Here is a 144,179-nt window from a genome sequence, read left to right as displayed (position 1 = left end):
AGCAAAATTTGAATATAGCATATGAATATCAATAGGAATAAATACAAGTGCAAGACCTCTACATAGAAAATGGTGTTGCAAAAACTTATTGAGAAACGTTAAAGGAGACCTAAAAAAGTAGCCAAGATGCTCTTGAATAAAAACAAAGTAGAAGACTTGTTCTCGCACATCAAGTCTTAGTATAAAATTATATTCAAGGTTATAAGCTTTTGGTGCAAGGGTAGATAAATAGACAAAAAAATATTAAAACAGAGCCTAGAAATAGACTCACACATATATAAGTATTTGGTGAATGAATGAGATGACATTGCAGACCAGTGGATAAAAAATGGATTTTACTATATATTATTTTGGGACAATTGGTTATCCACTTGAGGTAGGGATGGAGGAAGAAAGTGGATCCTTACCTCCTTACCACTGCCCCATACACACATAGAGAAAAATCAGCTCTAGGTAGATTTAAAACCTAAGGTGAAAGTCAAAATTACAAAACTTTTAAAAGAAAATATAAGAGAAAATTGTTAAAGACTTTGGGGTAAAAAATTTTAACAATCCACAAAATGCCCAAACTGTAGGCAAAAAAAAAAAAAAAAAAGGAATAATCAACCATATTAAAGAATTTCTGTTTACCAAAAGACATTGTAAAAAGAGTGAAAATACAAGACATAGAATAGGAAGAAGATATTTTTAATTAATATAACTAGAAGACAGAAGTTCAATACATAAATTAAAATCAAGATATATTCACACAATGAAACAGCAGTGAAAATGAATGAATTGTAGCTATATGCACAACACAAACAAATCTCCAAAACAAAAAATCGAGTCAGGGAACAATCTATTCAGCAAATTTCAATTTACATAATGTTCACAAGCAAGCAAAGCTAATATGTGATAAAACTAGAAATCTGTAAAGAAGCCAGGAGGATGTTTAATACAAATGGCCGGATAGTGCGGGATAAGGAGGGCATGTGGTTGGGGAAGGGCATATAGGGAACACCTAAGTGCTGACAAGTGCTCTATTTCTTATCCTGGTTGAGGAATATATGGGTGATCTCTACACACACAAATACACATACACAGTTAATATACTTCTGTAAATGGAAAAGATAAGTAAGTTACTTTTATTCCAATTTAGAATTTCCCATTTTCTGCAGGTTTTGGAAAATATGTAAGCAAGCCATTTAATTTTAAAAAGGTAATCTCTAAGTCTGGAGGTGGGTGAGACAAGACTCTACTCAAATATAAATGACTTCGAATGGTCTTTCTAACCAGTAGTTCTTTACAAATAACTCATTTGTATTAATGTCTGGGTTTGTCCCATATGGGTGTATTTTCTCAGTTGCTTAACTAAGTTCAATTAATGTTACTGAATAGTTAGAAAAGTTATAGAATATAAAACTTGAAGGATTATTGAGGAGCGAAGACTAGAACCCAGTTTTCTTCAAATTTCTATTATTATTTTTTTTAACATGTGACAAACATTTTCTTGGAATGATTTCCAGCTTGATGAGAGGCAGAAGGGTGACACATTCATAATGCACATGTTTATGAGCTCCTTGAGAGCAAGGGGATATCTTTTTCATCTTTGCATCCATAGAATCTAGCAAAGAGCTGGGTAGCTTGGGTGGCTCAGTCGGTTAAGCAGCCAACTCTTGGTTTCAGCTCAGGTCAAGATCTCAGGGTCCTGGACCCAGCCCCTTGTTGGGCTCCCTGCTCAGTGGGGAGTCTGCTTGTCTCCTTCTCTTTGCCCCTGCGCCTGCTCACGCATGCACGTGCTCTCTCTCTTTCTCTCTAAAATAAATAAATATTTTTTTAAAAAAGAGAATCTAGCAAAGAGACTAATACTTTACAAAGGAATAAATATGACCTTTGGTCAGTATATGTGTATATAAATATAAGAAAATCTCTGTGGGTCTATATTTATATACATACGTGTACACAACGAGGTACGCAAATACAAAGTGAGTGCTTAGTAGATGCCACGGACTGTGTTAAATTCTTTAGTTGTATCGATTCTCTGGTCAAAGGACAAAGTACCTTTAAGGAGAGGTACTATTACTGTCACCTTTCTGCAAGTGAGGAACCTGAGACAGAGTCAAAATGCAAACCCTGTCAGTTCGCTCCAGAGCAATGCTCTTGCCTACTACACTATACTATAATTACTCTAATATGATAATAAAGGCAAAAATGGAATGCAATTCAATTTAATTCAATTCACCCAGTATTTATGGCACACTACTTTGGTCAAGTGCTGTGTTTAGTTCCAAGAACACAAAAATAAACGGAGATGTCTTTTCCTAAGACTGGCCTCCATACATTCTTCTAGAAACTTGCTATCCCACTTCCAACCCCCAGCCCAGCATTAGCTCAGACCCCAGCTGCCTGTTGCCTAAGAGGAGAAAGTGCTTAAAAAAATCCAAGCAGAAGCCCAGCTCTGAAGTGGGCCTTTGTGTTTCAGCTCTTACTCTATACCCATGTTTATGCACACTATACTTTCACCTAAATAATAATAATAACAATCCAGTATATCTTAAAAAACAAAGCTCGAATTGCTTAAGATTGACTGTCCTCAACAAAATATATAGAACAGTGATTTATTTTGCTTTTATCACTTGTTCATTGGGAAATGTGTAATAATTAGGACCTCCCTTTCTCCAGCTGCATTTGTTTTTTTTAAGTCCCTTGGGCAAAAAGAAATCTCTGGAAAGACTAAGATCGGGCATGTTCAGCAAGGCAGACTCAGATACTGGGACCAAAACAAAGACATGTTTACAGAAGTGGAGCACAAAATCAGAGCCAAGATTAACAAAAGGAAGTTGAGGTACAGGTCCAGTGTATTGATTTCCCATTGCTTCTGTAGCAAATTACCATAAATTTAGTAGCTTTAAACAATATAGATTTATTATCTTCTAGTTCTGGAGGTCAAATATTCTAAAATTAAGGTGTTGGCAGGTGTCCTTTACTTCTGCAGGGACTAAGGAGAGTCTGCTTCCTTGTCTTTTTCATTTTTTTTCTTTTTTAAGGTTTCATTTATTTATTTGAGAGAGAGAGAGCATAAGCAGGGGGGAGGAGCAGAGGGAGAGGGAGAAGCAGACTCCCCACTGAGCAGGGAACCCAATGCGGGGCTCGATACCAGGACCCTAGGTTCATGCCCTAGCTGAAGGCAGATGCTTAACGACTGAGCCACCCAAGTCACCTGTTCTTTCTCACTTCTCTATAGACCCCTGTGAAGACATTATGCCCACCTGGATAAACCAGGATAATCCTCCCATCTCACAATCCTTAATCTCATTTACAATGTCCCTTTTGCCACACAAGGTGACATATTTATAGGTTCTGGAGATTAGGATTTAGACATCTTTGTGTGTTACTCTATCTCCCGCACACAGATTTGTGGCTATATTCCTGACACCTGTCCCAACAAGGGCCAGGACTAGTCCTAGGAATGAGTGTGGGCCTGAGCTGACATGAGGGGTCAGAGGGCCTGCAGGGGGGTGGGGGAGAGAAAAAAGAAGTAGGTGTCGGAGACCAAACAAAACTCAGGGAGTATACGGGCACCTGGTGGCTCAGTTGGTTAAGTGTCAGACTTTTGATTTCGGCTCAGGTTATGATCTCAGGGTCCTGAGATCAAGCCCCAGGTTGGGGCTCCATGCTCAGCGGGGTCTGCTTAAGATTCTCTCCCTCTCCTTCTCCCTCTGCCCTTCCCCACAGTCAAACTCTCTCTCTCTCTCAAATAAATAAATAAATCTTTATAAAAAACCTCAATGAGTATAAAAGAATGAAATCTTGCCTTTTGCAAAGACATGGATGGAGCTAGAGTGTACTATGCTAAGCAAAATAAGTCAGTCTGAGAAAGACAAATTCCATATGATTTCACTCATATGTGGGATTTAAGAAGCAAAACAGATGAACATATGGGAAGGGGGAATAAAGGAGAGAAGGAGAGACTCTTATCCATAAGGGACTCTTAAAGATAGAGAACAAACTGAGGGTTGAGGGGGGGGATAGGTTAAATGGATGATGGGTATTAAGGAGGGCACTTGTTGGTATGAGCACAGGGTGTTATATGTAAGTGATGTATCATGGAATTCTACTCCTGAAACCAATATTTTATGTATAACTATGTTAACTAACCAAAATTTAAATAAAAACAAAACAAACAAAACAAAAAAACCCCAAAGAGTATAGCTGCAAATTCAGTGTTAAATTTCTTTTACCCTCCAGCTTGCTAAAAAGGGTTCTATTCTATTAACTTTTTAAATAAAATTATATAAAGTCATTTTTACTTTCTAGCCAATATATACTGACATTCAGTTTGTGGTATAGTAGAAAAAATGGATTTTGGGATCATATAGACGTGGTTTTGAGTTTCCGTTCTTACATTTCTACCTATCATCCTCTGTCAATCTCCATTTCCTCTTTTGCAAAGTGGTGATAATTTCTGCCTCATAAGATTGTTCTGAGGATTAAATGTAATAACTATGTGAAGTGTTTACTTAGCACACTCTCTGGTATATCACAGGCATACAGTTTCTGCCTTTCTTTCTTTGAAGCATGCGGACCTTCTTTTTTTTTCCTCTTTTCTTTTTGGCCGGAAATCACACTTCAGAAATTGCCTTAATATTGATTATGAGTCAAGAAGCTCCATTTTTCTTTTTTTCTTGTAAAGGCCTTTTTCTTAAAAGTGGGTAAGTTTTACTTATTTGAACTTTTCTCTCACCTCTGCATTCAGAGAAGTTTTAATTCCAAAACTATCGCTGCAACCCCCCAGATAAATGAAAGTTTGAGTTTTAGTTAGTTTGAATCCAATATTTATGCTTCCTTTTTTAACTTTTTAAAAAGATTTTATTTATTTCTTTGAGAGAGAGAGAGTACAGAGTGAGAGAGACAGAGAGACAGACAGAGAGAGAGAGAGAGAGAGGGCACAAGCCGGTGGGGAGAGGCAGACGGAGAGGGAGAAGCAGATTCCCCCACTGAGCAGGGAGCCCAATGTGGGGCTGATCTCAGGACCCTGGGATCATGACCTGAGCTGAAGGCAGACGCTTAACAGACTGAGCCACCCAGGTGCCCCTAACTAAAATCAATTTCTAGCATTCAGTTGGTGGAAAGACCGGATTTTGATGACTACAATGATACTGGTTCACTTTTATAACAGATTTTTGTTTCTTCAAAGAATCCCTTGAGAAATACATCGACAACTTCCCGTAGTCTAGTTGTTTGACTAATGTAAATGTCTTCCATATTCCCAGTGGTCTAGGTGATCTGTTATTTCCAAAAACCTTTGTGTTCTGTCCTTGCTTTAACAAACTGAAGCTCTCTTGTAAAGAAAATGTATGTTCACAGTGAAGCTCTCAGCAACCTTCTTAAGATTTTCATCTTAAAAAGAAAAACCTTCTTAAAGATCTTAATTTTTAATATTGGCTCTAGCAACTTGACAGACAACTGATGTTTTGAAAATAAAATTATGAAACCTAACTCAGTCAATAATGGATAGCCAACTTGAGTCTACTTTTGGTTCAGAGTTCACAGTCATCAATGAATATTGTTGCAGAATCCTGGAGCCTCTTACAGGGATCTATTGCTATTTATTGTAATATAAATAATGACTATCACGTCTTGGGCACTGCTGTTCATCCTACTGGATTTTGAATGGCATGCTCTCTGAGTGTCTGTATTCTCCTTTCTTGATTCTTCAAGAAGACCACAGACATAATTCTCTATAAAAAGATCAGGGTTTGATATGTCTGAATGGACTTTTGCTTTTCTGAAATGAATATATTTCTGCTTTGCTGACTCAAACAGTAAGAGCATTGCTGAATGTTAAAAACTGCTTCTTTGATCAGAGAAAATTAATAATACAATTTCTTTTGCTAAATCCTTTTCCTGGATCATTAAAATTATCAAATTTAGTTCAGTTGAGAGGTAAATAAAAGTCTTTGGTTGGACCCCCCCATAATAGAAGATTACACAGCATATAAAAAATTCCCAAATGCTCTTCGTTTAGACAGATGGTAAAACTATGCAACGTAAGCTGCAATGTGTCCATCTGTAATATTTAAACATCTGAACAGTGATTGATGGAGCTTCTTTAGTAATGCAATAATTTCATCAAAACTCTTGTTCTTAAGTGTGATAAGAGTAGAGAGACACCTTATTTTGCCTTATGTTTGGGCCCCCTACATAGTCAATAACACCACACTCCAATACAACTTCTCTATATTGTTTTACTGCAAAATAAAATAAATGTCTCACAGCATGTGAATCCTAAAAAGAGTAATTTAGAACATCAAAATTTTCAGTGGGCCCCAAAGCAGCCATTTGAGGTCTGCTCAAGTTGTGTTGCGGAGGTTGAATTCAATTGTTTGCCAAGACTGTTTGAAAATGAATTTATACCGCCGGCTGCTATCCAGCTTTTATTGCCAAATAAAACACATTACCTTATTATAACTAAAAATTGACAGAAATAACTCCTCCCTTTCTCCTGTAGCCTACCCAATAGCGAGGTCCCAAAACAGAACAAGTTAAAACAAGAAGTCAAAGGAAAAAAGAAGCTCAAGATCATGATGCTGTGCAAAATTTGGGGTGCAGAAAATAATAATATGCAATTCAGAGAATCAGGCCAATTCCAACCTTTGCCTTTGTTGTGAAAAAATGATTTTTAATGGAGATTTTACTAATACAATATTGTCGCTTTTATTTATTTCTGTTTTATTTACATAGAAAATTAAAGTTAAAAGCATAGCCCTCATAATGGCTACTCAGTGATCTGTATAACCTTTGGTGAAGTTGATCTGGTCCATGAAGGAAAGGTCTTGCAGGGTGAGAAACTAAATTTTGTTCACACTAGTACTCAGAGGTAGATTGACAATAACCAACCCTGCAAGACGATGGTGTGAACCCAGAACACTTATATTTGGAAGGCCAGCTTATCTTTCTCCAGAACCAGAATTATATGGAAAATAAAATTATAATCATAATGTCAATTCCTTAGTTAGTAATGATTAATAGCTATTACAGGGACAAAAAAAGTCCTTAAAAATGTTAATTCTCTCTCTATTGGAGGAAAAACATTGGAAGCCAATTAATTATTTGTATTAGTTAGGGTACAGGTTAATATACTGTATCATAAGATCTGTCAAAAATCCAGAAACAGTAAAGAATAAGACCAAATCAGTAAAATAGTACTTAGTAAGATTTTATTGTGCACAAAAGAATAGTTCACCAATTGGGAGTCTTCCAAAGCTGAGGTGAAGTTCAGAGGCATGACGTTATAAGATGGCTTATGAAATGAAATTGAGGAAGTTATTTAAACTTTACAATGATTGATTATTACAATGTGGGTTTCCAGATGGCAGGGAATTAGTTAAAAGTGATTATCTTACACCACTTCAGGACAATAACTAAAGTTTATTTTATCATTATCAGAGGCATTTACAAGAAGTAACCTAAGTTTAGTTTCATTTATGTTCATGAAATAATCTAGATTTAGTTTTGTTTACTTGGCTTGAATGGTTTTGTCTCCTTGAGGGATTTTCAAGTCCAGATCTCCATTTTATTTTATATTAACAGGCCCCAGAATACCATAGCTTTCACATAATGATCCAGGACAAAGAGGCTACCCTGTTCCAGGAGGCCATGTAGGGACCCAGATTCTGTTTGTGGTACAATTCCATTATCTCTTGGGGCTGCTTTTATCCACCTGGTTGGAGCTATCTCAAACCATCTACATCCTCCAGCCTCAGGCAAGGGAGCAAGAAATAGGGTGTGGGCGAGGGGAGAGGGATACATCTTTATTTTAAAGCATGACCAGAAATTTCACACAGTGCTCTGCTCACATCCCATTGCCCTGAACATTATGACTTGATAACCCCTAGTTGCAAGAGCAGCTAGAGAATGTAGTCTTTAAGGAGGTGGCCATATGTCCTGTTAAAACTCAGATGTAGAGCAGAGGTGAGAGTTCTGCCATTAAAGGAACAATTAGCAGTCTCTGCCAGAGTATGGTGTCTGAACAAGCCCATTTAGTTGAATTAAGTGCTTAGTAGAATCAGACTATCATAGGTTAGTAGAATCAGCTATAATAGGTCAGAGTACTCAGTCTCCTTCTTTCCTCATAGATCTGTGATATCTCCTTTGACACGAAACAGGCATAATACAAAAACATCAATAACGATAATGGTACCCGCCTCTTGAGGTTATTATGGGGATTAATCCTCAGGTCTCAGATTTTCCTCTAGAAAATCTTCCAGATAACTTTTCCTTCTTTAGGTTCCTTATAGCACCTCAAAAGTTTTTCAATCATAATATCCATCATGCACCTTTAGAATCACTTACTTATCTCCCTCTGCCATTAGACTATCAAGCCCCGTGAGAACAGGGATTCGTTTTTTTCTTTTACTCTTATATACCCTAGCTCAGTGCTTGACACATTATATAGACTCAAGCATTAGTTAGCTGACTGAGCCACCGACCAAAATGCCACCCACCTAGGTGCTTGCAGGGGAAGGGGAGACGCATTCCTGAGCAGCCAGAGAATAGTAAGAGAGAATAGGATGCTGAAAGCTTTTCAAAGAGCACAACACATCCACTTCACAAACATGATCAGAAGCACCATGAATGTAAATAAGTGAAAAGAAAGAAGAGAATCTTCAAGCTGATTCAAATTAGGAAAAATTAAAAAATAGTTGAGCTTAGTCAGCACTCACAGCTGATTTGGTGACCCCAGTTCTTTTACTGAGAGCAAACCTAAGGCTAGTTTCATCCCCTCCCTCATCACCTAAGGAGATTCTGGCTCTAGGTGAGCTTCACCACTGTTCTAGGAAGAGCTTGGCAATTTTTTCCTTGTGTTTATGAATTATGTAAGACAGTCTTAGGATGGGCCTCCGAATGGCTGTGCGTCACTCAGGCACACTGGTTTTGAATCCTCAAGGAGGGAAAACATGACTGTGAACTGTATTCATAAATATTTAGGAGACACATTGCTGTGGAGCCTGGCTGGCGTGGCTGTGGCTTGGCATATGGGCAGTCAGGTATAAAACAAGTGATAGGACACCCGTAGTGGGTATTGCTATGTTGTTCAGTATTTTAAAAAGTTCCTTGCCCCTCAGAGATCTTAGAGAGGGGAAAGTTCCCACAGACATATTTTCCCATCCCCTTCTCCAACATCAAATAGAACTCCAAGTTTTGAAGAGAAGATAGCAGTTTTATCCCATCCTCTCAGGAACTTCCCGTGGGAAGAAATTAACAGGGAGGCAGATTTCGGGGAAACATATGGAGATTTTTACCACCCTCGGAGCTGTCTAAAATGAGAGTAAACTAACTGCCTCATAAATACTAAAATTTGTTCCACTTTCAGGTGGAGAGAAGAAATTAGATCTTAGTTTTCAGCAGTGATTTGGGATGGAGGGGACGTGATGACCTCTAAGTTTTATTCTGATTATCAAATTCTATGATGTAACCTTTTCTTGATGACTCAGAGGAACATGATGAATATGAATGATTGTACTATACAATGATGCAGTGAAGTCTCCAGGGTCTATGATGTGAGTTCAGCTGCATTTTCCTATAATGCATTACTCCAGGCCGCAGTGCTTTTGTTCTTGGTTTGTATCCTTCTACCTCCAACCCTGTCCATCCCCCAGGCCAGTCAGCTAACACACTGAATATCATCTCCACATCTGAGCTGAAACTCTTGGTGGACAAGAAGCAAATTTACTTTTGGTACATAGGACAAGGCTTTTGCCTAAGAATTCCATTCAAGGGGTGCCTGGGTGGCTCAGTCATTAAGCGTCTGCCTTCGGCTCGGGTCATGATCCCAGGGTCCTGGGATCGAGCCCTGCATCGGGCTCCCTGCTCAGCGAGAAGCCTGGTTCTCCCTCTCCGCCCCCCCCCCTTGTGTTCCTGCTCTCGCTGTCTCTCTCTCTGTCAAATAAATAAATAAAATCTTTAAAAAATTATTTAAAAAAAATAATTCCATCCAATGACTATTTGGTGATACTCAGTGAAGATTTGGTGAATGAAAGATGAGTGATTTCTTAGGAAAGAATGCTACTCTTTATTTACTACTGTTGAGAAAGAATCCCTGCCCCAGGCATTCACCCAAAACCCAAGCCACAAAGATTTCTTGACCTTCTCCGAGGAAAACACCTTGTGCTAGATTCTTGCTGTGGCTGGAAATTTCAACTGCTTTTTCCCTGTTTTCCAAATGCTTACTGATCATTTAAGCCTCCATTTAAATATTATCTCCTGTGTGAAGCCTTCCCCAGACATAATTAACTACTTCTCTTATGCTCTCTTTAGAATTTTACACATACTTTTATTATATAACTTTAACATTTTATCATAATTATTTGATCCTATTTATTTCCCCGGTTAACTCTGAGCTTCTTGAGTATGGAGCATCTTACCCCACCCCCGTGTGATGTCTGGCATATCGTAGATTCTAGGTAGACACTGGTAGCTGGATGACTGAGTGAGGCAAATTAATGTGTCCTCTTCCAGCAGAGAAAAGCACACGGCTTTAAGGCATTCATCTCAAGAGGCATTTTTGCCTACTTTCTAATTCCTAATTTTGTTTTAGATCTAAAAATCTGATGTCTGAAGTAATGGGTCCTACTGTACTATAGTGAGGGTACTTGGAGATACACACACACACCCTCAAGAACCTCTATTCAATTTTAAATCTTTTATATTTTGACATATTTTGATAAAACCATTTATTATCAGTTTAAGAATCAAATTTTTATGAGATAAATGTGTTGTAAAAAAGCCAATTCTATTATTTTTTTTAAATGATCATAGACTTGTACAAGTTGCAGGCTACAGAGAACTTCATGCTCAAATTTGAAAGAAAACGCAGCTGTAGAAGAGATTCATCCACAGTGTAATAGGTTATTGGGCCCATTACTATGTGGGCCACCATGTGCACCTGCAATCAGGGATGCAGACTGCCTCTTCCTATCACCCCTGTCATCAAAGCATTTCAAATATGGTGGCCAAAAACCAGTTTAAGTCCCAGTTATTGAAAAACAGTTATGAGTTGAACTGTGTATAGATCTTTATAATGACAAAAAAAAAATGATAGAATGGGAGCTTGAGGCCCAAACCTTAAAAATAATTAGTTCTATTAATTAATGACATTTGCTTCCATGTAATCAATGTGACTATGTGACTATCAGATTCTACCATTTTCCTGCCTTACTGATTCACTGCTGGAAATTTATGAGACCTTTTTTGAAACTTGAAGTTTGCTGGCAGTTCTCTCTAAGTGGGTTGAAGGAGCAGATAGAAGTGGCTTTTCACCATCATCCTGCACCTTGGCTCATACCTGCATCACTCTGCAGTATTCCTGAGCCAAGAAAGTTCTGCCCTCTGGACCTTTTCTTAGGATCTGAGGACACTCGTGACTGAAAAGTGATTCCATGTCACTTAGGCCAATGGAAGAATTTGACAGGAAAACAGAACTTTATATAAGCTACTCGTTCCTAACCATGGATTTACAGCAACACAAATTTCCAATTATGTCAGAGAATCATTTTCAAAACAAAACCATTAAAATTTAGCTGTTACTTTTAAATTAAATGCTTAAAGCATAATTTAGAAAAGGGACTAGTGGCTTTTTGGATAAGAACAATACAGTTCTAAAGATACTTAAATACTTGTACAGCAACAATAAATGTTATATAAGAAAAAGAATTTCTTACCAATTGGCCTTTGAGTAATCTCAAGTCATTTGAAATGAAAAGATAATACATTGTATAGATTAAAGGTAGTCTTTAACTTTTTAATTTATAAAATGATACATTAGAAAATTTATAAATTGATTCATTAGAGCTCAGAATAAATTTTTCCCAATTAGATAATGTTTTACATGGGTTTGGTCCACAGGTCTACCCACAGAAAAAATTTTAAAGTGTGGTATAGATGAATCCCACTAAGGACCTAAGTACTGCCAACATTATGATCCCCTTACACAGGTTCACAATAATGTTGCTTTTTTTAAATGACATGAAATTTATCTACTTTTAACAATCAAAATAACCCTCTAAATTTTATGACTGCAAACATTTTAGATAAGTATATCCAAAGGAAAGATGGTTTCTTTTCATTTTTGTGCCACAGCTGGGCTGATGCCTTCATTAGGGACTTAATCATCTTATGGCTTGATCAAGTGCTGAGCACTCATACGTAACAATGTGTTAGATAAAAACGGATTCTCACTTGCACATTGGGATGCCTGGTGCATATCTCCTTCACAATGTGAGACAAGGTCTGTTCCAGACAGTGGCCTTGCACATTCCTGAAGGTTCAAGTTATTGGCTGTGTTCCACTAACCTGGAACAGGGGCACTATGGGGAGGGGATCTGAGGGGAGAAGAGAAGAAGCACTGTCATGCGGGGGAGAATGACAAAGACTGGAAGGATGGGGTGAGACCATTTATTACACACAGAACAGCCAGACCTTCTAATGCTCCTTGATGAGTATTTTTCAGAGATGGTACATTAGAGAGGTTTTTTCTTCCTTAATCTTTCCCAGTTTCCTTCCAATGCCCATCTCTCAAATCATGTATTTTCCTTGGCCACCAATAGGTATTAAGGCAAGGTAGAGAAGAAGGGGCAGTAGAAGGAGGGAAGAAGTGAAATTGGGAGAGGATGTCAGGCTGAAAGCATAGTCTATGGCAGGAGGGCAGGGGAATGTTTTGTGATGGTGGGAAAAGAAGTTCCTGGATGATAAGAGAGAATAAGTGAGAGGAGTAGGTGATCAGAGATTACCTCTACGAGTACTGCTAGAGTAACTTTCCCTCTACCCTACAAGGATTAAAGATTAGAGGACCATATTCTCAGCACTTAAATGAAGTGATGATCATGCAGGGTTGCATATCTGGGTGAGGGTTGACATCCTTTATCCTGGACACACTAAACAAGAAGCTATGGGATATCGTGCCAGGAGCAGCTGCATCCCAAGGTCAATTCCTAGTCCTGACTCCAATGGATTTACCAGTACCCTGGGACACAAATGATCATTCCTGCAATACTTTGTTCACTTTGTTTCCAGTATACCTCACATCCTGGGCATCCTCCTACCTTACTAGCTCCACTTCTCAGTCTCATTTGTTAGTGGTGGGAATACTCAGTTCCTGGACTTCCTACCTATTCATTCATGCCACTAGTAATTCTGTTCAATCTTCAGCTGATGACACCCAAATGTCTATCTGTAGCCTGTACTTTGCCCTTGAACTTCAGCCCCTTACATCCGATTAGCTACTTAACAGTTGCACTTAGCTATCTAAAAAGCATCTCGAGGGGCGCCTGGGTGGCTCAGTCGTTAAGCGTCTGCCTTCGGCTCAGGTCATGATCCCAGGGTCCTGGGATCGAGTCCCACATCGGGCTCCCTCCTCGGCGGGAAGCCTGCTCTCCCTCTCCCACTCCCCCTGCTTGTGTTCCCTCTCTCGCTATGTCTCTCTGTGTCAAATAAATAAATAAAATCTTTAAAAAAAAATTAAAAATAAAAAATAAAATAAAAAAATAAAAAAATAAAAAGCATCTCAAATCTCACTCACCAAACTGAACTCCTGGTAACTCCATACACACCTAAAACCTGCGCTTCTAGCGGACGTTTCACTTCAGTGAATGCCAGCTACATTTCTATTAGGCTATGCTGGGTGATGCTGCAACCTGAACTTGACTGGCTTCCAACAACAAAGTTTTGTTTCTTACTACATATCATCAGTATATCTCTTCAGATATAATCCACATTAGCTTTGCTCCAGAAGCCAAACTAGCAGAGAGCAGACTTTAGCTGGAGCATTGCTGGCTTTGTAGCTGAAGAAAAACTGACCCAGCACACCAAATGCTAGCTCTCAAAGCTCCTGCTCACTTATTATTGGTCAAACAAGTCATATTGCCTCCCAGTTTCAATCAGACATAAGTGCAGTATTCTCCCACAGGAAGGGACTCTACATTGAAGGAAACGAAAATAGTTGGTAAACGGTAGAACAACCTGCCACATCAGTCCACCAGTCCTCTAGTTAATCCAGCTAAGACTTTTGGCTCTTCTCTTTTTTTATAAATCTAATCCATCGTAAGTTAACCAGTCAGTTAACCACTTATCAGTCTTAGCATTCTGGCTCACACCACCATTTCCAGTTTCCTTACTGGTCTCCCTGCTTCTGCCCTGTTGTTCTAGTCTATTCTCCATGTAGGGTCCAAAAGGGGTCATGTTAAAACAAGTCAGGTTCTGTCGTGTGTCTGCTCATAACCCTCCAGTGGCTCCCCATCTCACTCTGAGTAAAAACCAAAATCTTTTGAATAGCCTTTCAAATCTTCCCAAAATTTGGTCTTCTCGTCCATCACCTGACTCCATTGCCCTCTGCCTCTTCTCTGACTTACTCTCTTCCAGCCACATGGACCCTGCTACCTTCAAATACATCAAGTACATTCCAGCCCCAGGACCTTTGCTGTTGCCATTCCCTCTTCCTGGAACTCACATGTCCCAGATATCCACATGGCTCACTCCCTCCTCTTCTTCAGGTGTTCACCCAAGTGTCACCTTCTCAGTGAGTCTGTACCTGGCCAAGTTACTTAGAATTCCATCCCCAACTTCTCACCATGGTTCTCTACTCTCCCTTCTTGCTTTACTTGGGTCTCTAGCACTCAGACCCATGTAACAATGCACCATGTAACTTTTTGGTGCATTGTTTATTATCTCACTCCACTAGAATATACAGTCCTTGACAGCATCGATTTTTGTCTGTTTTACTCATTATATAGGACAATAACATATAGAACAATGTCTGGACCAGTTGGCACTTAATAAACATTTATTTAATGAATAAACTAATAAATGACACAAATCATAGAAAGATTTGAGGAACTCAAACTTAAAAAAGATGTAACTTAAAAGCCTGGAGAAAAATATAGTAGACAATAATAAATATTGAACAGTCTCACACACACATACACACACACACACACACACAAGAAGCTTTGGGATATCTGCGGCAGACATTCGCTGGACTAACGGTTAAGATACCTGAGACCTAGCCTCAGCCTTGCCCACTAAGTCTCTGTCTGATTTTGAATAAGTCTCTCGTTCAATGTCAGTGTATTGGACGGTTGGACAAAACTGCACCATCTCTAAGAGCCCTTATCACTCTTCCACAAGAGGGCTTCCTATTTCTTGGTTGAGCCAACAAGAGTTTTGGGGGATGATTAAGCAGTCCATAGGCAGTGATTCCAAAATGGAGTGGAATGGATGGAGCAATTGAACAGTGGATCCCATTATGAGTCTTTGAAAGGGGGCAAAATCCTAACCTGTAACCGCAGAGCCACCCGCAGATGTCAAATTGCTATTTCCCTATTTAATAATTTCTACATGTAAAGCCTTATCCCTATTCTAAATATATAGTAGCAGTACAATGAAGCAATGTTATTCAAAATGGATTTAAGCAAATAATCATAATACTCCTAATTTTACCGATAAAATCATTCACCAGAGTAGTTTGGCAACTGTCTTATACCCATTCCAAAAAAAAAAGTTCCTGCTTTGGAGATCATTGCACAACTCCAATATAGTCCAAAATTTTTATTACAAGCTCATCACCTTTTATGAATCACAAAACCCTTCTGAAATTTAAACCAAAATGAGGCATGAGAATGGCTTGCTTTTCTGGTGAAATATTATTTCTGTGTTAGCTATGGAAGCTAGCATTAATGGAACATTTCTTTTGTGTAGCTTCCATGTCAGACAGAACCCAACGGACCTTGTGAGATAGGCAGGCATTATTTTTACTTCTATTTTATACATGAGTATTTGAGTCACTTGTTATAAGCAAGTGGCAGAGCTGGGATTTTACCCAAGTCCATGTGATGAAATATAATTATATAACAGAGGGAAGAAATGCTGGTCATTTTCTGTGGTGTAAGACTCTTCAGTTCATTTCTTGGTTTGCCCATTGATGTTCCATAGCAAGTAGGCTTCTTAGCCCTCAGAACCTTGGAGCCTGACTCAGCCCCCTCTTCCTACCTATAGACTTGAGATGTTGCTAAATGACCCGCAGTCATTAACTAGTGTGGGCTCCTTAATGATCCATCTCCATTCTGTCTTACCTTTTGGGGTACAGAAGTCAATAAAATTTATTCTGCTTTTTCAGAGAGGCTGCAAGAAATTGAGATCCTTCATTCTCACAGATTCATAGGAAATCCCTGCCATTTGAGGCAGTTTCCCCTAGAACGGAAATCGGTGTCTCTTTGGGCACTTCTGGTACACCCTTGATTCTTGGGGCAAGAAAGATCAGTCCAAAGGGCTCACTTTTATTAGAATTACAAAACATATTACCTGGTTTTGAGACCAGTCTGTGTGACTGAGTCATGATGTTGGCGCTTTAGCAGCAGAGGGGAGACTTCAGGTGAAAATAAACCTGAGGGTAAACACAGCACAGAGACCTCTGGCGCTATCAATTGTCACACTTAAATAACGCCAAAGCAGTTCATAAATTGTACTTATAATGTTTAATTCAACATACCTCAGTAAACAGAAATATAACTAAAATTTAACTATGCAAATCTTTAGCTTTAGTTATATTTAAAAATCTAAAAGTATGTTTCCTTATTTAATGGTGAGACATGTGAGTCACCATAGTACAAAATTAGTCATGACTGGAAGACTAGCTTTGAATAATTATATTCATGACAAAAATAATGATATTACCATAATATAAATCTGCTCAGTAAAGGGCATGTACTCACATAATTTTATAGAGCAAGGAAATCAATGATGCAGTAGATGTTTCCCAGCTACTCCCTCAGAACATGAATATTATTTTTCTTAAATAACTTCGACATTAGAAGATTCAGATCTAATGACAGGCTTTCACTTTTAATTTTGCTCCCAGAGAAAAATCTCTCGACATACATTATTTATGTTACCTTAGACATTCCAACATATTTTTACTTAATATTAACTATGGTTAATACAAATAACTGCCAAGTTCAGATTAAGATCAGTGCTTGCTTTGATGATTTTCATTGTTTATGTTGAAGGATCTTACTAATTTTCAGTAAAATGTTGACATTTGGTCACATCATTCTTATTTGCAATGGGTTCGTGTAATAATGTGTAAGTTACTAATATTAACAGCTTTACTCATTTCCATGGTTTAATTAGAATACCATGTGATGTATGTAGGACATGAAAATACACTAACGTGTGCATAACGTGCGTGTTGTGATTTTGGACTCAGAGAAACCTGTATGAAAATCCTTTAGACAACACTAATTTGCTGCATGAACTCACAGAGCCTGGTAGTCATCGTAAAATACAAACACTGGTCTCACACCTCTAGGGTACAGATTAAGGTTGCCCATCAATGAGGTCACCACAGGTCCTCTTGCTCAGAATGCTTTTCATGACATGAATTTTAGGAGGACACTGTTCCTTCTTTACCAAGTCATTTTTTATTGGTCTTCTGACCTCTTTTTGAGTCCATTTTCTGCACCAACAGTACAGTAATACTGATGAAATGTGAAAGAGATTGTGTGTCTTTTCTGCTTGAAATCCATCCATCTATTCACCCACTTACCTATTTATTCTTTATCATATTGTCTTAGGTCAATTAGGTTATGTTATGTCTTAGGTCATATTGTCTTGGTTTTGATTTATCATTCAGCTGTGTAGTTTGATATTATTTAATATCTTATATATTCAAGGAGAAGTACAAGTCATAAGATAAAGAGAGAATTAAAAATTAAAAAGACATTTTCCATTCTTTATAATTTAAAGAAAAGTTATATTGGATGAGAAGGCCTGCACCTGCATTAATCATTTTGTGAAGTTTCAAGTTTTTAGATTTAGATATAATTATCTAAAATTAAATAAACCCGTGCCTGCATCATAATTTTTTAAAAATACAGCACAAGTCATTTCAAAAAGGACCTCTTACCCATCATGTACAAGTAATTCTGGTTTTTTCATATTATGAAAAGTCCAAATATGATGAGATATTCTCGTGGTAGTGCCGACATGGACACAGATGCTTACTGTTTGTTAGATTGTCTGTCCGTTTGTTTGTCACTACAGAAGGCTGTGCTAGATTTTCTAGTATGATCTTTATTCTCTCATTCCAGTGTTAAGAAGTTCGCTCATATGTCCTAGACCTAGTCTAAAGGGAGCCAGGACCCTGGATTGCCAAAATCACTAAAAGGAAGCATATGCTTTGGATTTCAACATATAATGTCAAGCAAATTTAGAAAACAATGCACTAGAAACTATTTTGCACTGTGATATTATTTTTTTGAAAAAAAAAAAAAAAACAAGAAAAAAAAACAACCTTTAGAGCATAACTTACCTGAGCAGTCAGGTTTTCACATCCTCAGTGCACTTAAACATACATAAAAATTAGTTTATTCTCTTATCCTTTTCCAAAAAGAAGCTGTTTCCAAAAAGAAGCTATTTATTTTACCATAAACTCCAACAAAATATGCCGACTTTAAACAATCCAGTACTTTTTACTTCAGAAAGTAACACAAGGCTGAGTTCTGGAGAAGGAACCCAGAGCATATTCCCCAGGATAGAGTTTAGTTTCCTCCGACCCACCTGACATCAAGAATGGGTCCAAGGCCCACTGTTGGGCCCTATTGTGGAGACTTGTCTTCCCTCTTTCCATACTCTTCTTTCTTCGTCAGTAATATTACTCCCAGCTCTTGCTGCAGAATCATGCTTGGATAGGATCACATAGGTTCAGATGCAAACAACTCACCGAAGAGCTAAATTTCTTGAGTTTGCCAGAGATGCCCATTAATAAGAGAACATAAATCTTAAAGCAAAACAGAGCTTTTCAAACATAGTAAACTCCCAGAAACATCTGGAATCCTTGTGAAAAATACACACTCCTAAACCCCTCTCTTGAAGATTCTGATTGAGCAGAACTCGGATGGGGTCAAGGAACTCAGGTGACTCTGAAAATTCACCAAACTCTGAACACATTGACCTAAAGAATGACTCTTTAATTGTAGATTTCAGGCATCACTGAGTAAGTAAAAGGTTTTTTTCTGACAAGGCTGTCATCAGGTTGTGGTGACGGTTTTAAAATTATTTCCTCAAGGGAATCAGGGAGCTAGACTAGTATGTTTTGCAATTTCAATACAAAATAACAACAACTGATCATCCGGCTTTCAAAAGATCTGGCTTCCAATTTCCTACTTTAGCCAGTTTTATAATTAACAAATAATAAATGGTGGACCTCTCACAGAAAGCTAGTAGTTCCTGCCCCTTAAAACTGAATGTAGCTACGAGCATTAAAACAACTTCTATTTAAGACCATTTTATATACCAGTTAGAATCTAGCCCCTGGTGTTTAATAAAACATTTAAAAAGAAACCTCTGCTGGAATTCAGCATCTTAATTTCCAAAGTGGAGAATAAGGATGGAAATAAAAATAATGATTATAGAAGCAAATTGAGTGTGACATGGAACAACATAGAGTCTTGGGAAACAATGGTTGGGAAGGATTGTTACTAAAGAATTTTGGGTTATTTTCCTGTTCTGAAATTTGGGACACTGGATTTAACCTTTATGTCATGAACTGTAGGTGACAGAGTGACCTTCCCTTCAACATTCATCAAATATTAAATGAGTTTGACCTTGTGTGAGACCCAGGGACATGTGTATAAGAGGACTATTCCATTTTGCATTCATAGTTTTAAGAACTTTAAAGAAATAAGTGGTAAAGAAAATCCAAAAATGGCATGTCATTATTTCTTTTGTTTACATATTCCAAGAAATTTAGAATTAGAAAACGTCCCTTTCAACTCTCCCACAAGAGAAATAGCCTAGTAAGATTGTATGGTTTTATTATTCATTATTATTGTTGTTTTATGAGCATAAACTTCATTGCAGGAATAAAATAACATTCAGATTGTCTGTTCATTAATATAACCAAAGACGTATTTGCTCTGAGCTGGCTACCAATTAACTTTGTGAGCTTGGGCAAGTGGCTTCACCTCTCTAGATTATAGCTTCCTTGTCTGTGAAATGAAACTTTCAGATTATACGATTTTTAACATCCCTTGTGGCCATAACATAGTGTAAAGGAGTATCTTGACCTGACTCCTGATACGGTCAGGATGGTCAGGGGCGCCTGGGTGGCTCAGTCCGCTAAGCGTCTGCCTTCTGCTCAGGTCCTGATCCCAGGGTCCTGGGATCGAGTCCCGCCTGGAGCTCCCCGCTCAGTGGGGAGTCTGCTTGCCTCTGCCTGCCCCTCCCCCCAACTCATGTGTGCACACCCTCTCTTTCTCTCTCTCTCAAATAAATAAATAAAATCTTAAAAGAAAAAAAGGATGGTCAGCAGTGAGCGTTGTTTATAGAGGTTGTATGAGGAAGTGTTTATGCCTCATACTCAGATGCACCACATTACCTGCCCGGGTCACATTTTACAACAGCTTTAGGAGTGGCAAACACTTCATAGCACTTGACTGAGCTCATTAGAGCTTTCTAGCTCTCACTAGAAAGGAGATGCTATTAATGTTGTCATTTCCATTTTATCGACAAAGACTTTGAAGCACGGAGAGGTTACGTAACAAGCCCCGAGTCCCCCGGCTGGTAACTGGCAGAGCCAAGATTTGGACCCCGACAGCCGGTTTCTAGGGAACTTGTATGAGCACCCAGTCTTCTGTATCACTTCTCTGCTAGACTGCACGAAGAACCTTAGATCTCATTGCCAACGCTGCGCCGAGAGTGTGCTGTAGTTGGGACTGGCTGAGACATTGATGTGGGATCAATAACTTTATTAATAGAGAAGATAAACCTGGGTTTCTAATCTGACCTGAAGAAGCAGAAGTGCCAAGTCTGTCACAGTAAACCAAAATGACAGGCACAGCCACCTTGCTGCCCAGCAGCTGTCAGGGGCCCCGGCAAGGCTGTGAATGGTGAGCGCAGATCCCTACCACCAGATCGGATGATGCCTCCAGTCTCCTCTCCCTCCACAGGCCCTGAATAAACGGGTGCATTTGCAAAATAGACCAAGACCAAGAAAAACGCTGTCACTCTCACTAACTTATAAACCAAACACAGTATGTCTATGATTACTTTTTTACTTTTTTCAAAGCTTCAGGCTAAGTTATATAACAGCATTGACAGTGAGCGGCCTAGTGTTGGGCTCACTTCAGTGGAATTCTTTTCATGTTTTACTATGAAATATATTTGATGCTAAGTTTTGAAATTGTGTGTGTCTGTGTTTAATGCTAAGGGTCTTTCTCTTCTTTCCAATGATTTTTATTAGGAATGAGTGTTCAATCTTACTAAATGCTTTTTTTTAGCAGTTATCAATATTAATATATCTTTTCTTTATTACTTTGATATTAATATTTAATGAGCATTTCTATTATGGAGCCATACTTACATTTCACAACAGACCATGTAGGCCTACTTTAAAATACACAATAAAGAGTAGTATTATAGTTTTGTAAATACAAAAAAAAAAATTTAACTTAATCTTACCAAACAAAATTGTACTAACCTATAGTACAGCAGAAACCAATGAGGCAATTTTTAGAATCATCTGCAAAAAGAATACCAGTACATGCCCGTTTCTTCTTCTCTCTGTCACAGGTTCATTTCTCAGTAAATTATTTCCCTAATCACCAACTGTATCTAAATCCAAACAAAATAAAATGAATAATATTGCTCTCTGGAGACCTTAACTAATGGAACATCAGTTTAGAAGGTTGTTTTTCTACATGGGAAGATTCAAGATGTGAGAAGGGACAGCTCATAACTATAAAGGCTCATCCATCATTTTTTAAGAGAGGTTAGACTGGGGTAAAGGGGAAAACTAGGTTCCCCCTCAGTTCAGTGTTATGTTTTTTTGTGAGAAGAATACCTTTCTTAAAGCTCCTCTGCTCCCAGAAAACAGGTGAAATACAGAAGCAGTTGGCTCTGGGCAGGAATTAAATTCTTATCAGGGTGCCTGAGTGGCTCAGTCGGTGAAGTGCGTGCCTTCGGCTCAGGTCATGATCCCGAGGTCCTGGGATGGAGCCCCGCATCAGGCTCCCTGCTCAGTGGGGAGTCTGCTTCTCCCTCTGCTGCTCCCCCTGCTTCTGCTCTCTCTCACCCTCTCTCCTACTCTCTGTCAAATAAATAAATAAAATCTTTAAAAAAAATTGAATTCTTATCTTGTCTTTTCTTTTTATGGTTTCCAGAGCCTGGACACAGCAGACAGCAGAATGGGGGCACTTGCTTGCTTTATGGAAGATTAAGTGATTTTTAATGATTTAGAAGTTGGAACACTTCCTCTGAGAACTCCAGGCCTGGATATAAGACAGGCTGTACCTCCTTCATCAAGAGAGCAGCAGAGCACTCAGCTTGAGAATACAGGTTTAGGACTTAGAAGACCGGTTCTGCCACTAACTAGCTATGGGACTTCAGGTAAGTCACCTAACTTCTCAAAGGCCTCAGTTTCTTCATCCATTAAATGGAGATAATAATACCCCTGCCCCAGGGTGAGGCAGACAATGTGAAGTACTTAGCTCCGTGCCTAGTACATAGTAAAGTACTCAGTAAATGTTAGCTAGATACATATACATGGTCACGCATGCATACATTATGAAATATTTGCAAAGCTTCGATAAACAACCAAAAATGTCTTGCTGAGTTCTCTCGTTCCAAGGATACAGTCAGATAAGTGCCAGGAGACACAAGATGGATTGTAAAGTCCAACTCATCCAACTCTTCCAGCCACTTTGGGCCAAGCACAACTGAACCTAAAAGCTTCAAAGCCAGGAGAATGATTCTTGTTATGAAAATGTCCTCTCCAACGAACCTTTACAGTACAAAGGTCTTCCTCATAGGAGAATCTGATTTCTTTCTGGTTTAGAAACTAATTAGAAATCTTTGCAACCAGAAAGAGCACCTAGAAAGGGAGGGGAAAATAACGCACATATTCTGCCCCCACCAAAATTCAAATATTACTATATTTAAAATTAAGTATTGGGGCGCCTGGGTGGCTCAGCCGTTAAGCGTCTGCCTTCGGCTCAGGTCATGATCTCAGGGTCCTGGGATCGAGCCCCGCATCGGGCTCCCTGCTCAGCGGGGAGCCTGCTTCTCCCTCTGCAGCTCCTCCTGCTTGTGTTCCCTCTCTCGCTGTGTCTCTCTCTGTCAAATAAATAAATAAAATCTTTAAAAAAAAAGAAATTAAGTATTGGTCTAATTATTAACTGAAGGAATTAAGTATTATCACTAAATTCAGTATTGATTCAATTAAATATTGATAAAAAATGATTCCAAAAATTAATTTCACTGGCATATGACAGACTAGGAAGGCAGCCTGGTCTGTGATGAACACTCTACCCCGGAGCAGTGGACTTCATTCTTGGCTTCACCTTTCTGAGTCTGTGAAACCTCAGAGATACTTCTAATCTTGTTGTGAGACCTCAGGAAAGGCATTAATTTCATTAGGCCTACTTTGTTTCCACCTGCGAGAACTGGGTGGATGAAGCTAAAAGCTCCCTGGCAGCTCTGGAATTCTCAGCTTCCACATCCTACAGGATGGCCCCACTGTGCAGCTCCAGACAGGAAGTTCCTCTGAAGCCATGCAAGCCAGCTGACCAGACTCTAGGACGGCCAGAATGAGCCCTGAGGACATCAGCCAGCTCTGAGACCCACCTGGCTATGTTCCCAGCACGTTGGTGTGCCCATCCATAAGGGGAAGAGGTGACCACAGTCCCTCCCAGGGCTCCTGTGAGTCTTCACATTTCCACACGAGTGGCCCAAAGCTCTTGCCTTTGGAAAAAAATTGCAGTTAGTTTCCAAATTAGAATTAAAATGAATATTAAGAACCAGCATCTGTGAATCTTTTCCTAATGAATGTATAACTGGGTTTAAAGTTTCTGGCACGTTTAGACTGAGTACTAAGTCACCGGACCATCTGGCTCGAAGACAGTTATGCAAAGAGCTGCTCCCCACCTGGGCGCGCAGAGCATTTATATTAACATCCTGCTAGGAGGGCGCACGCATAAACAGAGACTAGGATGGGTCCAAGGTCAAAAGCAAAGAGATTTGAAAAACACTTGGATTGTGAGAACAATAGCATTAAACGTGTTTCTAGTGAAAATTATGCTTTCAAAGCAGCAAAGTTGAGGTAAAGGAAAGCTAAACAGCTGGGGGAGGAAGGTACGTAGAGTAGACTTCAATACGGAAGGCTTTAGTGTAGACTTAAAAGCATAACTATACTCATAATATAACTGTCCTTTCAAAAATCCATCCCCCTTCAGAACTGCTGGTAAGAGATGACTTTGAAAATGTTCCTGATACTGGATATGATCCTATTAACATGGCTGGTCACCAACACTTTGGTTCCGTTTTTTGCCAGTTGCCCTTTTGAAAATGTCTGTTTGCCTGAAAAATGTAGCCTTTGATATATAGTCCTCATATATTTGTGTTTCAGAGATAACTCACACATTTAAGTTTGATTACTTTTCCTTAATTAAATATAGATTTCCATGGCTACCAGGTGTCTGGAATAAATCCGATAAAAACAAGATTCCCCGCCCCCTGTGCCAGGCTGAGTGCAGGACAGCTTTGCATTGCTTATATTAGTAGGACAAGCAGCTGGAAGGTAGCCTATGCTACCAAACACCCAGTCTATGCACAGCAAAGCCTCTCCTCCAATTTCCTCCACTTGTTCACTGATTGCTTTAACAGGAAACACAACTAGAAGTATGACTTAAATTCAGGTATCATTGGGAGAGAGGATGTGTTCAATGGAATTCCAAGGTTCAAAGGGCCAGAGAACTAATCCCCTCTTTCAGGCTTCATAGAAGATATTTTAACCTCTCTTGGATATTTCTAGATCATCCTGGGAAAAAAAAAAAAAAAAAAGACCCAACTTCCCAGAATACTAGAAATGTGTCAGATGTGTGTTTCACTTCTCTATATTTCAGAGTACATGAGGTCGGTGGGGGAACATGCCCTCTGCTACGGTCTCAGCTCTTCTACCTGCTGTGAACACAGATTCCCATCAGCTTCTGGGCTGTGGCTCAACCCACATGCAGCTTAACAGAACAGCTACTATTTATATGTTCACCTGCTAATGCCAGGCATTGTTTTTATCCTTCCTCACACATTGACTCATTTAATCTTTATAACACTTCTGCAAGGAAGGCATGAAGGAATATTTCCTATTTTAAAAACGAGGAAAATGAAACTGTGTTTGTCTGGGGTCTCCAAGAGACAGATACCTAGTTGGGATTAAAACTTGAAGGATCTTATCAGGGAAGATGCATGCATGAGAGGAAGTAGGAGGAGAGATGGGATGTTGGAAGAGCCATCAGACCATGAGTCAAATCTGCCCTTGGGTGAAGGAGAGAGGGAGAAAGCATCCCAGAGCTCAGTAGGGTCTAAGAAAGTTCCCCAAGGTCATCAGGGAGTCCTTGAGCTAAGAATGGTCACCCAGGGAGTTCCTTGAGCCGAAGTCACCAAGGTGTCCCTTTGTCTCCCAGGGATGGGTCTGTGTTAGTAGCCCTGTGATGGATTTCAGTGGCTGGGACCCTGAGTCCATCCTTCTCCCTGAGGTGGGATGTCTGCAAGGCTCTTTCTCATGGTTGCCCAATAGATTCAGTCAGCTGACTTTGCTCGGGATCTCACAACCAGCTACTGGCAAAGGAATACGACTTGGCAGTCTATGCCTGATCCCCACACATCCAGACATGTGTGATTTGAAGCCTAGAGGTGCCCCACACTGGGCTCAGACCCCTTCCATGTTCTCGGACTCACCCCAGCCCACAAAGGCAGGCTGAGTGAAGCGGCGGTGCCCCGGGGGGTCGGAAAGAGCCCCTGGCAGAGGCTGCACTTTGCTGCCCAGCGCACTGCCCTCCCACTGCTTCAATAATTTGTTATAAAACAAACAAAGTCACCGCGGCAATTGCTGCCAGTGGATAATGGCCTCCTGCTTTGCAATCAAGTGCTGACATTCAGCTCTGCCTCACCAGCCACAATATATTGCAGCTTCCTCTCCCAATGGTCTCACCCACGAGCATTTTCTGCTAATCAAATTTATTATCCTATAGAACAGATCTCGACGTTCGTTTCCTTTTCAGCTTGGTGGGAAAGGCTTAGAGGACATAATTTTTAAGGTACCTATTCTTTTCAGACCGGCATTCACGTGGCCCACAAAAGAATACAAATAGGTTTAAGTGTTAAAGCACAAAAGCTCCAAAACTTCACGTTGGTAAGAAATTGGGATTCGGTCAGCGGGATTCAGTCACAAGACAATCTATTCAAGTGGATAAGGAAGTGGAGACGTGTGAAAGTCCTTTTAATACCATACTGAGATTATTCCCTACTGATCACTTGACTCAGGTTCAAGTCCATAAACCTTGCCCGGGATACGACATTCTGTGGGATGCGCTTCAGGATCTCTCCATTCAGACCTAACAGCACCTTCTGGTTCTGCAGTCATGTTTCAGTTCTTTTATCAGAAGAGAGTATTTCACATACCACTTATATTTCTCCGGTAGATTCAGATCATTAAAATGCTAGTTACCCAAGAGGTGTGGCTGCTTCCTCAGCAGTTCAGGGGCTTAGAGCTATGCATTGCTCCCAGCTCTGAAAACCGCACACCTGTTCCCCTGGGAAGAAGGAATGGTGCTTGGCACTCCCCATGGGTAGAACCGGTGTTTGAAATGCCAGTGCAAGAGCGAGGAGGATGAGTTTCTGAGGTCTCAGTTTCCTCATCTGTTACTTGAGGGCAGTGCACTAGGTGACCACACAAACCTTTTAGACCGTGGCGCTGTGATAGCCAGGAGGTCTTAAGAATAGGCATCAGGAACCTTCTATTTTCTTTCATTTCTCCGCATCAGTCTCCTTGCCCTTAGTAACAATCCTTCCTCAGTGCTCCCCCTTTCTCTGCTTGTTTTGGGTCCAGCCCTGGCATCTACAGTCCCCAGGCTACAATCACCTTTTCCTCCCTCACCTCCTCATGCCTCCCTCTTTTCCTCTCTCTCACTTTGCTACCCTGTAAACAAAATTCACCTCCACCCCCAGCCTGCCCCTGAGATCCATTTTGTCATTGCTTTCTATCTTCTTTGCCAGAGGAAAACAAAAGAAATTTGCTATACAGTTAAATGCAAACAACCCTGAGAAAGTTAACAGGTTATTTTAAATTCACACTAAATTGTAAAAGACAAAGAAAATTCTTTCCTGAGCATAGAGGGAGAAGCATATGTGTTGCAGAAAAGGGGTGAGGAGGAGTTTGGGACGGAGGAAAGGAACAGTCATTCATTGATTGTCAAATAATGCCAGGAAATATACTAGGTGTTCTGCACTTTAGTAAATTATTATATTGTTCTCTTAGATTTCAAAAATAATTTGTACCTCTTACACCATGCAAACACAGTCAGATGTATAAAATAAGTTCTACTGTATCCTCACTATCCCCCCACCTCCCTCTTTTTCTAAGATCATCAACCACAACGGTTTTGTTATGTATTGATTTAATAAATATTTACTGACTGTTCTCTCTTCATCAGGCCCTTTTATGACATAGGTGGTGTGGGGGTTTTTTTGGTGTGTGAACTAAACAGACAAAAATCTGCTTTCCTGGAGCTTACATTCTAGTGAAGGAAGACAAGCAATTCAAAACCAAATAAGTAAAATGAATATTATATCAGAGATGCTAAGTTCTCTGGACAAAAATAGAACAGGGAAGGGGATAAAAGGGGCTAAGACAGGGGTCTGGGGTTAGGTGAACAATTTTGAGTAGTGGCATCAGGAAACACCTTGCTGAGAACACCCTGAATGAATATATAAAGTTAATGTAGTAAGTAAATATATCTTTCTCTAATTTTCTCTGTGTTCATATAAGTATTCCAAACATAAATGCATGCATACGGTTTGTCTCAATGCTTCTTACATAATGGAATTATATTACACACATTACTTTGCAACTTGCTTTTTCCACCGAAAAGTAAATTATTGACATTTCTCTAGGTCAATACATTCTTTTTAATAACTACATAATTTTCCATAGTACGTGTGTACCATCATATAGACAAATGTTCCTCTATTGATGGAATTCAAATTATTTGGTTTCCACATTCTGTTTTATTCTCTTTGGAAATACAAGCAATGCTGTAAAGTTTTCTAGGCTTCATTTTTTCATGCCAAAGTTCTAGATATTTTAAATATTCTTTTATTCAGAACAGTTTAACCAGGAGCTAGATTTATTACTTCTTTTTTGAGAAGCAAAGAAGCAGAATTTCAGAATAGTTAAGTTGGTCTATACTTGGCCATTTAGCTACTCAATGGAAAAAACAAAGATTTTGCCTCAAGACAGTATGGTGTCAAAAATACCACACTCTTTCCAAAACCACACCACATCTCAGAGCTGAGGACCGAACAGCAGTTCCATCTCCAGGAGAGTGGGAAGAGCAAAAGCAATAGAGTTCGTTGTTCATAGCACTGAATTTATTCAATGTAAGAACTGCCATTTATTTTGAGATTATGTCCTTCCTGTGTTTTTGACATTAAATTCACTTGCTTTAATGAAATAAGGTGACAGCAGATGGTGGACAATACTGTCAAATGAGTTTACTTGGAAAAGAAAAACTTCTCAATCTTAGTTTGATTCCCCAAATATACCTATTTTAATGTTTCCTGGAACCACTGGAGTAGAGGATGGTGTGAAATTTCCCTGGGCTACACAGCTAAAGACCTGAGCCCCACCCAAGCTATACCTCTGCCTATAAATCTCAAGAAACATTTTTCCAGTTTGTAAAACTGAGATTATAATACTTCTCAACTCCTTAGATGCAGAGTGTTTTTATTTTGCTTAAAGATAAGCTTGTGCCTATTCACAGATAATACTGGGAGACAAAAGATTCAGCCAAGCCCTATAGATGACAATGAAATTTCCAAGTTTGGAAGAAAATTGAAGCTGAGTAACATTTGGAGTCAAAGACTAAATAACTCAGGTTTTAAATAATAATGTTGAAAACATTTCTTGAGAGTTTATTTTATTGTCAAATATATATTCTGTTCAATATGTTTAGAAAACTTTCTCCTTACCTAACCATTTGACTGAGCGAAGATTTTGGGAACTACATATTTTTGAACTTGACTTTTAGTGTTAGATAAAATGTTGACACTCATGGTGTATGGTATCCCTAAATTGAAGGAAACATCTCTCCAATAATTATAGAAATCAGAGTCAAACACATACACACACACACACACACACAGATATGCTCACAAAGCTAGGGTATTTGAAAATGAGATGTGAAAGAAAGAAAAGCATAAGAAAGAACAATTTCTAAGGAACTTACCTAATATAATATAAAACAGCCCGATACAGTATAAAGTAGTCCAACAAAAAGATCATTTTTCATGTACATACAATAAAATAATACTGTGCTAGAAGAGAGGAGATATTTCTAGTAATCTATACTTAACTGCTTAATCTCTTACTAGCAGAACAGTGAGATCCCATGTTAATCTAGCATCTATTTTAACCAAGTCCATATGAGAAAACTACTCTGGACTTCCGGCTTCTTGTTTATTTGTTCTTTACTAGATGGAAAGTGTGGAGTCTAAGGATCACACCTTCCATTTGATTTCATCAAAATAATGAATTTCTCTAGTGAAGAGTTGAAGGATGTTTAAAATCTGGGGAAAAAAAATGCTTTGATAAGAAGTGAATGTAAATCCAGAGTGACAATGTCTTTCAAACACACACGTAATTTCCCCAGAGCATAAAGGAACCTAGAGTGCCTGTCTATCTGCAATAGCAAGAAAGAAAATACCTAAACAAAGGATGTCTGTAGGCAGTCTAGGCCTGAGATTTATAGTCCTAATCTGCTCTATTGGGTGGAGTCAGCAATGTGCCCCAACTCGGCCACCTTCAGACCTGGAGTCACTAAAGAATCAAAATGCTAACCGAAGCAAAAAGGAATGCATTAATGTTGAAGGCGGTTTCTAGAGGATCCAGCTGTTGTTATCACTACCGTAAAATGAACACTGCTGTCTCAGAAGTACCATGATGCTGAACTTAGCCCATGCACAGTGCAAAAAACAAAACAACAAAACACAAACAAAAAGAAAGAGTCCTAGGGTGCCTGGATGGCTCAGTCATTAAGTGTCTGCCTTCGGCTCAGGTCATGATCTCAGGGTCCTGGGATCAAGCCCTGCATCAGGCTCACTGCTCAATGGGGAGCCTGCTTCTTCCTCTCCCACTGCCCCTGCTTGTGTTCCCTCTCTTGCTGTGTCTCTCTCTGTCAAATAAATAAATAAAAATCTTAAAAGAAAAAAGAAAAGAAAAGATAGAGCCCAACTTTGGCATCTTGCAAACATTTTATAACTAGAAAAGCAAAGGTAAAGAATGCAATAGCTTTGATTTTGTGATTTTTAACATTGGAAAAATAAAATAGTTCTGTTTCTGAAAATACTTTCTAGGTTTTCTTTACATTAAGACTCTGCCATAGGCCTTGTTTGGAAAATGGGAAATAAACTTGCCTTACTTTTTTTTTTTAGGGTTTGAGTTTTGTGTGCTAACATACTACTTTTCCCATTATAAATCTGTTATGGTAGAGATGCCTGTTTTCCAAACATAGCCTTGCAACGTTGTAACTACTTACCGAGCAAGACTTAAGGGTATAGAGAGAATGAAATTAGAAGCAGATTTAATTTCATATGTGCTTAGGTGGAAACAGTCTTAGTTTAAAGAAAAAGCTATGTCTTCACCATGGATAGCATAAGATAAAGTTTAGATCCTATGCTTCCCATTTGCCACAAAAGTCCTCATTAATCTCTGGAAATTCAATAGTTTAGATGTTGCCAGAAATTTTCAACCTGCCTCAAGAAAATATTCATAACCGAGAGGTCCCCTCTTTACTTAGGCTCATCAAAAAGCTCTTAGGATCTGCATATGGAAGGTTCCCCATTTACCATATCATGTAGTCGATTTCTCTACCATTGAAAATAAATAGTTGTACCTGCTTCAGGTAGAGACCAAGCGGTCCACAACTTCTAATTGAAAATATAAAATGCCTTTATAATTTCTCTAAGTAGTTTCAATAGCTCACTAATTGGTATTTTTACATTCATGAAATTTGATCAATACAGGTAATGCTAACTGATGTCAATAAAAAAAAGTGGGGACCTGAAAAACTCCATTCAGGTTTAGAGTGGGAAAACTGCACAATGATGTTAACTACCTGTCTTTTACAATGTCAGACACCCTAAATCTATAGTTTCAAGGCTTTGGTGTGCATCAGAATCACTAGAGAAATTACTAAAGCTATGAATGTCAGGAACCCATAGATGCTGGTTCACATTTAGGGTGGGGCCAGGATATCAGCTTTTTTCAAGATTTGTAGGTGCTTGGATACAAAGATTTTTCAAGTTTTTTCTGATACATTAAGAAAAATTGAGAAATGCTTTTCTATTTATTTAGTATTTTTTTTTAAGATTTTATTTATTTATTTGTCAGAGAGGGAGAGAGAGACAGAGAGCAAGCACAGGCAGCGGGGAGTGGCAGGCAGAGGGAGAAGCAGACTCCCTGCATAGCAAGGAGCCCGATGAGGGACTCGATCCCAGGACCCTGGGATCATGACCTGAGCTGAAGGCAGCCACTTAACCAACCAACTGAGCGACCCAGATATCCCTGCTTTTCTGAATAATTGATAGTGACTTACTTTATGAATTTCTTTCCAGAAAACAAAGAATATTCTCAAAATTGTATTTTCTCCCCCTCAGGATTTGAGGGTTTTTAAGGGTCATTATTGCTTTTAAAAACAAAACTTTTTTACCCCTGAAAAGAATTTAATAAAAGATCTATGTAACTCCAGTGTCTCTCCATGCCACAATGCACAAGAATACGTACATAGAGAGACTTTTCTACCCATCACATAATTTAATTAAAAATAGCTAGGAATATCAAAGAGGAAATGAAAAGCAAAACAAACACTCACATAAAATTATACACTTAATTAAAATAAAAATCAAGGATGGAATAAACCATTTCCTCTCTAATGGTTTATTCTTTTAAAAGTAGCCACAGTGAGATTGCACGTAGGAGAAAAACAGACTTGCATTGAACCATAGAGCAATGGTGCATTTGTCCAATGGCATGGAATCCCAAACCTTAGCTTAGGCAAAGTCTGTCTTTGCTCTCATTTCAGGCAAGCTCTTTTTCGCCTTCCAGTTCAATGCTGGGTTGCTAAGAAAAGATATTTGTGCTCATAGACTGATCTTTCTACAGTTTCCTTTATATTTTTGCAGAAGTGGGCACTGTTGCAAATGTTTACTAGGATCTAATTTCATAACATATACTAGACAAACATTCTATTCTGTTTAATTAAGTCACCTCAGAGTCTACAGGTTAGCTCATTAAGAGAGGAAACTGTCAAAGTATTAATGGTTGAGATTAGTGGTACCCAAAGTTTTCCAACTGTGCGCTGGGTTGCATGCACAATTTACCCTTCAATAAGAACCAGTTTTCTTCCCTTGAAAAAATCTTTTCTGGTGGCATCTGTCTTTTTTTTTTTTAGGTCCCAGCAACAGCTTTGTTTTCTTAAAATAACATGCAAGAAGAGTATAGATGTAAATGCATGAATTCAAAGGCAAATCTCATGGGAATATGTAAGAGCTCTGAAAATTGCATGCAACTAAAATAGGAGAGAAAAAAATAAGCTCTTCTTGATTTCTCTTTTCTTCAGCAGCATTATTGTATACACATTAGAATGGGGCTTTTGTATTTAAATTGACAGCCTGGTGTTTCAAGTCAAACCTGTGAAATGCTGTCTGTCAGTGACAAAACCTCCTTATTCATTGATAAAATGATAGAATCTGAACAATGACTTGCCTTTTCAGTTGGTGTTGTGGAGTCTTCTGAGGAGCTCCATGTGATTTTAAATCTTTATTTCACTCATTAACCTATAGACGGTTTGTGTGTTTGTTTTGGTAAAATACAAGAATAATAAAATTTACCATTTTAACCATGCAGTTCAATGGCATCAAGTACATTCACATTGTTGCGCCATCATCACCACCAACCGGCTCCAGGACTTGGTTTCCTCAAGCTGAATTTCCGTACCCACCAAACAATAACTCCCGTTCTGCCCTCCCCACAGCCTCTGGCAGCCCCCATTGTACTTTCTGTCTCCGTGACTACTGCAGGTGCCTCCTGTGGGTGGAATCACACACTATTTGTACTTAATGTCTGACTCCCTTCACTTAGCCCAATATCTTCAATGTTCATCCATGTTGTAGTGTGAGTAAGAATTTCACTTCCTGGGCGCCTGGGTGGCTCAGTTGGTTAAGCGACTGCCTTCGGCTCAGGTCATGATCCTGGAGTCCCTGGATCGAGTCCCGCATCGGGCTCCCTGCTCAGCAAGGAGCCTGCTTCTCCCTCTGACCCTCTCCCCTCTCATGTGCTCTCTCTCTCTCATTCTCTCTGTCTCAAATAAATAAATAAAATCTTAAAAAAAAAAAAAAAAAAGAATTTCACTTCCTTTTAAGGTTGAATAATATTTCATTGCATGTATATACCACATTTTGTTTATCCACTCACCCATCGATGGATATTTGAATTATCTCCACATTTGGCTATCATAAATAATGCTGCTATAAACATTGATGTACAAATATCTGTCCAATTCTCTGCCTTCGATTACTTTTGGTATGTACTTAGTTGAATTGTTGAATCTTACGATAATTATATGTTTAATTTTTTTAGGAACCATCATACTGTTTTCCGTAGCTGTGGCACCATTTTACATTCCTTCCAGTGATGCACAAGGGCTCTGACTTTTTCACATCCTCAACAACTTTTGTTATCCCCTGTTTTGTTTCGGTTTGATACTAACCTGATATCAAAATCAGTGTGAAACAGTATCTCATGCTTTTGATTTGCATTTCCCTAGTGATTAGCAACGTTGAACATCTTTTCTTGTACTTAGTGGTCATCTGTATATCTTCTTTGGAGAAATATCTATTCAGTACTTCATCCATTTTCAATAGGGCTGTTAGTATTTTGTTGTTGCGTTGTAACTCTTTATATATTCTGAATATTAATCCCTTATCAGACAGGTATATTCTTTGTAAATATTTTCTCCCATTATGTAGGTTGTCTCTTCACTCTGCCAATATTGTAATTTGATACACAAAGTTTTTTAATTTTGATGAATCCAACTTACTATTTTTCTTTGGTTGCCTGTGCTTTTAGGGTCATATTCAAGAAATCACTGCAAAATCCAATGTCATGAAGCATTCCCCCATATCTTCTACTAACAGTTCTATAGTTTTTAATGCATTGTAATGTTTGTATATGGTATAAGTCAAAGACCCAAATTCATTCTTTTGCATGTAGTTATACAGTTCCCATCACCATTTGTTGAAAGAATATTTCTCCTCATTGACTGGTCTTTAGCACCCTTGTCAGAAATCATTTGACCATATATGTGAAGGCTTATTTCTGGGCTGTCTATTCTATTCAATTTGCTTCTATGTCTATCTTTTTGCCGGTACCACACTGTTTTGACTACCGTAGCTTTGTCATAAGTTTTAAAATCAGGAAATGTGAGATTTTCAATTTTTCTACTTCTTTTTCAAGATTGTTTTGGCAATTTAGAGTCCCTTGAGATTCCATATGAATTGTAGGATGGATTTTTTTTTTAAAGTCCTTGCAATTTTGATAGATACTGCATTGAATCTAGGTATCACTGACATCTTAACAATATCAAGTTTTCCAATCCATAAACATGGATATCTTTCCATTTGTTTGCGACTTGTTTGTTTTCATTCAGCTGAAATGAGCAATTCACTAGCTACTGAAAAGCAGCTCTCTCATGCTGAAGATCTTGTTCCAAGAAACACAGGACATGCTACACCACATAAAGGTTCAGGAGATAGAGAAGAATGAATAAATAAATAAGTGAAGACTAACCTGTTGATGAGCAACAGAATCACATTTCCTCTTCATATAACCCACAAGTAGTTTTAAGCATCCTCTCTGCTTTATCATTGTCCTTCACCTATAAATATAACATAACTGATGCAGCTTTATTTCAGTGTGTGGATGAAACTGAAAGTATTCATTTGTGACCACAGTTCTTTTCTTATAAAACTGCAGAGGGCTTGCTCTACCACAGTCCAGTTCAGCAAATGGCCCTAAGGATATACCAACACAGCCTTGGAAATTTGAAAAAAAATCGTGTGTATATAAAACAATTTATATATATAAAACTATATATATATGTATATATGTATATATATATATATATAACTATATGTATATATACACTTGCCATTCCAGAGCTTAAAGTCTAACCTTAAAGGGAGGGAAATAAGACAGACAAACGTTTAGATGTTTGTTTGTATTTAAGTAATAACATGTTTCTGTAACAACAACCTAAACATGGTGATATCCATAAGCTAATTCTATCATTTTTCACCTTTATTCCTACTTCTCTTTAACTCTACCTCTGTTAAACCCTATTTTAAAAAATAAGTCTGCGGTAGTTTTAAATTATTACTTTAAAAATCTAATAAAAGGCTGTAATTTGGTTTTGTAATTTCTTCTTTTTTTTTTTTCCTGAGAGCTGATATTCTGATAGACTTGGGATTTGCGTCAGCCATTTTGTTGTTATTGTTGTTAGTCTCCAGACTGGAAATGAAAATATTTTGTATACAGGTATATAATACAGTGGTCCTGAACTTTAAAGTAATTGCTTTTAGCTGTCTTTTATAGGTTTTCCCCTCTAATATACATGTAAACTAAGTTATTAGAATTTTAAAATGCAAAACTACTTCTAGAAGATCCTTACCACACTTCAGATAGTTTTGTGTTGATTAACATAGAGGCCATTATTGAGCTGTCTTTGGGGGAAATGTTGCCAACTATGCATATTTGCTGCTGGATGCCTACATTCATGAATAGCCTGCCACTGTTCATAATTTGACACTTGGAATTGAGTAAAATCAATTACTTTTTTATAGTTCATGATATTTTTAAATTATTTTTGATGCCCGAGATTTCAAAAGCCATATAAAACTAAAGCCTACGTCCTTTTAAAATCCTAGCAATCTGCCATTTAATTGACTTGCTTGTGTTTTTTCATAGCAAATAGCAAAAATGACTAAGATGATTTGAGAGTTCTCTGTAGTATATCACGATATTTTCTAACATTTAACAGACATGACTTTACAAATAATTTAAGACAATGTATAGCTTTTAACTTCACTTTCTCTTAGCTTGTGTAATTAAAGTATAGAATTGGTACACAATTTAATGACGGTCCTCCCCACGACCAGTTCCCCGCCCCTACCAGAATATCAAATGGGATGACTAAATTCTCTAACACAGTGAACATTTGGTCTATAAAAGTATGTCTAGAAACCAAATTCTCATGAGACTGTATACAAGTTGATACATGTTTTGGAAGAAATCTGGATACTATAGCTGGTTTTATGATGAGGTTACAGTCAATTTTCTCAAGCTTAAAATCATGAGTAAGCGTTAAGGAGGATGCCTAATAGGAAATAGCCCTCAAATTCTCTAAATCAGCCCACTGTAAGAAGCATGCAGTTAGGGACTGTGTCTAAACTGCTTTACCTAAACATAAGATTTAGTATAGTGCCCTGAGCCCAGTAAACCTAAAATGATATGATGGAGTTCTTTCTTTCTATCCTTTAACAAAATTCAATCCATCAAATATATGAGTGTCCATTATATGTCAGGCAAATGTCTAGCACCAAGAAAAGATGGATGGCATACAGTCTACCATCAAAGGGCTCACAATTTAGTGAAAGAGACGGGCACAGAAATAAATTAACTACAATCATGTGTTATGTGCTCTAAGAGAAGGAGGTAGAAAGTGCTTCAGGTACCCAGTTAAAATAGCAATGGATTCTCTCATCGCCATCATCATCACTACCACCATCACTATCCATGCTTTATATTTAAGAATAAAAATTATCTGAAGTATTATAAAATTAGAATGTAATTTTTTAGCTTTTCCAATACTTATAATATGAAGGCTGCATGTATGTTTGACTATACCAGTGTGTGTACAACTTTATGTGGCACTGAGCACTCTCTCATGCCCCTCTTGATTAATGATATTGGTGGATGATATGGTTATGACAACTGTTAGTGAGTTTAGGTGACTAGAGCACCATTTAATACTATAATCTCATGATAGTGAATGTCATGTACTCTAAACAATGCACCGTTTCATAGAATATTCATCCTGACAAACTGAAAAATTTGACTGAAAAATTATGACTGTTCTTCATTTCAGGTTTTCCCTATGAAAGTAGTACAGTAAATAATCACCAATCACCTTCAGATATTACATTTTTAACAACTGAAGTTTAAAGTACAAGCAATTGCCCTGGAGGAAGTCTGATTCCGCTTTGACTCAATGATTTTTCAGAGTTCAATTTTGGATTCCTCATTATTTCACTTTTCCTTCAAGTCAACCCCCTACCTCCCAACAGCAACCTGCTGCTGTACCTCCAAGTGGTAGAATTTGATTGGGGACCATTTCAGAGCCTGCCATTATCACTCAGGATTAACTTGGAAGCTTTTACAATGGTGTGAAATAATATTTCAACTCTCTCCTTGTCACCCTCTATTATCGTGATCCTAACTATTGTAGAAAACGACATTTCTCAATTTGATCAGGGAAGAGAGAATATGAGACTAGAGGGAGATTAAGAGTCATGTAAGTAGATTTAGACCATCATAAGTGGGTGGTATAGTAGTTAGCATTTATCAAACAGAAATTAGGTGCCAGGCACTGTGGGCAGGTTGCATATAGCACGTATCATGTTAAAAGAAAATCTTGTGAGGTTAGAATTTTTATCTATATTTTAGTAGAAGATGAAAATTGAATCTCAGAGAGTCACTAAGCTATTAAAGAGCCAATACAGTATTCAAACCCAATGGGAATATTGAATGAATGGCAAGTTCAAAATAGAGGACATGGGATGTGGCAGCATTAGAGATCTGGATCCAAATTTGGAGAGTACAATATTAAAGTAAGAAACTAGATTTTGGGAAGTAGGTACCTAGATATTGGAAAGAGAAGGCACACAACTGCCCCAACCCTCTATCCAGGTCTCTGAGTCTTCTTTAAAACAGGATAGGTAAAGATGATAAATTAAAGGAGTCAGGAGTAGTGATAAAAAGCAATAATGATAGTTCAATATTCTAATGGGATGGGAATGGGGGATTACCCTACATAATCTAGAAGTAGAGAGACATTTATTACCTTGGAAACAACCTGCCATTAGTTGGGGACTGTTATAAAAGCCCTGAGAGAATGAACAGGCAAGAGAAGGGAGGACTTGTTCCCATACTGCCTGCCTGTTTGAGCCTCAACATCAATCTGTCACCTCCTGCCCCTGGACTGGGATTTACACCATCAGCTCCCCTGGTTCCCAGGCCTTTGGACTTGGACTGGGATTATATCTCTAGCTTTTCGAGGTTCCCTGTTTGCTGATAGCAGATTGTGGAACTTCTCAGCCTCCATAATCACATAAGAAGTCTCTTACAATAAATCTTTTCATATGTATATTTTATATATGAAGATATATATGTCATATAAATGAAGATAGATAGAATGTATATATGATGATATACGTCATATATATGAAGATAGATAGATCTTACTGGCTCGTTATATATAATATATATAGTGTTGGTTCTATTTCTCTGGAGAGCACTAACTAATACAACAACCTTGGTTATTATTCTCTTTGAATTCCTCAGATGGCTCATTTTTAAATGCTGATAGTCTCTACCCTACAGTGTTGGTGAAAATTATATATATACAAATTAATTTATTTAATTGTTCATTCACTCATGTTTGTGGTTAACAAATATTTATTAAGCACTAATTGTGTGTCAGGTGCTGTGCTCAACACGGGGAAAGACACAACGCTAAAACAGGTATGGGTCTGAACAACCTTTTTATTGCCACCACCACTGTAATTCTTTACCTAAACTTCTAAATGATTACCATCCTTTCTTAACTGGTTTTCCTGCCTTCCATAGCTTTACTTCCCCTCAACCATTTCCAACTTTCTGATGCCCAAATGCCAGCCATATTATTCCTTAGCTTAAACCTTTTAATTCCTTGGTACAACATTTAAAATTCTCCACAAGCTCTTTCCAATCTCCTTTTCCAATTTTATTTCTTTACTATAATAAAATTGGGACTCCAGTTAAATTACCCATGGCTTCCAAATATGTTCCAAGCGTTCTGGCCTCATATCTTACACGATTTTCTCTACTTGGAATGTCCTCCCTTAGATTTGAATGTCCAAATCTGTCCATCTGTTACATGAAATAGTTCCCAATTTCCCCATCTCTAAATAAGTTATTTCTCTCTAAACTATAACATTTCATCTATGTTTCTCTTTTATAGACATGCTTGTACATGTCTCAGTTTTTTTCTTGAACACAAGTTTCTTTTCTAATTAAACATCTTATTTTGAGATCATTGTAGATTCACACAGAGTTGTAAAAAACAATACAGAAGGATCCTGTTGACCTTTTATGCAGTTTTCCCAATGGTGGCATCTTGCAAAACTATAATGCAAAATCACAAAAAAGATATTGACATCGATATAGTCAAGATATAGAACATTTCCATCATTGCAAGCATCCTTCAGGCTGCCCTTTTATAGCCACACTCACTTCCTTCTTGCCTCACCCCCTTCTTAACTCCTTGAAACCACTGGTCTGTTTTGCATTTCTAGAATTTTGCCATTTCAAAAACGTCATATAAATGGAACCATATAGTATGTAACCTTTTGTGATTGACTTTTTTTATTCAATATAATTCTCTGGGTATTCATTCAAGTTGTTGTATGTATCAACTGTTCATTCCTTTTTATGGCTGAATAATAGTCCCATGGTATGGATGCATCATGATTTATTTAATCAGTCACTCATTGAAGAATACTGAGGTTTTTTCCCATATTAGTTGGGATAAAGCTGCTATAAACATTCATGCACAGGTTTTTATATGACCATAAATCATCATTTCTTTGGGATAAATGTCCAGAAGTGTAATTTCTGGTTGTAAAATAGTTGGCTGTTTCACTTCTTAAGAGACTGCTAAAATGTTTGCCATAGTGACTGTACCATTTTATATTCCCAGCAACAAGTCTGAATGATCCAGTTTCTTTGCATCCTCACCAGTATTTGATATCATTGCTATTTTTTATTTGAACCATTCTGATAGGTGTGTAGTGATATCTTATTGTGTTTATAATTTGCATTTCCCTGATGGTCTGTTATGTTGATCATATTTTCATGTGTTTACTTGCTTAAGTTTCTTGAGGAATTTGTAATTGCAAACTTTGAGGAGAGTGGCATATGTTTTATAATCCACAAAGTTCAATAAGTTGTTGCTGAATCTATAAATGAAATCTCAGAAAAACTTAAGAGGCTCTAGGTGAGAAAATGAAGCATAAAGCAGTTGGATTGCTTGCCAACCGGTCTGCCTAGTGGTAGAGTTAATAGATCTCAGTTCTTGTGTCTTAAAAATGATGTTCTTTCCTTACACCACCTGTTACTCCCTATGTGTGCTAAATCCAAAAGATTGTTGACTATCTTTAACTTTCTTGATTCTCAGCAGCATCCCATGTGGTCAACCATGCACAGCTTCTTGAAACACTCTCCCTTTGCCTTTTGTGTGGGCACTATAGTCCCCAGGCTTTCTTATCTTCCTGGTTACTCCTGTTTGTATCTTTTATAGATGTATATTCTTCTCCACTGGGACTTCTTAAGGTGTAGTTGTCAGTCTCTTTATCTTCCTTTCTCATAATTCCTCCTTGAGTGCTCTCATCCGTGCTATGACCGCGAGTACCTCCTGTTGACTAATATCTACACAGCTCCAGCCAGACCTTCCTATCAGTATATCTAACTCACTTCTTGACATCTCCATCAGCGTATCTCAAAGGCCCCTTAAACCCAATATGTCCAAAACTTAACTCATTTTCCCCAAGCCTAGTTCTCTTTCAGTGCTTTTTGAAAGCAGTAAATGGAATCACCATCTGTGTTGCACTTAGGAAGAGAAGCCATCCTAGGATTTTAAGAAGCAGAAGGGAGGTATCATATTTAGATTTCAAAAAGATCATTCTAGCTTCAGTGTGGCAAACTAATTGCAGAGGTAGAAGGGGTCTTTTCTGAGTTTCACCAGTATATCATACTCTAGACCCTACAGAGCATTTGCTCTGGTTTTTCTGCCTATCATACTCTTATACTTCTCTTTGCAGTAATTAAATCTGACTTTGCCTCCAGATCTTGAATTATTCTTCAATTTTTTGAGGGAAACCTTTGACCTTGCTAAATCAAATCCTCTTATTATCACCCTGGTTGTGGTTATAGCATTTGCCGTAGTTATTTGTGTGGTTATCTGTTTAAATTCTACCTTAAAAAAAAAAGTCTACCTTCCATCAAAAAAGACTATGCCTTCTTTTGTTCATAATAATATCCTGAGCACCTAGCAACATACACATAGAAGGTTATTCATGAATATTTGTTGGAAAAACTAAAAGATTAATAAATGAATTCTGTGGAGAAACAGAGGCATATAACCATAAGCTTCTAGGACATGCCCTGGGTCAATACACATTTCTACAATGAAAATGTAATATTTATTTGATGCTTGTAATGATTAACCAGATATACAGACAGATTCTAAATCAAAGAAAGATTCAATACAGTTTCATTTATTTTACAGACCTTAGATTGTTTGCGTGTTCTAGGCATTTCTGAGTAAGTGTAGTGCATGACATATTAATATTTTCAAATTAATTTAATTTAATAAACCAATTAATTTAATAAATAATAATAAATAAATCAAATTAATTTAAATATTTTCAAATTTGAAATTGAAATAAAGACATTGTCTGTAATTTTGAGCAAATATTGTCAACTTATCTTCAAAATATATCTCAAATTCAACCACATCTTGCTTCCTCCTATGCCACTCTTCTAATCCAAGCCACTATTTTCTCTTACCTGGACCTTCAGTTGAATTTACTGATCATTCTGGGGCACCTGGATGGTGCAGTTGATTAAGCATCCAACTCTTAGTTTCAGCTCAGGTCGTGATCTCAGAGTCGTGGGATTGAGCCCTGTGTCAGGCTCTGGGCTCAGCACGGATTCTGCTTAAGATTCTCGATCTCTCTCCCTCTGCCCCTCCCCTTCCCCCTGCTCTCTAAATAAATAAATAAATAAATAAACAAATAAATAAATAAATCTTTTTCAAAAATGAATTTACTGATCATTCTGTTTTTATTTTTATTCCTCTGCAAGTCTAGATCCCACTCAGCAGCTAGAGAGGTCCTTTTAGGATATAGATCAGGTTTATATTTTCCTGTTCTCAACTGAACAATCATTTCCTGTGCAGGTCATCTATTGCTGCATAATGGATCATCTTAAACTTAGAGGATAAAATAGCAACCATTTTCTTATGTTCATGAATTTGTAGGTCAAGAAATTATACAAGGCACAATGAAGATTGTTCATCTCCGCTCTTTAGTAAGGCTCAGCTGGGGTCTTTTGAGTGGCTGGAGATGGCTGGGACAGCTCTAGTAAGGCCATATGTCTGAGGTCATGCTTCTTCTCCACGTGATGTCTGCTGAGGCCGGATTGACCCAAATGATTCCTCACTCATGTATGTCTGGCAGCTAGGATGCAATGGACAGAACAAAAAGGGCTGGCTAGACATCTCCCTATGTCTCTGCATGACTAGCTTGGACTTCCTCACAGCATGGTAATCTGAGTTGTCAGACTGTTTTCATGGCAACTGGTAGGTTTCAAGGTGTCTGGGCAGAAGCTACAAAGCTTCTTAAGATTTGGTCATGGCTCAGAATATCACTTCTGCCACATTCTATTAGTTAAACAAGTCACTACAGCCAGCCCAGATCCTAAGGGAAGGGAATTAGACCTCCTTTCAATGGAAGGAATAGCAAATAATTTTTGGCCATTTTTAATTGACCACATTTCTCATATTACTCAGTATCTTTACTTACCAGGGCCCGCCACAATGAGTTTCTTGCTTTTTCTCCAATCTCATCGTCTATTAATCTCCCCTTTGTTATCCTCCTTTCTGTTCCTCAAATATACCAGTTATGTTCCTATCTGGAGCCTTTTCATTTGCTGTTCCTTTGCCTGGAATTCTTTTGCTCTGTTTACTCTCTGCTTCATTTAAGTGTCTCCATACATGTCATCTTAAGAGAGGTCATTTTTTACCACTCTTCTTCATTCTTCTGTACTGCACTTACGTATTATATTATACTTTTTTTTTCTGTATATTGCATGTCTCAATTCTTGGAGTGTAAGTTCCAGAAGCAGGAACATTTTCTTTTTTATCTCTGTAGCCCCAGGGCTTAGAATAATGCCTGGTATTTACTAAGTGCTCAACAAATACTTATCTCATGAAATAAATGAGTAACTTTTAAAACCATCTGGAACCATGATTAATAAAATCCTACCTCTATGAGTATATACTGAGACATCTTTCAGTTATTATATATTGCTTGTATCTGAGACTATAAAGGAGGGAAAACCTCCTCTCTAAAGAGGACAGCTTGAGCTGACACAGATTCAGAACTGGCCCTCATTGAGAACACATGTTCTGATTCTTTACCGGGTCCACTGAGGGAATGTAAAATGCAAGCTAATTAAGACAAATGTAGAAGATAAAGAGTCGATATGTTTTAAAAGGATTAAATATCCTAAGGCTGGATTACACATGATCTTAACCAAGAGAGAGATTTTATATAGCAGGAAAATCACTAATAATATGAGCCACTCTTGCAAAAGCACAGCTATAAGAAGCAGGCTGGGTGATTATTACGTTGAAGAGTGTTCTTCAGACTGTGATTCCAAAATAGAATTAGGGTGCTGATTTTTAGAATGATTATAATTGTGACTCATCTTATTGGCTATTGTTATTGCTTTTTAAATAACTACTTACATAGACTAGTAATTATTTTGTGCAAGATCCGTGGTAAAGAAATTTGACTCACTTTCATTTATTATTTACTTCTTTGTAAGTGTTTTCTATATTACAAAACCACCTCCAAAAGAGTTATTGAGCAATAATTATTAGGGTCTTCTATGTAACCCTGTATTAATATTGGGAAGGCAATATTCCATTTCCATCCAGTTGGAAAACCCTCTGTCATTAATCTGCTTGATATATTTAGACCACATTGAGACTGACCAGTCAGGAAATTGTTTATATAAATTCTTTGGTCTCTTGCCTAAAGAAAGAGATCAAATTGATTATCTGTGTATTGTATTATATTGCACTGGGGAGAGAGGTCTACCAAAAATATATAGGCTATTAAATGCTGGGGTTGCTTGCAATTGATGGTTTCTAAAGCTGATAATATTAATAGAACAGATACATCCAAGTCATTGTACCATGCTTGGAATAAAATCGTAAAGCTTTCCTCCACAAACCAGTGTTTTGCAAAGTGTAGTCTTTGGATCATCTGCTCAGAATTAGCTGGAGTGCTTATTTAAAATGTCCAACTCAGATATACTGAATCAGAATTTCTGCAGGTGTGACCCGTGCATTTACATTTTGATCACCACACACACACACACACACACACACACACACACACACCAGACAATTAATTATGTACGGTAACAAACACTTTAAATTATGTACTTTAAAAACCACTATTATATGCCAATGTAACAGAGATGGGAAGTTATGTTTAAATGATAAGAGAGTAAAGATGAGCTAAAAAAAAATCATTAATGTCTACCATCTCTTCTCTTTTCATGAAAATCTTCGACCATATCCCTGTTCCAAGACCTAACAAAAGACAGCGTGAGGTCCCAGAGGCAGGGAGAGAATAAGAAAATGTACAGTTTATGGATCTCTGATGTCTGGTAGGACAACGCCCCTAGCCGGGTTGCAAATCTACGACAAGGTAGGGGACAGCATAATGTGGCAGTTACAACTCTTGACTTTTATAGTCACAGTGATTTGAATTATCCTGATTTTGTCACTTGATAGCCTTTTAACTTCTTCTTTTGTACTTTCTAACCCATTTTCTATACTGAAGTCAGCCTGATACTTTTAAAATATAAATAGGATAAAATCACTACTCCTGCTTATACAAACTTGATGTTTTCTCATTTCTCTTAAAGTAAAAACTAAACTCTTTTCTGTGCATAACAAGACCTACTGCACGATCTGGTTCCTGTTTATTTCTTCAGTCACATCTAAAACTTTTTCTCTCGTAGCTCTCTATCTTCAACTCAGACTAACCTATGTTTTATTCCTAGAAAATGCCAGGCTCTTTCCTGCCTTAGAAAAGTTCTCTTAATGATCTATTATTAGATACATGATTTTCAAAAATGGAGCTGGTTTTGACTTGAGATCCACCATACATGTTTATTGGGTGCCTGAAAAGTCATCGTCCTTAACAGAGCCCTTAAAAGAGCCTCCCTTTTCTTCTAGGACCACAAACTCTTCCACCTAGCTTCCACAGCCCTCTGTGACCTGGCTCAGCTCTCTCCAGTCCTGTCTCATCACCTCAAATTCTCCACCCACTTAGACGGGTCTCATGACATCTTCCCATGTCCCCAAATTCCCCACAAAGACTGCGCATACTCCCGACATCCACTCATCATCCAAGACCCAGCATAGTTTTTAGGTCCACCTTGTTCTTATTTACGCATGTGTCATTTTTCTCGGTCTCTGTCAATTCCTGTAACTAATACCATGAAAATAAAACGTGACCTCACATAATAATTTCACACGCTACTTAATTCTGCCATGTACATACGTTCTTATTGCGCTTATTACCAACATGCTTATTACCTCCTCCAGGGAGTGAATGGATCGTAGACTGCTTTTTAGTCTCTTGTAGTTGTTCTCACACTTCCATGAAAATGGTAGATATTCAAGACATTCTTGAAGAGGTTTTGACTGAATGTTTACAGTCCTTTACTAGTACTAGAAGGTAACTGGGGAAGACTTGGTAGCAAAAATGGAAATAATCTGGAAGATTTGTATAAGGAGGTGAATGCTATTGGAGGTTAACATGGGACAAAGCGTGAGTTTAAAAATGGAGTTGAGAAACCAAAAAAAAGAAAAAGTTTTGGGCAAGAAAATTTATAATATACATTTTATCCATATTTTTAAATTTTGAAAAAACAATTTCATTCTTCACATAAAAGTTGCAGAGACAGTTCAGACAGTCCCCGCGTCCCCTTTACCCAGCTTGCCCTTTGAGATTGTACAAACATATAGTTTCTCCTCAAACTTCCATCCACTACTTTTAGCATCCGTCTGTGGACTCTGTCAGCAACAGTTGTTTGCCTAATGATGATCTTCTATTTTTTTCATTCCTTCTATATTTATTAATCGGAATTCTTCTGGAAGGAGCTTTCCCATCTCTCCCACTTTCTTTCTCACGGTCAAGGAAAGAAGCTACAATCGATGAGAACCATTACTCCCAACAATTTATAGTCTGCTTTTCCATGAGGCACCATAATATTATTCTAGACTCTTAGGGATTTTCTATTAAAATCAGTTCTCAGTCATGGTCAGATTGAACACTCTCAGGTGACAGGACAAGGTCTTATAACTTGCTTTGTGGGTGACAAGCATGCTGTGGTACTCACAGGGGCTTAATCAGTGTTTACAGATGATATCTGACAAGTAGGAACTGAGTTTGAAATGTAAATTTAATAACAGAAAAGTATTTAGAATTAGTATGTAACATCCAAGTGACCTTTCTCAGGTGTAATCACTTGGAGGGACAAATGATATCATTTCCCTCATGCTGCAATGCTAATAATGGGCTTACTTGTGAAAATATACTTTTACCCTTCTGCTCAAATTTAGTGTCCATACTGTATTTATGTTTGTTGAATTATGAAATCAATGAATAGGTCAAATGTTTGATCTATATATAAAACAATACCTAGTGTTGTGCATTTAACTTTTCACTAGACTTTTTCTTATACCATTGTCAAACAGCAATTCCAAGGGATACAATATTATTGCTGTCTTCATTTACAGATGAGAAATCAGGTATGGTAATTAATTGACTTGCTGGAATTTAGGCTCCTTGCTCCTTCCACTAGGCCATTATATGAACTTTCCATTATTTTTATTCTCTAACTCATTGACTCAACAATTGTAATGGACAGTCTACATAACAGTTTAATTTGTCCCCAGGCATTTGTGCCTAGTAAGACTGTGCTTTACCACTAATAGATGTCATGACGAAGGTCAAGCTGGTTTTGTTCAACACCACCAAGTGCTAGGAACCCAGATCCCCAAAATCTTTTGGGGTTTGTAAGTGTCCTGTGTCTTTGAAGCCGGGCATGTTTACATGGACACAGGCAGCTCCTATCTGGGGTGTTCTCTGGATGATGTGCTGGTTGCTGTTGAGGAACATTCCCATCCTGATCAAATAATTGTTAGCTTTGGTCTGAGGTGTGCGGGTCTGAGGTGCTCATGGGAGGGGACAATCGGCCACCAGTCTACACTAACTGCTGTCTTCAATTTCATTCACCCCAGACTCCTCTCCTTCATCATTTCCCTTCTGACTTTTAGTCTGCCAGGAGTAGTGGCATAGGGGCACTTATGTCTTACTCTTGGGACTTTGTCCAAAATATTTTGATTTGCCATAAAGCTTTTCCATTCCCTCAGAATGTAAGCTTTGAAACTCAAAGTCAGGAAAAGACTCCCCCTCTTCTACCTTCTTGATTTCTGCTATCATTTTTTTTAACCTGAGGAAATAAGAACAGAATGATCTGGCTGCCAAACAGAAGAAAGGATCAAAAATTCAAGAAAAAAACAAGAGGGGAATTTGCAAATATTTCATAAGTATTAGCTCTTCAAACACTACTATTGGCTTTCTGAATGATAAACCGGGAAAGATGACACCACCAAAAATAGAATAGATTACCTGCTATGTCGGACCATATTGAAAGAAATTGTACAACTCCAAGGAAAAGATTTGAAATAAAATGATGAGATGTGCATATAAAACTAAGCAAATAAAATATAAGGTAATTAGTAACTATAGCAATACAAAAGTTGTATAAGGCAGAATATTTCATCATAATGTACTATGTAGCTCAGCCATGAACAATATTTACATGGGAATGCTAATGTAGTCCCTGTATATTAATTAAGCCAAAGTTGTGATATACATCAAGTGACAGATTGGGGAGTATAGATTATGGGAGGAGGAGGCAAAAAGCAATGATGGAAGTCTAAACCCTCAGATCCTAAACCCTGATCCTTATTAGGACATTAGTAGAAAATTATGTGTGTGTAAAGAATATGATACTATGGACTCAATTGTGTCTCCCCAAAATTCATTTGTTGAAACCCTATCCCTCAATGTGACTGTATTTTGGAGATGGGGCATATGAAGAGTTGATAAAGGTTAAATGAGGTCATAAGTGTGGACTCTGATGTGATAGGGCTGGTGCCCTTATAAGAAGAGAAACAGACACAGAGTTCTTTCTCTGCCATGTGAGGACACAGAGAGAAGCTCCTATCTGCAAACCAGGAAGAGAGCTCTCACTAGAAACCAACCTTGCTGGACCTTGACCTTGGACTTCCCAGCTTCCAGAACTGTGAGAAAATAAATATCTGGTGTTTAAGCAACACGGTCTGTGGTGTTTTGTTATGGCAATCTGAGCAGACTACAGATGGTATTTAATTTAAAACTCCTATCAATGCCATGAGGTACCACAATCTCTAATTTACAGATGAGGAAACCAAGGCCTTCAGGACCTGCCCAGATCACGCACGTGGTGTTTAAGTGGCGCTGCAGGGAGTGAAATGCAGTTTTTTGACTTGCAGTCAGGAGCTTCTTTTCACCACAGAAGAGTTGTCTTGTTTATTACAATCCAGCTCACTCGTTAGCTTCCACTATGGGAAACCTAATGAAACCATAAAATGATTGAGCTGGAAAAAGACTTTGGAGATTATCTAGTCCAACAAAGGAAGTGAAGCCCTGAAAGATCAAGTAATTAGCCCAAGATCATACAGCGAGTTAATGGAAAAGCTGGGCTTGAAATTCAATTTGACTTTAGTTTAGTGTCCTTTAATTTTGACACACTCATATTTCAGTTACATTTTCTAAAAAAATGTACAAATTATTCCCTCCTAAGATTAAATCTATATAGCTATTCTGTAGGTCACAAACTTTATCTTACAAAATAGAGGTTGCCCTTTAAAATCCCAATGGGACCTATTTTCTGATGCCCTTTGATAAAGCCATGCAGCACGTAATGGCCAATGTTTGTTTCAATCTTTTTTTTTTTTAAACATGATCAAGCCTAATTCTTTTATATATGACTCTATTACAGGACTTAGTTTGTTCAGGGCCCGAGGGCTTCCACATCTCTTGTTTCTATGCTAATTAAGATGTTGGTTTCTTCAGTCTTCGGATATGTGCAACAGGAGATTAGAGTTGTGTCTGCTTCCTATATATCGGCAAAATGGATCACACTGCTGCCAGGAGAATTCCATTAGTGTCATAAGTCTTCGAAATACTGTGCATTTTTCTGAGGATGAAGCCTGATATTCAGAAAGCAGTACAGTAATTTTCTGCTGGCAGATACCCCACCAGGATAAAAAAGAAAGGGTCTCAAGTGGGGAGCTATAGATGACTCTCAACATCAGTAAAATAAGAGATGGTTTTTGAAAATAATTATTTTCCCTCTACAAAGTGGTATAGATGTTTTTAAATATGATTTTATTTTCCTTTTCAAATTTAGTTTTGCAGAATACCAGAAATAAATTGAAAATGACAAAGAAGAGGACCTTTTTTCCCTCCCTACAACAGAGCACACGCAGTAGCTTGGTGATTCCAAATGTATTTTTTTTAAACAGTGGAAGGAATTAACTTAATAAGTAATGTGTTCAAAGACATCATGTAAATTCATTATTTTTCTGTGAAACTCACCATACAGTGGAATAGATGATACGAAACTGTGATATTAGTAGAGGAGCTGAAAGGTAACATTGATTCACTGCATGTTGCCAAGATTTAGATGACCATTTGATTAGTAACAGCTTGAAGACACCTGACTTGTTTTTTCTAGTGTCCAGAATAAAATTGGGGCTCTTAAAAATCATTTCACAATGTCATAAGCATTTACTCAATCAGGTATGAATTGTGCTTATTTTTTAGTTTATGTTTTAGAAATAATCAAACACAATTATATGATAATTCCCAGTAGCACTACCCTCAGGAAACTGATTATTAAACTATTTCATGATTTGAAACGCAATGTTTTCTCCACTCAGAAGAGAATACAACAGAACAGGAAAGGCAATAGGAAATAGGATAGCTCAGGGAAGAGAGAAATGGTAACCCTCCTTGCATAGCATAATAAATTGGGGGGCTTTCACAAAGCACAGGTGCGCCCCACTCTACCCCGAGATTCTGATTCATTTGGTCCGCACTGGGGCCAGGCATGAATCTCATGCTCAGCCTAGGTTGAAAACCACTATGATAAGAGAATAAACAAGCACACGTGAGAGCGTATGAGGTACCTCAGTGGTCCCGGGAGAATCACAGAGAACGGACATTCCTGTTTTCTGAAGGTCGACATTCTAGGTACATGGTGTCCTACCCCCAAAGACAGATGTTCTTGGAGGCTTGGAAAAGAAGCTATTGGCCCTGCTCTCTGCTTGTTGTGTGAGTTCCAATAAGCTACTTAAGGTTTGGAGCCTCAATTTCTCATCTGCGGAATGGGAATGATACCAGGTCACCATTATGACAAAATGAGATAATCCACGTAAAAGTTTAGCTCTGAACAGCAAATTCTCAGTACGTGTTATCTGAGGGCTCCACTGGGAGAAAGTAATGAGATCATTTCTTTGCCTTTTAAGCACTTAGCAGCAGAGGTATTTACAAAACAGCAATAGACAACCCCACCAAACCGTGCTACATATTTTATAGGATGAGGAATGACAAGCAAGTAGAAGTGATCATCTAATAACAACACCATACTCAGACTGCAACAGTATCCCTCACACAGGACAGCACCTCGGTTGCCGGGGTAAAAAGTGTGGATGGTGCAAAACAGCCTCTCTAGGAAAGAAAGAGCGCAGATGTGTGTGTAGTACCACCGTTGTTGTTTAAATTGAAGAAACTTGATTAGATATACAAGCTGAAAGGAAAAAGTCAAAAAAGAGGCAACGGGGAAACTGCAGGCGAAGGAGGAAGTATTTGATGGAGCAAGAACCTTGAAGTGGCAGGAACTCACGTGGCAGGATCAGCCTGGAACGCAGCTTAGTACAGTCTCGCTGTGGTGGAAGGAAAGGGCGACGGGCCGTGTAAAAGCAGATAAACACTAGGCAAGGCAGGAGAGTGAGCTGAGCCAGTTCTCCCTTGTCGGTCCTTATTTTCTCTGTGAAATATGAGCTGAGGTCATCAGCAGAGGTTGGAGAGGGAGAATGAGAGGAAGGGAGTGGAGAGTTTTCAACAGCGTTAGGGAGGTCCCAAGAGCTCCAAAGTATCCCTCACTGCAGTAAGTCATTTAGATGGTATTCTTGATTTGTCTTCTTGGCAGATTCTTGAAAATTTGCAGCCATTTGGAGATAATTAGTTTTCCAAATAGATCCCACTCTGGGAGAACCAATATTGCATTCTTTTAATGCAGGCTTTTATAAATAGCAATAAAACATTCTGCCATCTGACCATAAAGAAGAGACCCACATAAAGTCCTCCCTTCATTGAAAAGGGAGATGTTATCTCCTAAAGCTGTGCTGCAAATATCATTCCCTCCAATACATCCTGCATTCCTACTAAATAACAGTCTTTTGGTGGGGGAAGCAGAGGTTAGAAGATGCAGTTTTTAAACCAAGAAGATTTTTATTTTTATTTCTAAACAATTAACCTTGTTTTTCTTTGGGAGATGTGGATAAGATTTTTTTAATAAAAAATAACCTATACAGAGGCGCCTGGGTAGCTCCTTCGGTTGAGTGTCTGACTCTTGATTTCTGTTCAGGTCATGATCTCAGGATGTGAGATTGATTCCCGGGTTGGACTCCGCGTTCAGCTGGGAGTCGGCTTGAGATTCTCTCCCTCCTTCTCCCTCCGCCCCTCCCCTCTCACCGCTCCCTGCCATGCTCTCTCTCTCTTAAATAAAAAAATTATTCATTTATTTATTTATATTTATTTATTTATTTAAGATTTTATTTCTTTATTTGACACAGAGAGAGAGAGAACACAAATAGACAGAGCGGCAGGCAGAGGGAGAGGGAGAAGCAGGCTCTCCACTGATCAGGGAGCCCGATGCAGGGCTCGATCCCAGGACCCTGGGATCATGACATGAACCGAAGGCAGACGCTTAACTGACTGAGCTACCTAGGCACCCCTAAATAAATCTTTTAAAAAATTTTTAAAAGCTATACAGTAAATACAAAAAATAGAAGTCAGAAATGTAAATATATATGCCAAAAGCCAACCACCTTTCCTATTTTTCTGATTTAACCGGTAGCCAAAAAAATGTATTTTATGTCTGAACTAATGAATAAAAGGTCAAAGAGCTGAGTATAGATAATGAAAAGAAGCATAAAAACAATTGAGAGAGATGAGGAAAGCATTGGAGCAAACCACTTTGCAGATGGAATTTATGCTGAAGGCCATACGCAGGCCAGAACTGGAAATACAGTTGAAAGCTTAAAAGGTACAGTGATAAGGAAACATAGCAAAGGCCAGGAAGCAGATCTTCAGGGGTCTAATCACAAGTGCCCGAGAGGATTAGAGCTTCCACAAATACGGCACTGCTTTAGAGCAAGGAAAAACAAAAAGGAAAGCATTTGCCTCCAAAAGAAATCAGAGACACACTTGATCTGGAAAAAGAGAGAATTATAATGTAGAAAAAATAATAATGCTTTTTATTAATCAGTACTCAGTGTATCTCTTCATGTCCTTATATAATTCAATTCATTTCAATTAAAATATTTAAATTATATGAGCCTAGACCATGGAAATATGTAGAAGGTATACATATATACACGTATAGACGTTATCAATTCCTTCTTTTTTATGTTGTTTCATTCAAAGGATCTATAGGTAATAATCTATAGGAGATCGAATTGTTCAAAAATATGGGATTGTACATCCTCACTGGCCAGCTGTCAGATTTGGCCATATGACCTGCTCTGTCCAGTGAAATGTGAGCAGAAGTGGTATGTGTCCATGCAGAAAGAAGTAAACATAGCAGGTCTGAGGCTGCTAGGCTTAGAAAGACTTGCTTGCAAGATTGGCCCTTGGATGGTGTCAGGAAGCTTGGTTTGGGGAAAGTCCCCATCCTTCTCTGATAAGAATGACTCTCCACGCCTAAACTGTGCAATGTGGCTTGTGCTAAACACATGCTTTCCTCTGGGGAATCCAGAAGTGTGGTGCACGCTAGGCAGGGGTGCCTCGATGACCATCCCCCCCAAAAAAAAACCTTGGGTGCTCCATCTCTAATGAGTTTCCCTGGTAAATAACACTGCACACAGGTGTCACAATTTGATGCTGAAGGAATTAAATATATCCTGTGTGACTCCACTGGGAGAGCACTTTCGGGAGTTTGCACCTTGTTTCCTCCACACTTTGCCCCGTGCACCTTTTCCTTGGCTGATTTTGCTTCATATTCCTTCACAGTCATAAATCAATGCTCTGTGACTATATGCTTCAGTCCTATGAGTCCTTCCAGTGAATCTCCAAATCAAGGGGTGATCTTGGGGACCCAAGACACAGTGTCATTTTTAGTTTTTTTTCCTCTCTCATGACAAGTCACACTGCTCTAGCTAGAGGCTGCTCTTTCTTCTGGGTCTCAGAGGGAAGATGATATGACAAAGCCGTAGCCAACCTGAAGCTGCTTTACATGAGCCAAAAAAAGAAAAAAATCTCAGAGATGATAAGCCTGTAAGATTTTGGAGTTTCCATTACCACAGCAAAGCCTAACCTTTTCTGATGGATATATAATCCCAGTGATACATGTGCATAGTTCTCTTGTTCTCCACAAAACTTGTCTCACTTGACCCTGGCCATCTCAAAACCCTATGAAGTATGGCAGCCAGATGACAATATTTCTATGCTAGAGACTATCTGGGCCCTTATCTTTTCCCCCAATTCACATGACATTAGATAAATAAACCTCAACATGAAGCATGGTTCCTTGCTGTGGCCCATACAAGAAGCAGAAGGGTGGTGAATTAGCCTTTGCAACTCGGAACACTCACAGTTATCACTTGCGTTTGAAGTTCTTATTAGTGATTACTGTGGGTTTTTTGTGTTGCTGTTGTTGTCGTTGTTGTCATTTTCTGTCCACAGCACCTGAAAAGGCATAGGTGTCTTTCTAGGTTTCTGGCTGTCCATCAGTTTAATCGGCCCTGGCAGGTAACAGTTTCTCTGAGATAATCTCATAGGACCATAGAATTAGATCTGATTTGTGCCACATCACCCATATTTTAAATCATACTGAATCTAACATAACCTTCAAATTTGGTAAAATTCAACTTACTAATTCTCTATTGCTGGATAACAATTTCTGTATTACTTCAAAATATACTGGCTTAGAACAGCAATAATATTTATTATCTCAAACAATTTCAGTCGGTCAGAAATTCCAGAGTATCTTAGCTGAGGGCTCTGTCTCCGGACTTCTTATCAGTTTGCAATCAAGTTTTGGACCAAGGCTGCAGACATCTGCAGGCTTCACTGGGGCTGGAGAATCTGCTTTTATGGCAGCTTGTTTACATGGTGGCCAAGTTAGCACCATCTGTCGCAAAGAGGTCTCTGTTCCTCACCCCATGCGTTCTGTTGTGGCGCTGCTTGAGTATCCTCGTGACATGGCAGTTGGCTTCCTCCACGGTGAAGGATCCAAAAGAAAGCAAGAAGAATCTACAATGCCTTCTATGCCTTTGTCCTGGAAGTCACACACCATCACTTCTGCTGCATTTTATTCATTAGAAGTGTGTTACTAAGTCTAGCTCACATTAAAGAGGAGAGAAATTAGACTCCAACTTTTGAGAAGTGTCAAAGAATCTGTTAGCATATTTTAAGAACACCACATCCATATAGGTCATTATTATTGCTGTTTATCAATCTGTTCAGTTCTCCCCGACTCTGGGGAGACAGTGTAGACATTTATGTGTGTTGCTCCTCATGATGGGTATGGCCATGTGGCTACATCTGGCCGATGAATTGTGAGTGGACTAGTCATTAAATACTTCTGGAAAATTGGAGATTTATATGGAAAAAGGAAAGAAGACATTGCTACTTTATGTCATTCACAAACATAAAATGCTGATGAATTAAAGAAGTAAAGAAGAAAACCAGCAATGTGAGGATTTTCAAAGAAAACTTATAATATGGGGCGCCTGGGTGGCTCAGTCGTTAAGTGTCTACCTTCGGCTCAGGTCATGATCCCAGGGTCCTGGGATCGAGCCCCGCATCAGGCTCCCTGCTCGGTGGGAAACCTGCTTCTCCTTCTCCCACTCCCCCTGCTTGTGTTCCTGCTCTCACTATCTCTCTCTCTGATAAATAAATAAATAAATAAACAAATAAATAAATAAGAAAAGTTATAATAATTTATTACATTGGAGAAGGTAAGAATTTCTTAAGGCACAAAAAATATAAAGGTGAAATTTCTTTTCAACAGAAGACATAACCAACAGAGTGAAAGGTGAGACTCAAATTTGGAGAGGACACATGCAACCCATGTAATTAGCAAAGAATCTGGGGTGTATACAGAAGTCAAAAGAAACCATAAGAAAAAGAGTAACAGGGGCGCCTGGGTGGCTCAGTCGTTAAGCGTCTGCCTTCGGCTCAGGTCATGATCCCAGAGTCCTGGGATCGAGCCCCGCATCGAGCCCCGCATCGGGCTCCCTGCTCCGCGGGAAGCCTGCTGCTCCCTCTCCCACTCCCCCTGCTTGTGTTCCCTCTCTCGCTGTGTCTCTGTCTGTCAAATAAATAAAAAAAAAAAAAAAAGAAAGAAAAAGAGTAACAAAGCAGTAAAAAATAAGTAGATAATGCATATGATAAGAAAGTCACAGAAGAGGAAAGGGATGATGCTCCATGTCACAGACAGAACAGGGTAATGCAAACTAAACTTCAGTGAGATACCACTTCACGTTTGTCAGATGGGCAAAAAATAATAAACCTTAGAGCACAAATTCTCAGCCAGGTAGAAGAGTTGCTGGTGTGAATATAGATTAGGGCAAGCACCTTGGAGAACAACAGAACAAAAGCCAATAAAATCAGAGCTGTAAATTGACTCAGAAATTCCACTTCTAATTCCACGTTCTTTAGCTTGCAGAAGCACAAGGGGCACGTGTGTAAATGTACCATGTTGATAAAATCTCAAAATATCAATAACGAGTGAAAAGGCAATTTGCAAAAATATGTTAATCTTATCATTTCATTTACGTAAATTTTAAAACGTGTAAAACAATGCTATATAGTGTTACTGAATAAATGCATATGTAGAAAAGACAAGAAAAATTGTATGTAGTTCAAGGTTGAGGTTTTCTCCTGGGAAAAAGAATAAGCTAAATGATTGGGGAATGGAAGAGGGATGGTTTGCCAAATCAGGCACACTTTTTCTATTTTCTCAAGAGAGATCTGAGCAGATATAGCAAAACGTTACCATCTGCTTAATACTTGTAGTGAATGCTTGTTATTGTCATTTACCATATTTGTCAATGTGTTTGGAGACTTTCAAAGTTGAAAACTAAAATTTTATTTTAAGAGAACCACTAGACTAAATTTTGTCAAACTCTTATTTTATTAAAATCTGTAATTCTAACAGGGAGAGGGGTAACCCCTAAATCATGATGAGTGATTCATAAAATACTGGGCTTTTTAAATCAACCTACATTAGTGCCACCTGTCACTTGGATTCTGTATATGACACATTAAATCTACAGTCCCTGGAGCAGTACTCACCGATGCCTGTGGCCCAGGAAAGTTCTCTGGCCACCCAAAGTTCTGTCACCTCACAAGACAATACCATCATGTCAGTTCTGGAAAATTCAAATCAGCTATCTGTAACTTCTTAAAAGAACCGAAATGGTTTGCACTCTACTGAGTGTTTCTATGTTGTCAAACTAGCTGATACAATAAAAAGTCTTTTTCAAAGAACGTACATTTAAGGCATTCAATTCCTTCTTTCCCACAAAACCAATCCAATCGCATTTGAACTTATTAGGAATGAAAAATACATATAAGTCTCCATTATCTCCTAACTTTCTCAAGAAGGTTTCGGAGAGAGTGTGAAACATGTGAATTATACTTTAATTGTAACTGTCACTTCCCAGACACAGCTGGATGACAAGAGCTGTGAAATTGCTTAATTTTTAAAAAGAAAAAAATTCGATGGTTCTAGTTTTGCTGACAAGAGAAAGGTCCAACTTTCTCTCATAGGAAAGAATTTTTAACCACATTTTAGGCTGGATGGGACTGAAGAGTATAGATAAGCATCCAATCTTCCAGATGCTTATCCTGAATAAATCTCCAAAGTTTGAAGGGATCGCCTGGGAGCTAATCTTTTCAGCTTTGAGCTTCAGTCAGCCAATAATAACAGTAAAATAGAAAGCTGATCCATTTCCCAGTTTTTCTTCCCATTACAGTACAATACCAAGAGCCACACTCATTTCAGCTGCAATGTTTCTGCACTGAGTGTGATTGTGTACGTGTGAATGAGCGTGTGCCTCTGTGTGAATTGTACACCTTTGTCCAAAAAACACATTCTTCGTCCAAGGGTACAGAATTGTCCTCTCTTAGTAGCAGAGGTTTGCAAGTCTCCTCAATAAGGACTGTGTTCTGGATCTGGGCCAAATAATGAAGGACTAAATTACTAAATTATCCTAGTCATAAACTGTCCATTTTAATGAGTCCAAACTTCATGATATTTTTTAAAATCACTTCCTTCTATGTGCCTGTCATTCATTTATTCAATCACAAATCAATATTTACTGAGTGCCTACCCTGAGCAGATTCTATATGAGGCATTTCATAGTCAAGCAACTATGGGACTATAAAGTAACATGTCATTTCCTGTTTTCCATATCAATTACATTGCAGGAAAATTAAATCACAGATTTCTCAGTGAAAGATACGATTTCAGTCATATATTTTCTGATCCCTAGGAATGGTGATGACTCTCCATCACTGTAGTCAATGTGCAGGCAGTAACTCAGCAAAATTAGAGAGAATGTGACAACAAGAGAAAATCAAAATGATTCGTAAAGCAAGAATTCATCACATTTTCAGGAAAAACCACACAGTATCCTGACATGAAAGCCATTAGAGGGAAAATGTATTTCATTAGCCTGGTTTTCTAAGGACGGTTAGGTTATACAACCAGTTCGCCTTGTTTTAATCCTTTTCCTCCGCCCTCTGCCCTATATCCTCATGTTCTTACAGAAGTTTCGTGATTGCCTTGGAATCTTTATGAGAAGGGAGAAAAAAGAAACCCAAAACATTTTCCCGAATATCTTTAGATGGAATGGATTATATTTGACCCTTCACTTCCTTCCCCTCAGAAATTTCAACAGAAACCCAAACCTTCACTTACCTCATAAACACACTTTATGCAGTTATATACAGTGAGTATGTGAGTCCATACACAGGAGTTATATACATCCGTGTGCAGGACTATATGATTGTAATAATTCTCAGACTGTCACCACACTCATGCCACAAACAGTGGAAGATTGAACATTTATGTGTGTGTCTGTGTGAGTATGCATGTTTGTTAGCATGTGTGTATGCATGCATGTAGAGAGAGACAGAAAGAGAGAGAAAGAGAAATAGAAAGACGAGAAGAGGGAAACAATTTTTTTAATGTTTATTTATTTTTTATTAACATGAAATATATTATTTGTTTCAGGGGTACAGGTCTGTGATTTATCAGTCTTACACAATTCACAGCACTCACCATAGCACATACCCTCCCCGATGTCCATCACCCAGCCACCCCATCCCTCCCACCCCCCTCCCCTCCCGCAACCCTCAGTTTGTTTCCTGAGATCAAGAGTCTCTTATGGTTTGTCTCCTTCTCTGGTTTCATCTTGTTTCATTTTTCCCTCCTTTCCCCTATGAGCTGCTGCCTTGTTTCTCAAATTCCACATTATCAGTGAGATCATATGATAATTGCCTTTCTCTGACTGACTTATTTCGCTTAGCATAATACCCTCTAGTTCCATCCACGTCATTGCAAATGGCAAGATTTCATTTTTTTGATGGCCGAGTAATATTCCATTGTATATATATATACCACATCTTCTTTATCCATTCATCCCTTGATGGACATCTGGGCTCTTTCCATAGTTTGGCTATTGTGGACATTGCTGCTATAAACATCGGGGTGCACGTAACCCTTCGGATCCCTACATTTGTATCTTTGGAGTAAATACCCAGTAGTGCAATTGCTGGGTCGTAGGGTAGCTCTATTTTCAGCTTTTTGAGGAACCTCCATACTGTTCTCCAGAGTGGCTGCACCGGCTTGCATTCCCACCAACAGTGTAGGAGGAAGAGGGGAACAATTTGAAATAAAATAAAACAACAATCCTTCATGGATTAGTATGGATCTGGTTAAAATTTATGGTAGAAATTGTGAGGTGAAAAGAGAAAGAGCTGGAAATGACTACTTTTTAAATAAATGAACTGAACTGAAAAAGAACTGGTGGTGCTTCCTAACCATGGGGAGAGCTGTAATACTACCAACAAAGTTGTAAGTCTGTGAATAAAATGGTCCAGGAGCTGGGCTTGACACAGCGCTGCCCATGTGGAAGCTCTCACTGCTTCTCCCAGGGTCAAAGGTACTTTTCAGAGATGCCCGAAGCCTATAAACTGCTATGCTTTCTGATGCTAATATCAGGGCACTGAAATAAAGAAAATCCTGAATCTGCATGTTAAAAGGGCATACATCTCCTGGTGGAAAAACTATAGAATCACCAATATTGTAACACAATTTGGTAAAATAATTAGCCTCTAAGTTTGAGGAGGCCCTGCCATCCAGGCCAAAAATAAAGCTGCCAAAGGGTGAATACAAACAGGCTGGTGTTGGATTACTAATAAGAACTTTCATAATTCAGACAGCAGGGGAAATATTATCTATGTGTATGTTTATTTATTTGTGTGTGGGAAATATCAAAAGAATACGCACTATATTCTTTTAGTGGTGTTGTAGTAGTGATCTTTGGGGTTCGGAAATGATCTCGTGATTTTATTTTTGCTTATTTTATCTTCTAGTTTTCAGCAATGTGTATATATTGATTTGTAGTAATAAAGTGTCATTAAAGTAAGAATCAAATAGCAAAAGCATAAAAAATAGATAAGAAGAAGATAGTGGTTGGGGCACCTGGGTGGCTCAGTCAGTTGAGCATCCAACTCTTGGTTTCAGCTCAGGTCATATCTCATGGGTCGTGGGATGGAGCCCCACATCAGGCTCTGTGTTCAGTGGGGAGTCTGCTTGAGGATTCTTTCCTTCTATCCCTCTCGAGCTCACTCTCTCTCAATTAATAACATCTTTAAAAAAAAAAAGAAGACAGAGGAACAGACTCTAAAAGACAGGAAACAAGACACAAGAAGATATATGCATAAAATAGTTTGATTTTTTAAAGATTTATTTATTTATTTGAGAGAGAGCATGTGAGTGGGGGCAGAGGTAGAGGAAGAGGGAGAAAGAGAATCCTCAAGCAGACTCCCTGCTGAGTGTGGAGCCTGACGGGGGGCTCTGTCCCAGGATCCTGAGATCACGACCTGAGCCAAAATTGGCCCTTTGACCCACTGAGCCACCCACGCACCCCTAAAATAGTTTGATTTTTTTTTAATTTTTTTTAAGATTTATTTATTTGAAAGAGAGAGAATGAGAGAGAGAGAGCACATGAGAGGGGGAGGGTCAGAGGGAGAAGCAGACTCCCCGCTGAGCAGGGAGCCTGATGCGGGACTCGATCCTGGGACTCCAGGATCATGACCTGAGCCGAAGGCAGTCACTTAACCAACTGAGCCACCCATCGCTTAACCAACTGAGCCACCCATCGCTTAACCAACTGAACCACCCAGGCGCCCCCAAAATAGTTTGATTTTAAATGCAACAGACATCCGAGTGTTTTGAGGGAAAAAATGGAATTTAAAAATCAAAAACCAAGAAATAATTGGAGAAGCCATTTTAAAATGAATGACAGTAAACATCAAGTCATTCTGAAAACAGATATAATAAATACAGATATAAATAAGTTACAAAAACAGAATATAATGATTCCAGTATTTGAGGTAAAATAGAAGGTTATAATTTAACAAAATTTAGGAAGTGCATTCTTGAAGATAGGAGAAAAAAGACTGATATTTCTTCATCTTTCATAGGAGAGAAGCAATAGTGTCTATCTATGGATGATAAAGTAATAGAAATTTTGGGATATTTAAATGTATAATTATATCTCCAGGAAAAGCAAAACAATAAAAATATGGAGAAGCAAGGAAGGGTTGATAATGTTCCCAAATTACTATAGGAAATTATGATAATTATAACACTACTAGTCAGAGTTTTTGGAATATAGCTAAAGCGACACTCAGTGGAAGTTTATACCATGTTATTCAAGAATAAGTACCGAAAATAAGTGAATAAAATGAAAAAAAATGAATGCAGACTACAAAAGTATCCTAGAAAAAGTATTTTAGTAAAAAATAAGATAAAGGTAAAAATTATTTCTATGAAATAAATAAAATAAGAGAAATAATGAACAGAGACAAGTGGGGCTTCTAGGAGCAATGGAGAAAACAATATGACAATAGATAAACTGCCAGCAAATCTGATAAAGAAAAAGGAAGAAAGCACAAATTTGCAAAATTAAAAATAATAAATTGGAGAGTAATGATTAACAAAAACATTTTGTAAAGCTCTCCATATAAATTTGAAATATCTGGATAAAATACATATTTTAGAAAAAAATACTACAAAAACTAATTCCAGAAAGCTAAAATCAAGCAATTACATTTAAGAGTCTGATCAGATTCTGATAAGAGTCTATTAAGAAGTTGCCCTCTAATGAAAAAAGTTCAGAATGTTTTAAAAATAAAAAAGTTGAACATATCTGTAGATGGAACAGATAATTTCAGTGTCATGTGCATTGTTCCAGACTATAGCAAGTGAAAGAAAGTCTCCAAGTACTTTTTCTTTTTTTTTTTTAAGTAATTCTGCACCTTAGTAGGCAACATTCTTTTTTTTTAAAGATTTTATTTATTTATTCATGAGAGACAGAGAAAGAGAGAGGCAGAGGGAGAAGCAGGCTCCCTGCTGAGCAGGAAGCCCAATGCGGGACTTGATTTCAGGACCCTGGGATCATGACCTGAGCCGAAGGCAGACGCTTAACCATCTGAGCCACCCAGGTGCCCTCCAAGTACTTTTTCTTAAAGCAGCATAATATTGTCACCCAAACTTAACAAAGGCCACAAAAAGAACCACAGACCAATCTCATTTATAATGAATAACAATGAAAATATTCTAAATAAAACAAGCACATTACAGTGGCACATTTAAAGATCAATATACCATAAACAAATAAGTAGGATTTATTCAGAAATATAAGCATGATTGATGGAAACCAATTAATATAATTAACCATTATAGGTAAAACAAAAACTAATGCATCAACCCTGTAGATAACAAAAAGTATTACTTAGTAAAATTCAAAAATTCCTGATTAAATCTGGAAGATACCTCTTCACAATTGGTATATATTTGATAACAGTTATTTATTAGAAGCCTGTCAATAAACACTCTTAATGGTTAAACATCAACAGTTCAAAAACAAGGTGAAATTATTCTTTAAATGTTTTATTCAATATTGTTCTGAAAGTACCAATCAATTCAATTACCTAAGAGAAAAAAATTAGATTTTTAAAGGAAAGGAGTAACAAAATTATGTACAGATGATATGATTACATATCTGAAAAATCCTAAAAAATCAGAGGAAGGAAAGAAGGTAGGAAACCACAAAATATTTGTCAGTTAGCTATTACAAAATTGGTATTCTAGGGTGCCTGGGTGGCTCAGTCGGTTAAGCGCCTGCCTTCGGCTCAGGTCATGATTCCGGGGTCCTGGGATCGAGGCCTGCATTGGGCTCCTTGCTCAGCAGGTAGCCTGCTTCTCCCTCTGCCTGCTGCTCTCCCTGCTTGTGCTCTCTCTCCGACAAATAAATAAATAAAATCTTAAAAAAAAAAAAAAGAAAGTGCATGGCTAAAATTAAAAAAAAAAATGGTATTCTAAAAATCCAATCATTTTCCTATATATATAGGAAAGATCCTATTTACCAACACCAGCACTCATACACACATAACAATCACATCCTAGTAATAAACAAGAAATGAGGAAAAACCCTCAAAATTTCTTAAAGACATAAGAATATGAACTAATGGACATATATGCCATTTACAGGATTAAGAATATTGAACAGTAAACATTTCTATTTCCTATAAATTAAATATTTGGTGTGATATCATTAAGAATAACAACATTTTTTTACAAAGAGACAAACTGTTTTTAAAGTTTAATTGCTGGAGGACTTTTTGCTAAGTGAAATAAGCCAGGCACAAAAGAAAAGTATTGCATGGTTTTGCTTATATGTGGAATCTGAAGACATTGATTCACAGCAGAGAGTAGAACGATGGTTCCAGAGACAAGGAAAAGAGGGGAAAAGGGAGATGTTGGTCATAGGGTACAAAGTTGCAGTTGTACAGGATGAGTAATTTCTAGAGATCCAATGTGGAGGATGGTGACTTTAGTTTAAAATACAGTATTACAGGGGCACCTGGGTGGCTCAGTTGGTTAAACATCTGACTCTTGATTTCAGCACAGGTCATGATCTCAGGGTCTTGAGATGGAGCCCAAATCAGTCTCTGCGCTGAGTGTGGAGCCTGCTTGAGATTTTCTCCCCCTCTGCCCCTCCCCCTGCTCTCTCTCTCTCTCTCAAAAAAAAAAAAAAAAAGTAAATAAATAAATAATTTAAAAACCTGTATTATATACCAGAAATTTGCTAATCAGGTGCTTTCACCACAAACACACAGACACAGACACACACAAAAATGGTAACTGTGAAGGGACGGATATGCTAATTAATTTAATTGTAGTAATCATTTCACTGTGTGTATGTATATCAAAATATTATGTTGTCTACCTTAAATATATACAATTTATATTTTTAAATTTAAATTAAATTTAAAAAAATGAAGTTTAATTGGGGAAAATAAATACATGAGAATATCCAGAAAATTCTGAAATAAAACTATAATAGGGGAGGAGGAGAGGGAGGAGGCCTAGGTAGCCAGACTATAGAGTGGTTACAAAAAGTCCAGAAATATATGCAAGTAGATATGACAATTCACTATATGAAAAATGGTGGGAATCTGAGAGATTATTCAATAAATTTTGATGGGACAATCAGCTACTTAAACTAAGAATAAAGCTGAATTTTTCCTTCTCTCTTTATAACAAAATAAATTCCAACTGAACTAAACATCAAAGGAAAAATAATGAAAGCATAACCATAATAAAGAATATATCCCAAATTTTCAAAATCCTGAAGTTGAACAACTTTTTAAATCAAGACTAGAAAATCCAGAAACCATAAGAGAATATGTTGGTAAATTACTCCTCATGTAAATTTAAAACTTCTGTGTGCTTAAAACCAAGTAGCATGAACAAAGACAAAAGCCAAAAAACAAACTGGAGAATATTTGCAAATATATTCAAAGGTAAAATACTATTTTCCTTAAAATATAAAACTCTCCTAAAAATCAATATAGAAAAATACCCCAAATCCTCTGAAAGACATAGATTAATAGGTATTTCACTGAAAAATAAACACATATGGCTTCTGTGCAGATGGAGGATGCCCAATCCCTCTCATAAATAAATGCAAATTAAAGCAAAATAAAGATAGCAATTCTTAGCTGCCAGATTGGCAACAGTTTGATAGTATACAGTCTTGGCAAGATTGTGAGGAAAAAGCATTATCACACACTGGCAAAGGGTGTACACATTGTCATAATAACTTCCTTAGAAGGCAGTGTGATAGTATCTATAAAAAGTAAAAACAGGCACATCCTCCAACTCAGAAATTTGATCTTGAGGAATTTATTCTACAGATAGACTTGCACATTTGTGCAACTGTGAGGGTACCAAAAAAATGTTTTGAAGCATGGTTTTATATATATATATCATTGGGAGCAACCTATGTACTAACATAGTTAGGAGGTTAAGTGGGCTTGAGCCCTAAGGCTCCACTGCCTGATGTAATATCTGGGTGGTTCCACCACTTACTAGCTCTGTGACCTTGAACAAGCTCCTAAACGATCTGTGCCTCAGTTTCCTAATCTGTAAGGTGGTGTTAAAAGGAGTATCTATTTCATAGGGTTGTTAAGATTAAATGAGTTAACACATATAGAGTACATAGTGTCATATATACATAAAAGTATATATACATGTATAATTTATATATATACATATATGTACACACACAATTATAATATTTTTAAATTATTTTAAGACAGTTTAAGTCCATTGTTGGTATGGAAAAATCTCCAGGATATACTGCTATACTCAAAAAATAAGATAAAGAACAGAATGGGTCCTATGCTCCCATGTAAGTCCAAAAAGATACGTGTTTACATAAAACTCCAAAAGGATCTATCCTCAAATAGATCCCACAATCTGTTCCTATACTCAAGCCCATCTTAGTGCTCAAGTGACTTGCCCTTCCTTGGTCTTTCGTTGTTACACACAATTAAGGAGCTGACTATTTACAAATATCCTCTAAGTGATCCATTAAAGTTTACGAAAAATTGAAACTATTTGAAATTATACTAACACTCTACAATTCTGTTAACGCTATGCACCTTTATATGTCCAAAAAAGATATGTGTTCCCATAAAGCTCCAAGATGTGAGCGTCGAAATGTATCACACATTCCCCACAGGATGCCCAAGAAACTGTGGGTGATCATCGCCTGTTGGGAAAAGAGTTCAAGATGTGAGTCAGAAGCAGATACCCATGTTGCCTGACTTATGATGATTCGACTTAAGATTTTTTGTAAAAGGGATACGCATTCAGTAGAAACCATACTTTGAATTTTGATCATTTCCTTGGCTAGCGATATGCAGGATGATATGCTGTCTTGATGCTGGGCAATGTCAGCAGGACGCAGCTCCCAGCCAGTCGTGCAATCACAGAGGAAACAACCCACACCCCTACAATCGTTCTGTTTTTCATTGTTAGGACAGTATTAGATAAGTTAAATGAAATAGTCAACGCTTTATTGTAAAAAAACAACAACAACTTTGTGTTAGGTGATTTTGCCCAACTGTAGGCTAGTGTAAGTGTAATTTAAAGTAAGCAAGGTTAAGCTATGATGTTCGGAAGGTGTTGTATTAAATGCATTTTTGACAGGATACTTTTAATTTGTGATGAGTTTATTGGGACATAACAGGATCATAAGTCAAGGAAGATCTGTATTTTAGTGTATGTTTTTGTATGGCTTGATATTTTTTACCTTGGGAATAGGTTAATTTAATAAGTTATGAATCTAGGGAGTTATTTTTGTTTTTAAATGAAACAAACATCCAATCAAAGAAGTACCCACACAAAACTATAGTTCTCAGCATTACTCAGGAATAATGTCACAGTGTACAACTTCCCTCTTCCACTTGCTCTATGGGATGCCCCTCGATTACATTACCTATCATAACTCCAGAAAACAGAACAATTGGTGTCAAACAATTTTGTGTTTTGTGATTACATTGTTTAGCAGCTGAGAGTTCCAAAAAAGTCCCAAGTGTGAAAATAGAAAGCAGTGATTCCCCACCCAAGTCCTTAGCCCCCTCAAATAGATCCCACAATTGGTTCTTGTACTCAAGCCCATCTTAGTGCTCAAGTGACTTGCCCTTCCTTGGTCTTTCATTGTTATACACAATTATTTGACTATTTACAAGTATTTTCTAAGTGAGCTATTAAAGTTTATGAAAAGTAGAAACTATTTTAAATTATACTAATACTCTACAATTCTGTTATCACTCAGTTCTTTTCAACAGGGAAATGAAAACAAATAGGATAGGCAGGCCATAGCATCAGTATTCATTTTCTGTTGCTGAGTAACAAAATGACCACAAACTTAAAACAATACATTTTTATTATCTCAAAGTTCTCGTAGGTCAGGATTCTGGGCACAGCTTAACTGGGTCCTCTGATCAGGACCTCGCAAGTCTGCAGTGAAGGTGTCCACTAAACCTGTTCTCTTCTGGAGCATGAGCATCTTTTCCAAGCTCATTCAGTTGTTGGGAAAACATGGGTCCTGTGGTCGTATGATTAAAGTCTTGCTAGCAGTTGACTATAGACTGCTCTCAGCTCCTAGAGGACACCCTCGTTCCTTGCCACAAGTCCCCCTCCATTGACTGTCCCACAATAGTCAGCTTACTTATTTTAGGCCAGCCAGAGAATCTCTCACTCTGACCTGCTGAGAAGGAGTTTTATATAACGTCACATAACCACAGGAGTGCTATCCCAGCACCTTTGCCACATAATGTAACCCGACTGAGGTAGTGGCGTCCCTTTGCCACATTCTATTGGCCAGAAGTAAACACAGGTCCATCCTGCATTCAAGGGGAAGTGTTCTACAAGGGTGTGACTCCCTGGGGTCATCTTAGTGTATGCCTTCCACAGCATCCTACCTAAGAAGTCAGTCAGGGAAGTTCGAGAATTATTATTGCCCATTAAAGAGGTTGTCGGGATAAATAAAATAAAATAAGATAAGATAGCATGATGTACTTACAGATGAGGGACAATGCCAACATCTGGCGGGAGCTGATTAATATGCTACTTGGTAGTTAGGGAACAGCAAGTAAATATTTTTATGAATGAAAAATACTTGGATGCCATGTAACGAGGACCATAAACTGTTTTAATTTTTGCCTTCTAACCTATGGCAGCAGGAACATTTTTAAACAAACACACACACAAAGGCCATGCTCCCAGAAATTATTTTCTACTGCAACTCAAGCCTGACATTTGGATATAATCCCTCTGGGAAATTCTTGTTTTCTTTTTAAATGTTATTCCTTCAAATGCCAACATTTGAGAAGATGGCAGCCACCTGTCCAGAGGCAGGTTGGGGAGATAAATCCAAGGGCATAGGTGATTCCAGGCCACAGGGCCCCTTTATCCCTTCCTCATCTCCTTTGCAGCCACCTCTAGAGAGGTCTTCTTCCCCAGTCACTGAATTTCTCTGACAGAGATTAGAATGATCAAATTCAACCGAGCCCTGGAAGATTTAATCAGTCGCCTTCCGGGAATAAGTATCCCGGAAGTTTTGCTTAGAAGTTGGTAAAAGAAATATCAATAATAATTAAATTCACTGTCTGTAGGAAATTATTATATGCTGGATAGTTAATAATCTGTATTTATTTATAAGTGTAATTTAAATATCTACATGGCTTACACTTGAGAACTACAGATGCTAAAACAGGCTAAGCATTTCTATAGAGATATGAAGGAAATACACATCGATTTCAGTGAATGAAAACACTTCCATAATTGGCTTTTATTTTTGTTTCTACGAGTCTGAACTAAGTCTGAGAGGAAAGGGATCTTGAAGACCTCAGAACCTTTGAGGTCAGAGTATCCATCTCTATGAATATGGATCACTATTCGGTTATTTAGATCTATCATTTGAACAATGACTGTACTACTTACAAATGAAGTTGACATTTGAGTGAAACTCCAAGATAAACTTGAGACATTAGCTTGTACCCAATTATCTTAAAATAATAATCCTTAAATCAACTCCAAGTCCTAGGATTGCCTGTTCCTGGGTTTAGGTAAATTTTCATTGCCTGAAAATTACCATTTACAGTGATTTTCTCCACAGATTCCTCCTCACATTGAGGTTTTTTTTAACCTGAGTTAAAAGTCAATTCTTCCCCATTAGCCCTTTGACCTTAAGCAGGTCACTTAACCTCTCTGAGTCTCAGGTTATACATCTGTAAAATAGGGGTAATTGTACAACCTAGAAAGTTCTCCAAAGTTAAAGAGATATTGCATGCAGCTGTTCTTAACATCATGTCTTGTATACAGTAAGTGCTCATTAAGTGATAGCTATTGTTAATAACACTATATAGAAAAAATGATTCAGTCAGAATCTTGTATGGACAAATCTCTACTATCCCATTAACAAGATATATATATATATATATAATCTTTGTGCTTTTGGGTGGGGGTGGGGCTTGAGTTTTGAAATACAAAATAACATAATGCTGATAGGTATGAACGTTTCTTTATGTGCTAAAATTATGCTGCTCTTCTTTAAAGTCAACCTGCATTTTATGCAATTGAAAATAACAGTTATTTTCCAAAGTTTCTTTTTCATGAGCACCACATAGTGGAGTCCGGAGTTGCAGAGGAGAGACACACACAGCCTCTTCTTATATTAAATGTTACCGAATGAAAGCAGTTTGATTTGCTGTTTTCTCAATCCCATTTTGCACAGTTTGAGTTCCTCTAAAGGTCTGCATATCTTGAAGTCTTTCTTCTTCTCAGTGCTCATGCTCAGTATCAATCTCTCTCCCAGCCCCTCTCTCTCTTTGTCTCTCTCTTTCTCTCCCTGTCCCCCCAACCCCGTTCTCTCTGTCAGGAGCTGAATGGCATCAACTCTGCACACACGTCTCCCTCAGCCCCTGTGGATTTGATCATCTCATTATTGAAATACAGTGTCCTTTGTTCACATCTATGGCAGATATTAACATTTTTATTGGAAACCAAAGTAATTCACTTACTCTGTGAATTCTCCTCTGCTGTAAATGACAGAAGAGACCCTCTCGCCAAGTGCAGTCATTTCAGAGGCTTTATTAGTTTCAAGAAGAAAAGGGTCCAGGTTAAAATGAAGTTAACAGATTTGCTGAAGGGCATGATTCTATACACGAGAAAGTCTTTCCCTTGCTAACATAACCCAGTGTTGAACTCTGTGATCTCACTCCACAGAACTACCTGTGACAAGGCGCTCAACACACTCTGAGCAGCAAAATTCCAGATCTGAACTCCTGGTGCTTGGGAGCAACAGTTCTTGGGACCAAATCAGAAAGCCCCCCATCGTATGCACAGCGTCCAGGGCAATAATCAATATTGTACTTTCTTCAGCTGGATATTTTTTGAGCCTAGGAATAATCGGGGAAACCACATTCTGGGTTCATTATCAAAATTAAAGGGCCCAATCTCAGTGTATCTGCTAGGATTCTGGGAGCAAACAAATCTCTGCGTGGCCCCCTGCCTTTTAGGAGCTTCCATAGACTCCTCTTGGAGGCTTCCCTGCCCTATTGGCCTGAATTAAATAGAGGCAAAGACACCCTCAATATTATCACTAATTTAAGGGATGCACGTTTGATGAAATGACTGTGGACATCTGGGAGACCTCTGGATATTAGGCCTGTCTCAGGGACCTACATCCCACACCAGCTAAGGTAATTTAAAACACCTCAAGAAACTTTTCTTCTTATTGTCAATAGCCTCCCTAATCTAGCAAGAAGAGTGACCTGAAATTCAGAAGACCCAGGTTTTAATATTGCCAGATCACTGCCTGGCTTTGAACTCTTCTGAAACTCAAGGGCTTCAGTGGGGATATAATGGGTATTAAGATGCCCAACCGATCTAGTTGAGTCTCAACATATGAGTGAAATGGGGGCAGCCCCTTATGGCCATATCAGATTTTCCAATCCTCTCTCCGAAGTCCTATTCAGGATCCATAAATCTCTTGAAAGCCAGATCAGCTCAGAGACTCCTCAGCATGATCCCATCAGGCATACCTGTGCACCCTGGGGGGCACAAGCAAGGGGTTCTGAGCCTCACCATATGGAAAAGGGGACCTGCGCCTGGCAAGGTTCTCAGCAGATGCCTAAAAGGCATCTGGTGCTAGTGGTCCAGGAGGAATTTATGGAGAGAGAGAGAGAGAGAAGGTAGGGTCATAATCAGAATAGTCTCCTCTTTCTCTTGTCTTTATTCCTGCAGATAAATATAATCCACCATCCTGGTCTTTGAAGTTACAAAGGTAAGACACCCAGGTAATTTCTTTTAAATCTGGGTTCTTGAACTCAGATAAGGTGAATGTACATATGGCTTTTCTATATGATGATGAGGTTATTCTAAAAATAAACATGAGCTAAAAGATGTGAGGGATCCAGGGAAAAGATTAGACTTTTCCCTCCGGGAAATCTACCAGACATGCAGAAGATGGAGGCGTCAGTATCAGAGTTCATGCTTTAGAGATGCTTTAGTTGAATGAGACCTAATCCCAATGAAAGAGTAGCCTTTGAGGGGAAGCTGCTTCCCTGGCAGCCCAGAGTAACTGTGGCTATTGTATGTGTTTGCTGATTAACAAACATGTCAGAAGAGCCTACACCTCTTGTTCTAGTTTCTTTCATCAACAGAAGTGTACATACAATCCCTGATGGGGCATTCTAACTTGGATGGTCCCCAGAACCCTCATACTCACAACATGCAGGACTGTACTCTTTATCTCCCCCATCACATACCTTTTCCTCTTCACCCCCACAAACCCTATTGTGTTCTTTAGACTTTATTGATCTCCAGCACATCCCCAACTGCCCAAATGAAAAAATAAGTAAATAAAAATAAGAGAAATCATTAACTTTTTTTAATCTCATGTTCCCAAATACAATCAGTCATCAGATCCTGATGATTCGAACGCCAAAACATATTTTGATTTCACATCCACTTCTCTTCAGCTATGCCTGTAACTATTTTAGTTAATGCTACAATCATTCCTGACTTTGTTTATTTGACTCTAGGCTGCTATGGTGTGTAAACTGCACTATTATATTTTGTATCACTGAGACAGAAAATAAAAGATACTAGTTAATCTAAGACATGCCACTAATGGTAAGGGGAACCCAGATTTCAGAGATAATAATATGTGAAAAATGTATGTCTTCAAATTAATGTAATACAGTACTTTCTGGCCTCTTAATAGCTCTCCTTGTATCTATTCCTGCCCTCTGCCATTTGATTCACATTCCATCTAGATGTTTTTTCAATAATAGGATGATAGCAATGCCTTCCTTGTTTAAAACACTTCAAATTATTTTCCATACATTCGAGATAAAATCCAACAGCATTAGTATAACATACAAGGCCCTGCTGATTTCTCCAGCTCTTGATATTCTTCTCTTACTTTAAGTTCCAGCCATGCAGCACTCCTTCCAAATTCTGAAAACAAATAAACACAGTTCTGTCCAAACTTCAGATCTTTGTATATACACTTCCCTCCACTGCAATGATCTTCTCACCCTTTAAACCCCCACTCAAACTTCAGGTCTCAGCTAGCTCAAATGTCATTTCCTCCAAAGCTTCTCCTGACTTCCAGAACAGGTCTAGGTGTCTCCTGTGTGTCCCCAGAACACCCTGTGCTTAACACACATTGCACCCCATGATGCAGTTTGGGGTGCATCTTTATCAGTTTGTCTCTCCTTCCAGACCACAGAGTCCTTGAGATCAGAGACCAGGTCTTGGACACTAGCACATCCCCCAAGTTTCTCACATGGTGCCTGACACCTAAATATTTGTTTAAAATTGACAATGCATGAGGAACCAATGAGACGTTGCCAGCCAAACAATTACACCAGCCACAGGATTTTTCTTAAAAGAATTCACAGTGGCTTAGCTATCTACCACCTGAACCAAATACCAAATCTCCATCACAAGGTTCTCGTCAATAGATTAAATATGTTGTGAATTACAGTCCTACGCCCAGCTAGAGTTAGATGCTGTGGTGTCTTTAGGGAGACCAGCTTCAAGTTGCAGAGATAAACTTAATACGATTAAGAAACAAGTTTAAAAACAAAACAGTTAGAAAAATAAAAAAGCCATACAGGGTAAGTCTAGAAGTACCTAGCTATGTGTGGCAGGTAAAGCTCATTGTTGGCACTCAGAAGGAAGAGAGACCAGGGCAAACTGGAACAGTCATAGCATTCACCGAAGGAACGAAACTTGAGCAATCTCTAGAATAGAGGATAGAATTTAGGCTGGTCACTTTTAGGAGGAACTCATCGTGAGCTACAGAAAAGAGGCCCATCTGTCATGTTTTCAGTTTACTCTGTCTTGGTGGTTAAAAAAAAATCTTTTTCAGAAGGATTAGAATCATAGTCTTTGAATAATGGATGAATGCAATGAATTTGAAATCCATTCTTAGTTAGATTTTCAAGTCATCCCATTCTTCCCTCTTATGCCACCATTGATTTCCTTGTTCTTCCTGAATACTGTGGTTATTCACCTTAGAAAAAAATATACAAAAGCCCTGAGGAAGTTTAAGGATATTACTCTGAAAGCGGAGAATTTCAGCAACAGTCCACAGAGTCATTCGTGAGCCTGGCATTTGCCTGTTTCAGCCAATGTTTGCAATCCATCAATTTCTCAGACAAAAAGTCATGGTGACCTGCAGCTGAAGAGGAGTCACTCTGCACCACTTAGTCGAAATGACAAGCATGACCTTAGTGACAGGATGTTTGAATGGTTGGCCAAGGGTTTGCTGGGGTGACAGCCTATGGGTCTATGTGGAACTGCAATTTGCCCCAAAGAGCTTTTAAAGGCTGCTTTCATCTCTGGGCAGCCCCTCTCTGAATTTTTTTTTTTATTTTAACAGTTCTTCATTAAAAGATATATAATTCTGTTCTTATATTACTTTGTCAAACATATCACTCACTCGAAAGTGGTTACCGTAAAGTCAGAACTCAAGGTGGCCCACCACTGTGCTTGAGCCTGAGACACTGAATAGAAATCAGCTATGAGATCTTGGCCAGAATGAAGTACCAGCAGGGAAAAAAGATGCAGGGACCTTTTCTGTCCTGGTGGCTAAAATTGCATCTCTGTGGTTAGAACTCTGTTATGTATCATTTCTCCAAACAGCCATGTTTAACAGAAATTGCACTCCCCTGGTCCTTACCTTGAACTTCATAATTACCAATAACTACAAATCCTTCAATATTTTTAATTTACTACATTCTATTTTTTGATAGCCCTATTTTTTTTCTACCTCATTCCCTCTAGAACTTCAGTTTCAACATTCTCATGACACCATCTAGACAACCGATCTACTGATTATCCACCTTTACCCTGTCCCTTTGACATTGCTCCTTCCCTTCCTCAACTTAAATTCCATGACCAATCATTATAATCACTTCTTGGCAGGCACTGTCTGAGAAATCTTTTACCTTTCTGTTCAAATAGGTCTGTTGGTGACAAATTCCTTTCAACATTTGTCTCTCTGAAAATGTCTTTATTTCACCCTTATTTTCCAAGGATCTTTTTGCTGGATATAGAATTCCAGATTGAACAATGTTTACTTTTGAAACTCTGAAGATGTTTTTCTAGTGTCCAATCGCTTGCATTATTTCTGATGGGAAATCTGTAGCAATTCATTGTTTTTCTTACATGTCATGTGGGGTTCTTTGCCTTATGGATACTTTAAGGATATTATCTTCATCACTGATTTTCATCAAGTTGATATTGGTATACTAGTGTGGTTACTAGGGTAACTTTGTGTTACCCTCCTTGTAGTTCATTGAGTATATCGAGTCTGTCAATTTATAATTTTCATCACATTTAGAAAACCTTAAACCTTGGGCGCCTGGGTGGCTTAGTCAGTTAAGCATCTGACTTCAGCTCAGGTCATGATCTCAGGGTCCTGGGATCAAGCCCCATGTCAGGCTCCCTGCTCAACAGAGAGTCTGCTTCTCCCTCTCCCTCTCCTTCTCCCTCTGCCCCTCCCTTTGCTGTGCATGCTCTCTCTCTCAAATAAATAAGATCTTTAAAAAAAAAGGAAAACTTCAAAACTTTGTTTATTCAAATATTTTTATGCTCCCCTCTCTCTCTTCTCCTTCTGGGACTCATTGACTCATATTTTAGACTGCTTTGTATTGTCACTGAGGCCCATGTTCATTTTTTTTCCCAGACACTTTGCTTCCTGAGCTTCACATTGGATAATGTATAATATATATTGCTATGTCATCAAGTTTACTGATTTTTCTTTCCTACAGTGTTCATCTCTTTTAATCCCATCCAGAGAGTTTGTCATTTATGACACTGTATTTTTCAGCTCTAAAATTTCCATTTGGGTCTTTTTCCTTTTCTATCTCATTATGTTCATATTTTCTTTCAAAGCCTGTGTATCATCCTAATCTATCTGCCTTTATCTTTTAAGGTATTAGTCTCCTAATTTTACATTTCTATTATCTCTGTGTCTGTTTGTAGTAGCTGACCTTTTTCTCTGGTAATGGCTGACATTTTCTTGTTTCTTTGTATTTATTCTATTTGTTGTTATATGCTGGACATTTTGAATTTTATGTTGTTGGGTGCCAGATTTCTTTTCTTTCTTTAAAAATGTTAAACATTTTTCTTTCAGCTAGTTAAGTTACTTGTGAATCAGCTTCATTATTTTGAGGGTTTTTGTGTTAAATTTTACTAGAGTAGGTCTAGCTTAGACCTACCAGTAAGTTATGAACCTTCTCGGGTCTCTAGAGTCTCAAGTGTTCATTGAGGAGTGTCTACTCTCACTGGTTGGAATTCAAATGTCTTCCAGCCTGGCATAAGCCATGAGAACTGCTTCAGTTTAAAGCTTCCTGTTTGTTTGTTTGTTTGTTTGTTTTCCTGGCATCAATTATTGCTTAGTATTCAGCAACAGAATCAAAATTTCCAAAGTTATTTCTCTGCTATGTTCCTTGTAAATGTCAGCTATCTCGGCCTCCCTCAGTTCCTCAATATTTTTCTTCTCCACTCATTTTTCTTCTCAATATTTTTCTTCTCAACTCACCACTGTGTTCTGTTGGGTGCCCCCCATACTGTGGTTTAGAAATGCCTTCAGGCAGAAAGCCAAGAAAAATGCAGGGTTCACCTCATTTGTTTTCCTCTCTTAGGGATCATAGTCTCACATTGCCTGATATCCAATGTTTGAAAACAGTTGTTTTACATATTTCTTCCAGTTTTCTCATTGTTTTGGTGAAGTCTTGTTCCAGTTACCCTAATGTGTGCAGAACAAAAGTTCTGAGTATGTTCCTTTTCAAAGTAGGGGCTTAGAATAGTGCCATGACTCAAAAGCTGGATGTCTTCATCCCCAGTAAAATGTCCAAGAGGAAACATGATGTTGGAGTTGAACAAATTTGGACCTGAATCCTGGTACCACTATTTAAACGTTGTGCAAACTTGAACAAGACCCTTAACCTCTCTGAGCTTCTATTTCTTCTTCTGTATGATAGCGGTAATGACAATACCACAATGGGTAGCTGTAAGATATGGATGAAATAGTACACATGAAGAGCTTCTAGAGATTGTTCAAGTTTAATTCCCTCAGTGAATGCTATGACTGTTCCAGTTTGCCCTGGTCTCTCTTCCTTCTGAGTGCCAACAATGAGCTTTACCTGCCACACATAGCTAGGTACTTCTAGACTTACCCTGTATGGCTTTTTTATTTTTCTAACTGTTTTGTTTTTAAACTTGTTTCTTAATCGTATTAAGTTTATCTCTGCAACTTGAAGCTGGTCTCCCTAAAGACACCACAGCATCTAACTCTAGCTGGGCGTAGGACTGTAATTCACAACATATTTAATCTATTGACGAGAACCTTGTGATGGAGATTTGGTATTTGGTTCAGGTGGTAGATAGCTAAGCCACTGTGAATTCTTTTAAGAAAAATCCTGTAGCTGGTGTAATTGTTTGGCTGGCAACGTCTCATTGGTTCCTCATGCATTGTCAATTTTAAACAAATATTTAGGTGTCAGGCACCATGTGAGAAACTTGGGGGATGTGCTAGTGTCCAAGACCTGGTCTCTGATCTCAAGGACTCTGTGGTCTGGAAGGAGAGACAAACTGATAAAGATGCACCCCAAACTGCATCATGGGGTGCAATGTGTGTTAAGCACAGGGTGTTCTGGGGACACACAGGAGACACCTAGACCTGTTCTGGAAGTCAGGAGAAGCTTTGGAGGAAATGACATTTGAGCTAGCTGAGACCTGAAGTTTGAGTGGGGGTTTAAAGGGTGAGAAGATCATTGCAGTGGAGGGAAGAGTATGTACAAAGATCCGAAGTTTGGACAGAACTGTGTTTATTTGTTTTCAGAATTTGGAAGGAGTGCTGCATGGCTGGAACTTAAAGTAAGAGAAGAAGAATATCAAGAGCTGGAGAAATCAGCAGGGCCTTGTATGTTATACTAGTGCTGTTGGATTTTATCTTGAATGTATGGAGAATAATTTGAAGTGTCTTAAACAAGGAAGACAAGAATGTAGCCCACAAAATCAAGCATCTTTGTCTTGTTTCTCTGGCATCTAAAACAGTGTCTGGAACAAAGTTATGCTCATAGTAAAAGTGTTGAATGAATAAACAAATGAATGAATATATTCATATGTCAGTAACAAACATGGAGCCTTCCAGTATCATTGCCAAGACAAAGGTGATTTTAAGCATATGGCATATCAGCTATATTGTTGTACAATTTTTATCCCATTCTCTTTTAATCTTCCCAGAGGTTTCAGCTCATTTGCCACCATTTGGCTCACATTGATCTGTTCAAAGCATTCTCTTATCCACATTTGCTGAAAACATGTACTCCTTCTGTCTTGGAAAAAAAAACAAAAATTAAACGACCAATTTGTAATATTAGAGATGGTTCCATCATTATCCATAGACATAGATGTAGTTTGTCTTAATTGCCAGTATAATTGTCTTCACAGACTCCTGTAGAGCCCTCTGCAGACTGCCCAAAGTATAACCTACTTAGAAGTTCTTAACAGAGTGCTTTAATCTGGGGTCTTAAGGAAATAATAGATATTTTTTTATTATGTTATGTTAATCACCATATAATACATCATTAGTTTTTGATGTAGTGTTCCATGATTCATTGTTTGTGTAGAACACCCAGTGGTCCATTCAATATGTGCCCTCTTTAATACCCATCACCAGGCTAACCCATCCCCCCACAGCCCTCCCCTCTAGAACCATCAGTTTGTTTCTCAGAGTCCATTGTCTCTCATGGTTCGTCTCCCCCTCCAATTTTCCCCCCTTCATTTGTCCCTTCCTACTATTTTCTTCTTTCTTACACAATTCACAGCACTTACCATAGCACATACCAACCCCAATGTCTATCACCCAGCCACCCCATCCCTCCCACCCCCCACCACTCCAGCAACCTTCAGTTTGTTTCCTGAGATTAAGAATTCCTCATATCAGTGAGATCATATGATACATGTCTTTCTCTGATTGACTAATTTTGCTTAGCATAATACCCCTCTAGTTCCATCCACGTCGTTGCAAATAGCAAGATTTCGGTTTTTTGATGGCTGCATAATATTCCATTGTATAGGGAAATCCAAATCAAAACCTCAGTGAGATACCACCTCACACCAGTCAGAATGGCTAAAATTAACAAGTCAGGAAATGACAGATGTTGGCGAGGATGCGGAGAAAGGGGAACCCTCCTACACTGTTGGTGGGAATGCAAGCTGGTGCAGCCACTCTGGAAAACAGTATGGAGGTTCCTCAAAAAGTTGAAAATAGAGCTACCCTACGACCCAGCAATTGCACTACTGGGTATTTGCCCCAAAGATACAAATGTAGTGATCCGAAGGGGTACGTGCACCCCAATGTTTATAGCAGCAATGTCCACAATAGCCAAACTATGGAAAGAGCCAAGATGTCCATCAATAGATGAATGGATAAGGAAATAATAGATTTTTAAGAACACCAGTACCCTATTTTGGTGTGTATCATTTCTTATCACCTGTCACCTTAAAATGCATGCTGCTTTGAGTGGAGTGAGTTCCCTGAGTGGGGGTTCGTTTTTCTCATCCTCGTGTTATTAATCCCCATCATAATGCAGGTTGTATTGTAGATGCATGTTTGTGAAATGAAAGTTAAACCATCAAAACTCATTTGCTGAAGTCCCTCTAAGAGGACAATCTCATTCAGGAGGCAGGACACACCCATAAAAAATATGAAGTAGCAAAGCCTGGAGATAGGGAGTCTATCCCCAGAGCACTAAAACTGTCCCAGTTAGCTGTACTGTGCAGGGCCCCAGAATACAGTGACACTTTTAAGAAGAAGGGTAAAATATCAGAAATGGGTTTTCCACTTATGTATTCCTTGAATATGCTAAAGAAAAGAATATATTTGAAATGTAGAATTAAGGGAAAAAGAGAATAATCTAAAAATGTGTTTCACTTTTTCCTATTTCTTACCTAAAGGCAGATTTTCCTAAAACTTGTTAACCAAACAACAGAAGAGGTAAGTGAAGCAAATGCTAAATGCATTACTATTTAGCCAAAGTCTAAAAAGCATTATTATGAATATATTTACTGTGCTTTTCAAAGCAAGGTGGCTTTTAAACTCCATCTTTCTTTTTTGTTGTTTTATCATAAAATCTTTCGAGAGCGGCATCTCGGGAAAGAACTTGGGACGAGGATTCAGAAGACTTGAATTCTAAGCACAATTCTGCCTTTAAATAGCTATGTGATTTGGGTTATGTCTCCTTACTAGGGGTTTCAGTTTCTTAGCTTTAAAACGAAGGCATGTTCTGAGATAATTACCGAGTTTCTTCCAGGGACTAAATTCCATGAAAGCCGTTCTAGAGGTCCACAATTTACAACTATAAAGCAAGTCACAAATAGAATTCTTTGAGTCAAACTCCAGATGAAAGACCTCTCGATTCATTATGTCTTTAAGGATTCTGTTCCTTCTCTGTGTAATCAAAAGTGAGAGCAGACCAAGGGATATATAAGAACAATGCATCATCATTGCTATGATTAAACAGAGAAAGCCCCAGAGCTGACTTGCTGCTCTATAAATCACAAATTAAAACTTTGTTGTGGACGACATTCATATTCCAAGAATAGTCTTCTCCTATAGGATGTTCCTGGTGATTATTGATCACACGGAAAAAGAGACATGTCTATTCTAGTTAACATTGGTTGTATCTGTCAGTTCCTGGCTGCAAGCAAGACAACGAAACTCAGCTATCTAAGCAAACAGGTCAGAAGGATATTGAGGGCTCCCAAGGCCAGGCTTGGAGAGCAGGCCGAAACCCAAAGAGGCCTAGAGGTTGTGTAGCTTAGGCCACAAAGGACTCATGCCCTACCACAGAAAAAAATTTGGTCCTTGAGCCCCACCTGTGACCGATCGAACTCCAAACTTTTCTTCCTACCTCGAATCACTCACATAAAAGCCCCAGGAGCAAGCGCCTCCTTACTCCTGGCTGAACCAGGGATTTGGTGCCTCAGATTAGAGGCCAGAGCAGGAATCTGAAGTCAGGAAACACCCACCCTTCCCAGACTAGGCGCAGTAGAGAAGTCCATGAAAGGGACATGTGGGCCTAACAAGTACGTGCTGGGGGCAGGGGGAAGAGAGGTAAGTGCTCAACAGTAAAAAAGAAAGAAAAACAAAGCAGATCTCTATATATTGTTCAAAATATTAATAAAAGAAAGCAAATTATATATGCATGTTTGTTGTTTAATGGATTAAGCGGAAAGTAATAATCACAGAGTTAAAAGCCATTGTAAATATTTTAACATGACTTGTGAATTTTTTTTTTTTTTTTTTTTTTTTTAAAGATTTTATTTATTTGACAGAGAGAGCACAAGCAGAGGGAGAGAGAGGGAGAAGCAGGCTCCCTGCTGAGCAAGGAGCCCGATGTGGGACTCGATCCCAGGACCCTGGGATGATGACCTGGGCCGAAGGCAGCCGCTTAACCAACTGAGCCACCCAGGCGTCCCTTGACTTGTGAATTTTTTTAGCTTTTAATTCCATAGGTAAACATGAATAAATTCTTCCAGTAAAAATTCAAATTTTACTTAACTATATAGAGTAAAAATTTTAAGCATCCCTTTTACACTCCCCAATCTAGCTTTTTCCTAAAGGTAACTACCACTCTCCATTTGTTGTTAAATTTTCTGGAACTTTTTCTATTCACTTACAGATCTATATAAAGGAAAATATAACTTATATGCATACATATATTTATACACATGCACAAATGTGAAATAATATACAGATATGCAACATGTTATTTTCTACTTAAAATATGTATTGAAGACCTTTTCAGATAAATCCCCATAGATCTACCTTATTCTTAACTGTTACCTAGCATTGCATTGTCTGTTATGCAGCATATTCAACTACTCCTGTATTGGTAGATATTTCAGTTCATTCCAAACTGTTAATCCAAATGTGAGCAAAGCACCAAACAGTTGTTTTAAAGCACTTAGCAGGGTGTGTGTGTGTTCCTTTTCTTTAAAATGAAGCATTATGTGGGGCATGGGTTGAAACAATACTGTATTTATCCAAGTAAAGTTAACATTTTTCTGAGTTTTTTATCTTCTACAGGAAGGAAGGAAAAAAAGACTCATTTTGAAATCTGGTCATAGCTTGAGCCAGTTGGATGATTTTAGCTGTAAGTAACAGAGATCCAACAACAACAACAAAGAAGTGGATAAAGAATTAGGGAGCTTATTGCCTCACAACAAGAAATTCAGAGGTAGAAGGTTTTAGGAGCAGAGCAATATCAACAGGGACCCAAGCTTCTTCCCTCTTTCTCACCTCCTTCCTCGACATGTTGACTCTGTCTTTGTTCTGCCCTGGGAACAACATGTCTGCAGTAGTTCTAAGGTTTTCATCCTCGTGCAACAACATTTAAATCAATTTAAAAAGCACAAGCTTTATAATCCTTTTTTAAGATTAAGGAAACATTTCCTGAAAGCCCCCAAATAAACTGTCATTTGTGTTTAATTGGCCAGGATTGTGTCACACGTCCACACTTACAACTAGCACTGGCAAAGGGAATAGAATGATCACACCGACTTAGACTAGAAAACATGGGCCACCCCACCCCTTTGCAGCTGAAAAAGAGCTTGGGAAACATGGCCACCCGATACCTGAACGAACGCTGGGTTCCATTAGCAAGGAAAGAGTTGAGGTGGAGGAGATGACTGTGCTGTAAGCTAACAACAATGCCCCCACCACGCCAACAGACCACACACTTCCCTAGAAAAACTCGTGATGCACACAAGTGAAGGTCTTTGGAAAGCATAATTCATTAGTATGCCAGCTAAGTAGCCTCTCCTGTCCTGAACATCAGAGTTGAGTAGTTATAGGACAATGAGGAAATGGGAGCTCAAAGACCCGCCTCAAACAACAGCTATAGACAAGGCAGTAGAAGTTCCTGCTTTTGCCTGTCCTACCCTTCCTCATTCCCTCTTTTTTTTTATGTTATGTTAATCACCATACATTACATCATTAGTTTTTGATGTAGTGTTCCATGATTCATTGTTTGCGTGTAACACCCAGTGCTCCATGCAGTATGTGCCCTCTTTAATACCCATCACCAGGCTAACCCATCCCCCCCACCCCCCTCCCCTCTGGAACCCTCAGTTTGTTTCTCAGAGTCCATAGTCTCTCATGGTTCGTCTCCCCCTCCTCATTCCCTCTTTATCTCTCCCACTGCAAAACAATTGTGAGATGAATCCTGGAGGGTGAAAATAAATGTTTCTTTCAAATAGCAGCTTAGCAGTTTAGCCTAAGGGAAACATATGTCTGTAAATGTGCACATGTATATACATACATGTATGTTCATGTATGTGAGTGTGCTTTTTTTATAGCCACAAAGCTTATGTTTCGAGATTTTATTTATTTATTTAGAGAGAGAGGGAGAGAATCTGCATGTGCATGTGAGGGGGGGAGGAGCAGAGGGAGAGGGAGAGAGAATCTCCAGCAGACTCTATGTGAGCGGGGAGCCCAGTCAGAGATCAATCTCATGACCCTGAGATCATGACCTGAGTCAAAATCAAGAGTCCAACACTTAACCAACTGAGCCACCAAGGCAGCCCTGTGAGTGTGCTTTTATATTACAAATTAAATGAGTGATAGGAATTAAGGGGGACACTTGTGATGAGCACTGGGTGTTGTATGTAAGTGATGAATCACTAAATCCTACACCTGACACTAGTAGGACACTGTATGTTAACTAACTAGAATGTAAATAAAAACTTGGAAGAAAAAAAAGAAAAAGAAAAAATAAATAAAAATAATAAAACATTCAGAAAATAGAGGCAAACAAGAAGGAAGAATTTTAAATATCCAAAATCTTTCAGCCAGAAATAACTACTGTTGGTATAGGACTATACCATTTTATAGTTAAAAACTCTTTCTCACATCAATATTTGTTTATCCCATCAAGGAAACTTAATTTAAAACACCGATTTTTATACTGTCACAGACTCACTTTTCAGTATCATTCCTAAAACTCACTAATAAAAAAGTTAAAATGTCTCCTTTTTCAAAACTTGTGCACGTTTCATCAAAATGCAATGGGAGCAACCAAGCAAAATAAAATGAAACATAAATGATTCCTCCATAAATAGCAGTCCTGGCAACGCTACTCTAACACTGTGCTAGAAAGTTATTATGAAATACACGATAATATAAGTTCTGACTCACCGAATTTTATCACCCAATCTATAAGGATCTGAGCTTTTCCCAAAGCAGCTGTATCTCTAACCCAGATGTTCTATTGGCATTCTTTCTTCCTGGACCTTTCTAGTATTGACTGGCACCTCTCTCTACCCCATTTTTGTGCCAGCCCACTATCAACCCAGCAATAATGCAACATTAAACAGGAATGATACCCAGCAGCACCGTTGGAAAATGGAAATGAGAGTCTTCATTAATTTAGAAAATCCAGGACTGCATATGAACTTTTCTGCAATAATTTCTCTCCCTGATTAAGTCAATAACTAAACCAGTACTCACAGCCATATTATCCAGACCATTTGCTTTGATTGTTTCCTCTGGTTAAAAGCAGCATTTGTTCTTTCACTCTCAGGCTCTCGAAAGTAAAGAGGCAAGTTTGGATCAAGACGAGTAATGCTCAGTCCTCACAGAAATCCAGAAGACAGTTCCCTATGTTTCAGCTGAGTGGCCCTGAGCCGGCACATACGTGCTAACAGCGTTGGGGAAAGACAACGGGCAATGCTGCAGAAGGAGGCTTTGGCCAAGTTCCAACATAGATGTAGGGCCATTGTATATGCTCTGCTAACTGCTGACATCTGTTCATGGACTGTCCTTGCAGTAGCTATACCGTGAGAGTACTTATAACAAGGACATATAAACACGGTGCCCTGAAGTCAAAATATTTTATCTCCTATTAAACACAACCTCACGGATCATTTCAGCAATTAAAAAAGAGAGAGAGAGATAGAGAGAGATTTGGGGGTAGAATTAGGAAAACTCACTTTACTGAAGTGTCAAATAGCTAAGTAGTTTTTTAAAATTCTCTATACTGGGGCACCTGGTTGGCCCAGTCGGTTAAGTGTCTGCCTTCAGTTCAGATCATGATCCCAGAGTCCTGGGCCCGCTTCTCCCTCTCCTTCTGCCTCTCTCCCCTGCTCATGCTCTCTCTCGCACTCTCTCTCTCAAATAAATAAAATCTTTAAAAAATAAAATTCCTTATATCACAATCTACTGCCACAGTATTAAGACTAATAAATGGCAATAAAGTCTAGTGTTGTTGACCATAAAAGAAGCTTCTAAAATACAGTTTGAATAATAATTACATACATGTGTTTATGTATATGGAGCTGCCCTTAGTGTTAGATTTGATATCTGATGTTAGAGGGTTGCCTGTAATTCGTGCCTCACAGCAAGACAGGTCTTTTTATGTCAGAAACCAAATGCAAGATGGCCTGTTCTTAAACGTCCACATGCTGCTTGGCACCTGAATTTAAATTGTATATTATTTTTTTGTGGTTCAACAATCTGATTATTTTTCTTTCTTTTTTTTTTTTTAAAGATTTTATTTATTTATTTGACAGAGAGACATAGCGAGAGCAGGAACACAAGCAGGGGGAGTGGGAGAAGGAGAAGCAGGCTTCCTGCCGAGCAGGGAGCCCGATGTGGGACTCGATCCCAGGACCCTGGGATCATGACCTGAGCCGAAGGCAGACGCTTAACGACCGAGCCACCCAGGCGCCCCATGATTATTTTTCGATAGAAATTTAATGTAAATTGCACCTGAGTATATTTAGAGTGGCTTGTAGCTGGAGTCCAGCTATCATAGACAGCATTCTGGCATTTGCTTGGAGAAGATATAATTTTCAAACGGCGGGGGTCAGCCGTAGCAGGTCACTAAGAACTGCTCAGGAAGTCACTGATTCCTGGAAGATATGATTAGTGTCTTGACACCCTGGAAGTTTTCCCAGATTACTTGGCTAAAGCAGATAAAGTTCAGTTTATGCCCTTGCTCATATGTATTTCCTTGCTGATCATGGAAAATGGGAGCAAGGGAGGATAGTCCTTTAGATTTGATTTTGCAGGGGACAGAGCAACTCCCTATTCCTTCAGTCGGTGATCCAACAAATATTCATTGGGCATTTACTATGTACCCAGCATTGTATTAGAAGCTAGAGAAAATGACGGTGAGGCAAAACAAACATTCTCATGTGTTAATGAAGCATAAGGTTTAATGGGCAAGATTAACATTAAGCAAATAATCATACAAATAAATATGAAATTGTCACTATGATAAATGCTGCCCATGGAAAGTCTATAGTATTATCAGGGCATAGAAGAAGGATATTTGGCACAGCTAAGGAAGTAAGGGAAAGCTTTTCTGGAAAAGAAACAATTGAGATAAAGTCTGAAAAATAAGTAAAAATTATTAAGTGAAGAAGGAGGGAGATCATTCCATACACTAGAAACAAATGTGTGGAGGCCCCAAAGCAGAAGGAACACATATGCTTGGAGGGCTGGCAGACCAGGGTGTCTGAAGCAAAGAGAAGGAAGACAGGCTCTTATAAGATGAGCCTCAAGAGGTAGGAAGAGACCCCCATACAAGACCTTGTTTACCAGATTAAGGGCTCATATTCTTAGCCATGTAGACAAAATCAGGGCAAACATAACTTTAGAAAGAGGTAATGGATGCTTATAAGAGAGATTAAAGTCAACACATCGACTTCCTAGTATTATGTGCAAGGAGCAATGGTGGAGTCTGAAGAAGATGCCAAAGGAATACAACAATCTGTATCCAGAACACAGAAGCAGCCCAACCAAGATTAGGGAATACGTCCCATGTTGTAAGAGAACATCTTCACATGATACAAAGATTTACTAGAGGAAGAGATCTTGCAAGATGACAAGAGGGAATGGAATCTGGGAAAAACTTCATGGGAAAAGGCTGACAAACAGTCAATAGAATTTCTACAAGTAGAAATGAAGGGTTGTGGGATTGGTACTATTGACAAAAGTATCAATGTGAGCAAAAACCAAACTCCCAAAGTGATTGATGTTGGCTATCTTCAGGAGAAACGGTAGAAACTTCAGTTAAGTTGTGATACAGGTCATGCATGGAAATGGTGCATCACAATGATGTCTTACGTTTAAATAATGCTCTACACTATTACTAAACTCTTTAACTTACAATCTCTATAAATCTCCAGAACAATACTATAAGAGAGATAGGGAGGCTTTGGCAATTATTCCCATTTTATTTAAATCTAGAGAGGATAAATAATTTGTCCAAGAACATACAATTAGCAAATGATTGACCCAGGATTAAAACACAGATCACAAGTTTTCACTCATTCACGATTCAAAAATTTCAGTCATTCAGAATCCATCTTTATTTTTTGCCACATCTGCATATCACTTTATTGTTATATACTTAACTGTTTCTCTTTCAATCAACTTAACTTTTTCCTTAAAAAAAATTTTTAAAGGAAACCTTATATCACTTCCCAAAATGGAAAACCAATATCATTTGGCACAAATTTAAAGGTAACCATAAACATAAAGACTTTGAAGAACAAAACAATTCTAGATACTATAGTCTTTAAAAGAGCCTGACAGGGGGCGCCTGGGTGGCTCATTCGGTTAAGCATCTGTCTTCGGCTCAGGCCATGATCTCAGGGTCCTGGGATCGAGCCCCATGTCGAGCCCCACATCAGGCTCCCTGCTCGACGGGGAGTCTGCTTCTCCCTGTACCCCTCTCCCCTGCTTGTGCTCTTTCTGTCTTTCTCTCTCAAATAAATAGATAAAATCTTTAAAAATAAAATAAAAGAGCCTGAGACATGAACATTTCTTTGTTAAAAAGAGAGATTAGCAAGTATTATAAAGGTGTGAAGAAAACATGCTGGTGAGGATATGGAGAAATGGAAACATTTCAAATGCTCCTGGTGGGTGGGAGTATAAATTGGGACAACCACTTTGGAGAGCAATTAGGCAATGTCTATATACTATATAAATATATATATGCGTGTGTGTGTGTGTATATATATATAGTAAATATATATACTGCAAACAGTATATTTATATTTATTTATTTATATGCATTATTTTGAATACAGACATTCTACTTCTAGATATATGCCTTAGAGCAGGGATCAGTGAACTTTTTTCTGTAAAGGTCCAGTTGGTAAATATTTTAAACATTGCAGGCCATACATTCTCTGGAGGAACTACTCATCTCTGTTGTGGTAGTGCGAGAAACTGTAATCGATAATATATAAACAAATGAGCATGGTTGAACTCCAACAAAACCTTATTTATAGACACTAAAATTTGATTTCCATATAGTTTTAAGGATCGAATCATTTCTTTAAAGCTTTTTTAAAATTATGAAATGTCAAACACATAAAAAATATAAAAATATTAATATGAATACACATACCCAAACCCAGATTTTTCATACTTACTGAGTTAGTTTTGCCAAAGGAGTAAACCTCTAGAAGAAGGTGGTGAATCTGTTGTACAAAAAAAATAAAAATAATTTTAAATAAAACCTTGAGAGTATTTGGTGTGGAAATTTTCAATGTTCAGTGTTTTTGGAAATGTCATTGACTTTTGGTATGCATATGAAATATGTAAATAACTTTTATAATTAAATAGCAGGGAGGATTAAAGAAAATAGCCAGCAAAGTTCCTTGAAAAGAGTTAGTGCTATACAATAAATGAGTATAATTATTAATAAAAGGCAGTGACATTTTGAAATGTTCAAATACTTGGTGTTAGTTGTTGAATATTTATGGAAATTATTGCCCTGTCTTCTGTCAAAACAAAACAGAATTTCCTTTTTCTCCTTTTATCTCCTCTATCACAATAGTAGGACTCAGTTTTTGATGAAATTTCATTCATATTTTAATCATTTGGAAGTACCACAGCTGAAACTTTTTAAAATATTGAATGTTGTTTGTACTTTATACATAATTATGTATGGCAAAGATGATAGTAAAAATATGTCTAACAAATATCGAGTGCTTACAATATGCCAACAGTGTGTTAAGTGTTTTAAAAATATAATCTCATATAATCCTTATTTAACCCTGTTATGTAGGTTTATTACTGTCTCTGCTTTGCAGGTGGGGAAAGTGGAAACAGCTCAGTGTGACTTGCCCAAAAATACAAAGCCAGGACGTGGGGTGGCTAGGCATTTGAAATGAGTCCTGTTAGCTCAAGATGGAGTCTTTGTCCTTAGTCACTCTGCAAGTATACTGTCTCAAAAAATCAAAAACATTTGTAAGTCAAATTCTGTCATACAAAGCAAGGAAACATCAAATTTTATTTTAACATTTCTCAAAATAAATTGGCCGTTACTAGATTTTGGAAACCCATGGGGTCATAAACACTCCATTATGTTTTATTGTAATAAGATCTAAGTATTTGCCACAATTCAATTTCACAGCTCCAATTGCACACTTGGAATGTTCACATGTTAAATTATACTATGCAGGAGGGCTAAGACAATTTAGTATACTCCTGTCTGCCACGCACTTGCTAGAACTTAAAACAAGGAGATTCACTTTAAGAAAACACTTTCTCTGAATATACATCTCAGGAGACCTAGGATTCCCCCCAGTAAGGATGGCGCTGTTTCCGGTGTTCACAGAACACTTCAGCAACTGGTCAGTGTCTGACCATGTGCTATTGCTTGCCCAGCACAGAAAGTGCTAGCAGTCTCTGTGAGAAGTCTGGCTGTCACTATTATGTTACTAATAGGCAAATAGGTGTCAGGCTGACTCAGGACAATTCCATAGGTTTTAGACCAGCTAGTCCTGAGCTTTGAGTACTATCCTTGCTTCTCACCTGCAAGCTGTCCAGTCAATGATCTAGTAAGAAGAACAAATGGTCTACTGTTTAGTCAACTATTTTGTGGTATTACAACCTGAAAATGCAGTGGCTTACAACAACACTTACTCTTTTACATAAAGGATACAGGTCAGCTGCAGGTGTGTTGATGACATAGGTAACCAGGTGGGATCTTACCTTGGCTGAGCTGGGTCCACCAGGCCAGCTCTGTGTGTCCACACAATATAGACACACACATATATTTACATTCACTTATAAATTTATAAGTATTATGGTATTCAATTTTTAACTAGTAGAAAAATCAATTTTTCTAAAATTCTATCCATCACATTTATAATATTTTGGGAGAAATCTCAATACCCCTTGATCTTACATTTCCACATGGAGGGACTTCCAGGGTCTCTCAATCTCCTCATTCACTCCTTCCAGGACAGGCAATAATAGGTGCATTTAGAAGTGTCTGGGAATTCACGACACAGGTCCTCTGGGCTCTCTCTTGTAGCAGCCCTGCTTAGTAGGAGAGTACTCTCTGGTGTATCCTCTTTCATGAGGAAAGAGGTCTGACCCTGTCCAGCTATGCCAGTGACTAGATGGGCAGATTTTATCCAGAGGGAATCTAGCAAGCCTATTGTGACCCCATAGTTATATCTTCAGCCCAACTGTTACTAGTAATTCAAGATCCATCTGTCTGACTTCTATGTTCATTTCTCAGTTGGTTCTACCCTTAGGCAGGGAAAAAGAATATTCTTTATTGACTCCCCTTCCAAACTCTAATAATAATAATAATAATAATAATATAAATATTTATTAAATACCTACAACTTAAATATATGATCTCATTTAATTATCCCAATAAGTCTGAAAATTGTTTACTTTATAGCTGAAGAAACCCAGCCTCAAAAGAGCCACGTGATCCTCCCAAGGTCACATAGCTAATAAATTGGTAGACTGAGTTGCAAAGCCAGCTTTATTGGAAGCCAACACAGATGAGCTCTATCCCAGCCCAGACTGCTTCTGTGTGTGGTAAAAGTGGGGGAGGAGAGCAGGAAAGGCATGAGAAGGCAGAACATCTGGGATGTCAGGTATTTTTATTTTCTTGGTTTCTTTATCTTTCAGCAAATTGTACTGTTAATAATTTAGACATATTTTACTGTAGAGCTTTTCCATCTTCCTGTGAATTTCAGTAATTTATTAAGATAGCTTGGATTTTGTTTGAAGACAATAGTAAGATAGGGTGTAATTCAAAAAAAAATTTTCATGAGTGCAAATTTTTACAAATATATCTCTATTCTGATATGAAGCTACTACTAGTACAGAGAGGGGTAATGACCTCTCTGTGGACTTTTGTTCAAGACCTGAACCTTACAAAGTTTTCTACCATGCTTAAGCCCTGCTGTGATTGACTGTTTCCAAATTGTGATAATTGGAGGTGGGACTTCTATCTATATAATTATACAACTCGTGGATTTAGCCAGAGTTAAGGTAAGAAAATTTTTACCAGTGACAGATAGTGGGATTTTTGTTCTTTTTCTGATATTTTGATATTTACCTGATCCTTTAGAAAGGATATTTATGTAACTTCTTAGGCTTCCTGCTTTTAATTTTGATGACAATATGATATCATGTCTCTTTTTCTTTAAACCCTGAGATTAATAAAATGTATTCCTGGAGAGTTCCCATTCACATAAGTGCTATTATCTCAAAATCTTGATATAGGGAAACACCACAGACCTCAATTCCTTCTGCCCTTTTCTCTGTGTTACTTGTCAAACCGTTATTGGAAATGAGCCTCTGACCTTTTTTTCTCCCACACAATTTCTAATAAAGATGCTGCCACACGACCGTATCCTAGTAACTAGGTTTTACACTGAGAAAGACGATTAAGAAAGAGTCCAAGATAGGGCTGGTTTCGAACATCAGCAAAGGTAATTTGCTAGTCTTGCTCTCTTTTTCAATTTCCTTAATTTAGATGAATAACTCATCTAAGCTTAATGTTCTTTCTGATAAAAATACTGTCCTATGGACCCAAATTAGCATATTTGCTTTTGATTACCTTGCAGAACTATTTGCTCTCTTTTCTGAAAAGCTCAATAATTCATATAAGGCTCAGAGGAATAAAATTACTGTGTGTGGCTGAAAAATCCCAACTCCCCTGCTGGGGTGAAATGGCAGGCTTCAAAGAATTTTTAAATAAATAATCAAGAGAGAGTCTCCATCTCGCCTCTGAACTGCTGCATAAGCAGTTCCTTAGTCATCTGATTTTGCAGAGACATAGAACAGCCGTAGTTTCCCCGGCGGGTGGTATGCAGCAAATACGGCCCGTCTTGCACCAAGGGCAGACCGGAAGTGCTCTCCAGCGGGGCTTGGTGGGACTGGAGTCCTCAACTTACAATGCAGGAGCTCGCTTTTATACTCCTAAAGTCCGAGAGTACAAAATGTACCCTTCCCAAGCAGATGTGAGGAGAAGAGAGGCAAGAACGCGCAGGCACCCTGGAGAAGAGCCCTCTGCTCTCTGAACTGTCTGCTGGGCAGCAGAGGAGAAGCGTGGGAAGAGAGACCTGGGTGCGCTGGTCACTGTGTTATGAGATGGCATTTTTTGCTTCCCAGGTCACGGAGGAAGCCACGCACCTCAACCCAACCCTTGCTTCCTCCCCGCCTGAGCCCCTCTCACCTAGGGTCAGGAAAGCCATATTCAGGCAGAATTCCGGTAGCTTTCGGTTGTGAACACAAAAGCAGGTTTCCTAAAACCACTCTTCTCTCCCGTCTGCTGCCCTTACCTAAGCTCGGAGCGTTCCTAACGGCGACTCACTGGGCTGGCAGGGCTGTGGGTCAGATCCGACGTGCAGCTGGATTCGCTCATCGTGACAATCACACTTCTCCAGGAGATTCTTCACTGTAACGAGCCTAAAGAAATTTCTCAGAAATGTTAAGTCCTGCCTAGAGGTATACTTTTCAGTACTCCTGGTGGCGCTTGTTCTTCGTCTCTCAGTGAAATCAGCCTAACCCACACCAAGGGGACTATAGACCCCGCGTTGGCCAGTATTTCAGCTACAGTGGGGTTCCTTACCTCAATGGTTCAGACATCTGCTTCTTTTCTTTCTTCCTTTACTGCAAAAGGGCTCCATATGTCTTGTTTTAGCACAGTATGCTTGCAGGCACAGCAGATTAAACAATGCCAGTTGAGAACCATATGGCAAAATATGAAAATTGAAATCAAATTTATATCTCTATAATGCAAGATTTCTTGAATTTTAGTTTTTCACACACCATCATTATGTCATATCTGCATTCCACCTGTAGTGTGAGTTTAATATTTTTCACTAAGTTGACCCACATTTGTACTCCTGAAAATTAACTTCAAGGGAGCTACCGTAAGTGTACTATGTAACTCACCATAAATAAAAAATAAATATAACATAAATATATGATCATTAGAATTCAAAAATTTTCATGCCCCCTGAAAGTCATCTTGCAAACCAACAGTGGTTGCAAACCATATTTTGAAAAATTCTGGTGTGCAGGCTTAAAATTTACAAATTTTTCTAGTAGACAGTAATTCACTTAATTATTTACAAAAATCAGGTATAACCATCCTTTTTAGAGATGAGAAACAGGCACTCGCTCCAAAAAATAGAGTTTTCATGCTGAAAGAGACATTGACATTGCTTTTATTTGAGACCCATCTTTTCTAATTTTTCACAGTGGATGTGTGACTTCCCCAGGATCATTTGTGGTCTAAGAGCCTAAAATTCCAGGCTTCAGATCTTTTAGAACAAGGCCTCTTTTAATTGGTTCCATGCATACCATAAAAAAAAAAAAAAAAATCCTTCTTGTGACTGTCCACATTTTGGTTGCACTAAAACTGTGCCAAAATCATATATTTGAAGTAATTGATGATTGAACTATGAAAAATTCCTCATAACATAAAAATTTTATTTGGTAAGTCAGGTATTACTTTTCTTCCCATTTGGCAGATAAAAAATCATGCATTTAAATAATTTGTCCCAAGTCAAACATGTTTCTATAAAAGTAGAAACAAAAAAAAGTTAAAATTTTTATAAGACTCAAGTGGGGTTTTAAGATAGGCTTTATAAATTACATTAGAAGACAGCACCATTTTGAAATTTCTCCTAGTAAAAAATATATTAAAAGTATATAAACAATTTAATTGGAATAAAATATCTTAATGATTTCTTCACCAAATTAATGAAGAGGTAAACTGTAATCATCTAAAGCAAATAGTGAACCTAAAATTTCAGATAAGACAACACTCAGTTTACTAGTCAAAAGAAATAAAAGATATTACATAGATGTTCAACAAAAATATCCATAAGAAAAATAAAAAAAGACTGGCATTATTACTATGCCATTAAACATTACATTAATTCATGCTACAAATAAATACATTTTAACAAATGACCACTAATTTAGTTTACTTCCAAATATAAATGTAATATGGGAATTTACAATCTCTGAGTGATAGAGAAGCATATCAAATAAACATTGCTTCATCCTTCCCTCTTCCCCCCTCCCTTTGCCCGCTCCTACTTTCCATTTCCGTTCCCCAGAGGTAATCACTGTTGAGTTCCTTGTATACTCTTACTGAAAAATTTGTTGAATATTTATATTCTTTGTTTTTAGGCAAATAGGATCTGAAAACATCTATTGCCACACTATTCTGAGCTACTTTTTCTTGATCTCAGATATCTTTTCATATCATATACCAATCTCTTATATTCTCTTAATGGTAGCAAGTGTTCCGTTGAAGGTATGTGCAACCATTAATACCAGTGGTTGGCAAATTTTTTCTGCCAACAGTCATATTTCAGGCTTTGTGAGCTATATGATCTTTCTCACAGGTACTCAACTCTGCCATAAACAATACATAATTGATGGGCGTGGCTGTATTCTAATAAAACTACAGAAACAGGCTGCAGACTGGATTTGGCCCACAGGTCATAGTTTACTGAATCTTGACTTATACCGTCAGTCATGTAATGGTGGAAACAGTTATTTCTTGTTTGTTGCTATGAAGACAAGTGCTGCTATGGAACTCTATAATGCATATACATTTGTTTGGTCAAAGTAGAAAGAATCCACTACCAGGTATTTAAAATATTGCCTTAAAAGTAAGAAGACAATCTTGTATATTCTGGGCTTCTTTCCATCAAGCCCATGTGGTCTATCCATGGGCAAATGGGTATTTTCTGTCTGGATCCATTTATTTTTTTGATCTGGCCCCTTTCCCACCCTTACAATGGCTAAATGAAAAATCCAGAGACTCAAATCTATTATTGTATCTACTCCCTATGTCTTGTGTTACCTAGAGATTAGTGACAGAGTATTGTCCTTTTGGGAGAGAATTGTCTAACTCAAAGGTTACATGTAAATGGAAACACCTGGAGAAAAACCAAATGGAGAGTAATGAAATGACTGCCTTTTGGTCTTTTTTTTCTTTTTCCCTTTTTTTCTTTTTTTTTTTTTCTCCTGAGACTCTTCTTAGCTAGTTGAGCTTATCAGCAGAATAGTACCAGACAATAGCAGAATAGTACCAGACAATAGGAAGTTTCTGGGATCAGCTTTCAGCGTTTAAGACCTCTAAGATACTTTCTATCAGCTACTTCAAAGGATAGAGAAGTTACTACTCTCAACAGCAGGGAATTTGGGAAAACATCAGAACATTAGATCAGGTGTTATCACAGAGGATAGGAGGCACAATTTCTTCCTCTTCCTTGAGTTAAACGTTTATACAATGTCTGGCAAGATGCTTACAGGTGGAGTTAAACAGGAGCTTCTGTTCCTGCCTCTCTACAAATGGTCTCACCATCAGCCCATGCAGATATATGATTTTTAACTCCTTTTTCTTTCTTTATCACTGAAGTGCCCATTTGAAATATTATTACTAGTGTCAGCATCTTCGTTTCCTTTCTTAAATTGTGCTTAAAAAAATAAAGTTGAGGAGGGTGTCCAAGATGGCAGCAAAGGAAGACGTTGAACCCACCTCCTACCATGAATACACCAAATCTACAGCTACATATGAATCATTTCCATCTGAAAACTAGATGAACTGCTCTGCACAACAAAAGATATAAGGAGCACATCAATTCAGGTAGCAGAGGCAGAGACCTCAGCCTCACAAAAATAAAACTCATTCCCCATGCACCAACACCCAACAGGGAGGGATCTCACCAGGCAGGCACTTCTCCTGGAGGAGCAAGGGATTGGTGCCCCACATCAGGCACTTTGGCCCCTGGGATCTGCACTTGGAGAACCAAGCCCCCAGAATGTGTGGGCTGGAAACCCAAAGGAGCAAATATCCAGGTGTCCCAAAGTACTATTGGAAACTGAGATTCCCCTCTTAGAGAGCTCAGGTGTTGTCTTGCTGGCCCCAAGACCCAGTGAGAAAACAGCAGATTGAAAAGCACCTAGATTAAATGTAAGGGAGATTCACCTGCTGATCTGGGAACACAGGCTGGAGGGGCAGGGGGTAACTGAGACACTCCCTGGAGACAGAAGCACCAACAGACACCACTGTTGCCCTGCCTGCTAGCACCTCAGGGGGGTGCTAAGCTTGGATGCTGCTGCCTTGCTGGGACAGGCAGGCATGAGCTGTCACAATACTTGCTGCGGGCAGATAGTGCAAGTGGTTGCAACACTCTCCCACCTTCTGGGGCTGGCAAGTGCGAGCAGTCATGGCGTTCTCCAGCTCCCAGCCTGAACACAGCATGCATGCACAGAAGTTACTCTCTCACTGCATTGCTAAAGCCCAGTAGGAATGAGCAGTCAAGACATTTTCCCATTGCCTTTCTGAGGCCCACAAACATAGCCCACCCACTATACTCTCAGGCTGCCTTGTTAAAGCCAGCAGGCACATACAATCCACACAGGGGACACCTGATTACCTGGCCATGATGGTCAAGAGACCTGGTGTTCTAGAGCTCCATGGGACTCTAACAATCAGAGAGTTCTTGGCAGGCCACTAGACCCAGGGCAATGCACGGCTAGCAGTCTGAAATACAATTCCAAGTTCCTGTGAAAAAAGCCTATTTACTTAGTCTGGAGCTTTAGCCTGAGGGACAGGCTTCAGGTTTCCCAAACTAAAGGTTAAGGAGGCGCTCCCAGGAAGTAAGCAGGCAAACACCGTCCTTGCGCACAATCTTGGGCTAGAGGCCAGCAGGGATTACAAGTGGGGTCCCATATGACTATGTATGTTTGCCTGCTTTAAAAGCTGCTCCCTGTGGGTCTGGTTTCCAATCAGCCTGCAAGTAGGTGATAAGTGAGATTCCTTCCTTTGGGTCACTGACAGGTCTTGGCACACCCTCAATTATGCGGATATATCAAGAATAAATCAGGTGGTTCAGACAATCACAAAGGTTCAAGTGACAACCAAAAGGCTAGAACATGGTTGAATGAGAAAGATCACCTACACAAGGCCACTAAGAGACAGAGAGGTAGCTGTTTCGCCTAATACATAGAAATAAACACAGAGAGTCAAGCAAAATGAGGCAACAAAAATATGTTGCAAATGAAAGAACAAGATAAAACATCAGAAAAAGAACTTAATGATACAGAGATAAGTAATCTACCTGATAAGGAATTCACAGTGGTGGTGATAAAGATGCTCACTGAACACAAACTGACCAGATAAGGACACATTCAAAGAAAGAATATTACAGGCCAATATCCCTGGTGAATATAGATACAAAAATTCTCAACAAAATATTAGCAAACCAAATACTGCAATACATTAAAAGGATCAAACACCCATAATTAAGTGGGATTTATTCCAGGGATGCAAGGATAGTTCAACTTTCACAAATCAATCAACATGATATGCCACATTAGCAAAATGAAAGATAAAAATCATACAATCATCTCAAAAGAATTTGAAAAAATTAAACATCTGTTTATCATAAAAGTTCTCAACAAAGTGAGTATAGAGGAAATGTACCTCAACATAACAAAGGCCATAAATGACAAACCCACCACTAACCTATTCAATAGTGAAGAGCCGAAAGCTTTTCCTCTAAGATCAGGAAAAAGACTAGGATGCTTACTATCCCCATACTATGTTTATTTAACGTAGTATTGGAAGTCCTAGCCATAAAAATTAGGCAAGAAAAAGAAAAAAAGGCATAAAAATTAGAAAAGAAGAAATAAAACTGTTATTATTTGCAGATGATATGATACTATATATATAGAAAACCCTAAAGGCTCCACCAAAACCATTAGAACTAATAAATGAATTCAGTAAAGTTGCAGAATACAAAAGTGGTATACAAAAATCTGTTGCATTTCTACACACTAATAATAAACTATCAGGGAAAAAAATCAAGAAAATTCTATTTATAATCAGATCAAAAAGAATAAAATACCTAGGAATAAATTTAACAAAGAAGGGGAAAGACCTCTATGTTGAAAACTATAAGACACTGATGAAAGAAATTGAAGATGATACAATTAAATGGAAAGATATTCAGTGCTCATGGATTAGAAGAATTAATATTGTTAAAATATCCATGTTACCCATTGCAATCTACAGATTCAATGCAATCCCTATAAAACTTCCCATACATTTTTCACAAACGAAAACAAATAATTCTAAAATTTGTATGGAACCACAAAAGACCCCAAATAGTCAAATCAATCTTGAGAAAAATGAATGAAGTCAGAAGGTTCATGCTCTTATTCCAAACTATACTATAAAGCTAATCAAAACAGTATGGTATTGATATAAAGACAGACACATAGATCAATGGGATAGAATAGAAGGCCAAGAAATAAACCCACACATAGATGGTCAATTAATTTATAGCAAAGGAAGCAAGAATATACAATGAGAAAAGAACTGTCTCGTCAATAAATGGTGTTGAGAAAACTGGAAAGTTATATGCAAAAGAATGAAACTAGACTACTTTCTTACATCGTATGCAAAAATCAATTCAAAATGGATTAAAGACTTGAATGCATGACCTGAAACCATAAAATTCCTAGAAGAAAACAGTAAGTTCCTTGATATCTTTCTTAGCAATGTTTTTGTAATGGAAGTATAATTGACACACAATGTTATATTAGTTTATGTTTACAACATACTGATTCAACAATTCTATACGTACTGAATGCTCATCACTTTAAGTGTAGCCGCCATGTGCCACCATACAATATTACAATATTATTGACTAAATTCCCTATGTTGTTATTTTTCATCTCCATGACTTACTGATTTTATAACTGTAAGTTTGTACGTCTTAATCTCCTTCATCTGTATCACTCATCCCTTCACCCACCTCCCCTCTGGCAGCCACTAGTTTGTTTTCTGTATTTAAGAGTTTGTTTGGTTTTTTTATCATTTATTTTATTTTTTAGATTTCACATATAAGTGAAATCATATGATATTTGCCTTTGATTTATTTTACTTAGCATAATACCCTTCAGATCCATCCATGTTGTCATAAATGGCAAGATTTCATTCTTTTTTATGGCTCAATAATATTTCATTGTACATATGTACCACTGAGGAGGGGATGGTAGGGGGTGCTAAAATAGGTGAAGAGGATTAGAAATATAAACTTCTTGTTATAAAATAAATAAGCAATGAGGATATAATGTACAACATGGGGAATATAATCAATAATATCATGTTAATTTTATAAGGTGAAAGATGGTGACTGGACTTATTATGGTGACCATTCCCCAATGTATACAAATTTCAAATCACTAGAGTATACACCGAAACTAATATAATATTGTATGTCAATTAGACCTCAATAAATTAAATAAATACATGGACAACCAAAAAATAGCTAAATAAAGTCCTGTGTGCTTGATTCACCATCATCCCATCAGACGATTAGGCTGAGGTTTTTGAATAAGTATCTTTGTGCTTGAAACTTATTGACTGACTGGCTTACCTTTAGAGGGTAACACTCACCACCTGAACTAGGTCCCAAACTAACAAAGGAGATATAAACACCATGAATAATTACCGATATGACAGTTAATATTAATCTGGGTTTGAAATTTAACTTGACTGAAATCCATTCAGGCTCATTAGACTCTGGCAATGTCATGGTTTGCTCGGCTGTCACTTCTGTCATGAGCTAGCTGATCTAACCAATGGTATCTGGCATATCCCACCTCATAAAAAAGAAAAGGTTATATCCCTTTCAGTGTTCGTCCTCTCTGAGCCCCTCTTACTTACCTGAGAAATGTCTTTCTTTTCTCTCTAATGTCTCACCCCTTTTCCATAATAAGTCTATGAAGCCCAAGGGTATTTACTCAATTAAAAGTGTCAGTCCTGGTTATTAGTGATTCAGAGAAAAGACATCAGAGAGTCTCATCAGTTCCCTGCAATGCATCCTTCTTAATCTTTGCTGCTATTGCTGCCAAAAATCATGGCACCTGGTATAACTTTAGTGATCCGGGTATGAGCCTCACAGAAACCAGGTTTCCTTGTGGCACTTTCTCAGAAGAGAGCAAAAAAGATGAAGTTTCTCTCTCCAGTATTGTAACTACCTCAGGCCGCCCCACACAAAGCTTTATAGGAAACTGGAGAAAGTCTCCCTAGGAGATGACCGTTTATGTTAAAACCTTGCAATTAGCACCCAAAAGAAATCAAGCAGATGTAGGGGGGAAAAAAAAAAAGGTGAATTATATCTGTCAGGGTAACATCACCAAAGAAAAGACTGGAATAGGACACGCTGCTGGGTTGGCACATCAAACTTTGCTAGCAGTACCTCCTGCTGAAAACCTGTATGTACTCATTCAGAAAATCACAAAAGGGCTTTTTCGATAAGTCCCCATGTTGACCCAAGAAATTCGTTTTGAATATGGACAGGAAACATCTAGTTTGACAATGGATACACAGACACACACACACACACAGACGCACACACAGAAACCACTGTTTATTATGTGTAACTGCTCCACCCAAATTGTCACAAAGCAGCTGACCCCTATGTCACCTGGAACTGGCTTCAGGTGATGAAACCATCCCTTCCAGCTGCTTTCTACATAGCCTTTCCACTGCCGCAGTATAGAAACCCATAATCAAGGTGTTTGACAATAGCTTATCACCCATCTCTTTCCCAGCGACTTATAAAATAGAAATAGGGAATTAAAAGTCCAGAACAGTCAGGGGTAGGATCCTTGCCTTACATCTATTTTACCAAAAGGAACTACTCAAATGGTCTTCCCCAAACAAAAAGATCTTCTCCAGAGTATCCTGAACCCCCTGCTCTCTGGGAGCTTTTATGACAGCATCTCAAACTAAATATAGTAATCTCAAACTAATACATCTAAAAACTAAACTTTGAAACTTCCACATCTCCAGGCATTCCATTACACAGTGAAGTTGTGCAGGTACTTAGCTGTCTATTTGAGCACATATATTACAGTAAATGCATTAAACTAGCAGAACAGAAACTAAAATTTCTGTTACTGAGTTGGTTCATCATTCATTTTGAGTCAACAGTACACAATAAACAAACTCTAGGATATTTATTTGTTTTGGAAATACTGAGAAAGTAAATATAAGCTTTCTGCTTCGTATGGAAAGTTTAACTAATGGATTTCTAAATTTTCTTCTGACCAGTAATCGCAGCAGTGATCAGATCTGTTCCCCTCCTGCTCAGCCTCATCAAGACCTTGAGCTCCTTGATAGTATCTCCGACAAGGTGCCCTCCAATGAGAGCCTGGCCCATTTGAAGCAATCATGTTCAAAAACTTTCCTTACCAGGACCCCAGATATGCCTCTTTTTGATATCTACATTTGTCCTTGTCCTCAATTTTTGGGTTCACCCAAAATAAGTCTCATCTCATTCTCAGGTCACAGCCATTTGAATATTGATAGACAACTACCACGTTCTTCATAAGCTTTCCTTCTCCAGGTTGAATATCTCCGATTGTTTCAACTAATCATCTTATTGTACGGTTTTAAGTGACTTCATCATCTTTTTGTGCTCTTTACCAGTGTTCAAAGAGAAACTGAGGCATATTAAAAATTTTAAGAGTTTATTCGAGCAAAAATTAATTGGAATCAAGCAGCACAAAACCAGAAGTGACTAGGAGCACCCTACCAGCATGAGCCAGGGAAAGACTTATATGGAGACAGTGCATCAGCAAAGACAGGAAAGTATTTGATTGGCTACAGCTTAAAGCCTAGTTGGCTGTTTGTGCCTGGTTGTCCTTAGCATTTTGATCATAACCTTAAGGCATTTATTGGCTTAGATTTTGGTGTGCTTACATAGGCCAGCATGGTATTAGAGCCACATCAATTGAATGACCTCCTTGTTTAATTAATTTAACACCAGACACACTTCAGGGGAGCACAAACATCCTTAGTTGCAGGAACATTGCATCAAGGGTATTCCATATAGTTGATTGTAATAATAATGCTAATGATAACAACAAACAGTAATGTGTACCAACTCTATGCAGGGACGGCTCTGAGTGATTTACATGCCCTAACTCTTACTACCTCAATAATCCTAATGTAAGGCTGGGTTCTCCATCTTCCCATGCTGTTTGCTATACATTCTCGAAAAGACAGTCCATCAAAAAAGTTGATGTGAGATGTGCAGAAATGCCGTGGAAAATTGTCTCCCAAAAAAATACCAAGAGGAAAACACCATGATCTCAACCTTCTATACATCTAAGAGGGAAACAAAACCAGAATATAATTATAAAACACCATGACAATTTCTATAATATGGGTAAGACCAGGAAGCTGCAGTGACACCAATGAAGACACCAATGACTGGTTGAGACTATGAGCTCACCGAAGGTGGCAAACATGCTTTTTCTAGTAAGTTTTCTAGAATTTAATAAGTTCATAAGAATATTTGCAGGAAATAGGAAGAAAGGAAGGGTAGGATACCACATGACCACAAAATTTACCAGCATGCAAAGGATATAAACTATTTTGGGCAGTAAAAATTTGAGTCCTAAAGATTTTAAACTTTGGCAGAATGATGGTAATGGAAACATTTGCAAAATAGCCTTAAAAAGTCAAATGACCTAAAAAAGAAGTCAAATGACTTTTTTTCCTCTTTCTTTTATAGCAAATGATAAAGCCCAGTAACTGGAACACCTATACATCCTGCTTGGTGTTCAGGTTAATATATTTGAATAGTTACTGCATTTCAGAAACATTTTCAGATGAATAATTGTAAATATACAACATGAAACATGCATTTACTCAATCTGCTGCTTTATCTAGAAGGTTATTAAAGCTCATGTATAGCATGAGCACTGAATGTGTTGCATTTGCTCTAAGCAATCTCATTCTATAAGTTTCAAGTTAAATCTGTTGTTATATCTTATTTTCTCCCATATTCTATTCTCCACAACAGAGGTGGAATGTAGAGTAACATCTCTGACTCATTGAGTTTCAGTCTTGGGCATTCCAGAAAACTTTGAGTAAAGGTACTTCTGTCAGACTAGAGAAGGACCAGCTGTATTCATGATATATAGTAAAAAAAAAAAAAAGACAATAAAGGACAATAGGGACAAAAATTAAAGTTCAAAATCTTCTCTACAACCTTTTGAACCCCAAGAGTCCCTTTAAGATTCTATCTGGAAAAGAGAATACAAAGACTGAAAAGGCCTATCTTTTAAATCATCCATTACTCTTTTCTTTTAAACACTGAGGAAGAAAATATCCTCTCTTGATATTGAACATATTTGACAGAGGACATAAAAAAAAAAATCTTCGTGTGTGGGCCAATGGCGTCTACTTCACTCACCACTGAAGTTAATCCACAGCCTTACACCTTCTCTATTCTTTACTCTATGTCTGCCTCATTCCCATTAATGACTAAGCCTCTACTTCATGAAGCAAACAGGGACCAGTGGACATGAGCCCAATTCAACTGAACAAATGCTTATTGCATGCCTACCACATGCAGTAATATATTGACTGCTGGCATTCAAAGACAGGGAGAACATAGTCCCCACTTTCAAGAGCTTGCCTTCCCACCCCCATGGCTCCTTCCACCTAAATCTTTATCCACATCCATACCTCCTTTCCTCTTTCAGTCTGAGCTTGCTTGAGGCTAAGCCTTCAGACAGAGCTCTTAATTATATCTTTCCCTCATTCCTTCACGTCCCTTGTTTATGACTCCATCTGATTTCACCTTATAAACCTCTTACTTTTTATTGGCTAGGGTCAAAAGTGGGCAGAGGCACAAATGAGACAAGAATGACAGAATATTGACAAATGTTGAAGCTGTGTGATGAGTTCATGGAGGTTAATTATACCACTTGCTTATTTTGTATATATTTGAAATTTTCCATTTTAAAAGGTTTAAAAAAGAGATATGCCAAGCAGAGAACTGTTTGGGTACTGTAGACCTCTTTTCTCTCTCAGTGACTCTGGTCATTTTTAATGTAAATAAACAAAATTTTTTCCATACCTATACTGCTCCCTTATTGTGGCTGATGTTAATTCTGGGCGTAAAAGAAAATCTGAGAGGAAGCAGAGTGTCTAAATCAACACATATCTAATTAGTCTCACCATTGTTAAAAATCCCTTGTTGGCTCTTTGAGAAAAAAGTTCAAACTCTTTAAAATGGCATTCATGACTTCACAACTTCCCACCTTATCTCACTTATCTTCAGTTTTCTCTCACTCAGTATTTGCCCATATCATTCAGCATGGGCACATCAACTACTTTCATGTCAATGAATTTGCCATGAACTCTTACACCCTCTTGACCTTATACATACTAATCTCTTCTGCCTTGAGAGACATCCTCATCCCCTGGGTCTCCCGGCCAGTTCTCATTCATCTTCATCACTGTGCTGAAATACCACCGAATGTGTACCATCTTGCCCATCCTCACACTCTCTCATACCTGTCTGTTACTCATATGCTTTCCCCACTACACTGTGAGCAGCTTGGAGGCCGCGTCTGTGCCTTATTTACCTTTCTATTATTCTCAGCACCAGCCTAATGATTACAACTCAGTAGATGTTAAAATTTTTGCTGAATTAATCAATGAATACATATAAACAAAATGCTAAAGACATAGGCATATCATATAAAAACATAAAGATATATCTGATAAAATAAGAAGCACCACAAAGTTTTCTGATGACTAATTTGAATATAAAAGAATCTCATGGAGCCTAATATGACACTATTTTAGGGGCTACGGTGATGATTGAAACAGACAATATCCCCGAGCTCACATAGCTTACATTCTATTTAAGGTATACAGATAATTAACAAATACAGAATATAGTGTCAAGTAGTGATAAGTGTCATGGAAAAAAAAATTAAGGCAAGATCAGGGTTGGCAGGGGTGATAGATTACATAAGGAGGTGAGTATAAGCTTCTCTGGGGAGGTAATATTTGAATAGGAACCTGAATGAAGAGAAGTAATGAGCCAGCTAATAATCAGGAGGAAAAGCAGTCAGAATACAAGGACCCAAAAGTAAAAAGGCGCAGAACTGGGAATTTCAGTAACTAGGAATCCTTGTGCCAAAACCTGAAATTCTACCGCCAGAAAGATATATCCTTTGGGGTCCTACGGGCTTGTCTTTCTTCACCATTTTTCTATTAATAAGCAAACATGGCTAGGAGCAGTGACATTTCAAGTAGGGATTAATTAACAACCTGCAGAGAATAAAACAAGAGCAGGAAGGTGAAGTGAATCGCAGAACAGGTCCCTGAAAGGGAGGACCAGCGTGCCCTAAGCCATGCCCGGGTTGCTGCTGTACCTACACTGGTCCTAGATAGAGACGACAACCTATTGAGATAACCTGTGAACAGGTGAGATGCGAAACAAGGTGATGTTTCTGCTTCCTGTCCTCCCAATTGTGGACACCCCGTCTCCTCTACTCACTTTGTCCGGTTAAAAAGCATCCTCTAAACAACGTCAGGGTCAGTGACAAGAAGGACTGTCAACTCTGAGATGCTATCAGTCACTTTAAAGGAAATAGAAGAACCAATTCTGTTTGACTTTGAGCAAATGACCCTGCTATGGCAAGGCAGAAAAAATGTGGTCCTTGGGAGTCCAGGCAGCTGTTTGCTCATGGCAGTGACGCTGCCACTGATACCTCTTAGCAGTGGCAGTAACCAACAGCATGGCCAGTAATACAGGCTCCGGGGGCCAAGATCACTCACCCTGTGAAAGGAAAAACACACGCTGCCCTTTCAGACACTTGGAAAAATCAACAGAGTGACAAGAGCGAGATAAAGAAGATGACAGCTCTGGCCAACCACCGGGACGTCAGGACATCAGCCAGGAAAACGCATCGCGGAAGGAAAGTGGCTTACCCCACTGGTAATGGTCAAATTAAGGTTTGCACTCCTTCTGTGGATAGAAAGAGCCTTAACATCAAGAGTCCCACCACAGACAAAGCACTCGATAATGCCCAAAGTGTCTTCTACCCACCTGATTTGACTTAATCCTGACGAGCACCGACTCAGGTTACCACCCACAGTTTGTAGATAAGGAAACTGAGGCTCAAAGCCACATCCACAAGGGGTGCAGCAAAAGCAGGCACCTGGGTTATGTCATTTCAAGTCATAGGGGGCCTGTCTTTGGAATGTGATCACACAGGCTAGAGAACTCTCCACTTTGCTTCTCAGTTTGCCTCCCCCCCCCCCCTCCCCAGTTCCCCCCCCCCCCCACTGACCAGTTCACCCCCATCCCCCACCGTGTTTCTTTCCTGCCCCACTGGCAGGACGTGCTGGGAACTTGAGCAGAAGGGTCAGGCTGCCCGGTCCTAGCTCTCCTGCTCAGTACCTATATGACACTGGGTCTGTTATTTAACCTTGCTGTGCTTCTGCAAAATGGTACTCAGAGTCCTTAAAGCAATGCTGGTCCCATAGTGAGAGCTCAGGAAAGTTTGCTATTAGAATTCTATTCCTTGCCCCATCATGTTCACACATGTCCTCACACATTCATATGACTGGTTCTGCTTTGTCAAATCCTCCTTTTCTTGCCCCCTTCTTCTGCCCTGAACCTTGCCCTTAGCAACAACCTGCTCTCTTCTTCTTCCCTTTCCATCACTCTGTGTTCTGTCTGCCACTGCCTCGGCCGACAGTGCCCGGGACAGGTCCAGCCTTGCCACCCCGGACACTTCTTGGGGATAGAGAGTTCAGAAACACATCCTGTGAAACTGTTGCCGATTGGGGAACAGGATGGCTTTGCTGAGGGTTTACGGAAGTCAGAGAGCACAGAGATTTATAGCAGGTGCCACTGCTTTAGAGGCCAAGGACCCTGGAGTGGCTCAGGAATAATAATGAGCTCACTCTTAAGCACCCATTCTTACATGACTGCTTGGAAGCAGAAGAAATCTATGCCAGCTAACATTTCAGGCTAATTAAAAGCAGGTTCACCTGCCTTACCCATCTCATTCTACTCCTTCCTGCTCACCCAGGCCAGAAGATGTGGTTTTCTTTTGATCCAGGCCCCATATTCTCAGAATTCATCTACCCGCGCACAATCTCTCCCTCTCTCCCTCCGTGTCTCTCTCTCTCCCTCTTTCTTCCTCACTCTCTCCCTCCCTTTGTTCTTCCCTCTCTCTCCCCCCTCCCCTGTCCTCCCCCACCTTCTGACTGTCCCCAGGTCCTGGGCATTCTCTCTAGAAGAACAATATCTTCGATGACCCAGACTCTAGAAGGTGAAGAATTGGTCATGTCCAAATTGACTTTGAAAATGCCTTTAGGCAAGTACTCTTTAAGATAACCCACTTCTTTTCTAAAAGATAAAACATCTAAAAAGTAAAATAATCCATATTTCACTCACCCTCTCTCTAAATATATATATATATATATGTAAATATACATATATATATGTATTATGAGAGCTTTCATAGTACACATCTTTGAAATTACTCCCCCTCTAGGGAGAGTCAATCGGGACCTTCTGTATCTTAGTGAATGAATTATTGCAAAAAGCAAAGTGGTAAGTCTGAGAAGAAAAAAGGAGAAGGAAGATGAAGCACAACTGAATTAGTCCTCCTGCTACACCAGTGTGGCATCATGCCCATTAGCACACCCTTGCGTCACGGAACCATGTTCCTTGATGGTACATAGCAGGAAATATTATACTTCTAAAACTGAAAATGTGACTGTGATCACAGCAGAAAGAAATCTCGAGGGCTGAGCCATATGTCTTTCGTACCCAGACCCTCTGGAGTTCAGTACAGTGACTTCTACCCTGGGAAAGCTCAACAAAATACTTACTAAGAGTGGTGATTCCTAGTGGTATAAAGATTCTTGACCATGACAGTGCGCACAGGGATTTCAAACCCGAACGGTTACTGGTGCCAGGAAATACTACACACAAGTGAAAGGGGCCAGCTGAGAACTGTGACAAGCCGAGGCGCGGACACCCGCTCAGAGGGCAGGGTCGCTGGCCGCGGGCAGGAACGCAAGTCTAAAGCTGCTTGATACTTTGACTTTTCAAAAGAAGCAGGAAAGAGCCTGCAACTGTTGACGATGAATTCAACTTTTTAAAAATCTTGAGGCAGAGCAAACAAAACATATCTGGAGCCCCTCACCTTGTAACCTCTTACCATAAAAGGTCCAGGTGCTTAGTTTGACACAGGACAAAGTTATTTATCATCTGGTTACTTCTATTTCTCTATCATAAAACAGGGATAGTTATAATACCTTCCTAGTAGGATTGTTACTACATGGTAAGCATTTGGACTACATGGCACACGGTAAACATTATTACTCAAAATTATATTTTCTACACCTGTACCTGGATTGAGGTGAATGAAATATGCCATCCTATGCAAGTCCTAGGTCCCAGGTTTGATTGTGTCATCTCAATAAAGAACCTCACCAGTTGGAAAAGAGCTGTCCTCTTACTTTCACAATTTGTAAGCTATAGAAACTGAGTCAGAAAGGAGTCAATTTGTTGTCCAGGTTCACAAAGTCATCAGCAGGAACAGGAGGCATCTTGTCACCTCAGCCATGGGTATCCCATTGGCTGGGATGACCTCTGCTATTGATACAGTCATACGTTTTCCTTGTGGTTCTCCGTGCTTTTGCCGTGTCAGAAAGACAAGTTTATAAAGGCAGTGAACAACCTCAACAGTAAGAAGTCTTTAGTTGGGGGCAGACTATCCATTGGTATTCAGTTTATCCTTCAAGCTAATTTGCAGAGCTTCGCTACAGGCATCCCGCTCAGCATCACTTAAGGACACATTTTCAAATTGGATCTGGCAAAGTAAACATCCTTGAAAATTAGGAATCCATACTCCAGAGGCCGTTCTAAAGCATGGGTATTCAAACATAATAGCTCTTTAGTTCTCAGAGTGTGGTCCTGGGGCGGCCGCATCAGCATCACCAAGGATCTTGTTAAAGACACAGAATCGTGGGCCTCACCAAGACCTACTGAAAAGGAATCTTAACTCCCAGGAGATCTACGGGACCATTAAAGTTTGAGCAATATTGTTAACCGAGTTATCCCTATAATTTCCTGGAGTTTGTGTGTAATCAGGAGAAGGGATAGGAAAAAAGGCTCACTTTCAAAATTGTAGGGAAGGTTTTTACTATTTGATAACCCACTGAAGGTACAAAAAAAATGTGGAAAACCAGTCCTCATCATCTGTTCAATGATAGACTTCTAAGATTCCAAAAATTCCAAAGAAACATAGAAGTTTATCCTGGACTTGAGTCCAATTTGCTTTAGGTGGAGGCTCTGGCTGGGGTATTGACATCTGTCAGCCTCCCTGCTGGGACCTGCTGCTTGGACCTTTCCCTCCAAGGAGAGAAAGCGACTGCATCACTTTGTTAGTGTGGCAACAAAATCAGAGAGTGGTACTAAGCCCAATTTGCCAGGAAATACCTTACCACTGACAGCCTCGCTCATTCCCAAGGGATGACAGAAGCAGGTAAGTAAGCCATACTTTTGCAAAAAATGAGGAAAGGAAAGAATGAAAGGAGAAAGGATGAGAAAGAGAGAGAGAGGCAGCAAAGAAGAAAAGAAATGAAATCACCGTCGGGTTGTTTACTTGCTTCTCCCATTTCTGTCCTCGCTTCTAGCAGTTGAAAAGATGCTGCTTCTATGAGCTAACATGGGCTACTCATAAGCAAGAGAGGCATCCTGTCAATGAATCTCTGGGTGGTAGGTGAGAAAAGACACAGGGCTTTATGAAATGGAAACCCACTTCACATGGAGGAAAATCCACTAAGCTTCCTCTTCCTCCTTGTTTAGACCCTAGGAAGACAGGTTCTATTCACTTAGTAAGGTATCCACCTCTTGCCTTATGTTTAGGCAAGGAAGGGATTAGTGTTGGTCCGTTCGCTGATGGTTCCCTACACTGTCCTGTCAGCACCACTGTCTCTCACCGCACACTCCCAATAGGCAACAGAGCATGTGACCAGCCATCCGCACAGCCAGGTGGCTCTCGCTGTAGGGAAAGTGCTAAAATCCGCTCTCTAGAAGAAAGAGGTTATAAAATCAGCTCCCTGTGTTTTAAGAATTATCTTAAATTTTCTGCTTTTGTAGACAATACAGATATTTTTGGAAAATAGCACTTGTGTGTACACATACTCCTTACTTGAAGAAATCTCTCAGAGAAGAATTTGTAAAACTCTAAGTTTAGGGGCACCTGGGTGGCTCAGTCGGTTAAGCGTCTGCCTTCGGCTCGGGTCATGATCCCAGGGTCCTGGGATCGAGCCCTGCATCGGGCTCCTCGCTCAGTGGGAAGCCTGCTTCTCCCTCTCCCTCTGCTGCTCCCCCTGCTTGTGCTCTCCCTCTCTCTCTCTCTGTCGAATAAATAAATAAAATCTTAAAAAACAAAAAACTGTGAGTTTACTAGTAGCTCACCCAGTGGCAGTGTAGCAGGCTGCTGCATATTTGTTTAGTTGTTCTTTAGGTGTCATCGCAGTCAACAAACAAATACTTTACCATATATTTTATGAGTGTAGCACCCTGATAGATCAGCTAACCCAAATGGCTCATAATCCTTCTGGGAAGAGAGAGTTAATGAGTCATGTTAATTCTATGTTATTATACGATCAGTATATAGGAGTGCCTCTGTGTAAAACTAGTTCCGTGTGGAACACATACAAATAAGATTAAAAACTAAAAGTATAACACGTTCTAGTTGAGAGTCATCTTTCTTTTAATAATTGAGCCTTCAGGCACATTTCCACAGAAGGCATTGTCCCTGTACGATAAGTCATTTAAATTGAAGAAAAGATTTTGTCAGCTCAACGGAGCCCAGAATGCAGGAAAGCCAAGACTCTGGCTGAGTGTCAGAGAGCAGAATGTCAAGGTCTGCAGAGAACCTTGTTGTGCATGAACCATCATTTCATCCATCATTTTTAAAAGCAACTCTTTTAGATGATTTCCTGTCTGAGCATGAGGAAGGGGACCTTGTTCTCAGATCCCGGAGAAGGAAGAACAAGAAACAAGTGAGATCCCTCAGTTCTCCCCCTGACAGGTATTTCCTGTCTCCACTCCCATGGCTTCTTTTTGACACAGATCCCTGTTTTATCTCCAATGCCTCGCATCATGCCCAGCCCATAATGGGAGGTTCATAATTATTTTTGAATTAAAAAAAAATGAATGTTTTGTCAAAGCAATCAATGTTAAGTAGAAGGCAAGGCTGTACCTCCAACCTCACATAGCCTTTGCCTTGCTCCTTTTGCTGGCCAAGACCCGAGCTAGGTGTGGGCATCACTGAAGAATGAGACAGACACTACCTCTACTCTGGCTTGGAATCCAGTAAAGAGCACTACATTTAAAGCTGAGAAGCCAAAAACTTTCTAACAAGAATGACTCCTCAAAGAGATAACATTATTATCAAATGTACTTATTTATTTATTTGAGAGAGAGAGAGAATGAGTATGAGGAACAGAAGGAGAGTGAGGAGCAGACTCCCAAGGCAGGGGCTCGATCCCAGGACCCCAGGATCATGACCTGAGCCGAAAGCAGATGCTTAACCGACTGAGCCACCCAGGTACCCCTCAAATGTACTTCTTAAACATTTCTAGCAAGTGGCACTTCCTTGATGGTTTGGGAGGAGCCTGAAAAAAAAAAAAAAAAAAAAGCTGCTCTTGGCCATTACTCTAAAATGTCACAGCATTCCTTTCCAAGTGGAGCCTGTGTCAACCACCCTGCAAATGATGGGGTGCCAGGATCAGATTTCCAGGTAAGTTCTTAAAACATTGCACTGAAACAAGGAGCCCTGAGCTTTATTTACTCAGTAGCGCTAGCAGCAAGTCCAGCACCTAGCAGGTAGGGCTGGCTGGGCAAGTTGACTGTTGATGAACGAATTAGGAAGCATTTTCCTAATTCTTAAATGTATAAATAATTCTTAAATGCCTAGACATGAAAATAATAGGGGGAGATGACACAAAGAAATGGAAAGACATCCCATGCTCATGGATTGGAAGAACAAATATTGTTAAAATGTCTATACTACCCAAAGCAATCTATACATTTAATGCAATTTAATCCATTTTGCTTTCCCTCTTATACTTCTAAATACTGCCATATAATGGAATATTATTCAGCCATAAAAAAAGAATGAAATCTTGCCATTTGCAACAACATAGATAGAGCTAGAGACTATAATGCTAAGCAAAATAAGTCAGTCAGAGAAAGATACCATATGATTTCACTCATGTGTGGAATTTAAGAAACAAAACAAACAAGCAAAGGGAAAAAAGAGAGAGAGAGAGAGATAAACCAAGAAACAGACTCCTAACTATAGAGAGCAAACTGATGGTTACCAGAGGGGAGGTGGGTGGGGGGATGGGTGAAATAGGCAATGGGATTAAGGAGTGTACTTGTGTTGAGCATCGGGTGATGTAAGGAATTACTGGGTTACTATATTGTATACCTTAAACGAATATAACACTATATGCTAGCTATGCTGGAATTAAAAAGAAAAACTAAAAAGCTAAAAATAAATAAGTAAACAGCAAAATTAGGCTACATCTGAGTATGGCATAAAGAAAGATTGCTTCAAATATGTTGACTAAGTAGAAATGCTAGAAATCATTTTTATATAAATAAATTTTAGTAGCATTGTCCCCAAAAAAGTGTCTACTAAATTTTTTTTGTCTTGTTTGTAACTGTACAATGTTCTTTGATTATAATAAACAGGAACCCCCCCAAAAAAGAAAATAATACAGGGGAAAAGTACAATTTAATATAGGCATCAAAAAACTTTTAAAACAAAAGATTTGTGGAGAGAAAAATATTGCGTTAAAAAATTGGAGGAACACACCCAAAAGCAAAGTTGTCACAAAAATTAAATGTAAAGCTTTTAGAAGCATGCTTGGACTATAGAAGCATGGCATGTGTTTGAGATCATGGTGATAATGACGTTGACAACAATGATGATGCTTTCATTTCCTTACAGAAAAGTACTTTTCTAGCAATCTTCAGTGACATAAAAAGATAGCATGTTGCTTTTTAGTGGGAGTCCATTGTGTAGATGGTATAATTGACCTCAATTATTCCCCTCATCCTTGCATCCATGCCTTACTTACTTATTTTGGCCAATGGAATGAGATGTTGGAAGTGACAATGGGCCAGTTCCATGTCTAGGTCTTAAAAAGCCTTGCACGTTTTGCTTGCCCTCTTGCACGTCTCACACTGCCACAGCAGGGATGTGTGTTGGGAGCCTGCTGGGCCAGGGAGATGAAGAGATACATGCAGCAGACCAGATGATCTGGAACACAGGCAGAGTGCCTCGGGTGTTCATTGCTATGTGCCCTTGAAGTTTTATAGCTGTTTGTTATGCAGCAATAGTTAGCTCTACTCCATAGAAATTAATAGAAATAAGCCATGAACATAATATATAATAAAACCATGACCATAAATGCAAGCAAGTTTTGTTTAGCCAAAGGTGTGTATGTGTGTGTGTGTGTGTGTGTGTGTGTGTGTAAACTTATGGAATTGTTATTTTTATAAGTGAAAAGTAGTCAGACACAGCAATTCTATATGGTTCAACCCAAATATCCTGTAGTATGTGCATTGTGATCACTATTTAAAGTACATTCATTTATCACCTGTTAACGAGAGTTCCCTAAAATTAAATAAGGAAAGGGTTTTCAAAGTGCCTGGCTCATAGTTGAAACTCAATATATATTTATTGACAAAGTTATTGAATAAGGACCAAAAAATCAAGCAACTCCTTATGTTTGCATCCTATTGGAAGACATTCTCTGTTTCATACATTATTTACTCACATTTTAGCCATAATCAATTTTATGTATGATTTTTAACAGTTCAATTCTTTTTTTTTTTATTATGTTATGTTAGTCACCATACTAACTGTTCAATTCTTACAAGCAAACTACTGTGGATAAAGGAAAATGGGCAGGTATTTTATAGATCTTGAGCAAATACACTCAATAGCAGGTAAACTTCTACAGGAGTTCTGTTTCCAATGGGTACCAGGAATATTACTCCTAGTTACATCTAATTCAAGCATAAATGTATTGAATATTGAAAGGAAAGTGTGTCCCCTTCTTCAGAAAGTAGGTCAAAGAATACATATCAGCCTCCTATATTGTCAAGTGGTGGCATGAATCTAAACATCAATTTTCTTTTATCAAATGTATTTGCACCTTGTGGAGATTCCCCAAATCAAAACTTTGCTAATAGCGGACAACAACCCAGTGAATAGAGAATTTCAGATTTCTGTTACTGTCAATAGCTGGGATTAGTGCTATTGTTCCATTATCTAGAGACAAGCTATGCCTCACAAATGTACCGAAGAAAAGCATCTTGTTCACTTCTCTGAACCGTTTGTGCCTTGCTTTCATCACATTGTTTCCTCACTCAAACACATGTCTGCGTATTTACCAAATCTTAGCGTCCCATCATGCTGTTTAGCTTAAGCATCTCATCATGTTGTTTAGCTTAAATGGATCGTCTGAGGCTGAAATAAGTTGCTTACAAACATAGGCTGGCTCTTCCATTTTTAGTTGCCATGAAGAGGCTTTACAATTGTGAAATGAGCAAGTGTTGTCATGCTGCTTTCTCTCACTGAGTATAAAGTGCAGCTATTTTAGTAACCATGGTTATTACCAAAATTGTACCCATTTGAATTATCTGCATTTCTCCTTTGTCAAGGAAAAGGACTGATGAGCGTTCACTCCCGTGCCCAAATGTCATTTTTAACCCAACAATGCCTGTTCTAAAAATAGATACTGATATACTTTTCATAATCTGCCACTTGCTTTCTCGTCTGAAACCTAAAAAACAATTGGGCTCAAGACTCTGTGTTCTGGTCAGGCAGGATTAACACCTGGAAACACACACACACACACACACACACACACATTTATTTCACTCTTGGTGCCATAGTAACAGACCAGTTTTCTCCAAGCTCCTAGATATCTGGGTACTCCTCACACATGCTCACCAACTTCCTGGGAAGTAAGTAGAAAAGAATGGCAGGTTAGAACATAGCTTTGAGATAAATAAGGTGCCATTCTCCCCAAATCAAGATATATAACTGTTCCTCCTCTTTGCACCCCGTCCCTCACTGCAGAAGTCAGGGATCCTTTACCAAACTGGCTACAACCCAGCAATAGCTACATGAGCTACTGGACTGTGTAGTCGAGGAGCCAACAACAATCATGTCAGTCCATGCTGCAGGCATGCTTGCTTCACAAAGAAGCAAAATATAGCAGATGAGCAAAGAGGTAAAAGATAAAAATAAAAAATAAAAAAATTTTTAAAAAGCTATATTTTTATTCCAAATAAACAATTAAGAGGCATCTTTTAATTTTGGCTATACCAGTTTCTAAATCTAGACACTAAAACTAATTAATATCTTTATCCAGCTGATTCAAGGGGTACCTTCTTTATTAGTATTTAAGCGCAATGCCTTAAATATCTATACTCCTTTACCAATTTTAAACACTTTCACAAACCTGATCTTATCTGATCCTTGCAACAACCCTCCATAGAAGTTTCTGTGAGTGGTTGGTGCATTTTATAAATAAATAAAGAACCTGAGGAGCCAACATCAAATATTTTCCAAGATCAACTGCCTAACTCTCAAAGCAGTGTTTTTAAACTTTGCCAGCATTTCCCAAAATTGATTCTGTAGGAAAACAATCATGTGAGATCCTCCATGAAAAGGGTGTTACACAACATATATTCACATTGTAAAGCCTGGAGAAATCCTGAAATAAATAAACTCCTTAAACAGTTTAACTCAAAAGTTCCTTAACTTATTGTGAAAAAAAAACAAAAAAACCATTTGTTGCTTAAAACCTTTAAACATCTCCTGAAATTGCTTCATAGGTCATATTTTGGAACTTTTTGAGCTCCTCAAGGACAAAGACTATCTTATTTAATCATGTGTTTGGGTGATATTATGGGTTGAATTGTGTGTCCTCTCCCAAATTCGTATGTTTAAGTCCTAACCAACCCCCCCATGCCATACCTCAGAATGTGACCTTATTTGGAAAGAGGGTCTTTGCAGATGTAATTAGTCAAAATGAGGTCACACTGGAGTAGAGTGGGCCCCTAACCCAACGGTGTCCTTATGAAAAGGAGAAAGACAGATACAAACCCACGCACAAGGAGAACACCATATGAAGATGAAGGTGGAAATCAGAGTGACGTAGCAGAAATCAAAGACACCAAACATTGACAAGAAAAGAAACATGGAACAGATTCTCCTTCACAGCTCTCAGAAGGAAGTCACCACTGCTGACCCCTGGATCTCAGACTTCTAGCCTCCAGAACTGGGAGACGGTAGATTTCTGTTGTTTTAAGTCTCCCGGTTGGTAGCACTTAGTTACAGCAACCCTAGGAAACCAGTAGAGGTGGTAAGTACAGGGTATAGTCATGTATTTCACACCTTCACCAAATATTTACTGTCTCTATTCAGTGCTATGGGCATGGGGGAGGCTAACGTCCCCATTCTCGTAGAGATGACATTCTGGTGAGGGAGATAGAAAATTAAATAAATGAATAAATAAATAAATAAATGTAAAACAGAATTTGTCTCCATTTGTAAGAGGAACTGAGGCTGAGAGAGACTTGCCCAAAATAAAATGTTTTATCTGTGAGCAAAACGGGGAATCCCAGAAGGCCCATTCCCCTTAGGATACAACCATATGTCCTGCCAGGAGGGCCCAAAAGCACCATCTCCAAATTGTATGTAGCTAAGTAACACAAAATTCTCTCTCCTGGCTCTTGCTTGCCAAAAAATAAGAGATCTTGGCAGAATGTAAACACGGGATTTGAAGTCAGGGAACCTGGGCTGTGTTTCTGATTTGCTTTCTGTGAAATCCTGGATACATTAATTTACACATCTGAGTCTCAATTTTCTTATTTGCAAAATAATACCTACTCCATAGGAGTATTGTGAAGAATAACTGGTGATAAAGAAAAACAGTTGCAATTTATTTACTTCCTCTGAATCTTTAGCTGGCCCAATCTCATAGGTTCTAGACTTTCCTCCCATAAATTTATAGTTTTTTTGTTTTGTTTTTTTATGTTTCCCAGTTAGTTTTTAGTTGTTTCTGGTTTTGGTTTTGGGTTTTGTCTCTAGATGCTTAATATATCTACTCAGAGGTTCTGGGCTAGCAACCACATTTGGATGTCAAGGCCGGAAGGTGTTACTCTTCATGTTCCATGAAATGTCTACTAGTACCTCTATGTTCCCACACCTCTCCCCACCCACCACAAACACGTAGACAGATAACTGGGGCTAACACGCCTTTTCCCTTGAGAGTGACTCATAGTAGGGCCGACAGGGTTGTCTAAGTAATAAGGGCCTCCACACATATATAGACACCCGATACCATCTGCTTTTCCCAAATGCTGCTCTTCCCAAATATAGCATCCATCGCTTCTCACTCGTGCCCAGAAGCCTCTCAGTACACTCTCCACTCAGTGGCTATCTATCTATCTATCAACGGACACTTGGGTTGCTCCCCTATCTTGGCTAGACTATGAGAGTTAGTTGAGTACTTGATGTGAAGTTTTGTCAAAAGTCTTGTCAAGGAATTTATGAGTGATATTTTTCAATGCTTAGAACAGTTTTAATCTACAAGTCGTAAAAGAAATTGTAAAACCTGCTTAAAAGTCATTGCTGAAATTTCCTGGATTTTTACTTAGAATCATAGTATTTTCAGTTAAAGTGAAACATTTAAGAAAAAATTAGATTTTTGATATTATTGTTTTAATAAATCAAAGCTTTATTTTAAAATCCATTGTAACCCCTAAATAATCTCTTGTGTGTTTAAACTGCCATCTAGGACACCAGAAGAATCTGAATGTTTTATCATTTGTCATGATTCCTTTATGCCCACGGACTTCTTTGGTTACCCTACCAACTACCAATTCTGATTACAGTAAATAGATTTCATACAAGACCCACGGAATCAGCCCAGAAGCCACAGTGGGGAGTTGCGTGATTCACGTTTGTTCGGCCATAGGGGTATAGGAAGGACGGACACACAGAATTATAAGGGACTCGGGAGTCAGAGCGCCTGGATTTGAAATCTGCTCCACCACATACTATCACCCGAGACTTCTGGCAAGTTGTTTAACTGCTCTGTATCCAGTTTCATCACCTCTAAGATCTGTACTTAATTCATAAAGTGGTTGTGAGGTTTACATCCTGCAACAGACTTGACGTACTTTTCACAGCATCCGACACATAATTAAGGTTCAGTAAATGTTGGCTGTTTTTTGCTGCTATTTATTATCATTACCATTAGCAAAGGGTTACAGATGTCAATTTTACCCGGTTTAAATGATTGTCAGAATTTACCATGAAGACAATTTGGGAGACTTCTAAATATACCTTTCTATATTTTAATTGCTATGACTCTCCAGGATCCCCAAGGCTGATGATTTAGCCTGAGGAAAATACCTGGTTCAAAAAGAAAAGAAAAGAAAAAAAGCATTTCACGCTAATCTCTGGTTTCAGGTTTAAACCCTAAGGCCCTTCACTGCAGACTCTGGTTTCAACTACTTGGGAAATTAGCAATTAACAGACTAAAGTCTTGCTGTTTTTTGACAGTTGTTTGAAGAGCAAAAACAGCTTTAATGGCTTTGCTGGGATCGTAGGCAAGCCTATCTCTTTAACCACTTGGCCCTTGAATGTGAAGACTAATATGGGGAATGAGAAGTATTTCTAATAGTTACTTTCAAACAGCATAATAACAATTACTTTTATAAGCACTTGCTATGGGCTGGCACTGTTCTTCATACATGGACTCTTTTAAGTATTGTTAGAAAGTACTGCTTTAGAGACACTAACTTTATTCACTTATTAGTATTTTACCCTCAGCAAGTATTTCAAAACAAGTGTTTCAAAAAATACCTAGGCTAAATAAAATGCCACAGAGCAAACATCTACTAGGCCAATAAGAAGAAGAGTGCACGAAATGGTCAACCTGGTGATTATTGGAGGTCAACTGTAGCTGGTAAAGAGAAGGAAGCTGAAAAACAGACCCTACTTTTATCAATAAATTGCAAGATGCCTAAGTGGTCACCGCGACTCAGATCCAGTCTGCCACAAGGAAGCTGAACTCAAACATGCTCCTTCTGTTCAGAGGAGCCATTTCTCTATTTTTCCCTCTGCCCGCTGGAAAACGAGATGACTCAGGGGAATTACTGTGTCAGGCAATGAAAAATGCTCTGAACTTTTCTAAAGATTGAAGGCATTTATTTAACTAACCTGTGGTTAATGTATAAATGGTCAATCTGGATTATGGAGAAAGGGAGCGACCTCAAATCCTACACGACGAGCAGTAAACTGTCTCAGGTTTGGTGCCCCCTGGTGGAGTATGATGAAAGTCACCCTCCTTTTCCTCCTGTCTCTTAAAAAGTGCCTAAGATCCTATTGCATGCCTGTCATATATCCATTTATCCCCTGGCTTCATCTTGTCTTTTTTATTTTCTTTTTTTTCTTTAGTCTTTTTTTTTTTTTTTGAGAGAGGGGGAGAAGGGATGTGCGCTCATGGGGGGGGGAGGGGGGGGGGGGGTGGGGGGGGGGGGGGGGGGGTGCGGTTGGAGAGGGTTAGGGGAAGGGCAGAGGGAGAGGGAGAGAGAAGATCTTAAGCAGGCTTCATGCCCAGCACATAGCCCAACTCGAGACTCGATCTCACAACCCTGAGATTGTGACCCAAGCTGAAATCAAGAGTGGGACACTTAACTGACTGAACACCCAAATGCCCTTGGCCAAAATTTTTTTTATTTCTCTAAGTTTACATTTAACTTAATCTTTCTGTAATTTTGTAAACAAGCTTAGTTCTTTCTGGACAAACAATGTATCATTAGTAAACAAGGCTGATGGTCAGCCCGTGGGGCACCACGTCAGCTGCCAAGGGCGTTTATGGCTAGCATCCATTCTTTCTGATCCAATCTGCCAATGACTGGGTCATACCAGTAATTAAATATTTTTCATATTTATGTATGCTTACACATAAAATCAAATCAACCTGTGCTTTTAAAACCTTTTGTTCCTTAGGGTTCTCAAAGACAAAAGACTAAAGAATGCGAAGAAAATCACCCCAAAATTGAAAATACATATCTCAACTATATTCATACATATCATACAAAGTACCTGTGGGGTTTTTTTAAGATTTATTTATTTATTTTAGAGAGAGAGAGTGCACAAGGGTCGGGGGAGGGGGAGCAAAAGGAAAGGGAGAGAGAGAGAATCTCAAGTAGACTCCCTGCTGAGCACAGAACCCAACACAGGGCTCAATCTCATAACCCTGAGATCATGATCTGAGTGGAAATCAAGAGTCAGATGCTTAACTGACTAAGCCACCCAGGCGCCCCCAAAGTACCTGTGGCCTCTACTAATAGTCATGATGCTAGGTACTCAACGCATCATTGTTACCTCCAAAACCTCTATAATCACTCAAAGTCAGAATTGCTCAAAAACAGGAAGATTCTGCATCTCTGATATGACTCCACCTCATGATTACCCTCCAAGTCCCATCCAGGATCCATAGATGTGATTTGCCCATGTCTTTTTAGAAGAGATCTTTTCACTGATTATACCCACAGAGTTATGATACTGGCCTGGTCAGTGTTGATGTGCAGAAAACAGAAATTATTTTCAAAAGAAAATTTAAAAAAAAGAGAGATTTGGATGCTTATAAAATTGCTGGTAGAGCTAGAGGAACAGGCTCCAAGTTGGCCCTTGGGGAATGGATCCCATGAAAATACCTCAGAACTAGTCTGCCAAGGGAACCACTTCCTTTGCCACAATCAGCAAATAAGGCAAATCAGGAAGCTGCCCCTGGAAATTCTGACCTCAGGAACACACCGTCGTCTTTGCTCTGCTCCAAGTTCTACCTCTCAACACCTACAGAACTAGTGATTGGATACAAGAATTCCACTGTGGAAAACCCAGTGTCTCCACTCTGGTTTCTAGAAGAAACAAAAGAGGGGAAAAAAGTGGAAATGTAGTCTCTCATTTCATGCAAGGGCATTTCATTGGCCAAATCTTACATCTGGACCCTTATCAAAGGAGGCCAGGAAAGAAAATTTTAGCATTCTAGTATAGTTTTACCATGCAGGAAGGCATATTAGAAGAGCATTTTTCAAATTCTGTGTTGCAAATTACTTGTGGGTGAAAAATCAGTTTATTTAATGGCTGTGAAATCAATTTAATTTTAATGAAATGAAATAGAGTAGAATATACTCTATATAGTAAAGAAGGATTGTTTTTGCAATGCCTTTTACTTCAGGGTGTGTGTGTGTGTGTGCATGTGTGTGTGTGCGTGCGCGTGTGTGTGTGTGTGTGCGCGTGTGTTTATGTACTGGGTTATGATATAAAAATGATCGTATGGTCCATAGGACTAGGACCAAAAATGATATTCACTGCACTACAAGGAAGGTAGAATGGATTTTGAACACTAATCACAATACCCAACATAAACTCTATGAAGATGAATTAATAGCTAAATTAATTGTGTTAATTTTCTATGGCTGCTATAACAAATTACCACAAATGCAATGGCTTAAAACAAATTCATTATGCTGTAGTTCTGTAGTTAAGAAGTCCAGAATGGGTTTCACTGGGCTCAAATCAAATGTTAGCATGGCTGCATTCCTTTCTGGAGGCTCTACAGGAGAATCCATTTCCTCCCCCTTTTCCAGTTTCTAGAGGCTGCCCACAGTCCTTAGCTCATGGACTTCTTCCATCTTCAAAGCCAGCAACACCAGGCCAACTTTATCAGGGTGAACACTTTCTGGTTGTCTTCTGCCTCCATCATCACATTTTAGGGACCCATACAATTACATTGGGTCCACCTAGCTAATCCAGGGAAATCTTCTTATTTTAAGGGCAGGCAATAAGCAACCTTAATTCCATCTTCAACCTTAATTCCCCTTTGCTGTGTAGCCTAACATATTCACAGGTACCAGAGATCGCAATATAGACAACTTGAGGGAGAAGGGACATTACTCCTTGTACCACACTAACCCACTAAATTAAGGATCAGGAGAATGTCTATGTATCCTATAAGATAGAGAAGAAAGGTGCAACTGATCTTCCAATGCAGATCTCTCTCCTTTCTTCTGCTTTCAGAGTCAAGTTAGATGAGGAAAATGCATGATATTCCTACACATATATAATTTCATTAGTAATTTAGGATGCCTTCTGTTGGTTCCCTACTATGAATAATATGGAAAATAACTAGTTACCTTTTGTCCCTCCCCCTCTCCCTCTCCCCTAGCATTAAATCTGAAATACCATTTTACTTCACCTTAATACCGACAAGTCTTTCAGCAAGTTTATATATGTACCCCGTTCCTCTCCCACCATTTTCTGGTGTTGTGCCATGTCTATGTTGTCAGAGCATCGCTATCCTATACTCTATTGCTTCCCTTAATGTCATCACTTAGTCTGAGGTGTATAGTAAATGTATATTCGATTCTCACAGATCAATATGTAGTCCGTGCTCACCAGTCCCTTTAGTTGTCTGAGATTTCTCAGGAACGATGTTGGAAACAGTAACTGCTGGGTTCTTACTTGTTCATAAGAGTATCTATGGCATTTATGCTTGATAGTTCGCTTGGCAGAATATAAAACTCTTGGCTGACACATTTCGTTCCTTGAGTATAGTAAATGTTACTATTTTGGCATAAAATGTTGCTGCAAAAAAAAAAAAAATGTTTTAATTACGGCTTTTCTTCCCCTCTATAAGTGACCTCAACATCTTGTCTAAAAACTCAAAACGTTGGGGCGCCTGGGTGGCTCAGTCATTAAGCGGCTGCCTTCGGCTCAGGTGATGATTCCAGGTCCTGGGATCGAGCCCCGCATCGGGCTCCCTCTTCGGCGGGAGGCCTGCTTCTCCCTCTCCCACTCCCACTGCTTGTGTTCCCTCTCTCGCTGTGTCTCTCTCTGTCAAATAAATAAATAAAATCTTTAAAAACTCAAAACATTTTGTTATTATTAGTATTAGTCCAATAGTTTTATTAGTGTATGTCTCAGTGTTAGCTATTCTGGGACAATTTTCCCATAAACATAGTGTCATTTCGAGACTTCTTTAATTTCATGAAACTATTCTTAAAACATAGTTTTTAGTATTTTTTGTCACATTGCTTTGCTTTGGTTTGGGGGAACTTATACATATTGCATTTTTTGTCAACATTAGATAGATCTGTAACTTTCTCTGAAGTCTTTTTATTTTTGTTTTTCAAATGTTTAAACTTTTGTTTTTCTCTTTTTCGTCATCTATTTGCTATTATCTGTAACTCCTTCTAATGCAGTCTTTAATTCTAGAATGCTTTTTTCTTTTTTTTTTAATTAGTTTTTTAATTTGGTCAGTTTCTTTTTTCAAATCTTTCTTTTATCCAATTATTTTAGCTCTGAGTTTTCTATTTCTAATTTATGCTGTTCTTGCATACTTTCTAAAAATATTTTCACTTCTTTCAGATTGTTTTCAAAAGAGTAAGGTTTTTTTACATGATTGCCCATAAAAATGTGGTTCTGCTTAGTACTCCCTTTTTCTTATAATGAATCTGTACAGGACGTGACTAAAGTCCTCTGCTGCTGCTCATGTTCAGGTGAGACAGATTTGCCTGTCCTTTTAGATGTCCCTAAGTGCTAAGTCAAGGGGGGGTGTTAGGATGATTTCCTTATCTTCACAATTTTAGGGCTTCCTTTTGTGTTGTTATTAAGAAATATTAACAAATACGGTTTCATACTGGCCTCTTCTTTGTCCCTTTCCCCCACTTCTATCTGGACTTTCTTTCTTCTGCTAGAATCCCGGTCCTGCTCCATCTGCTTTCTATTCCCCAAAATGGATTCTCAGTGAAGGTCTTTTTCCAGGAAGGACACATTGGTCTGTTAATTTTGACTTCATAGGACCCAGAACTCTCTATCACAGTCTAGCCATCTTATAGCTCTCTCTCCCTCACAGGAGCATTGGCACTTGCAAAGTCCCCTCCCCATATTTGCTGCTATTATCAGAGGAGTCTGTTGAGCTTCCCACACTAAAAGAGAACATGCTCCTTTCTGACCTCTCCAGCTCTCTCTTTGCCTGACGCAACTGTCTCCCACACAGTTGCTAGTATAGCATAGTTCATGTTGCTATTATTGGTCTGCTGTTTGTGTTTAGGAGTTCATGGAGTGGCTCATTCTTCATTTTTTTGTAGAAGTTTCCATATTGTTTGCTGTTGGTAGGGGTAGTATTTTTTTATCTACCTTTTTTTTTTTTTTTTTTTTTTGCCGGTTTCTGAGGGGAATTTAAAGAGATTCAAAAGCTATGTCATCACTATCTTGTCATCTCTCTTATTATTTAAATTACACACGAAGGACTCAAAAATTCCCCTTTCCTTCACTGGTATCTTTTACAAGACCTCAGGCTCCACATATCAAAACACATCCCAGAACCACAATGAGATACTGTTTTCCACCACTAGATTGACTATTATTGTTTTTAAAAAGAAACAAAGAAAAACAGAAAATAAAAAGAGTTGGCAAAGATGTGGAGAAATTAGAACACTTGGGCACTACTGGAGGGAACGGAAAATGGTGCAGCAACTGTGGAAAATGGTATGGCAGTTACTCAAAAAATTGAAAAAAGAATTACCATATGATCCATAAATTTCACTTCTGGGAATTGAAAGCATCTTGTAAAGGCACTTGTAAACCCATGTTCATAGCAGTATTACTCACAGTAGCCTAAAAGCCGAAGCAAGCCAAGTGTCCTGAATGGATAAACAAAACATGGTATATACATACAGTGGAAGAATATTCAGCCTTAAAAAGGAAGGAACTTCTAACACATGCTACAGCACAGAGGTACCTTAAGGACATTATGCTACATGAAATAAACTAGTCACAAAAAGACAAATATTGTTTAATTCCACTTAAGAGTTGTCAAATTCACAGAGAGAGAAAGTAGAATGGTTATTGCCAGGGGCTGGAGGAGGGAGGAATGAGGAGCCATTTCATGGGGATAGAGTTTTAGTTTTGCAAGATGAAAACAGTTTTGCAGATTGCTTGTACGACAAAGTGAATGTACTTAACACTACTGGTAGACACACGGAACACACAGAACACTTAGATTAAGGTGGTACATTTTATGTTCTGTGTATTTTACAATTTTAAAAAAATCATTTCTTTAATTTTTTAATATTCCAGATCTGGTATGTCCTCCCCTCTCTCAGCGAGCAGCACATACATCTACCTAGTGGCTCAGGGCAAGGAGGGGTCCAGGAGTCATTCTTGACCCTCCCACTTCACACCCAATCCATCATCATCCCTTCCTGTTATTCCAGATAGCTCCTGAACCTACTTACTTCTCTCCATCCCTACTGCTTTAATTTTCAGTCTCCTACCTACATTATTTGTCTTCCTCCCACCAATGTACTTAACAATCCGATCACCACACTTTAGCCAGACAGAGTGTTCTAAAACAGAGAATGGATCACACTACTTCTTCAAGGAAGTCCAAACTCCTTAAACAGGCTTACAGACAGGGACTACACAATCTCATCACTGGTCATCTCACCACTCCATCCACCCTCACTTTTCATTATGGCCCAGTCATACCACAGATCTTGAGGCTGGACTAGGCTCCAGGTGAATCAGGCACTCAGTGGGCTTGAGAGATGTTCATATAGCTCAAGGCCATTGTTCTTCTGCCCTCTTACGCTACTCAGTCATAATCTTCATTAAATGCTTTTTGATTAGTGCTGCAAAGTCTTCAGCCATGATTCTCCAGGCCTAGCAAGTACATTAATATCAAGAAAGAAGCTATAATGGAGTTTTAACAATATAATTCCCCAGAAAAAACAACGTATTTCAGTCTCTGAAATGTACGTCTTTTTACAAAATGTGGTAATGAAAAGATAATTTGATCTTCCAGACATTCCAATCACATTTTCCATAATCTGCTCTCTTGTGCTCTCTATTGGTCTTACTTTGTCTTCATATATTAGTAATAAAAAATGATAATAATAATTCCCTCCCTCATGCTCAACTCCATATTATTCTGACTCAGAAGTTTTCTTTGGCAACTTTGTCTTATTTCTTTAGGTCTTAATATTTTTTTCTCTTTTATCATCTTCCCATTAATCGTCAAGTCCTCTCCTTAAGGCGGTGCCTCAAGGTTAATGTGCTTCACCAAGCAAGGGAATTGGGCTTTTTGGTCTTTCTTGTCCCTCTCTTGCTCTTGGTTGAGGTGTTATACTTTGTTTTTTTGAGAAAAGAAATAAAGAGAAAAAATATACCAAATAAATGAGGGAATTGGTTAAAATTGCTAAGCAAACAGAAGCTCCTAAACTCAATGATAAACTCCTAAACTCAGTGGATTTACATATAGTTTTCTTTTTTCCAGATAGCACTCTTGTGGGAACTGACAGTTTATATTCAAACCTTTAATGTTTCTCTCCCTAATTCCGCATTCTCAGACACTCCATCCAAACTCAAAACTTCAACCCTAAATTCCATCCTGCCAATTCACAACACTTTATCACTGGAACTGACATTTCACCCAAGACCCAGTATTTCCAACCATAGTTAAGATGTTTCTATGTGAGGCTCTTGTCATTTCCATAATCACAGAATTTCTAAATTTTATTCCTTCCCCATCTAACATCCTTACTTTTTGTTTATAAAGTTACCAGATACCCAGGTTCAAATTATCCTACTAAGCACCTAGTGTGTCTCTCTAGGGTATGTGTTGGAAATGGAGTATAATCCTCACCCCCAACATGTTCCCAATCAAGCCAGGAAGAGTGACAAACTGGAGGTGCGTCCCAGAATCTGGAAACAGTCACACAGTAGGATCTCCCTTCCCTTGACCCCTGATATCCAACTTTTCACCAAGTGCGGCTCTATTATAATGTTTATAAAATTCATCACTGACACCAGTCTTCTTTCCAACTTGAAATCTTGAAGTTGTGTTTCCCATATTCTCCTGTAGTGAGTATATGGGAATGGACTCCTGTATATACACTCCTCTAGTGGGCTCTGTCCTGAGTACAACCTGTGCTTCTTTGGTTTTGTGTCAGCTTCACTCCTCCTCTTCACAGGGCTGCCAGATCATCACCTCCTGCCTTGTGTACTGTAGCATACTCCTTTCAAATTGCTTCCACTTCTTCCAAACCATCCAGGGCATCAGACTGTATTTCCTACAGTCCTACATTCCCAAAGCTATTCCCTGACTCAGGAACCTACTGTGGGCTTTATGCTGTCACAGCAGGAAGCCTTCAAGGCCAACCAAGGCCCCCTCTAGCTTGCCAAGCTCATTTCCCACTAATCTCCAAAATCCTACTCAGGAGTGAGAGCCAAGGCTCATTTCCAAATGTGCACATTTAATGAGCACCCTTACCCTGCCAGCTCTTGTGAATCTCCTCAAATTCTGCCTGGATTTTAAGGACAAGCCCAGGTTCTACTTCTTGTCTGACAACTGTGACCAAACCAAATTGTTCCTTCTCTGACTGCACCCAGAGCTCTACTCCAGATTCCTCCAGATCACCCAAGGCCCTGGGTAGAAATGGTTCTATCTCCTGTATTGTAAAGATACAAAAACCAATCAGTGATCCTTTATCTTTTTTGTCATATAAACTCCTTCAACAAATTTTGGGTTTCCAAATTGAGTGAAAAAGAATAAAGAGAAATGGCTCAGTCTTAAAAGGACAAACATTTTTTAACTTGAGATATTTGAGACAATATTAGGTACCTCCCAGGTTACAAATGGGATCGAGAACACACTGCCTTACCATACCAGCCCTCAGAAATACTACAGTAATAATCTCAGCCTTCCCTTCCCATGGAAGGACCTCCTGAGCAGGATATAATAAAAAGTGTGCTGGGCTAAAGATCTGTGTTCTGGTGCCAGTTCTAATAGAAGTTACTTCACCTCTGTGCCTCATTTTCTTTGTTTGTAAAATAATGAAATTAAATGAGATGATTCTCTGAGGCTCCTCCTAGTTCTCACATTTTTACATACATGGCACTATATACATGGTGATTAATTAACCAGTGATTAATAAATAAGTCCTAAGTTGTTACTTCTTTTTGGGACAATTTTATTTTAGCAGACCTGACACTTTCAGCAAAATAAATGACTCTATAATATTTTCTCCAGCTCTTCTGGAGAAAGAATTTGGGAGGGGAAAAAAGAATGAATGCTGAACCCAATAGATAGTTTCTTCTTCATAAAGTTGACGTGTCTGTCCATGATTATTGCCCATGGCAATAACATGACTATCAGGTAATATAAGTTATATATATCAGTCATATAAGCACAAGAATTCAAACAAAATTTTCATTTCAAAGCATCCATTGGTCCAACTGTAACTCAAAGTTGTTTCTGGGTCCAAAAATAACACTATTGGTTGAGTAAAGGTATTTTTGTGGTTCTATTTCAAAAACCATTTGAGAGCTTCCTGCCATAGTCATGGAGGTTGCAGGAGCTCACTAATTACTGTCCCAATGACCAGGAGGTCAGGAAATTAAAAAAAAAAAAAAAATCTGAAAAGAAATGTCACAGCAGCTTTGCTTTTTCCAGATACCAGAAAAGGCCAATGGAAGCAGGTGTTTGGCCTCTGAAGAACAAACTTCCAGAGAAGTGGTAACCCAAGGGCTGAGTAATACCTTCTGAAAAATGAAAGACTCAGTGACCGACAGGGGAGAACATCCCAGCCTGAAGGTAAAGGGCAAGATGTTATGTATCTTACTGGAGTGACAGGTACAGCTACTACCAAGAAAAGCCATCTTGTTGAATCAGATCTTTCTTTATCATCCCTTATGTTACAGGGGTGAGATCATGAGCATAAAACAAAGGAAACTGTGAGAGAATATTTTCAATCAAGAAGCACCCAGTGAAGCATGTAATTAAGTGGAAAACTGTCAGTGATTGCTTATTGTATCTGCACAGGACAGGACATTGGTTTAATGGCTTTATATAAATGGGAAAAGACAACTTGGTAATTGACTTAGTACAACAGTAGACAGTGTAGAAAAGATACTTCTGGAGACAATAGGGTATTGAGTACAATCTTAGGGGTGCTAAACACTTAGGGATACTAAACACTGAAAAATGTATAGAGTTGATCAGATATTATTCTTTAACTAATATACATATTTTAAAACAACAATGATTTTCCAGAGTTTATAAAATTGGCTGACCTGATTGTAAACAACTAAGTTCATCACTTCCATTTACACCAAGAAGCCATTTTTTCTTCATTCTAGAAGAGTTTGAATAAAGTTTCTCTGGACAGTCCTGCAAAACCAGATGCAATGTATTAAAGGAGAACAGGAAATCAGGGAAGACCTTAAACCGCAGGCAAGTGTTTGTATTCATTCTCTCTTCATAAACAATATAAATGCCTCTTTGCCTTATAAATTAAATCCCACTGTAACTTCAAAAGACAGTGTAAAATTTTTAAGAAGTTCAGAAATTTTGTTGCATCTACGTCTACCTATAAATAGGTCATTGACTACAGATTGGAAATATTTCATAATATAGAAGAGTTTGTTGTGGTATGAGGAATTGAAAGCTTTGGCTGCTCTATAATGTCTCAAACTACAGAAAAGGAAAAAAAAAATAGGTGACATCAAAACTCAGAGCCTGAAAGTAATTATATCATGATGACATCATGTTAAAACTTCCCATTCTAACCTAAGGAGCAATAATCAAGTAGTAAAGAAGAATTTGGGAGAAAGAGTAGTGGCAGATGAGGGTGAGCGGGTATGAGAACTATGTAGCATGGGATCCCTGTCCTTTCTCTTTCTCCCTCCTTCAAGACTTCAACCCCTTGTTCTTTTACCCCATGCCAAAAATTAACTGCTATTAGTTGCATTGAGAATAGACTCATAGAATACAGACTGCTAGTGAAGGGAAAATGATAGGGAGGGCCTACTGCTTCACAATATGAATCCATTGTGTAATAAACAAAAGTAGGGAACTAACCAACCAAAAAATAAAATAAAAAACAGAAAAGATTATGTAATATGGAAATATCCATTAAGTTACTCTTCACCCCTTAATTTCACCACCTCAGTTTCTCCTGTATTATTTTTTATTTTTTTATTTTTTTATCTGAGTATAATTGACACACAATGTTATATTAGTTTCAGGTGTACAACATAGGGATTCAACTTCTCTATACATTATGCTGTGCTCACCATAAGTGTACCTACTGTCTGTCACCACACAACACTATTACAGTATCATTGACTATATTCCCTATACTGTGCCTTTTATTCCCATGACTTATTGATTCCATAACTAGAGCTTTCTCCTGTATCTTCACAGTGGGATAAAGAGAAGTGGTATTCATTTGACAAATATGTATTATTACTGTTATTATTATTATTATTATTGTTATTATTATATGTGAAATACCTTGGCTATTACAGAGATGAAACTTGGACTCCCTAAAAGGATTTGTACTTTAATTTTAAAAATTCGACTCTCCTTCCTAAAAAATTGTGTCTCTGGCTTCCACATCACTCTCTTATTCAGAGCTCACTTGTCTAAGTATATCATTTTTAAGTCCATTCTAGTGCTTTTCACTAGCTTTTTGAAACTTCTTACATTATAGGCTACCCTTGTAGGGAGGATATGCCTTCTTTGAAAATTTCAACTACTATGTTTTATTTTGTTGTTGTTGTTGTTGTTGTTGTTGCAGTTTACTCATCAATCTAGTATACCAGAACCCAAGGATTTATTAAATTCCATTTCCTTATTTCCATTGCATTCTGGACCATCTCTTGACTATCCCAAGGCATCTCCCCCTCAAAATGTCTAAAAAGAAACTATTTTCCTATTTCCTGTATTCCTTTCCTCTTCTCTACTCTCTTAGTTTTATTTCTTCCAGGGCAAACCCCAAGACAAGACTTCCAATGCAAATAGTTTACTTGAAAGGTGATCCAGAAAAGACTATTCGAGAATTAGAGTAGTGAGACCAGGAAGAGAAGGCAGTCAAAAGGCTTAGTTGTCAAACAAATTGCCACTGTGGGAACCCAGAGCTGTTTCCCATTAGGGAACTCTGGGAGTAGAATAGGAACCTCAGAGTAAGCCCATCTATGGTGCAAGTGTGCCAAGGTGTTTACACACAACTCCTGTCCAAGTGTGGGTAAGGGCTGTCACTAGGACATAATTCCCCAGCACTTCCCATCTCCTTTGCCCTTGTCACCAGACAAAGCCCTCAGGCATTGGAAACCCCCTTCAGCTGGCAGGTTGTGTGCTGTGGTTATGAGTGGGGCACCAGCAAGTTCTGCTGACTCTTTGTTGTGCATCTTGACCAATGGCACCACACCACCAGTGATCCTAGCTGGAAACCTTATAATCATCCATGATTTCTCCCTCTTCTTCACCTCCCCCCACACTTACTCAGAAACCAAGTCTTGTTGATTTTACTCCCATCTTAGTGTTAACTTTGTTTGCCCTCCTCAATCCTTATTCTATTGCCTTACTTCAGTGTGTCAATGCCTCTCCTAAAATATTGTCATGAATGGATTTCTATCGGTCTTTTGTTCTCCAGGCCCTTCCTTTGAGCTGCCAGCAGAGCTGTCCATCCTTTATACTACTCCTGGAGGGATACTAAGAGTAATAACAGCCAACATGTACTAAATGCTCTCTCTTTCTGTGCCAGGCACTGGACTAAGTATGTTACATGCATTATCTCACTTGATCCTCAAAACAAACTTGTAAGGTGATGCTTTTTATTCCCATTCTACAGATGAGGTCACTGAGGCTTAGAGAAGTTAATAAAGTCAGAGCTAATAAGATCAGAGAAGGAGTCCGACTCCAGAACTCTGGTGCTTGACAACCATGCAATATCACCACCACACCCAGTCATCTGTTTAAAATGCAAATCCAGTTATCTCATGCCCCAATTAAAATCTCAACTTCATCCATGGTTTGCTAACGTTTTAATGATTGAAGTCTTAACTTTTAAGCATGACATGATATCATGTCATATACTGGCCTCATGTTCCCTTTCTGGCTTATCTTTATTCACCTGGCCTCACATAATATTAGTTCATAAATTTAAGCCACAAAGAACAGGAAGCAGAGTGTTTGACTAAAACATGGGGTGCTTTGAGGAGAGTCATAGAAGATAAGCCTGTGTTCATATCACAGAGGCCCTCTATAAATCACTAGATCAAAGAAGCTATATATCTTTCCAAAAGGCATCCACCTGCCCCAGCCATCAGCATTTCTGAAACAGTGGTCTGGGCTTTCAGCCTCACAGGGTCAGGAACGGCCTGAGGCAGCTGGGAGGCTGGTTGACCTACAAACCTGTCACTGAACCCTTACAGTCACCAGTGGGAATTGTCTGGCTTCCTGCTGTTCCCTTCACCTGCCTCCCCAAATCCTACCCTTCTCTCCAGCCATTCCAACTGTTTCTTGTCCTACTAGGTCTTTTCCTGCTGTCCCCATTGCCCTTTCTCCAAGAGACTGAATGTCTGTCAACCAGCACTGCCTTGTATTCTTATGAGGTCTTTTCATTTTCCCCTGAAGGTAGAGACTGAGTACAGAAGGGGATAGGAGGCATCTTACATTGAACTGAATGCCCTTCAGGACCTAGAATGTAAATGATTTGCAATAGACAATTGAATGGATAAGTTAGATGGCCTATCAAGATTCTTTCCAAGCCTATGTTATTTTAAACCCAAATGTTCTCACAGTTTGAATGTATGCTAACGTGTAGTAAATTACACATATCACTGTTGAAAGAATATTAAATTCTGAAGGTCACCTCAGGTCTAATTAATAATAAGCAATAGGCTATATTTCACATACGAAAGTGACCCACTATCAGTAAAGCAAACATTATGAAAGTTAAATATTCACAGGGCCAGCCGTTATCAAACTAAGTGGTGTTATGGGTGGTTAATATTGCACAGGACAATTCTGTTATCCTTTTAACAGACTACTAATCACCCACCACACCTCTGCCAGCTTCCCTGCTCCACCTGCCCCTTTATGATTTTGCAGGTTGGCACTCTGGATATAGACACAGTGAGGCCTGTTTCCCTGACAAGGAGTAAAAAATGCCAGTAGGTAAATAAGAAAATTACATTTCAAAGAAGAATTTATTTCCCAATATTGAAAGGATATGAAGATTGTTGTAGTTATGCTGTCTATTCACACTGCTAATACCTCCGTGTGAGGTGATTAAAACTTTCTCCCCTTGGCAGAGAGATGGATATGAAATTATATTTTCAGCATGGAGTCACTATTTTATCATTGACGTGGGCAGGAGAATCATGTTCAATAGAGACCACGCATTTCTGCTGTGAAATGTTATGCAGCACAGAAGTGGGAGAAATGGAGATTGGCCTTCATTAAAACGATGATGCCAACCAATGGCTGGAGATGGAAGGCAGCTTCCTACACAGGAGAGAACTTCAGTGATGAGTGGGACGAGGAGGCTCTTGGTGGCCAACTCACAGTAGCACACTGCAGCATAATTAGATCAGCTCCAAGTTTCCCTGGTTCAAAATCAATTTTAGGGAAAATTCTGTTTCAGTGAAGATAACTCTATTCCCCTGGGATGTGGCTGCTAACATAAAACCCATTATCAAAAGACATACTTAGCAAACCAGAATAAGTGATTCTTTTTTAAAGTATGGTTTTTAGAAACAGGGTTTTACTTGTCTATTTTGGCTTATTTATGGTGATAATACTCTATTATCTCTAACTTTACATGAATTGCTAATGTGAAATTATATATACCTGAAAGAGGTTTTTTTGTATTTAATAATATAATATAATAACAATAATCTTGGCCTCAAATTCCATATGGTACTCATGAAGATGGAGAAGTTAGTATATGAAAAATTAAAGAGAAGGGGAGCATAAGAATGTCTTAAGTAGCTATCTTACAGGCTGGTATCAAACATAGGACTGAAAAATTATCTTGAAAACCTAAAGATAGTCACTAGTAGAATGATGTATACCTTCCAAATAACTAGAAAGATTAAAGTAAATAAATCATAGTTTATATAGAAATTCATTTGGGAAAACTATTTAGAAATATTAAATGCTGTATATTTAGAAATCAATTTCAGCCATGATCCAGCAACTTCATTTCTAGGGGCCCAACTGAGAAAATAATCACTGATGCACAATTGTTGGAAAAGATGGGGTGGGGTCCATAGTCCATATGATGGACTATCATGCAACCTTAACATGGGGACCATGAGAATGTGCCTCATAGACCTCCAACTATGGGAAATATAATTGACCAAGGGGCCACCTGGCATTTTGAAATCCATTACTGAATTTGCACCAAGGCCATACCCTCTGAGGCCTGCTCCCAGCTAATGACCAAAGAAACAGAGTACTGGGACAGACCCATTCCTGGTAAGTCTGGCATGGCAGTGTGATGGTTATTCCAGTATTCTCCGACTCCCTTCCTATTTTCTCTCACACAGGAATTTCTAACAAAATACTTGCAGGTTTAATCACATTTGTCATCTGTTCCTGGGAAGATCCAGACTAAGACACATTAAAAACATGTTTTGAAAAGATAATCTAACTTCATACTCTTAATTTTAAATTAAATGCTCATGAAATATTACATTTCAAAAAAGCAAGATGCAAACTCTATGCCCAAAGTTAGCCAGATATTGTGGGAAAATAAAAGAAAAAGACACATTCACATGAAGATACATAGATAACAGAACAGATAGAAAGATACCAGTGTTAAAAGTGACTCTCCTTCGGTAGAAATTTTATAGATGGTTTTAATTTTCTTTTATGTATTTTTCTGAATATTGTAAGCTATATAAAATGACAATTTTATTTTTAAATTTAAAACATAAACATCACAGGGCACTTGGGTGGATCAGTCAGTTAAGCATCCAACTCTTGATTTTGGCTCAGGTCATGATTTCGGCTCAGGTCATGATTTCAGGGTCATGAGATAGAGCCCTGCATCGGGATTAGCACTGGGCATAGAGCTTGCTTAAGATTCTCTCATTCCCTCTGCCCTTCCCCTACCCAACTCCACCCCCACCCCCCGCTCATACTCTCTGTCTCTCTCTCAAAAAAAATAAATAAATAAAAAATAAAAATAAATAAATAAAAGATGTAAGCATCACAATTTTTAAAAATTTAGATTTTATAGAAAACTAAACAAAATATAATTTGCCTGCAACAGACGAAGTGCTTATATCCCCTCAAAAATTCATATGTTGAAACCTAATCCTTAATGTGTTCATATTTGCAGGTGAGGTGAGTCCTTTGGGGCTGATTAGGTTATGAGGGCAGAGTTCTCATGAATGAATGCCCTTATAAAAGAGACCCCAGAGAGCTCCCTTGAACCCTCTGCCTCGTGAGGATACAGGAAGAAGATGACCATCTATGAAACAGGAAGTAGGCCTTCACTGAACAATGAATCTGCCCATGCTTTGATCTTGGACTTCCCAGTCTCCAGAAGTGTGAGAAATATATTTCTGTTTTTAACCCACCCAATCTGTGGTACTTTTGTTATAGCAAACTGAACAGACTAAGACATTGCCTAAGCATTAAAAAATGGTTAAATTGAGACATAATGATGTTTTCCTTAAAAAATTGAAGGTTTTTCATTGGTTGCTTTATTTTAAATTGGAACTTCAAAGAGACAGGTAGGCTTTGATTCCTCAGTACTTCGATGAATTTGAATATATGCGTTGGAATCACTGTCTTCTTGATATAAATCACTGTCTTCTTGATAGTTTATATCAAGAAGACAGTGATTCCAACGCATATATTCTACTACTGCAAGTTAATGAACAAACATGCCACTCTTGGGAGAATCTCTAGAAAAGCAAAAAAAAAAAAAAAAAAGACATGGAAACCTTGCTCTTAATTTGATGTATGGCAAAATGGGGTGTTCTACCAAGACTTTACTTCATTATGAGTTATACAGATGACTTGTTTTTGAAAGCTTGTGGGGGGATGGAGGAGGGAATGTGTGTATGTGATAGGGAGAGGTATTTTGGGGGGCAGGTATAGAAAATAAAATTTTATTTTCAAACCAACTTTGACATATGTAGTGACTACCTGTGTTGAAAAGGATTCTGAGGCAGCACATGATTTAACTGAGAAGAGTTATGATCAATGAATGATGTCTGCCTAAGTGTGGAAGGGAACGTACTTGTCATCTTTGGGGTGATATGATAGGCAGTGTACCATTAATCTAGTAGTTTTTCTGCCAATACATTATGTGACTTCCTTGTGAAAACTGTATTTAAGTTCCGTCATCCTATTATTGATTAAGAGCATTATGTTCTTATGTTTTATTGAAAGTATGTTGATTTTGAGGTTAGTTTGTAATACGGACTAAAGTAGTTGAGGAGTTGATGATATGGAGTAGATTATTGGTTGTAGCCTGTAAATAACCTCAGAATCATGAACATTTAGATACTAATGAGCTATGTTTTGAAAATTGATCATCTTTACATGTGTAAAAATTATTTCTGCATTTTCACACCATACTAAAATGTTGGTTATAATATAAATTGTCAGGCTGCAGTCATACCATTTGAATTTTTTAATATATGTCATGTTTTGTTTTGCTTACTTTTAAATCAAACATGTTGATGTACTGTGACTTAAAAGGAATACTACAACTACCCAGGGATACAGAATGAGTGTATTTTATATGTTGTTATTATTGTTATCCAGAATGGAATCTAGAAGTATTAGCATACATGTCAGTGTTGAAACGGGATCTCCAGCATTTCACAGTGTGGAACATGGATTAGCTCATCAGAGTCAGATGGAGGACTTCTTCATAGTACAGCTTCTTGCTCCCCACACTCTACTTTCTCAATCAAAATCACTGGGAGCTAACTTCTAGAAATTTACATTTTTTTTAAGATTCTTTTTTTATTTATTTATTTGACAGAGAGAGAGAGCTAGAGAGGGAACACAAGCAGGGGGAGTGGGAGAGGGGGAAGCGGGCTCCTGGCTGAGCAGGGAGCCTGATGCAGGGCTCGATCCCAGGACCCTGGGATCATGACCCGAACCAAAAGCAGACGCTTCATGACTGAGCCACCCAGGCGCCCCTAGAAATTTACATTTTTAACAAGCATACCAAATAAATGTCATACACACAAATTATTTCCAGGCACTTGCCCTACTTTGCCATTATCACTATTACTGTCATCGAAAACACCAACAGCACTTAGATTATTCTCTATTCCAAACCTAATTCTCCAGATTAACTCCTGAGAAACTGGTATACTTATTCCTAACCCTGAATATTGATAATCCTCTCTAGAGACACTATCAATAGGCTCCAAAAAACTTGGAAAAAGTTGCTGGTAGGTTTACTTAAAACTAGGGGCTTCTCTACTCTTGTGTTCTTTCTAGGATGACCTGTATTCTTTTGGAAATTGAGGTACCTTTCACCATAGATGTGAAAATAGCTTCAGAAGCATTTCCATTTTGATGGATATGAATTATGACAGTTGCTTTTCATAAATCTGATTTGAAAAGTGATAGTAGCAGTAGGAGTAGGAGTATTTGTGGATAACAATTGTCTATATTGAATCCTTTCCCTATATCAAGCCCCGTGTGCTTTATATTCAAATATCCTTGCACTTCTTTACATATATCTGGGTTGGTAGTTGTATTTAGACCTTGAAGCTTAAACTGTTTCTTTCACAGACTTTTCATAGTGCTTTTCCCCAGGCAAAGCACTGTTCCTTCATATCTTGCCCCTCACTCTTACTCCCAAACAGCAAAATATACATTTGAAGGAAGGCTGTCTCTTTACAGAGTCTCAGTTGAAATATTGTCATTTTAAATGACACCATATCAGCAAATCCAAAGGAAGATGCCTAAAAAGAATGTGTCATTTAAGATGATTTATGGCATTGATTATTCTTGGCTGAGATAGGAAAACATAGATAACAAGGAATGCCTACGTGGGCTGTTTCCATAGCAGCATATGCACCTAGCTTCCAGGCTATATACCAAGACTCTTCCTTCCATTGTGAACCCTGTGAATTTCCTACTAGTTACTACAGTGGGTGAAGTTTTGGTCCTTTGACACAGGGAAAAATGTATTTAAAGTTTTGAACATATACTAGCTCTGGTAAAAAAAAAAAAAAAAAAAGACAGATGACTCCATGAAATATGCACCAAAAGCTGTCTCTAGGGTCTTTTGAAAGTGAAAGAATGTGAGAAATCATTACAGTACCATTTGGCCCCTGAGGTTGTGAGTCTGTCAACATTTCATTTCCTGGCTTCTGCATTTTTTTTCTTCTTGGACAACACCAATGTCATACACCATAGGGAAAAAAGCTTTGTCGAGAAAACTGCTTTTTTAAAAATTTATTTATTGTATTTATCAGGGGATTCCCCCCAAAAATGTTTTATCTCTTACAATAAAATGCGTCTTCTGAAATATTTTTTTTTGCCTTTAAAACTGTGTATGTGATGGGGTGGCACAATATTAACATATTCTTTTTAATCAGGAAAACACCGCACTTACCCCATCTTTGTCTCTAACACCTCGGGCAAATAGATTCATTCTTAAATCCCTTGAGAAAAAGTGCTTACTAAAACTTACATGGAGTTTTCAGTCCAGACGATAGAACGAGAGACGGAGTCAGGGTCTCGAATGAGAGCTGAACCAGTGCTAAGGGCACAGACCCAGGAATCAGGAATTCTGTGTTCTGACTCTACCATTAACAAGCTGTGGATCCTAGGTAAGACTGTGGATCAATCCAACCAAAATCTCTTCCAGCTCTTGGGGTTGGGATGCTGCTGTAGAAACACACACTGTCAGCTGGCAGTGTCTCAAAATACTGCGTCCATCCTCAGCCAAGCTCTCACTGGTGTTCAGTAATACTATGCTACCATAGGGAGGGGAAATACCTAAGAGTTCAGATTAAAACAGAAAGAGGGACAAATGGGTCATAAAAGTGAATAGGATGTCAAAGAAGAGCTTGGTTAGAGAACATGGCATTCACTACCTTGATGCATGAAGCTCACAGTCTTTTGCCATCGATCCTGAGGTCCATTGCATTCTTAATGGGAGATCCAACCTGAGGGACTCCATGGACATGTGTCAGGTGGCTGGGCATTCCCCGGAACTGTATGAAAAAATAGGTCTTTTTCTTGGGGAGAGGAATTATTGCTTCTTTAACCTTTCCATAGAGGTTCATGACCAAAATTATACACTATATAAAGAGGGGAAAGTGACACCTTATCCACGCTAGCCTGGAAGATGTTCTGTTCATCTTTGAATCTATAGTTCTAAGCGTGATATACCCTCCATCTGATAAACACTCAGAAAGAGTTACATGAAAGAATTGAATGGATTAATGAATGAAAGAACAAATGCACAAACCCCATTTGGGAATAAGTTGCTAGGCACTGAGAAGCATCCTGTCTGCCTCAAGTAGCACAGCTAATCAGAAGCCTCGACTCCTCAAATGAACCGTGATCTCTGCTTCCCCACAGCAATTTGTGAACAACTTCCCTCTGCTTTTCTTTCTACTAGATGCAGTGCTTAGTATTATTGCCCATGGCCAATTAACTTCAATGGAAAAATGAAATCTATCATAATCATTTTTCTAATGGAAAAGTTAGAAGCAATCTTCTCTGAAATAGAGATGTATGATAAAGGACTTACTGGAATAGAGTTGAAAAGGAGAACACTATTTTTGGACTGCCATTTTGGGGTTACAGGAACCACTACGGAGCCAGAGACACTTGTCCATCAGGCCACAAGCCAAAGCCTTTGGTTTCAAGTCTGCCCATTTATTTGACAGCCCATTAAACTGTGACTACTTTGGCCCCTGCTCATAACCCAAGAATCCATGTGTCTTTGGTTTATTTACTGCACTTGCTGTTCTTACTCTGGTTCCATTCTAACCAGGAGTGGTCTTTTTCATGCTCCCATTGCTGATAATTCTGTTGCCCTGACCGTGTTCCAGGCAGGCCCCACTAATAGATCTCTCAGAGCTGCTCTGGATATATGAATACTTCTCTGCATTCTTCAGAGTCTAGATGCTTATCATGCACAGGAAAGCTAAGCTCCTGCTTTCATCTTTCTACCTGCAATCCAACTCCACTGTTGGAGCCCCATCCAGGAACCAGGGAAAGTTCCTGCTCATCCTGTGAAAATGCCAGGGGACTTGTGCTGCAGGATGGCTATGTAGAATCTATAAAGCACTCCAACCTCTCTTCTGCAACTTCCCTGTATATAGCAACTTTTAAAAATTTAAAGCTCTGTCTTCCAGGGCAGTTAGTTTTGCCTAAAAGATGGGCCTTGGGCAGGAGTGTTCCCTTTCTTCAATTGACCTGAAACAGACCTAAAGGATGTAGCTCAGTTGTAATCAAATATCATAGATTCTAGCTATGGGACTCAAACCAGACTTTCATCGGTCTGATGAAGAGGCACCTTTGCTATCTCTGTGACATTCAAGAATACTCACTTACATAGGCTAATGCATCTGGGTGGGGTATCTTTCTACTGACCTCAGCTCAGCTCAGTTCACCTTACCCTGCCTAAATCATTCTACAACTATCTATTAAGTATCTAGTCTATGCTGATATTCTCTAAGGCATTAGGAATAAAAGTCTCTATCCCAAAGACTTTACAGTTTAACAAGACAATGATGTAATTATGGTTAAAAAAGAAAAGTCTATTGCAATGAAGAGTGTTCTATTAGTTAAAATTGTTCTAAAAAAGATTGGTCATTGTCATTATGTAAGAGAAATAAATGAGGCAAAAAATAGAAAGGCAAAATTATCATTATTTGAAAATGATATGATTATATAATCATAAACCCAAGAGAGACAACTAAAAAACTATTAAATACAATGAGATAATTCAGTAAAATCTCATGTTACAAAATTAATTTCCCAAAATCAATTGCTTTCCTATGTATAAATAATAACTGTTAAGGAAATATAATGAACAGATGAAATAGTTAAAATAAATGTAAGAAATGTGTTGGATCTATGAGAAAAAAAATTTAAAAATTTCTACCAAGCAATACAATGTAAGATGAATAAATAAAAAGAAATCTGTTCTTAGAGAGGCAAAATAAATATTATAAAGACATCAATTCTTCTTAAAATAAACTATACCACAAATGCATTACTATTTTTAAAATATTATGTTTCTAATAACTCACCAAGTTATGAAACTTATATAAATTGGTACTGGTACAGGAGAAATGTGGCAGATCAATGAAATAAATCTGAGATTCCAGAAATACATCAAATATATTTTTAAATTTAGTATACAAAACAGAAAATTATTTTATATCACTGGAGAAAAGATAGACTTATCCAAAAAATACCCTGGCATTTGGTCAAAAACAAAAAAGGATGGATAGTTCACTCCTTCCACCAAAATAAATTCAAGAGGAATCAAAGACTCAATTAAGAAGAAACTGTAAAACTCCTAGATAATAAAAACAAAGAAAAGAAATTCTCACAGATGTCCACAGGGGACAAGTACAGGATGTGTACAGGTAGTGGTGGGGAGTTGGAAGTGAGGGGGAAAAAAAGGGGAAAACAAAGTAGAGATATGTCATGCCCTATGAAGAAGCAACAGATTAGAGATTAATAGAATAAAATAAATAGGTCATTTAGAAATGGACTTACAGTTTCAGCTATGACACGTGAAGAGCTTGGAATTCTTCACTCCATTCTTAACAAGAGGAAAAAGCTGAACAAACTGAAAACCAATGACTTTTTAGAGCCCATGAAAGAACTGAGTTTGCAGGGCAACCCACTGCTCCCGAATCTGAGGAAACACAAATTCGGAGTCACAGCCCAAATCTCCCCTATCTGGAACAGAAGCCACTGGAGCTATAAACTTGTAGGAACACTTACATAGTAATTTTAAAGAACTTGAAAATTCCCTTGTGTCTCTCTGGCGGGGGGGGGGGGGGTTAGGAATCATTGTGAAATACACCCAGAGCTTTCTGTATAACAAAGGCCTACTTTCCAGAAGAAAAGTCTTTTCCAGAGCTTGTTTCAGAGCCCTGGGACTCTAGCCCCAACTAGCCTCTCTGTCTCACCTAAGGGAGATAGGAAAGAGGGGAGATGCTATTAAAAAAATAAATAAATAAAATACTTGTGAAGATCTCAGGCCAAAGACACAGGCTCACTATCACCACACCAGTGAGACTTCAGTGTCTCAGTGGACTCCATCAACAGTGGATTACAGCTGAAAGAACCACAAGACACAGATCCTTTCTGAGGAGAAGTACTCAGGGAAACACAAAGTCAGTGTACCAGAAGAATTTTAAGTGTCTGGCATCTTTAGCAACAGCAAATACAGCCCAGCTCCATATTGACATAAATCCTCACAGGAGGAGCCTGTTCCCTCAGTTCCTTTTATCCAATACAACATAGATAGCTTCCAAGAAAAATTCCCACCCACACCAAAAGGGAAGAAAACATAGTGTGAGACAAAGCAAGCATCAGAACCAGACTTCGATATAACACTGACCTAAAGAAAATAGAAGCAAAGGGAATATTTCTTAATTCATTCAAAAGCATTACTTTAATACCAAAAAAAGGAGATAAAGATATTACAAGAAACAAAAACTACAGACCAATATGGATACAAAAATCCTCAATAAAACATTACCAAATTGAATCTGACAATGTATAAGAAGAACTCTACACTAACACCAACTAGTATTTATTCCAAATAGGCAAGGCCTGCTCAACACTCAAAAATCAATCAATATAATCCACCAAATCAACACACTATGGAAGGAAAATCATACAATCATTCCACTGAGACAGAAAAAGCATTTGACAAAATTCAACACCAATTAACAATTTTTTTAAGATTTTATTTATCTCTATATTTGAGAGAGAGAGGGTGGGGGGAGGAGCAGAGGGAGAGGGACACGCAGACTTTGCACTGAGTGCAGAGCCTGATGGGGGCTCAATCCCATGACCCTGAGATCATGACCTGAGCAGAAATCAACAGTCAGACACTTAACCAACAGAGCTACCCAGGCACCTGCCCCCATTAACAATTTTTTAAAAAATCATTCAGCAAACTAGGAATAAAAGGGAACTTCCTCAACTTGATAACATCTACAAAAAACATAAGTTAACATAACATTTAATGGTGAATTCAATACTAATCATTTGCCCTTCCCCAAGACTGGGAATGAGGCAAGGATTTCTCTTTCATCATTCCAATTCAGTGTTGTACTATAAGTACTAATCAGTGAAATAAAATAAGAAAAGAAAATCAAAGATATACAGATTGAAAAGAAAGAAATAAAACTGTCTCTAGTCACAGATGAGATTTTTTTTTTAGAAAATCTAAAAGAGTGAACAAAAGTACTTCTGGGACTAAGAAGCAAGTATAGCAAAGCCACAGAATATGAAGTTAATGCACAAAATTCAACTGTTTTCCTATATGTATGCCAGCAATAAACAACTGGAATTTGAAATTAATAATACAATACCATTTACAATGGCACTCCCAAAAATGAAATATTTAAGATCAACTCTAACAAAATATGTGCAGGACCTATATACAAAAAACTATGAAACAGTGATTTAAAAAAAAATGAAAGAGCTAAATAAATGGAGCAATAATGCATGTTCATGGATTTGAAGATTCAATGTTGATAATTACAATGTCAATTCTTCCCAACTTAATCTAAAGATATAATGCAATCCCAACCAAAATTCCAGCAAGCTGTTTTATAAATATCAAAAAGCTGATTCTATATGGAAAGGCAAAAGACCTAGAACAACCAACACAATACTGAAGAAGAATAAGAACAACGTTGGAGGACTAACACTACTCTATTTCAAGACTTACTGTAAGGCTACAGTAATCAAAATACCATGGTCTTGGTAAAAGGATACATTGAACAGTGGAACATAAGAGCCCAGATGAGACCCATACAAATATAGTCAACTAAACTTTGACAGAGGAGCAAAGACAATTCAATAGAAAAAGAATAGTGCTTTCAATAAATGGCACCAGAATAATTGGATATCCCTGTGTAAAAAATAAATAAATAAACCTAGACATGGATCTTACACTTTACACAAAAATTAACTCAAAATGTATAATAAACCTATATGTAAAATGCAAAGCTATAAAACTTCTTGAAGAAAACAGGGAAACTCTGTGTGATGTTAGGTTTGGTGATGAGTTTTTAGACACAACAGCAGTAGCATGATCCACAAAAGAAAAAGTTGATAAGCTGGGCTTCATAAAAATTAAAAGTTTGTTCCTCTGGGAAAGACACTCCTGATCGAATGAAAAGACAGGCCATAAGCAAGGAGAAAATACTTGCAAAACACGTATTTGATTAAGAACTTGTATCCAAATTATACAAAGAACTCTTAAAAGTTGACAACAAAAAAACTAAACACCTCAAGAAAATATATGGACAAAAGATCTGAACGGACATCTCCTCAAAGAAGACATACAGATGGCAAGTAGCACATGAGTGACCCTCAACTTCATTTGTCATCAGGGAATTTCAAATTACAACAATATGATACCACTAAACACCTATTAGAATGACTAAACCCAGAACCTGACAATACCAAAAACTGATGAGGATGTTGAGCAACAGGATCTT

The 144,179-nt window shown here is 38.5% G+C and overlaps 1 long non-coding RNA gene across 3 annotated transcripts; it reads right to left on the bottom strand.

Moving 5' to 3' along the window:
* Positions 1-23,111: 23,111 nt before the first annotated feature.
* On the bottom strand, positions 23,112-92,499 carry LOC116632912. 3 transcript variants are annotated; one of them, XR_004299529.1, is made up of 5 exons: positions 92,254-92,499; positions 91,964-92,090; positions 87,797-87,844; positions 23,656-23,772; positions 23,112-23,145 (listed from the first exon to the last, which is right to left on the bottom strand). It is a non-coding gene; the product is annotated as an uncharacterized LOC116632912 (long non-coding RNA). The 3 variants fall into 3 exon arrangements; XR_004299528.1 differs by lacking the exons at positions 23,112-23,145; positions 23,656-23,772 and adding an exon at positions 65,580-66,023 and having other exon boundaries at positions 92,254-92,492; XR_004299530.1 differs by lacking the exons at positions 23,112-23,145; positions 23,656-23,772 and adding an exon at positions 87,171-87,590 and having other exon boundaries at positions 92,254-92,493.
* Between the last annotated feature and the right edge of the window lie 51,680 nt (positions 92,500-144,179).

Source organism: Phoca vitulina, unplaced genomic scaffold (genome assembly GCF_004348235.1).
Source record: "Phoca vitulina isolate PV1807 unplaced genomic scaffold, GSC_HSeal_1.0 scaffold7, whole genome shotgun sequence".
In the NCBI taxonomy this organism is placed as follows: Eukaryota; Metazoa; Chordata; class Mammalia; order Carnivora; family Phocidae; genus Phoca; species Phoca vitulina.
The sequence above is the reverse complement of the archived record's forward strand: the minus strand, read 5'-3'. Positions and strand labels throughout refer to the sequence as shown.